This window comes from Toxorhynchites rutilus, chromosome 3 (assembly GCF_029784135.1).
Source record: "Toxorhynchites rutilus septentrionalis strain SRP chromosome 3, ASM2978413v1, whole genome shotgun sequence".
Classification (NCBI taxonomy): Eukaryota; Metazoa; Arthropoda; class Insecta; order Diptera; family Culicidae; genus Toxorhynchites; species Toxorhynchites rutilus.
In genome coordinates, this window is record NC_073746.1 from 39,469,057 (window position 1) to 39,613,235 (window position 144,179).

The 144,179-nt window shown below is 37.4% G+C and overlaps 7 protein-coding genes across 11 annotated transcripts in view; all 7 read right to left on the bottom strand.

Moving 5' to 3' along the window:
- Positions 1 to 317: 317 nt before the first annotated feature.
- LOC129777470 (uncharacterized) lies at positions 318 to 4,291 on the bottom strand. The gene is made up of 4 exons (XM_055783742.1): positions 1,186 to 4,291; positions 886 to 1,123; positions 693 to 826; positions 318 to 629 (listed from the first exon to the last, which is right to left on the bottom strand). The coding sequence occupies exons 1-4, from the start codon at positions 1,247 to 1,249 to the stop codon at positions 328 to 330; spliced, it is 738 nt and encodes a 245-aa protein (XP_055639717.1). The 5' UTR covers positions 1,250 to 4,291; the 3' UTR covers positions 318 to 327.
- Positions 4,292 to 7,738: 3,447 nt separating this feature from the next.
- LOC129779385 (circadian clock-controlled protein daywake-like) lies at positions 7,739 to 11,362 on the bottom strand. Its single transcript, XM_055786824.1, has 4 exons — positions 11,207 to 11,362; positions 10,898 to 11,135; positions 10,707 to 10,840; positions 7,739 to 10,645 (listed from the first exon to the last, which is right to left on the bottom strand). Exons 1-4 carry the CDS (start codon positions 11,268 to 11,270, stop codon positions 10,341 to 10,343), a joined length of 741 nt encoding a protein of 246 aa, XP_055642799.1. The 5' UTR covers positions 11,271 to 11,362; the 3' UTR covers positions 7,739 to 10,340.
- A 9,298-nt stretch (positions 11,363 to 20,660) lies between these two features.
- Positions 20,661 to 22,191, bottom strand: LOC129777373 (circadian clock-controlled protein daywake-like). Its single transcript, XM_055783614.1, has 4 exons — positions 22,058 to 22,191; positions 21,759 to 21,996; positions 21,569 to 21,702; positions 20,661 to 21,510 (listed from the first exon to the last, which is right to left on the bottom strand). The coding sequence occupies exons 1-4, from the start codon at positions 22,119 to 22,121 to the stop codon at positions 21,209 to 21,211; spliced, it is 738 nt and encodes a 245-aa protein (XP_055639589.1). The 5' UTR covers positions 22,122 to 22,191; the 3' UTR covers positions 20,661 to 21,208.
- A 9,980-nt stretch (positions 22,192 to 32,171) lies between these two features.
- Positions 32,172 to 45,401, bottom strand: LOC129776364 (uncharacterized). The gene is made up of 4 exons (XM_055781954.1): positions 45,251 to 45,401; positions 32,974 to 33,214; positions 32,767 to 32,900; positions 32,172 to 32,708 (listed from the first exon to the last, which is right to left on the bottom strand). The coding sequence occupies exons 1-4, from the start codon at positions 45,312 to 45,314 to the stop codon at positions 32,401 to 32,403; spliced, it is 747 nt and encodes a 248-aa protein (XP_055637929.1). The 5' UTR covers positions 45,315 to 45,401; the 3' UTR covers positions 32,172 to 32,400.
- A 459-nt stretch (positions 45,402 to 45,860) lies between these two features.
- On the bottom strand, positions 45,861 to 72,614 carry LOC129776365 (uncharacterized). The gene is made up of 4 exons (XM_055781955.1): positions 72,355 to 72,614; positions 46,537 to 46,774; positions 46,341 to 46,474; positions 45,861 to 46,272 (listed from the first exon to the last, which is right to left on the bottom strand). Exons 1-4 carry the CDS (start codon positions 72,419 to 72,421, stop codon positions 45,968 to 45,970), a joined length of 744 nt encoding a protein of 247 aa, XP_055637930.1. The 5' UTR covers positions 72,422 to 72,614; the 3' UTR covers positions 45,861 to 45,967.
- Positions 72,615 to 113,387: 40,773 nt separating this feature from the next.
- On the bottom strand, positions 113,388 to 129,126 carry LOC129777561 (uncharacterized). Its single transcript, XM_055783908.1, has 4 exons — positions 128,794 to 129,126; positions 120,162 to 120,399; positions 119,515 to 119,648; positions 113,388 to 113,802 (listed from the first exon to the last, which is right to left on the bottom strand). The coding sequence occupies exons 1-4, from the start codon at positions 128,876 to 128,878 to the stop codon at positions 113,495 to 113,497; spliced, it is 765 nt and encodes a 254-aa protein (XP_055639883.1). The 5' UTR covers positions 128,879 to 129,126; the 3' UTR covers positions 113,388 to 113,494.
- A 13,564-nt stretch (positions 129,127 to 142,690) lies between these two features.
- Positions 142,691 to 144,179, bottom strand: part of LOC129775560 (klarsicht protein) — a 536,788-nt gene continuing 535,299 nt past the window's right edge. For all 5 annotated transcript variants that reach the window (XM_055780426.1, XM_055780425.1, XM_055780422.1 and 2 more), the window contains 2 exons: positions 144,104 to 144,179; positions 142,691 to 144,039 (listed from right to left, as the gene is read on the bottom strand). The exon at positions 144,104 to 144,179 is cut by the window's right edge and continues 259 nt beyond it. In XM_055780426.1, the coding sequence (XP_055636401.1) occupies positions 143,625 to 144,039; positions 144,104 to 144,179 (491 nt within the window). In that variant the 3' untranslated portion in view covers positions 142,691 to 143,624. The remainder of the gene's footprint in view (positions 144,040 to 144,103) is intronic.

Below are 144,179 nucleotides of genomic sequence, written 5' to 3' on the forward strand. Positions count from 1 at the left end.
GCGATTCCAATCGAGGCTTCTAGCAAAAGAACCATGTTTCACACGAGCCTAGGAAAAAAATGTTTTTCTTCACATACCATGAATTGTGGCTAGTGAACTAAGTATGAATAATTATAGAGAAAACAATAAAAATAGCGTCAATATAAAAAAGGCAATATTCCTCTACTGCTACTTAGAATACTGCTATTTAAGAAAAGTCACACTTAATAATTCAATTAAATATTCTATTTGTATTATTTCACATCACATTTCGTTACACAACACTTTCTGCACTTCCGAACAATTCTATGTAGCATAGCCTACCACAACCACCCCCCCCCCCATTTATCACGGCGGAAGTAACTCGTCAATATCACTCCCTGCCACAACTGCGTTGGCAATTTCCGTCATCGTTGAAGTTAGCTTTCCCACGAGCGCAGGTTCCACCTCGTCCAGCAAAACGTACGGATTTGCATTGATAGCCTGGTTTCCAATAGCTTCCAACGTTGGTTCACCGTTGAACAAGTTCTTCAGATAAAACCGCGCATCGTTGAACTTAATATTCATGCCAATCGGATGGAATCTGACATAGTTTTTACCATCTTTCGGTACTAGGTAGAATTTAATCTTCAGATTGACAATTGTGTTATCTTAAATTGGAAACAAATGTTGTGTAACACAATGTAGCATCAAATAATACCCAAGCTACTCACTTAGCGTCAAATTGAAGGGCCCTTCACCGGCAAGCCTCAGAAGTAGAATATTCATGTTCAAGTGATACATCCCTGTCACTAATGTCGATGGTATCTTCACGCTGGCATTTAACATCATGTTCGGCAAATCGACCCTGTTAGAAGCAATGTTATTAATAAACTTACACTAAATTAGGGAACAATTGAGACATACTGGAATCTCCGAATCACAAAACCACTGACACCGTTGATAGTAATATTCCACAATTTGGTGGTAAAACTTGACCCTTGGTCAATATCGATTCCATCGATCCGCAACGGATCCAACGGAGGCGCAGTCCAATTTCCTCCAAAGTCTCCGGAAGCGATATTCGGTCGGATTTTATCGACTACACCGAGAATACATTGGGCCAAAGCCGGATCGTTTCGATTGCAAACCTCGAGCACTGGAGCTGGAAAAAAAATATACCGATTATTTTAAACTGCTACTATACCAGCGTTAAAAAGTTTTTACCAATCGCGGCGAATGCAGCGGTCAAATCGAGCACCACGATCAGAACTGTAGGAAACGTTTTCATTATTGACTCTTCTCCCTCGGGAGGCAATCTGATCCTCTGGCCGTTACGGAACGAATGAATTTATTTTCCAGATTTTATACGATGTAATACCGTTTACAATTATTATCCAATGGCACGTACTTCCGTGCTACAGTTCCAGGTAGTGAACTAAACTCTGTTACAATCGGTGTGAATCTTCAACAGAGCCAATGATATTAATTCTCCTGAATTGAAGATAGTGCTGAATGGGGTGGAAGTCACTAGGACTAAGTACTACTAACTACTATCAGCTGTTCGTTCATAGGCGCATATTGGCACGTGCTACAGATCCAGTAACGATCTTTTATCCGATCGTGACCTTTGTCTGTTGTTACTGTTTGCCGAGAGAAAGAAAATCACAGACGCTATATAAACTTAGTTTAATCAACTATTTTTCATTCATACAAAACTGTTTATAAGACATCTAAGTTGTATCCCATCTCCTCAAAGGCCCAGATTTTAGAAAAAAAAACTGTTATAAATTTAAAATGGAAATATTGACGAATCTAATCGGATATGTTCTTGGTATTGCTTACCACGTGGAAATATTATCTCTATCTTGGAAATCGTAAAGTTGACATGTGAATATAAATTCGAAGAAAACTTCACACTTGGGTGTCATGTTTTCGCCGATGAATAATGGGCACGATCCTCACCAGTAATTAGAATTTGCCACTCTCATCACTCGTTCTGCTTCAAATTGTTAGAGATATTAAGTGCATCTATCGCATTCTAGAATACCAGCAGCAAATAAGTGAACTTCACAACTTATTTGCTGCTATTTGCAACCCATATTTGAATTTTGAAATTAATGGACTTTGAACAGATATAAATTGATTTCGTTATTCGATTCGTAATGAATTGCAACACTGTCTTAGTTAGTTTGTTGATGTAACGCTGAAGTGAGAGTTTGTTATTTATTCTAAGTTCGTGGTTCAATAGCACACGTGTCATGTTGCACCATGGAACGGTATTCGTGCAACAGGTATGGAAGTTGGTTTTCGAGATTTCAGTCTCTGTTTGGCTGCGGGGACTATTGTACCCAAGGAAATTTGGTCTGCGTCGCCGATCAAGATTATAAATTTCATCAAACAGATTATTCCTGATGGGCACCTGGCTCGCCCCGAGCCCGCCCCCTCCCCAAGGTCTATTCACCATAGAAACGTATCGTGTCCCCTAAATCTTTCGCATGCCAAATTGGGCTCCATTTGCTTGATTAGTTCTCGAGGTATGCAGAAATTTGTGTTTCAATTTGGTACGAAAATGTCCACGCTTGTCCACGGTGAAGGGGGTGGGAGTTCAGATAATGTCCACGTGGACACGTTAAACAAAAGTTTTTAAAAACACATTCAGATCTACATTTTTATCTGCATTTTACATGTGGGGTGTTGATAACATGATGAAACGACCGGAATATTTGGAGGATTATCTAAATAATTTGGGAAGGACTTAGGGAACCGAGTGCTATCCAAATCTCTATACCTGCACTTGTGTATTAGATAAAGTGACCAGATGGTCAGAGGTCTAACGCGGGACACAAAAAACAAAACGATATGTATATACGTTATTTGAACATAAACCATAGTTGAGCGAGTCTAAACTGATCAGTATTATTTCTTTCTGATCATCGGCACTTAGTTGTGATTTTTCGGTGGTTTAGATTTTGTTTACGTTCCCCAGGTAAGCGATGATGTCGAATATATCATTCACATCAAGTTCTCGAAGAAGGTCCTTCTCTGTCAGACGTGAAGGGAATGTCCAAGCAGCGCTTCATTTACGATACTTCATCAACTCTGCCTCTTCCTGTCGAGTATACACTAGTTCTTCCGGCTTATTTAAAACGTTAAGCCCTGACCGAGCTAGAGGACCAAAGATGAACTTTTCGTCTGACTCACGTTGGTCCCTGCGGATCAATAGGGGACTTTTATAAACATCACTAGCTGACCCGGCAAACTTCGTCCCGCCCAAATTTTATTTTTCGTTATCACATTCATGTTTCCTTACTAAGCGCTGTTCATGAGTCTAATCGCAGAATTGTTCATTGATTGAAACAAAAATTATCTTTAAAATTACCTTTTACTATAAAATTCCTAGTACTTCTACCAAAACTCGTCATTATAATATCAGATTATTTTTAGACACAATTCTCGTTAAACATTTTTCAACCACTTGCAAATGAAATGTTTCTCCGTTACATGGAATAAATGTTTGATACCGAAAACATGATAGAATAGAGACACCCCTAAATCAGACAATTCCTCTCTCGAGTTTTGCTCTTATCAACACATTCGGCGATCCATTCATATTTATATAGATAGAAGACCATATAAGAGTGCGTTTTATTACATTAAAATCCATTTCCATTTTCGAACGAAAATCAATTTCGTTATCGCAAACATTTGTGTTTAATTTGAGAGCCTCCCCTTGGAGAGGGGGGAGGAGTGTCGAACCATTATAAAAATGTTTATTAATCTCTAAAACTTCTATATGCCAAATTTGATTCCATTTGCTTGATTAGTTCTCGAGTTATTCAGACCCCCCCCCCTCCTGTAGAGAGAGGGAGGAGTGTCAAACCACCTCAGAAACTTGTATTGCCTCCTAAAACCTCCACATGCCAAATTTGGTTCTATTTTCTTGATTAGTTCTTGAGTTATGCAGAAATTTATGCTTTATTTGTATGGCAGACCGCCCCTCCCCCTTTTTTTTTTTTGAAAAAGGGAGAAGTGTCTTACCACCATAGAAACATTGATTGCATCCTTAGACCTCCACATGCCAAATTTGGTTTCGTTTGCTTGATTAATTTTCGAGTAATGCACAAATTTGTGTTTCATTTGTATGGCAGCCCCCCTTTAGAGAGGGGGAGGAGTGTCTAACCACCATAGAAACATTTCTTGCATCCTAAAACTTTCATTTGTATGGCAGCCCCCCCTTAGAGGGGGGGAGGGGTTTCGAACTATCATAAGAACCATCCCCGACCCCAAAAACTCCTACTTACCAATTTTCGTGTCGATTGGTTCAGTAGTTTCCGAGTCCATAAGAATCAGACTGACAGACAGACAGACAGAAATCAATTTATATATATATATATATATATATATATATATATATATATATATATATATATATATATATATATATATATATATATATATATATATATATATATATATATATATATATATATATATATATATATATATAAATTGATTTCTGTCTGTCTGTCTGTCAGTCTGATTCTTATGGACTCGGAAACTACTGAACCAATCGACATATATATATATAGATTTTCCAATTCTGTTGCTGTTGTTGATGAAACCAGCTCAAAGTATTCATCTTTGGATGCATTAGAAGCGTTCTTGAACAGTCTGCCAAATAAAAGTTTTTTTTGAGGTTCATCCATTTAAGAACATCAACATGATCAAATTGTGATATTGAAATATATTGATATCGCGGGAGATTTTCGTTTCTTTTGCCAAATGCGGGACGTTTCGCGGGACGAAATCTTACGCGGGACATTTTGTTGAAATGCGGGACGTCTGGTCAGTTTAGTATTAGAAGAACCAGATTCAGTCCTTTTTGGAGTACCCTCGTTCCCGAATATTTCTCGAATTTTGCGACGTTATCTTTAATACAGCTGAGTTAGGCATGCTCAGCACAAGAGAGCGGTTTTTTTTGAGGATCACTTTGTCCTACCGAACGAAAGATTGGGATATTGCAAGTGAGATTTCCGTGAATTAGCACATGTTATTACAACATTCGTGTTTTTTTCAAGAGGCTTTGAATCCGAGATTAGATTACATATTTTGCACCGCAGCCAAGAGGAAACTGCTATCAATTAGATCAATGGCATAGTGGAAACCACAAGCGATAAGTCTTCCTATATTTGAAATTAAACATGACATTTCCGCGTTTTATGTAATTAACCACATCGGAAATATTTTTGTTTCAAATTAGAGCATTTTAGGCATTAAAAATATTGTTTTATTTGTTCTAATTTTCGCTTCATTATCTGAACTTGCATTTCGCTGTCAAAGTTCAATAAAGAAGTATGCCGAAATCCATTGGTTGTTTCTCCATTGGAATGCTTTCGACACATTTTTCTCAATAGTATCTTGATTAGCTTCATTTAAAACAACATTCAATTGTGCTAAATCATTTCAGAAATCTTCAGAAAAACTATGTTCGAAAGACACTTGTTTCTCGCAATTGAAAGATTCTATTGCCAAATAAGTTCCCTTAGATGTTATTTCATGCGTAATTTTACGATTACAAAAAAGTTTTTGCTAGATTATGCAGTTTTACTGCCGTACCGTTTTAACCATTAGAGAAGCAGATATGCATTTGTCGTTGGTTTTCTCGAATGTTTTCGAAAAGCGATTTTGAAGGAGTAATATTTTGGGCATAATACCAGTTATCATAGTGGAATTATTACATAAATGATTAAATAGATTTCCATACGCATTAGAACAAATGAAATGGAAAAGAACGAATTTTGTTTTAGCAATTCTAACCCAGCATTTCATACAGTTGCCCTTACCGAGTTTTTCCTGCAGCCAACGATTACACATATTTTCAAACTCTAAGATATATTGGTAGGGAAGGGGCAATCAATCAAAGAATAGAAAACAACCGCCGCATCTACTAATGAAGCTTTTTCGCATTTTTTCTTTTCAAAAAAGGATTTACGATTATGATCTGAATAAAACGATTTCAATTTTGCAGGTTCCGGGAGTGAAGCAGTTTGCGTTGCATCGAAAGAAAGATGCGCTGCCTGAGTCAAGAATTGTCTAGTGTAATTGTGCCTCACGAGCACTCCGAGAGAAATCTGGATATTCAATGCAGAATGGTCGCTAGGAATTTGTTATTAAAACAAGTTTTCAATGCGAAAAAAACCAAAACAAAAGACATCTTTTTTATTCTTTAATTGTTTTTTCTAGTTTTCTTTTTATAATTATAAAAACACAAAAAATAAGACTAATTGAAAATTGAATATAGACACAATGCAATTATTTCTTTTTTTCCAATTAAAATATATGGAAGAATGTCCACGTTTGTCAACGGAGGGGGAAGGGGGAGTCTAAAATCGTGCTGGACAGCCCCTTATTTTCCTTTTCCACTTTTGAAATTTGAAACTCATCATACATTGTCATAGGGTGTTTTAAATATTATAGAATGACATGTAGAAGGGGTTCTCAATGACAGAAATTTGAAACTCACAATTTAACTATACAAATCAACCACATGGTCATATTACCACCACTGCCCGTCTTACCCGCACCTCCCCCACATGCTTTCTAAAGGGTGTGTCACATCAAATTGCATCACGGAAAAAACGCTGTAGAAATTTAATTTTTAGGAATTATATCTTCAGCTTTCGCTTATAATCAGATAAGAGTGTATAGATCACGTTGGCCATGCTTCACTGTCAATTTTTCGTAAATTTGGAAAAATGTCGTCGAACGAAGAAGAGCGTCGTGAATTAATCCTGTGCACTCATTTCGAGAATCCGGAGTTGTCACATCGGGACATCGGTAAGATGCTGGGAATCGTCCAATCCACGGTCAGCAGAGTACTAAAACGATACTTCGAGAACCTAACCATCGACCGGAAGGTGAAGAACGGCAAAAATGGATGCTCCGTCAGTGAAAAAGATCACAAGCGCGTAGTTAAGCAGTTTAGACGTGATCCGAGAAGTTCGGTCCGGGATGTCGCCAATAAGCTGAATTTGTAAAGTTCATTCGTCCAGCGGATCAAGCAGCGGGAGGGCCTGCGTACATACAAGAAGAAGAAGGCTCCTAACCGCGACGAAAGGCAAAACATGGTGGGGAAGACGCGAACCCGGAAGCTGTACACCGAAATGCTGACGAAGCCGCATTGCCTGGTAATGGACGACGAAACCTACGTCAAAGCGGACTTTCGTCAGCTGCCGGGCCTGTTGTTCTTCTCCGCAGAGGACAAATTCAGCGTTCCGGAGGAGATTCGCAAGCAGAAACTATCCAAGTTTACAAAGTACATGGTGTGGCAAGCGATCTGCTCTTGCGGAAAGCGGAGCGCCCCCTTCATGATGACCGGCACGGTAAACGGGCAGGTTTACCTTAAGGAGTGCCTACAGAAGCGCTTACTACCTCTATTGAAGCAGCACGCGGGCCCGACCATCTCCTGGCCGGATCTCGCTTCGTGCCACTATTCAAAGGACGTGTTGGAGTGGTACGAAGCCAACGGGGTCACCCTCGTGCCAAAATGAACCCGCCCAACGCGCCGGAGCTTCGCCCAATAGAGAAATATTGGGCGATTATGAAGCAGGCCCTCCGGAAGAACCCAAAAGTTGTCAAATCGGAGGGAAAATGGATTTCTGTTAAAAAAAAACTACAATCTGACGTTGTACAGCATAACCTTATTGACGGGGTAAAAAGGAAGGTGCGAGCATACGGGCTTGGGCTCGAAGTATGAATAAAAACAAAATGCCAAAAGTTGTTTAATAGTTTTTATTTTACTGTCTAATATTTTCAAAAGGATCGGTCTACTGGGCGAATTTCTACAGCATTTTTTCCGTGATGCAATTTGATGTGACACACCCTTTAATGCAATAACCAACATTCCTGCATTCCTTTCAATTCATTGTCATAGGGCGATTAAAATATTATAGAATGACATGTAGAAGGTGTCTCTCTTTTTTTTCACACCAAAAAATTATTTGTAAACCTATTCAGGACATTCATTATCTCTTTGCGGTCGTATGTCTGCTCTCAGCCGCCAAACATGTTTTACTGTTCCGATCGTATGGTGGCTCTCAGCCACCGATATCGTTGGAAGACTATTTTTGGCCAGAATTGGAAGATCTTAACATCAATGATATGTAGTTTCAACAATACGGTGCCACTTGATAAACAGCGCACGTTACAACTACACTTTGATCTTAGCCTTTAGGCCGAGAAGCGTTGCACGTTACAACGGATTTATTAAAAAGCAAGTTTGGTTGACGCGTTACTTCGAGAGAAGAACCTGTTCGTTGACCGCCTCGTTCATGCGATTTGACGCCATTGTATTTCTTTTTATGGGACCTGCAACTTTAGAAGAGCTCAGAGACAATATCCAACGCGAAATTCGCAACTTTCCGGCCGAAAAGTGTAGCTGAGTAGCCAACGTTTGACGGGAACATGACGGTTGTTCTCATCGACGAAGAAATACGGTTCAATCACTCCTCCGCCATGAAAACATAAACAGTATTTTTGCGAATGCAACGGTGTTTCTTGAAGCACATGTGGGTTTGCATCTGACCAATAACGCATATTTTGCATGTTGACAAAGCCATTTAACCAGAAATGAGCATCATCGCTGAAGATGATTATGTGATGAAAATCGTCATTTTCTTCAAGATTCGCCAGAGCCAAGTCACAGAGGTTTCGGCACTACAGAACGGCGAAGACAGAACTTGTATTTTTTGGTATTTCTTCAAACGGTTTCAAAAGCCTAGCGCACTGGCTCCATGAAGCCCCACTGTTCTCACGTATATACCCGTTGTGCCTAATTTTATGAGCTGCAAAAAATACTTTCATTTTTCGAAACACATGAAATCTTTTCGTGCACAGGTGATTGTGAAATATCGATGGATTATTGACTTTGACTTAGGGAAAACGGGTGCAAGAATATTGAGTTCAACCATTCCACGAGCAATCGATACATGACCCGGAGTAGGTAGATAACCGGCAGTAGCATATTTAAAAACGTAATGGGATGATATGAGACTAATTTGGTGGATTCATTTTCCAGTGTTTATCTGAACGAAACCTATTGGACCATTATGATGCAACGATGTCTCTTAATGAGCCAGGAGAGGGGCGAAGAATATGTATGCTATGCCCAGAAAGTGAAGAAACAATTAGACAAAATTATCGGAGACGGCTGTTTGAACTCTAAATACGTGAAGTGAAAATTACAGGATTTCTACATCCAACCAGAACAACCTCCAACATTTAGTTCATTATATGTAAACCGGATTGAATACCTGCAAAAATCCACCACGAATTTGGTTTTCTTCCGATCATTATATTTTATTTTTACGTATTCCGTACTCTCCCTTTACAGCGCTCTGATTCGCTTCTCAAACCTACGCTGAGCAACTAATGAATAGCCGACTTCCCTTGAAATCATTTCATGAAAGTTGAAAGTTTCGAAAGCGCAATCTAGTGACACATTATATGGCGCGTAGGTAAATTGTTCTGCTAGATCCAGATAGATAGATTCGTCGGAGTCAACAACTTGTTCTATTCTTCCACGAGTGACTAATTGTTGTAGAGATTTGCAAGATCCGGTTGTAATTGCTCGTTACTTGCTATCATTATTTTTTATAATTAGTCGAGCTGATCGAACCTTGGAGTAATTCAAATGACTTGCACGTATTTAGATTTGATATAGCGCATCAATGTGCCCATTCATACGCTTTTTAGAAGCCGCTCCATTTTTTATAACAGAAAAAACTGGATCAATATTACTGCACATATCTGACCTTTTCACATTGAAATATTTTTGAATTATCCTTCACTTTGACGTCGAGAATTAAAAAAAAACTGTAAGTGAGTCCGGAAAACAGAACTATGGATTTATTAGGTAACACCGCAAACTACCGTTCTTTAAACCAAATACTTCCAACTCCAAGTTCGATTGTGTAGGTCGAAACTTAGAGAAGGGTTCGGTGGCGCTGAAGGGGAACACGTTATGGATTATTTAATCGTGAGAGAACGTTGATAAGTAGGTCGAAATAGGAACATAATAAAAATTCAGACACATAATATCACTCATTACTGTTATTATTATTGAATCTAACATTCTCAGCATATTTAACAACCCTATTTTTCAATCCATATCACACTTTTTTTTCTGTCCAAAATCACAAGTCCATATCGAAAAGAGGCGGACTTTGAATTTCAGTTCACCACGAGAAGACACTTATTCAACCGATAAACTGAATTATTCATTTAACTGTATCATTTGCACTTGTAAACATCATATTGCGCTCCACAACCAATCCAAGCAATTCTAAGCGATCGAGTCTGGATAATTTGCCACACTTCATTCATGACGACGGAAGTAGCTCGTCTTCCTCGCCCCCTGCCACAACCGCGTTGGAGATCTCCGTCAGTGATAGGGTTAACTTGTCCATAAGAGAAGGTTTGACTTCGTCCAGCAAAACGTGGGGATTTGCGTTGATAGCCTGGTTTCCGATTTCCTCCAGCGCAGGGTCACCATTGAACAGATTCTTCAGATAAAACCGAGCATCGTTGAACTTAATCTTCAAGCCTACCGGATGGAATTTGAGGTAATTCTTCCCATCTTTCGGTTCTAGGAAGTATTTCACTTTCAGACTGACCAAGGTGTCATCTTGAAACAAGAACAAATATATGTTATACACGTGTCATCAGTTGATATCCGAGTTGTTCACCTAACGTTAGATTGAAAGGTCCTCTGCCGGAGATTTTCAAAAGCAGAATATTCATGTCCAAATCGTATTTGCCTTTCACCAATAGCGATGGTAATTTCGCGCTGATATTGAACATCCTGTTCGGCACATCGTCACTGTTGAAACGATCGAATTGGTGAAATCGCTTTAAACTGCATACAATTTAGGCATACCGAATTTTCCGAATCACAAAACCACTAACACCAGCAATGGAAATGTCTCTAAGGTTGGCCCTAAAACTTGGCCCATGGTCAATGTCGATTTTATCAATCAGCAGCGGATCCAACGGAGGGGCATTTCGATTTTCTCCGTAGTTTCCGGACGCGATGTTCGGTCGAATCTTTTCCACTACGTTGATGATACATTGGCCCAAAGCTGGATCGTTTCGTTTGCAAACCTCAAGCACTGGAGCTAGTTAAAAGAGGGACCTCAGCAATTTCTAAACATCACAACACCACGCGTTGGAAGGCACTTGTATTTACCAATCTTGGTGAATCCGACTGCCAAATTCAGCACCACAACCACAATCACCGAACACGACTTCATTGTTGGTTTTTATCACTCCCGAAAGGCACCTTTATCTTCTGACAGTTACGAATCAAATGAGTTGTTTTCGCGGATTTTATACGATATAACACGTTTCAGCAGAAACCACACTCCGACAGCACGCACTTTACTCACTATTCCAGGCGGTAATTTGAACGCGGCTGCGATCGCTGCAAGTCATTAGCAGTGGCAATTAGTTCGACACTTCTTAATTGAAGCGTATTGTTAGAAGGGAGAGTAGTCTTATCCGTTGGCGGTTGGTAGGCAAACGATAACCGGCAACACGGGGGACGATCAGTTTGGATCAGGAGCAATCCATCTGCTGTTCGTTCGCTGTCGCTTACTGGCACGTGTGGAAGATCTAATATCGAGCTCCTATCTGATCATGACCTTCGTTTGCGCCTCGGTTTCTGTTTGCCGAGAGAAGCATGTGTGGATGTGCGTAGTATGCTGAATCCGTTCTAGTTAGCACCCACATATCGGGCAAAGAGTGAGAGCATGTCAACAATTTATTATGATTATCAAACACCAGTAGATCAATCTAGACCAGGGGTTCTCAAACTATTTTGGGCCTTTTTCCAGAATAAAGTGATACCTTAGATCCCTATAGCCAAACTTCTTCAATCATATGAAATACTTAACAATTGAATAACTTTGCTGTCCACTAACCCTTTATAAAGCCGTGGAAATTAGGCAAGGAATCGACTCAATATTCAGAGAAAATTAGTCTTACATGAGGAAGACACATGTTTTCGCGGAGAAACTGCGTGAAGAAGTCAAAAGTCATTACCAACTAAATACGGATATAGTCAGTCAGAAAATCAGCTGACTATCCTCAGTTGACTATGACTATGCAGAGCCCTGGTTACGCTACGCGCAGGTAAACTAAGCATTTTGTAAATTCTTTTTCAATCACTTTACTTTGGTTCACTTCATTTAGCTTCGTCTTCTTCTTCTTCAATCGCACTAACGTTCCTAGAGGAACTTCGCCGTCTCAACGTAGTATTACTTGCGTCATTTTTATTAGTACTTAGTTGAGATTTCTATGCCAAATAACACGCCTTGAATGCATTCTAAGTGGCAAGCTCTAGAATACGCGTGACCACAGTGCAAGACGGAGGCAATTTCTTTGACGAAAAATTCCCCGACCAGAACGGGAATCGAACCCGAACACCCGGCATGTTAGTTGTGACGCTAACCACTCGGCCACGGGAGCACCATTTAGCTTCGTAATCACTTCGAATTCAATGAAAAGAGGGGGGCCTCCGTAGCCACATTGGTTGCGCGTTCGCTTAGTAAGCGATCGATCGTGAGTTCGAAACTCAGGGCCCTCATTGACCATCTTTGTGTTGTTACAGAATAACTACGTCCACGCAACAATCATCAGCGATGGAGATCGATCCACGGTCGAAATATGATCGATTCATCCATACAACTGCTCTGCTCTGCAAGACACATCGGGCTGCTGCTCTATAAATAACTCAACAATGATCAATCAACTGTCTCCGCTATCCGGTGGTCCAACTGGATTGGATAATGGAAGAACAGAAAGAATACTCTTACGCCTAAATGGCTACTGTGTGAATGTACCATATGTAATGGTATAGAAGAAATACTGGCGAATGACAACTGTGTAATGTGCTAATTATAGATATGATAAATATGTGACATGTACACGATTAAAATTCGGCTCTGTTACAGCTAAAATGCCAATGAGCCTAAAATAAATAAAAGGAACAAAAAAATAAAAAATGAAAAGATGAGTGTATTATAATTCAAGCTCCGATGAAGCTTCACAAAGCGTTCTCACAATATGCACAAAGAAAACTGCACAGTACTAAGCATGCTTTGGTATGGATTTTGATTTAGGATTAGGGTAAATGATCTTGGTTTGTCCAATTGGGGGTGTTTTTACGCAACTAGTAAATGCAAATCGATTTTTCTTCATGAAAATCACACATAATCGATACGAGTTTGGGTTTGTTGAAAAGCCTCAAGTCTCTAGTTGCTAATACTACCATAAAGTGTTGAAATTATTCAAATTTTTATGTTTTTTAACGATTTTCCTTAAAGAAGAATTATGATCATGGTTTGACCACCTCTGATCATGGTTTGCCCAAAAAAATGATCATGGTTTGTCCGGTTTTAGAAATCTCCATTTTTGAATGAAAACATTCGAATTCACAATTAGATGTTGCATTTATCATTGCTTGAGTTTACTGTCATCATATTGATTCATTCATAATTTAGGCTTTCTTCAGAATATTGCCTTTTCTTGGGCATTTTAGAAGTGTTCACCTCAACACAATCAACACAGAAAAACCATACTTCTGCTATGCGCGAAGCACACCATAAACAAACATAAACAACTGCAGCGCGCCAAGCGGTTGCCATAGAAATCATGTGGACGAAACAACATTATTGAATTGGACAACTTATAATCAGAATTGAGTTCATCAAAATGCGTTAATTTAATGGTTTAGCTATGTAAATCCGATACAAATGGTGAGCAAGCATGATGTTTACAATATTTATAAGTGTTGTAACCCAGAAAAGGTCTGAATACATGCCAAATAATCATCTGGTGATCGATTAAAAGTTAGCTCGAATGAGGGGCGCATTGACACAAATAGAAGGTGTATTTTATAATCCTTTAAAACATGTGATTTCGTAAAAATATACTATCAAACTACTATAAATCATGTAAAAGGCAATTTCATTTATATGTTTCGAAACATTCGAAGGCCTTATTTGACACAGGAGCGCTGAATTAGAGCATTCAAAAAAGTGGGCAAACCATGATCATATTTTCGACTGGACAAACCAAGATCATTTACCGTCTTTCATTTCTGTACCGGCATGTGAGTTAAAAGCATCAGTAACAAACGTTGGAGGCGTAAGGCTTTGATCGTTAATAACTCTTTTCCGGCTGAACGAAGTGGTATGATAATCACTTATACTTCAAAGATGACATTTTCAGAATTTGAGACCAAAGTGCAAGCTTGTTATACAGTAAAATATAAGGAACATGTTTCGACTTCAATTTTGTCATGACTGCCTCCCATTAAATCGAGTATATGTGTCAAATATAGCACAAGTCAAAATGTGTCTGAAAGTCTTGTACATACATTATCTCGCACGAACTTGTTCACGCTTTACTTGCCGGTTTTCCAATCTTTTACGAATTGATGAACATATGTCGATGAGCTTTGTTAGGATATGAAAAGTACGACAATAATTTAATAAATAATTCGGGTTCGATTCCCGTTCTGGTCGGGGGAATTTTTCGTCAAAGAAATTTCCTCCGACTTGCACAGTGATCACGCGTATTCTAGAGCTTGCCACTCAGAATGCATTCAAGGCGTGTTATTTGGCATAGAAATCTCAACTAAGTACTAATAAAAATGACGCAAGTAATACTACGTTGAGACGGCGAAGTTCCTCTAGGAACGTTAGTGCGATTGAAGAAGAAGAAGAACACGCCTTGAATGCATTCTGAGTGGCAAGCTCTAGAATACGCGTGATCACAGTGCAAGTCGGAGGAAATTTCTTTGACGAAAAATTCCCCCGACCAGAACGGGAATCGAACCCGAATTATTTATTAAATTATTGTCGTACTTTTCATATCCTAACAAAGCTCATCGACATATGTTCATCAATTCGTAAAAGATTGGAAAACCGGCAAGTAAAGCGTGAACAAGTTCGTGCGAGATAATGTATGTACAAGACTTTCAGACACATTTTGACTTGTGCTATATTTGACACATATACTCGATTTAATGGGAGGCAGTCATGACAAAATTGAAGTCGAAACATGTTCCTTATATTTTACTGTATAACAAGCTTGCACTTTGGTCTCAAATTATGAAAATGTCATCTTTGAAGTATAAGTGATTATCATACCACTTCAAGGCGTGTTATTCGGCATAAAAATCTCAACTAAGTACTAATAAAAATGACGCAAGTAATACTACGTTGAGACGGCGAAGTTCCTCTAGGAACGTTAGTGCCATTGAAGAAGAAGAAGAAGAAGAAGAAGAAGACAATAATTTAAGGTTGAGGAAAAAGAAATCCTTTATTTTCTCTATAGATGGCTGTAGTGTTCGATATCTCGTATAGTATCGATCAAACACCTTATTCAATGTTATTCTCGTTGTCATGGTGACATTTGACACTAAAAAGCCCTTTTGCTGTTTTTCGTTTGTTCCATTCAGTTGTGAGTTGTAGGGTGTTAACAATGGAAGTCAACGAAGAGAAAATTCGGTACATTCTTTGATAAAGGTGAAAATGCAAGCCAAGCCGAAGATATTGTAAATGGTTTTTGTGCTGCCGATACTGTAACAGCTAGTTTCGTGCAATTTTGATTTTGTCGATTACATTCAGGCTTTTTTGATATGAAAGATGCACCTGGCACAGACATGCCTGTCGTCGAAATTGTCGATAAAATCACAGAAAAAATCGAAATTGACCGTAGCACATAGCACAGGAGCTGAAGATCGACCAGAAAACAGTTTTAAACAATATGCGTAGGGCTGGACCCAAAGAGGTTCGTTGCTTGGGTGCCACACCAATTAGCTCAAAAAAATATGATGGATCGAATTTCTATCTGCGAAGGCTTGGTCAAACGGAATGAAATCGACCCATTTCTTAAATGGATAGTGACTGGGGAAGATAAGTGGGTCACATACGATAATATTGTGCGAAAACGATCGTGGTCAAAGCCTGGTGAAGCAGCTCAAACGGTGACAAAACCTGGACTAATGGTCAAGAAGGTTTTACTGAGTATTTGGTGGGACTTAAACAGAATAATTTTTTATGAGTTACTTCCATATGGCCAAACACTAAATTTAGATCTCTACCACATTTTTCTCGCATTGCAAAGTTATAAGAAATTGGAATCAAGAGAAAATTGTGAAAATCGATCACTATAGTTTTCGCCTATAAGAACCAAAACTTCTATGAGAGAGACATTATGAAATTACCTTTAAAATGGCAATAACATATACAACAAAACGGTGCATATTCGACTCAAATCGGACAATCGTAAATATCTCAAATAAAATTTTGAATTTTTCGCAAAAACTAATACATTATAGTTTTTTGCCTAACCTAATATATTCTACTAAAATATTATTCATTCTCATAACAAGTTGATTCGCGTAGTACACCTTACACAGTATCTTGAAAATTTCATATTAAGATCATTTGAAAAGCGACAAGAATTTTAGGTTAAAATAGCAGCAGAAGAAATTATCAGAACAATGGACAGTGAAAGGCAAATCATTTCAAAGGATATTTGTCGCAGTTTTTTCGTGGAGCAAACAAATGAGAAAAAGATTCGATTTCGATTATTCGACGCTCAAGTCTACGGCAAAATTAAATTCCAGAAACTTTTCCAATTTGATTAGCATTAACATTGTGTTAGAAGCATTTCCAGCCTAAAAATAAAATTATTCCGTAAGAAAATCACAAATCGCCTTTTCGGCGCTTCGATGCCTTGTTTGTAACATTCTCACTATGCCCCACTCCTCGGCAACTGTCGAGCGATTTTTTGATGTAGAACTGCATCTTTCAGGAAGGGTGCCAAATCAGAAAACAGGTCACGTTTTTATGAAATAAAGTTAACGTTAATAACTATTTTCACTGTGAACAGATTCTCATGATTTGCATACCAATCGAATCGGAAATTTTCTTGAATTTGTTTGATAGGATATTCATTTCAATTCGCTAATCTCTATACGATTTAAATTCATGAAAACTGGAAGAACTTGCTTTTTACCCATACATTTGCTCTGCCGATTTGTGTGCTAACCCTACCCGTATTTCGATACTTATAACTCTAACATTTCTTAACAGAAGATGTTTGCATCAAGTGATAGGAAATATTTCTGCGCGTCTATCACAATTAATAAAATGTTATTTTTCATGGGATAAACAATTGAATAACTGTAAAATGTCAAGTCTAAACGTCATAATTGTCAAGTTTTGATTGGCAAGATTTACGGTTTCCCCAACACAGACTTCAAAATCGATGTACCTGTGGAAATTCGCTTTGCTAATATACATGCAAGTCGGGGGTATTTTTGTTCCCACCGAGCTGTTTTTCCCTAACACGGACTTCAAAATCAATGTGCCTGGGAGAATCCGCTTCATCAAAACATAAAAGACGGCTTTTCTTTATCCTGCTGGGCTGAGCTAATTTTGAAGTCCCTAACACGGACTTCAAAATTAATGTGCCTGGGGGAATCCGCTTTGCAAATACATGCAAGTCGGGGGTAATTTTTGGTGTGGAGCGCTTTTGTACTCGTTTTGTACTGAGGAACCTGGAAAAATCGTCATTTCAGATACTAGAGGTGGATGAACTCTCGCGGTTCGAAAACTACCTAACCATGAGATGTGCAATTTTTTCAAAGGGAAATGTAAAATACAATGATAGTTTGACAATTTTTCCGTTCAAATATTTTGGTAGTCCTAGTCATCATATCAAACGTGAAAGGACGTTCATCAAATTGATTTGTAACGAAGAACATAATCTATTACAAAAATCGTGTCCTAGATACAACCCCTTACAATTTTTCTGAATAAAATCAAAACAAAAATATGCTTTGAAATCGGCTTAGCAACAATACGATGAACGCTATTTCGAGATCAAAGAATTTGATCAAACATCTCGAAAATTTAAAAAAAATGATATTATGCAATCTAGATTCCAAAAATTATGTATGAGTATTATCAAACACACGAATGACTAGCAAATGTAAATGTACTATTTGTAGTAAATAAATGAGTATTCTTTAATGCTAATAATTTTTTTTTTCTCTACAACGAATATTTTCGACGGTGTACCGATTTTTGGAAAAAAAAAGTACAGATGAGAAAGATTTTTGACCCTCTGGTACAGATTTAAATGTGGCAACACTGCTTACAAGTGTTCTCTTTGTTTCTATTTTGCAACTTGTTTGTACATTTTCATAGTTGCAGCTTTCTCATTATATTAGGCTGTCAAAAAAGTCCTGCGGTATTTCCGCGAGGTGTCGTTGTAAGCGCGTAGTTCTAGTTGTATTCATTGTATCGAGTCATACTATAGCTTGTTGGAAAGGTATTTTTGCGCGCTATAATATAGTCCTTGACAGTGGTTTGTTTGGTTAAGTCGTTCGTGAGTTATAGTGTCGCAAATATGGAGCAAAATAAAGAGAAAATCCGACATATTTTACAGTACTACTATGACAAAGGCAAAAATGCATCTTAAGCTGCCAATAAAATTTGTGCAGTTTATGGACCCGATACAGTTTCCATTTCCACCGCACAACGATGTTTCAACGTTTTCGTTCTGGTGTAGAGGTCGTCGAAGATGCGCCACGCTCCGGAAGGCCTGTTGTCGAAAATTGCGACAAAATCGCTGAATTAGCCGAGAAACACCGACATAGTAGCAGCCGTAGCATCGGCCAAGAGCTGGGGATAAGTCATCAAACCGTTATTAACCATCTGAAGAAGCTTGGATTCACAAAGAAGCTCGATGTATGGGTGCCACACACGTGGACGCAAAAAAACATCTTTGACCGTATCGACGCATGTGAATCGCTGCTGAATCGCAACAAAATCGACCCGTTTCTGAAGCGGATGGTGACTGGCGATGAAAAGTGGGTCACTTACGACAACGTGAAGCGCAAACGGTCGTGGTCGAAGCCCGCTGAAGCGGCTCAGACGGTGGCCAAGCCCTCATTAACGGCCAGGAAGGTTCTGCTGTGTGTTTGGTGGGATTGTCAAGGAATAATCTATTATGAGCTGCTTCCCTATGGCCAAACGCTCAATTCGGACCTGTACTGCCAACAACAGGACCGCTTCAAGGTAGCACTCATGAAGAAGAGGCCATCTTTGATAAACAGAGGCCGCATTGTCTTCCATCAGGACAACGCCAGGCCACACACTTCTTTGGTGACGCGCCAGAAGCTCCGGGAGCTCGGATGGGGGTTCTTTTGCATCCGCCGTATAGTCCGGACCTTGCACCAAGTGACTACCACCTGTTTTTGTCCATGGCGAACGAGCTAGGTAGTCAGAAGTTAGCCACAAAAGAGGCCTGTGAAAATTGGCTATCCGAGTTTTTTTTGCCAATAATGAAGCGAGCTATAACAGGGGTATTATGGGTATTATGAAGTTGGCATCTCGTTGGGAACAAGTCATCGAACAAAACGGCGCATATTTGACTTAAAACAGATGATTGTAACTAATTTTATGAAGAAATGAAAATTCAAAAAAAAAACCACAGGACTTTTTTGACATTAGGCATTATATATATATATATATATATATATATATATATATATATATATATATATATATATATATATATATATATAGATTTATCTCATTTCCCAAGTTCGATTCAGGTCCATTACCGTGGAATTCAATGTTTAGATTATGTTTTTAGTAGTTTTCAGTATTGTTGTTTATGGGTTCATTAAGAGAATTAAGAGCATTAAATCGATGTGTGTTTTTTTGCTATCCGATGTTTCGACCTGGGCCGTAACAGATGTGCTTCCGGCCTGCACTAGTGCTCGCTTGTTCTCGACCGAACCACTCAAAATAAATTCCAAACGTGTTATATGACATCTTAATCTCAAATAACTATTGTTTGAAAAAAAAACACAAACATTAAGCATGTAAATTTCTTCAATAAACGTTGGGACGACTTAGGTAGAGGAAAAGAACGATAAGAACAAAACAGTTATTCATTCTGATTTTTTTTATTGTATTTCAAAAATAAAAAACAAACTTCAAAACCAAAATATAACGGGTCTTTTATTAAGCACAGGTTATTTGAGATAATGAGTTCATTTTTTTTCTGGTTGTAGTTACATTTTAAGAATGAAATTTTGATTTGGGTCATACGACCACCACACACCCGTTTACAGCTATCGATCCGTTGGGTTCGGCCACACGTTTCGACCGGAATGTTGCGAATTTCGTGTTGGATGTTGTCTCTGAGCTCTTCTAGAGTTGCTGGCCTATTAGCATAGACCAGTGTCTTGACATAGCCCCATAAAATTAAATCCAACGGCGTCGAATAGCATGGGCGAGGCGACCAATTGACAGGTCCATTTCACGAAATAACACGTTCATCAAACGTACTTTTCAATAAATGTAGCGTACGCTGAGCGGCAAATGGCACCGTCTTGTTGAAACCACATACCATTGATGTTAAGATCTTCCAATTCTGACCAAAAAAAGTTTTCCTACATGTTGCGATAGCACTCTCCCTTGACGATAACATGACGGTCGTTCCCATCGACGAAGAAATACGGGAATTATTGAATTGGTTCTTAGAGTATCCCTTAATAGTTTGATTCGCTTTGACGTTGACGGGGCTTCACAGGAACATTCTTCCACATGTTGAATTGACGTAATGAGTTTATTTTCTATCACCGCTATAACAAATTCATTTTATGAAGTCCAGACAAGCAAAATCATCTCATGACGTCTATATGGTTCAGGTCATGTGAATTAAGCTACTTGCGTAAGAATTTATTCCAATGTCATAAGAATCTCGGGAATCACTGTTTTAATCACGCAAAATTTATTTAAAATTTTCTCTTGCATTTAATACTTTTCAATTTTTAGGTTGTTTTCACATTCTTTTCACTGTCAAAAAGACCACTTTTGAAACGCTCAAAGCACGATGTATTCGATAGAGTGTTGTAGCCCTAGAATTCAACAATTCCACTAGCAAATGTTTTTCAAATTTGAATCAATACATTGGAAGTCGTTTGCGTATTTTCTGCCAACAAATCTCGACTTAATCCAAATCATTAATGCAACTTAAAGTATTTTCCTACATTTCTCTCGGGAACTTATATTAAATCCTATATTTTCATGCATCCAGAATAAGTATAAAAATAACACCATTTTTTATCTCTATCACATTTTACGAACCCAACGCATCACGGTGGGAGTAGTTCATCCTCCTCGCTCCCTTCCACAACAGCATTCGAAATATCCGTGAGCGATTTGGATAATTTCTCTATCAGTGCAGGTTTCACTTCGTCCAGGAAGACGTGAGGATTCGCATTAATGGCCTGGTTACCGATTTGTTCCAGCACCGGATCACCGTTGAACAGATTCTTCAGATAAAACTGCGCATCTTTGAACTTAATTTTCAGCCCAATCGGATGGAATTTGATGTAGTTTCTTCCATCCTCCGGTTCCAGGTAATAATGGATCTTCAAATTCACCAAGGTGTCATCTTGAAACGAGAGCGAACAGTTGAGATGATGTTTTCAGGAAATATTCGTGGTACTCACTAAACGTCATATTAAATGGTCCTTTGCCAGTTAGTTTCAGCACCAAAATAGTCATACTCAAGTCGTATTGCCCTTTAACCTGTACCGACGGTAGTCTAGCACTGATGTTAAACTTTCTTTCCGCTAAATTATGACTGTTGAATGTATTGAGATTGATAACTCGCTCTAATTCTATCCAATTAAGGCGTACCGAATTTTCCGGAGCACAAATCCAGTAATCCCATAGATTGTAATATTCGTCAAACTGGCCTTCAAACTTTTCCCTCGGTCAATGTCGATCCTATCGATTTCGAATGGATCCAATGGAGCGGCAGTCCGATTTTCTCCAAAGTCTCCCGAAGCGATATTCGGCCGCAGCTTGTCCACTACTTCGAAGAGACACTTCGCTAGTGCCGGATCGGTTCGATTGCAAACCTCAATCACTGGAGCTAAAAGAGGGACCTCACCGATTATCAAACTCCAACATCACCAGCGCTCGGAAGTATTCACAGATATCGGCATATCCGACGGCCAAATTCAGCGCCACAATCACAGCCACGGCACTCGACTTCATTATAAGCACTCCCACCTAAAAAGCAACTCTATACACTGGCAGTAACTAGTGGAATGAGTGAATTTTCCGGAAATTTATATGATATATGTGATGCGATTCAATAACAGCCGCATTCCCGCGGCACACGCACTTTGCGTACAATAGCAAGTAGCACCGAGATTATGATCTTCCCTTTTTGTTAGAGGCGTAAAATGAGAACGAACGGGGAGCGATTTCTATTCGATGAAGGGGTAAGCAATTGTATCATGAGGTGACGTCCAGCTGATCCAATACCTTGTTATTAGCATTAGTAGCGAACTGCTTGACTCATCAGTTTGATAATCGGTTTTATCTTACATTATCTGTGATAGCTCTACTATCACCCCGATTTGATGAGCCTATTTCATTTCTGTTTTTGTTTGGATGCCCTACAATGCTTCAGCTTGTTTTACATTTAAATGACAAGTAATTTTTTGTATTCCATTTTTTGAAAGCAATCTTTTTTTTAAATGATGATGATGGTCTCGCTTCGTTTCCCTACAGAGGTTTGAGCAAGACGAGTTATGTAAAAGATAATTTATTTATTCTTTCTCAACATCGAAATCAGTTTAGCAAACACAAAAAACGCACTGATTTTATTCGCAGATATAAGTTCAAAAAATTGCAATGTCAAAAGATAAGCCAATACTCAGTCATGTCCGCCACAGAGCTGATACGGTCCCGACGAGGCCCTTGCAGCCAAGTGGTCCACCAGAGCACAAGTCCAACCGCCAGCCTTGTTTCGGATTGACTATGAATATATCAGAGAAATCGAGAAAAATTACCTTTACGAAAAATTGCTATACCGGCATTTAAAAAACTTTCAATCTTAATATATAAAAGAGACTTTTTCCCACGTACGTATAACTCATCATCACTGGAGAACGGCTGATCAGATCTACGTCGTCCATATATTTTGTGAGTTTGTCTTCACCCAAATTAGAATGATAGTGAAAAATTCGAAAAAATTGACTATGCACATCTATATATATATTAGGCTGTCAAAAAAGTCCTGCGGTATTTCCGCGAGGTGTCGTTGTAAGCGCGTAGTTCTAGTTGTAACGGTCGTGGTCGAAGCCCGCTGAAGTGGCTCAGACGGTGGCCAAGCCCTCATTAACGGCCAGGAAGGTTCTGCTGTGTGTTTGGTGGGATTGTCAAGGAATAATCTATTATGAGCTGCTTCCCTATGGCCAAACGCTCAATTCGGACCTGTACTGCCAACAACAGGACCGCTTCAAGGTAGCACTCATGAAGAAGAGGCTATCTTTGATAAACAGAGGCCGCATTGTCTTCCATCAGGACAACGCCAGGCCACACACTTCTTTGGTGACGCGCCAGAAGCTCCGGGAGCTCGGATTTGAGGTTCTTTTGCATCCGCCGTATAGACCGGACCTTGCACCAAGTGACTGCCACCTGTTTTTGTCCATGGCGAACGAGCTAGGTAGTCAGAAGTTAGCCACAAAAGAGGCCTGTGAAAATTGGCTATCCGAGCTTTTTGCCAATAAGGAAGCGAGCTTCTATAACAGGGGTATTATGAAGTTGGCATCTCGTTGGGAACAAGTCATCGAACAAAACGGCGCATATTTGACTTAAAACAGATGATTGTAACTAATTTTACGAACAAATGAAAATTCAAAAAAAATACCGCAGGACTTTTTTGGCAGCCTAATATATAAAATTCTCGTGTCATCATGTTCGTGGTCGAACTCCTACGAAACGGTTCGACCGATTTTCATGAAGTTATGCACTGAAAACTTGGTAGGCATGAGAATAGGACGTAAACTATATATGATACCGCAAGGGTACCGATTACCATATGTTTTATACCGATTAGGGTGGTCCTATGCAAAAAAAATCTTAATAATTTTTATTTCTTTTTTTTATAAATTTGGCATAAAAGTACATAAAACCTCAAAGGTCTATCTCCATTTCCTATTTTTAATCGCGATTTTAGTATTTTGGTATAAATAATATCCAAATAATCGACCCGTAGATTGTTTTTCAAAGAGAACGAATGTCATCCGACCTTGAAACGCAATGCGTATTGACGTCATTGAGCTTCGTGTTCCATTTCTGTGAAGCGTAAATTGTTATGAATTTTCGAGTGAAATAAACACGCTTTTAAAACAAAAATTTTGAATGAACTATGGCTCTATTGTGTGTTCTGTGTAACAGAATAACACATTCTTTACAGGTAGGGAAAATATCGGACGAAAATAGTCTCTGATAATTATTTTATATTCTGGATAATATTTTGGCTGAAATGCAAGGAGATTTATAGAAAAATAGTTGAGTTAGGGTCAAGGCTATGTCTACTAAGTATTCAAACAACATCGAATAAACATTTTCATTCAAATTTCAACAATTCAAATTGCTTTCGGGTCTGCTAATGACGAAATCAGTGATTGTTCGATATTGTTACCACAAACATAGCCTTTTTATAATGGCAGAAGATTTCATCAACGACACGACCGCAAGCCTAGGTGGATGTCTAATATATCAACGAATAAAAACTGATAATGACGGACAATCATTCATAAAAATTAACAACGCAGACATTGACATAGAAAACCGTTCAGTAGTGCCATATTCGCCTCAGCTGAGCAAAACATTCGATGAAGAGCAACAAATTTGCAACAAACGAAACTTATTCTTTCTTTCAATTTACATTTAACGTTCAAGAGAACAAACATGTCAGATTCGTGAATGAAATACATCGGGAATGGAATACAAGGAATATTTTGTGTGTTTTTTAAATTTTTGTCATCGACTTGGCGCTCTATACATCAGTATGTCAAACACAAGTATGAAAGAAAGAGTAACGAACGTTTCAAGTATGTGTAGATCTTTAAAATATTTAAACACACTTACAATACATTAGTTATTTTTTATTTTACAATCAACATATACACTAGAAATAATTTTTATGGCAGAACAACGTTTGCCGGGTCAGCTAGTTTCATATACTTTATATCTGTGTCACGAGCGCAATGCTCAAAATTTTGTAAACTACTTTTTTCCAACTAATACAACTATAAAAACGACATATCCGTGAGCGATTTGGATAATTTCTCTATCAGTGAAGGTTTCACTTCGTCCAGGAAGACGTGAGGATTTGCATTAATGGCCTGGTTACCGATTTGTTCCAGCACCGGATAAAAATAAAAAATAATAGTCCATCGTCACCAAGATCATAACAGACATAATAGAGATTAACACAAATTAAAGAAAAAATAATTTAAAAAATTCAGATAGTACACATAATATAATCCCTTCAAAAAAACATCGTCAGAGTGATTTAAAATATTAAAACAAACTACAAAAAATTGTCCACATTAATTCTCCGTTCATATAAAACTTCGTCAGTAAAAATCTTCGTCATAAAAAGATTAAAAAATAACGTTCGGCTGTTAATAAAACACAGCTTTCACGTGTGAAATACAGTGCCTCTTAAATTCTGTAAGTGTTGTTGCGCATTTAATATGTCCATTACATGGCATCGAAATGAAAACATTTATTCCTTTGAAGTACAACGAATTTTGTGAAGCACATGACAAGAAACTAGGTGTTCTTAATTCATTCGCGTTTCTCTTGTTTTATCTATGAAAGTCAATTCGTCTTTCAACTCGATCACACAAATATCGTGACAGCGAACCGTTAACTACTTTAAAAATGAACACCATAGGTACATAAATAATTCTTTGCTTCACGGATAACCATTTTAGAGCGTACAGCATCAAAAATGAGGAAGTGAATTTATTACATTTTAGAATCAACCGCATCATTTTGTTCTGCAAACGCTGTAATCTCGATATTTGCGTATCATTAGCTAAAAATAGAATGGAAGAACGAAAGTCTAAATGAGGAGAGATGATTGATTCGTATAGCTGTGTTTTCCTGCAAATAGTTAAATCGTTTTTCAATCGGCATAAGATTTCATACTTCTTGGCAATTCTCTTGATGACATTGTCAATGTGAGTGTTGAACTTGAGTTTGTCATCAATAATCACGCCAAGATATTCAATCTCCCGAACGCGATCAATAGTCTCGCCATCAATTACGATAGAGACGTTTTAATTAGACCGATTTCGCGAGATTGCCATAAATTCAGTTTTATTTATATTCAATTTCAATTGCTTATACTTCAACCATCTACTTAAAGAACGCAAATCTCCATTCAAATGTAAAACGACCTGATTCAAATAATTAGCTGCAATGAATAACACAGTATCATCTGTAAAAAGGTTAAAAGCACAACATCCTAAAACTCGTCGAATGTCATTGATGTACATAATGAATAAAAGGGACACTAATACACTTCCCTGAGGTACTCTAAGATTACTCCCTACGGGACTGAAAATTCAATCATTGAAAATAGTCCTTTGAGTTCTATCCTGCAAATAGCCTTCAAACCATTTATATAAAGAACTCGTAATTCCAAAGCGCTTAATCATATTCAACAACAAGGGCCTAGGAATTGTCTCGAAAGCGCGTTTCAGATTCAAGAAAACAGCAATGATGGCATCTTTACATTCTAATGTCTCTTCCCATTTTGCCAACACCAAGTTCAGTGGGGTTTCGCAGGAATGGCCTTCCCGATATGCCGATTGCTCTGGTATTAGCAAAGCGCTGAAATTTGAATATTGCAACAGCTGGCCTTTGACAACTAATTCTAATATTTTCTCTATGGTGTTCAACATGTTGATGCGACGAAATTCTTCGGCTTTAATCGTTCCAGCAACCTTTAGACTAGGAACTATTAAAGATTCCTTCTACACCTGAGGCACATGCCCAGTGAATATAGATGTATTATTAAGGTCCAGCAAGATGTAGTCAAAAACATGAAAGCAATCTTGAATAACTCTAGCATTAACACTATCCACTCCAGCCGTTTTTTCTAAGGAAAAGCAAATAGTTCTAAGTTCATTTAATGTAACTGGGTGAAAACTTTCAAAACTACAATTACTATCAACCGGCTGTTTTATTTCTTCAGTTTCATCGACCAATAACCAAAATAGATTATTTGATCAATGAAACACTATTGACAAAATAATCGTTGAACTTAGAAGCTATTGTCTGTTCAGACTGTTCAAGTGTGACATTATAAGTTATGGACCGCGGTTTGCTATTATTAGGTTTCAATAGGAATTTCAAAAGTTTCACTTATCATTAACACATCGAAAATACATATGGACTTTATCACTTATCAGTGTGGCGCTTCACTTACACGATTCTTAGAATACTTTTAAAAAAAAATAACAATTCAATATTAAAGTAAAATGTATGAACGACATGTTCCGATGAACAATTGCAAATATAAATATATATATAGAGAGGGGCATTTGCAAAGGGGGTCTTCGTAGCCACTTGGTTACGCGTTCGCTTACTAAGCGATCGATCGTGAGTTCAAACTCAGGGCCCTCAATTGACCATCTTTGTGTTGTTATAGAATAATTACGTCCACGCAACCATCATCAGCTATGGAGATCGATCCACGGTGGAACAAAGATCGATTCATCCATACAACTGCTCTGCTCTGCAAGAAACATCGGGCTGCTGTTCTATAAATAACCCAACAATGATCAATATCAACTTCTCCGCTGTCCGGTCTGCTGAACAATGGAAGAACAGATAGAATACCCTTACGCCGAAATGGCTACTAGAGTGTAATTTACCATAATGTAATGGAACAGAAAACCTAACGCCTAAATGGCTACAACTTCTACTGTGTAATTTACAATTTATAGAAACATAAACATATCTACATGTACACGATAAAAAAAAATCCGGCTAAATAAATGGGATAAAAAAGGGGGCATTTGCATATGAAGTAAAATTCTGATTATACGCGAGCGTAACATGAGCAAATTTATAACACATGCGAATTGGGGCTCTTTTGGTATTAACAAGTTCTTCCGCACAGCAACTCGATGTTGATAATTCCTTAATATTTTCCTCCGTTGATCGTATTTTTTTCACATATCCACGTTGGAGAGCCTTAACCCTTCTCTTCGTTGGCTGAGGCATTTTGATTGAATATAATACTTTTCCGTTTACTATTTTCGAAAGCATAGGCAGCCGTGGCAGTGTTCCGAGCTCTGCAATACAATTTTCTTAACCAATGTTAAAGTTGCTGAAACTTACATTATAGACACATTAAACGTAAAAATAATGGACATTGCGGAACACATTGCGGAAAATTGAAAAACGAAAATTTAACTTTCAGAGCACTAGCTCGAGTTTTCCGACGTTTTTCACTATACAGTGCGACGGCAGATGAAAATTTAATATCTTGTGAGTAATCGATTAGAGTTTGGTTGATGGGTAGTATGCGAAAACGATCAATAAAAATCATTAAAAATCATTAAAAAGATCATTAAAAAAATTATTGATTTGAAAGAATTGATGGCGCTTATTTCTGGCAACCATTTGTGACTTCCTTCCACCTTCACCTTAACATCATTTAAAAAGTTTTCCGGGGAAAGTATTTGTCTCACTTTAAATCTCTCTTTTATTTTCTATCATATGTTTGTAGGGGACCGCGGGTAATACGGACAGTGGGAGTAATATGGACAGGCCGATTTCTGTTAATGAGAACACCTTCATTCACCTTCATATTATTCTATTCTATTCTATAATATTTAAGCCACCCTATGGCAATGAATACTGATCAAAAGTGGAAAAGGGAAATAAAAACCGAAAATCATACATGATTCCGCGTGAGGATATAATTTTAGCTGCTTCGATATTAAGCATTTCGAGTGGTTTAATATCAAAATTCAATCCGCTGATGGTTATATTTCGGTTTGTGAGTTAACAGAGAAGCGATATTAGGTATGTACGGAAAAGGTAAATTAATTTTTGAGTGGAAAAATTTAAATTATTGAAATAATTGTACTGGTGGGGTAAAACGGACAGTTGCCAGTGGGAGTGAGATGAACTGTGAAAAGACTGTTTAATCTATTCCTAAGGAATTCCCTGCGTCTATAAATGGAAATCAAATCACCAAAAGTGGACAGTTTAGAAGCTGACTGGAACCAAAAACAAAATAGTCGAGGATCTGTCCGTTTATACTGCTGAAAAGCACGATATCACTTCTAGGTGGATGAATTCGATTTTTTCATCATTTAACGGTCATTCGTGATGAGTTGGTTTTTTTTATTCCTCTCGCGATCGATAAACTTCTACGCTTCATATTTACCATCCTGTCCATATTACCCCCACTACATGTCCATTATACCCGCATCGAAAAAAATGTTATACTTTTCGGTCTGTTTTGATTCTAGAAAAAAAACATTGAAAAACACTTTTTTGTAAAATATTTGGTCAGTTAGATAGAAAAACAGTATATTAAATTGCAAGAAACTGCATCAAAAATTTGAGAAACATGAGATATAATTGAAGTTCTTCTTAAAATATCCGTTTTACTCCCACCTCCCCTGTATGTTTGTGTTTTGGACTGTGGTTAAACGGTAGAAGAGAGTTTCAATGCAGGCTAGATCCTAGAACATCGAACTTACCTCACATGAGAGCATCTTTAAACGCTGAGTTGTGAAGTCATTTCAATTACTTATGAGAAGATTCAAATTACCAAATATCAACCTTTTAGGGTCAGAGGTTCAAATCAGACTATTTAAGAGTTCTTGAAACGGAAACAGACCGTCAGAAAATCTTATAAGAGTATATAAAATATCTTGCGATAAATCTTCTGAGATATTCAGAGAATTTATGAGCATTTCAGTAATCAAACCTTATTTTTAATCGTTATATATAAAAAAAAGATTTTCCCACGTACGTGTAAAATATTATCACAGGAGAACGGCACGCATTTCTTTATATATAAAAGACGGATATTTTATAATAAAAAGGGAAAATTTGGAAATAAGAGGTACGCATATGTATGTTTCGCAGTAAAAATTATCATTTGGATCAATTTTACAGATCTGAACGATTACATACATAGACTTTTGAAATGTATTCGTTATTTTTTGCTAACCAAAAATATTCTCCAGAAATAAATTATATGGCAGAACAACGTTTGCCGGGTCAGCTAGTTATGTATAAATTATGTTAATGAGTTTTGTTATGATTTATCTTGTGTTATCCGGATATCCGTTTCATCTCTACTTTTTGAACAGATCTCATACAAACACACTCTACAATTATTGCTTTGAAAATTCTGTTGATTTATATCCTGCCTGGATTGCAGTGAACTTTCAGCAGAAATTCCAACTTGTTGACGGTCATTCTCATCCGAAGATGACGACAGTATCAAAATTCTTATTGGTCTACGTACATTGATTCTCTTTACTATTACTCCCTGAGGAAACAAACAAATTTTCTTCTGATTGATCATAGGTTAGGGATAGCATAGGTTTCAATGCTTGTCTTATTTCAGGAACCAATTTCAAAAACACCATCTATATCGGAAAAATCTTCTCATGAATTTGTTACGTCCTCTCTAGATATGTTCGGGCGTATCGGCATTCTTGGGGTGAAGTTTTATAACTAGATAAAAATATATATTTAGAATTTTGTGAATTTTTCCCCTCAAATATAATAAAAATATTCACAATTTATTTACACTGAAAACTAAAATAACTGTAATTTTTTTTTTAAATCAACCCGATTGTCCACAGTATTGTAAGTATTTCAACTGCCTTAATTTCAACCGTACCTATTTTTACCATTTACAATAACTGTCAATAAGAAAATAAAATTGCTTCACCATATATTACAAAATTCTAAAAAATTGGGAAATACAGAATTTTGTGATTTAGAAGTAGTAATTGTTCCGAAAATTTTTATTGGCTGGCACCGTAGTGGCAGATTGGTGTAGTTTTCAAGCAATTTTGGTAGGGGAAGGGTGGTAAAGACGGACGCCCTAAGTAAAAGTTGATTTTCGTAAATTTCACAAAAAAAAATATAGCTATCTCACCATAAATTGATATTCTCTTTTTATAGTAAAATTTGTCTTTGAGTCAGAAAATTTGAAAAATGAATATCTCCGCCATCTTTGAAAAAAAAATTGAGTCGGGAAAAACGGACACTTGGCGGGAAAGATGGACATTTGGGGTGGGAAAGATGGACACTAACTGAAAATTCAAGTTTTTGTTCTCGATAAGTTTTGGAGGTCTTCAAATATACCTTCAAAATAGTTAAAAAAGGCTAGACTAAAATCACCCAGAAGGGCTTGTAATTTTCCTCATTTTTCCGTGTCTAAAATAGCTTCCGGCATTCGGAATGACTGAATCGGATTACGTTTCAAAAACCACTCTGCTGATTCGTCACTGATATCTAGCTGCACTTGCAAACGTAGTAAGTGGGCATCTGTTAATAAAAGAAGGAGGAGATGATCAAATTGTTTTCAAAACCAAATGTTTGTCTTTAGTCAGTGGAGTGTCCGTCTTACCCGACTTGATTAGTATTTTAGTTTCGTCAATATTTCTGGAGTAAAAATGAGAAAACTTCACCGCTGATTCGATAAACTGAAAGAGAACTGATGGTAAATCTTTCACGTAACGAAAAATACCCCAAAAAATAACTCGATAACAATGTGAGCCTTATTTTCTGCAGACGACAATTTAAATCGAGCTGCTCTTTGTAGATTCCCTTTTTGTTTTTATTTACAATTTTAACAGAAAGTCAACTAGGTGTGCACAGTAAGTGTCAAAGGTATTGATACACTGTATTGCAAGTTTGTACATCATTAAAATTTAGAATAAAAACGTAATTTATCAATTATACAGGGTGTCCGTCTTTCCCGACTTTCCCCTATTAGAAACATTTAAAACCACAACCGGTCATTTTGACCGGTCTGTATGTATAGGTATAACACATATGTATTTAAAAAAAATGAAAAGTGGGAGATCAAAATAATTTAAAATATTAATCAATATACGAATCTAGAAAAAGTAATAACATTATTAAAAGTTATTAAAAAATAATTTCAAAACAAAATCTTGCGAAAAAATGATTTTACCGGTCATTTTGACCGGTTGGTAGTTCTAGTGTTAAAGAAAAAACGAAATGTTCAGCAATAAATATTTTTTTTATTGATTCTTTCTCTCGTCTAGAACTAAATTTTTCACAAAATGGGAAAATCTTTATTGTACTGCCTGGTGCAATGTGACACTACGGTGCATTTCATTGGATCAATTTATCTTATTTTTTCTGGCGCCGAGCCGGTTAATAACTAAACATAGGGCTGAGGAATAATTCGCTAATTCGCTTTGCTACTCATCGTCGCGTGATAAAACTCTCACAGCGGTAAAATATCGAGCTCACTTGCCCCACGAACAGCGCTATTAGCTATCTCTGTGAAAATGTTCCCCAAACTCTGCTCGAAAGCCGGCTTCACCTCATCCAGCAGAACGTGGGGATCCTGATTGATCGCATCATTGGCAATTTGTCCCAGCACTGCGTCTCCATCGAACAGATTCTTCAGGTTGAACTTTCCTTTGTCAAATTTCAGCTTAAGCTGGATCGGTTGGAACTGCACAGACTCCCCACCGGTCTCCTTCTCCTGCTCGAGATAGTATCGCATGCGCATGTTAGCAATTGTGTTATCTGTAACAGTTCAATCTTATTTTCGCCAGACCGATTTTCCACCGCAATCAGTACTCACTCAGTATCAAATTGAAATCGCCCTGGCCGGAGATTCGCAGCAAAGGCATTTGCATATCCAGTGCATATTGTCCACTGACGAGCATTCTGGGAAGCTTCACGCTGACGTTGAACTGTTTCTCATCAACATTCAATCTAATCACAGAGAAAATATACACCGATTACCTCGGGGGCTCTATTTGCATAAATTACCCGCCTCCAATCTTACTTCACCCGTCGAATCTCGAACGCGCCGGAGCCCTCGATTGTCACGTTGGTTAGCTTTACTCGGAAGCCAGGACCGTGGTCAATCGCCATCTGCTTGACCCAGAGCGGCTCAAGGGGAGGAGCCGACGGTTGATCCTCGCCGAAGTTCCCAACGGCCACGTTGGGACGGATTCGTTCCACCACCTGTTTGACACATTGTTCGAAATTTGGATCGTTGCGTGAGCAGGCGGAGAGAATAGGTGCTGAAATTGGATTAACTATTAATTAAGGTTTCTTAATGCCGGGAAATCCCTTTAGATGGATTTCCCGTTAGTGAAAAGTCCCCTAAATAATAGTAGTTTAGAGTAATTACACATTTTCTCATGTGTTGCGTGCATTTATTTGCATGTTATTCCCGAGCCAGGGATCTCCAGTATTTTGTGATATTTACTCAACTTCAATTCAACGGCAAATTCAAGAAGGAAACGGCAAAATATTAAGGAATTATCAACAATGAGTTACTGTGCTAGTTAATACCAAAAGAGCCCCAATTCGCATGTGATATAAATTTGCTCATGTTACGCTCGCGTGTGATCAGAATTTTACTTCATATGCGAATACACCTTATATATACATTTATATATGCAAATGTACATCGGAACACATCGTTCAAACCTTTCACTTCAGTATTGAATTGTTATTTTTTCAAATGTATTCTAAGGGTGGGTTTAGACTAGTGATATATTCATGTGAAGAAATATGATGAGATTTATAGAAATCGCATCAACCGTTTACATTAACGTGAACTTCTATAATGAATATATTCATATTTTAGGTGAATTTACTCACCTGAAGTAGAACTGCATCCAACTTTAGTGATTTCTCACCAGTGAGAAATTCTCAAGCGTTTACATATGCTGAATTTATTCAAGTTATATATACCTCGAGTAAGTGTATCATATTTATTCTCACCCGTTTACACCTATTTCACGTGAATAAATCCATCTATAGCTATAGATCTCCCTAATGTAAACCCGCCATAAGGCTCGTGTCAGTGATAAGTCTGTGTCAGTCTGATAAGTGAATTGATCTATTTTTGTACCAAAATCAAAAACTCAATTGTAGAGTATTAATCTGAAATGTTGCGTAGGTTCAGTCAAGGGCAGGGAATCAAAAATCACGAACCTTTGTACACTGAGAGGAAAATTTAGTATATATGACGAATTTTTTCGTAAATGTTACCAATTCGCTAGTCATTTTCTACCCTAATAATCATTGGTACATCTTACAAAAGAAAATTGGTAGGCATTATTTTTGTAGGATGGTGGGCATATTGGCCCACCACCTTTTATTTTCCCGCAGCGAAAACAAGTTCTCGATATCTTTGTGGTCGAGAATTTGTTTTCGACGAAGAGAAACAAAAGCTACATATATTTTAATCTAATAAAAACCAAAAAACCTTACCTCCGAATGGCTTTGTTTCCTCAAGAAGAGCGACGACTGCGAAGAACGCACATTACAGTTACTAGAAATGAAAACAATCAAGGTTACACATGCTATGAAGTAAAATGTACGAATCTTTAGTAGGGATGTATATTGCATAAGACATCCGTTTTACAAAGTTTTGGTAATATGTACAAAAAATGCGTACATTTTACCAATGTTTCAACTACTAAAGCCGGGTTCAGACGGTGCGAGTAAGCATACGAGTCGGTCTAGTCAGTTACTGCAGTGCAGCTACTCACACCGTGTGAACACATCATGCCAGTTATTGTCATGTGTGATCCGGCGTGCGAGCTACTTCAAAGTTTTTTGAATTTACTCGCACTTGCATGCTTCACAACGTCAAAAACAGAATTTAGCGTTCGAATCAGTGATGCCAAATGTAATGAAATGTCTCTATTTTTAAGATATTTGAAAATATGTGAAGATATTTATAGACTTCAAAATTATTGGAAAAACAAATAAAACCCTCATAGTTTCTAAACGAAATAATTGTTATTTCGTTTTGCACGCTGGCGGGGCACGCTTTCTTTTTGAGATAGTTTTCTTGAGAATCTCTAATATAGAATCATTATCAGATCACAACTTACAAAAAAAAGTATTGTTCTAAGAAACAGAATACATATTCGATTTAAAAAAGTACATTTTCATTCATTATTAAAATTTTTGAAGCGTATTTATTGCACCTGCAAATCGACTATCATTTTCATTTCACAAAATAAATAAAATTAAAAAAAAATCTTTTAGACTACCATTTATAACATCACATCCTTTCGGAATTATCTGAGCTATGGATGTTTTCGAGATTCTAAAAAATATCGACAACAATCCCAACGATATTCCAAAACAAAGGCACATCAATGTCATTTCTAATTTAACTCTTGCAGGTACAGCATCCCTCATGACTGTATCTTGGCGTTGTATTCGTGGAGCAATTAAATCCAACAGTTTTTTTCACTTGTTCAGGTGTTATTATCAACACTGCTCTGTAATCTCGGGGATCCTCATCGTAGAGTTCCTTCAATATTGTATTTGTTGCTCCTTTTCTTTGCATCTAATTCCTGGCCCGAATCCTTTTCTCTTTCTGCTTTTTCGGATAGTACCTTCAGTTCAAAGAAATTCAGCACAAAGTATGTATTTTTAAACACGATCAGCGTTTGTTTTGCTATAAAATTGTGTGATGATACATTCAACTGAAAACCTAAGATGAAAACTGCCAATAAAGAAGTCGATTTTGGACCAATCATTTGACAAATTCGGACCTGATTGCTGTTTCTGACTATTTGATGGACATTTGAAAAGTCGCCTGGCATCCCTGGTAAACCCGTGCCGTAGTATCTAGTTTCTCGCCAGCAGCTCACACTGTGTGAACGGACAAGGCGAGTCAACCAATTGTCAAGCGAGTCCACCGGGTCAGTAGCTGCTCATTGTCAAGTCAGCTACTAGCAACGTATAAATGGGCCTTAAAGATTTGGTAGCTGCATTTACTAATGTTTTCCTCCAGTGTACAATAACGCATGCTCAAAACGAGAGTGACAAATTGCGTTTCAGTTCAATGCGAACAAATTTGTATCACCACATCCGTTTGTTGTGCTACGAAAGTAACACACAATTGTACCTATTTGCAAATATCATGATATGCGATATGTCCCAATAAATGAGTTTTCGCAACAAGAGGTTTGTCGCACAACATTCCTACCAAAAAGAGGAAGACAGACTACTCTTTTCTGACAAATTTTGTAAATGCTTACGACATCGCCGGTTCGGTAGAAGTTTTTTTATGTTTCATGCGAAATGCGTGCAAATTTGTGCAAATAGAGAAAATCAGCCACATATTTGAAAAAAAAAACAAATTATAAGCAAGCAACGAAAGTGTTCGGTTGAAATTGTGCTGTTCGAAGAAAATCGCTAGCAACGTAAGTTTAGTTAGAATGGATAAAAAAGTGCATAAAAAGTGATGTTCGGTCGGTTGCTTCGTGGCACAAGGAATAAAAAATATTGAGAAAATTATTGAGTGCGATTATCGGAGGTTTGGCAGACTAAGCTGGTCAATTTGAATTTAAATATCAAGCCAAGCAATTAGTGCGAGAGGTCCAAAAGTGAAAAATTTGCCATTTCTGAGTGTTCTGCGCTGATGGTGTGTCGTGTGATGTTTATTTTCGATGATGTTCAATTCCGCTGCTGCTACTACCGTTGCTTTCATAGCGTTGCGTGTGTGGTTAGTGTGAACAGCACCGAGACAGGACAGTTTTTCTGCTTGATTCGCAAGTGTGGTAGCGGAATTTATTAAATCTTCGTATGATTGGATCATTGACGATTGTGTTTTCGAGGAATTAAGTTTCCGGGTGCTTGAGATTCTTGGACATACAAGTAAACTTCGATATAACGTACCCTCGATACATCGTACCCTCGATATTGCGTCACTCGATATAACGAACATTTTTTCTCGATATAGCGTACACTTTTTTAATATGATCAAACTTTTTCCCCCATTGATGTACCTTGCTTCAAATGATAAATTCAGATTATTTTAACCATTCAGGCTCTGGAGGGAGAGTCAATTAGCTACATAACACCTTTAGGGACAAAGGGCAGCCGTCTTTCATACGGTTTCATTTAGCTTGCCATGATTGCAATGAGGTACATATTGAGGTGGCAGTAGGCGAAGTATATCTGTATTGGAAAGCAAAATATCGTGTCGTCATTATATGCATTCGATATGGAACGTATATGGAAAAAACAAAACAATGTTCAAAGTACTCACGGTTGCATGATAATTTGAGCCGAAATTCCCATGAAATCATTCAACTGTTTGTTTTTAACAGATGATAATTGTATTGTGGCTTATTTCGATTATTTATGTAGTAAAAAGGTCCAAAGAGCAGTCGTATACTTAGATCTCGAAAGCAGTAACATTTTCGGTGTTTTTTTTTATCAATTGCCGATTATTTCCTCACAATATACACACCGACACTGAAAGCCTTCAAAACATCAACTTCGTAACGTTAAAATAATGAAATTTCGTTCGTTTCTATGAACGTGGGGGAGTGAATATGGCACATGGAAATATCACTTTTATCCGTCTTTTTCGATGTGAATTCACAAATAATCACTGCCTGCTGTCACATTAGCTTTATATTCAGCGGGAACTCTAATAAAGTGTACGTTTTTAATTGATAAAACACTTCCTGAAAATAGCATTTTCACATGGATGTGGTATGCAATCAAATATAAACACAACGACTGACGTCACTATTTGAGAAATAGTTATGGCAGCGCATGCTATGTCGCTTAAAAAACCACCATCTTCATTACCTTTTTTCCAGAACATTGCCATGATTGTATGTTTCCAGTAATGTCCCACATTAGTTGACCGAAAAATTGAAAAATAAATAAATTGAAAAATTTAAAAATTTAAAAATTCAAAAATTTTAAAATTTTAAAATTGAAAAATTGAAAAATCGAAAAATTGAAAAATTGGTAAATTGAAAAATTGGAAAATTGGAAAATTGGAGAATTGGAGAATTGGAAAATTGAAAAATTGGAAAATTAGAAATCTGGGAAATTGGAAAATTGGAAAATTGGAAAATTGGAAAATTGGAAAATTGGAAAATTTAAAAATTGGAAAATTAGAAATCTGGGAAATTGGAAAATTGGAAAATTGGAAAATTGGAAAATTGGAAAATTGGAAAATTGGAGAATTGGAAAATTGGAAAATTGGAAAATTGGAAAATTGGAAAATTGGAAAGTTGGAAAGTTGGAAAAAAGAATTGGAAAATTGGAAATTTTGGACAGTTGGGTTCACATATTTTAACGTAAGGACTATTCACTTTTCACATACGAAAAAAACCGTCTCTTCTAAATAAGATTTTTGGTGTGAAAATTCATAGTTGACGTAATGTTGTATTAGACTTCCACATACTCCCTTTCCTCCATATTCCATTACGTGATTAGTGAACAACCCACAATCTAAGTTCTAATAAATAACAAGCTTTTCTGGAATACAAATCTTAGCAACAGTTAAGGCAGAATTAGTTCCCAATAATAGTTGAATCTGTCCATCAATACAATTACTTTGAAGCACACTAATGCATATAATAAACGATCTATTGTATGACCACTGTTCAGAATGTTGAAATTGCGGATTTTCAAAAATCCAAAGAATCAAAATTAATACAGGTAAACTTCGATATAACGTACATTTCACTTTCAAAATTGTACGTTGTTTCGAATTGTACGTTATATCGAAGCATAATAAAGTACTCACAAACGTAGTCTATAATACATTATTGTGTTGCTGTTTTAGTAAAGTTAATGAATAACTTCAATCAGAAGACGAAGCCAGCCTTTCTCATGATGTTTCCCTTCGTACTGTTGATTAAAGCTTGATTCATTTAGAATCCGGAATCACAAACCCAGCTGTATTTCGGAATTGATTGAAGGCACAAAACTTGTTTTAGCATCACAATACAGATAATTCATTGTTCTATCAGAAAAAAAGTATTGAAAAAAATCATTATCCTCGGAAGATAAAATATCGCAAATCCAGTATCAAGATCGGGTCAGTCCGGCGGAGGATTTCAATGTTGTTCACTACTGGTACGCGCAAAAAATACGAGATAAACGGTACTGGGAGACAGCACGAGTTGTCCTCGCTGCAGCATTTTCTCAGTCAGACGTGGAGCGAGATTTTTCATCATACAACAGGGTTTTTACAAACGAGAGGAATCGTTTGGGGGCGAAAACGTTGAAAATGTTATGAAGATAAAATTGAACAAAGATCTTGTTGAACCCGCTCTTCACATTGCATTGAAACCGCAACCTTCAAATTGATTTCTGCCGAATTATATTATCCTTGGATGTCTTTTTCGTATTCTATTAGTCAAGGCCTTTCATTTGATACCGATATTGTGTGGGTTGGGAATAAGATTGTTGTCATCCACCATTTTGCCATGGCGGTCATCTTGGATATGTGTGTTTCGTATTTTGCTAGTCAAGACCTTTCATTTGATACCCATATTGCGAGGGTTGGAAATAAGATCGTTGTCATCCACCATTTTGTGATGGCGGCCATTTCCGATATGTGTTTTTCGTATTCTACTAGCCAAGACCTTTCATTTGATACCCATATTGTGTGGATTGGGGATAAGATTGTTGTCATCCACCATTTTGCCATGGCGGCCATCTTGGATATGTGTGTTTCGTATTCAGCTAGTCAAGACCTTTCATTTGATACCCACATTCCGACATTTTATGATGGTGGTCATTTTGAATTTATGTTTTTCGTATTCCACTAGTCAGGCCCTTTCATTTGATACTCATATTATGGGGTGGAAAGAGATTCTTTAGAACCTCTATTTTAAAGAGATGACCAGTTTGGATTTACAAGAATTTTTCGCTAATTTAAATATGAATATTCCTAATCCGAAATTTATGGTTTTGACTATTCTATGTCAAAATTATTCAATGTTTGGAAGACTCTTATTTCTTAATATTTTCAAGAACAAAACAAGTGCATTGTACACAAACAATAATTCAATATTTTATCGCAATTAATTTATATGAAAATTATTTAACATACATCATGATAAGTGTAACACAAAACACTCAACCATTGGAGAGACTGAATAATACTGGGTATTTTGTCGTTCGGGTGTTTGTTGCATTCGGATAATTGATCATTCGAGTATTTGTCACATTCGGGTAAATATTCGTTCGGGTAAACTTTTTTCAGGTAAGTCTTACATTTGGGTAAACGTTTCTCGGGCATGTAGAATTCGGGTATTTGTTATAGAATCGACACAATAATCATCGCTTCCAACTGCTGATTCAGTACATAACCCATGTTTTCGATTTTGAAAATGGCAAAAGTACCTTTTTCCAAATCGGGAACAAAGCACATGTTTCCGAAAAAAAAAAACCTGTAAAGGTGTCCTCCAGTTCCATTCAATTATCCTTACCACTTATATTTTCGTACCCAAAATAAGAAAAATATTGAAAAATTTATTTGGAATTTATTAGAAAATGCTTACGTTCCCATTTCGTTACCTATTCAATGCTGCTTTGACATAAAAACATGCGATTGAGTTGAAAAATTGTCCCAAATGTTTCATATTGATGAGAAAGTTTCTTTCCTTGTTGTTCATGAAATGCAACAATTACAAACCGTTTGTCACAGCCACACAAAAACAAATTTGCTGCAGCCTGAATGTGTATCATAACAATGTCACACTGCGATACGCCTTTGTCGTCTCACCGGCGCAACATTAGTTGATTCTCTCAATTTTTTGTTGTGATACACAAACAGTAGCAACAAGAGATTGTGACTCTGAAAGAAAATATCGACTGTATCATTCGGTGATATTATCGCTTGTTTTCAAGCAAAAACAATGATAAATTGATTCCCTGGTCAAGGGACTGAATAGAATATGAATGAATTCAGTTACAGGGTTATATTATATACGACGAGTTTAGGCACAGGGGAGATCTGTCAAATAAACTCTTTTGTATAACGTATAACGAAACGAGCAACACGTTATTATTTAGTTCTGCTCCCGAAATTTAGGACCTAACATTTTGGCGGCGAGGATTAAAAAAAAGAAGTGTACCAGAAAGTGCTGAAAGTGATTTATAACAAATAAACCGATACTTATATTATACGAATCAGGTTAGTGCCATACCGAGATTTCGATATTGAGAGTTTTCCTTGACCAACGCTGAAAAAAAAACATGTGCGAGAAAAAAGGTGCTACGCCCTACATAAAATAATGACGGATGATATTTCGAGGTTATGTGTATTACCTTGCCAATTTTTTAGTGATTATGTTTCTCGAACGTGGATCGCATTGTTGCCGTAATTTTTTTTCCCAGCACATACTGGTTCATCTGCAGTATTCTGAGTAAAACGTGAACAAATAGTTAACAGCAATATGGATAGAAATAGAAAGAGAAAAAGTTCGATTGTATGGAAACGAATTGGTTTATTGGAAAAACGATGAAGTGGAAGAACTGCGAATATTCAGGGGAATGTTCTGCTTTTGATATTGACGAAAAATTCACAATTTCTGGTTCAAGGAGTGTATTATCCAATGTAAGGAAGTGATTTCTAGGTTATGGACTGTAGTGAGCATCAACTTAACTGTTGGTTTAGTTTCTAAGAAACTGCTGGAACCATTAGGGCTGCGGAACAGAAGAACTCCATTACTGTTGGATTGGAGTGGAAGTGGATATATGGATAGATGAGAACTGCTGGTTCCTTCTAAAATTAAAATGACAGAGGATGATCGTAAGCTGTTGGCTGAGATCGAAGTGCGAGATTGCAGAGAATAGTTTGTACATTGACTGATAAACTGCTGGTTTGTCGTCAGGACGAAAATAATCAGAACTGTTGGTTCGGAGGTGTAGAGGTTTGGAAAACGAGAAAGATGAGAACTGCTGGTTCCTTCTGAAAGGGTAATACGGAAAAATAAGGTCGGGAGCTGTTGGCTCAGAAAAAAATGTAAGGTTATATCGAATATCAGATTGGGCATATTAAGCCAATTATTTTCGTCATTTCGGGTATGGGAAAAAGTATATATTAGAAAAAAGAATAGTTCCATTTCAAATCAGGTAGAGTCACGTTGGTCAAGAGGAAAATGTATATGCATACATACATACATGTACGCGAAATTACCCATTGGAATAAATTGATTATTTTGAATTTTGAATTTTCAAATTTAAAATTTGTATAGTGATACGAGCAATATGGAAACATTTCGGCCAGTTCGACAATTCGATTTGAACATTGAGGACAATCGGATGGCAGCAGAGTGGGAAAAATGGAAGAGGCAACTGGAATGTTATTTCAGTACTTCTGGCGTCGTGGATCAATCCGACAAACTTGCAAAGCTGTTATATTGGGGGGGTCAGATCTACAAGAGCTATACGAAAATTTGCCGGATGTAAAACGGGTTCCATTGGTTGTTGTTAAACCGCCTCACTATGATGTTGCTATTAATGCATTAGATGATCATTTCGAACCCAAACGAATGATAGCATACGAACGTTACTTGTTTAGACAAATGACTCAGAAACCATTGGAACGATTGTCAGAATTTGCTTTACGCTTAAGGATTCAGGCAAAACGCTGTGGATTTTCTGGAACCAATTTTGAAGAAATGATTGTAGATCAAATCACTGAAAAATGTAGTTCTGAGCCTTTGCGAGTAGAAATTTAGAACAAGGATCGTAGATCTTTGAGCGAGATCATAGCTCTTGGAACTTCTATGGCTGACACTAAAACAAAATCAATGCAAATGAGTAAAACGAGCGGATATACGAACGAGACTAAGGTTCAATGTGTGGAAGTTCGATTCAAACCAAGATTTTTGATGAAGAAGGTTACAATGAATCAGGGAAAAATTATGTCTTGTTTTGCTTGCGAGCGTCTGGGTCATTTGAAGGGTAGCAAATGGTGCCCGGCTAGGGAGGCACAGTGCTACAAATGTCAGTCTTGCGGCCATTTTTGTGTTTTCGTTTCAATCAAAATAATCAGGTTAGACCCACTGGATCGTATAAGCGTAAACCTGACTCCAAGAGCGATAATTTCGGAAATGAGTATCACGGCAGGCCAGCTAAATGCATTCGTGCAGTAACAGAGGAGAACGAGAAAGAGAAACAAATGGATCGGGAAGATGGGTATGTGTTCTATGCTATGGAGAGCAACGAATTTCACTTCAAGGTAGGAGGAGTTACAATTCGGATGGTTATTGACTCGGGTGCTGAGAAAGTAGGGTGACCCGCCATAGATAAGCAGGCAGAAAGAGTGGTTGAAAGTTGCAAATCATGTACGATTGTTTCATCACTTGATCCGCCGGAACCGATGAGGAGTTCTAAAATGCCAGATAGAGCATGGGTGGATTTAGCTGCTGACATCGTAGGGCCTCTCCCATCGGGTCATAACCTCCGTGTAATTGTTGACTACATTAGCTGTTTTATAGAAGTGATTGTTATGAAACAGATTACTGCATCGTTGACTGTTCAAGCTTTCCACGAAAAATTTTGCCGGTTTGGATTCCCAGAGACTCTGACAATGGTCCCCAGTATACAAGTGAAGAAATGAAGAAGTTTTGCAAACAATACGGTATTGAACAGCGAAGGACCACTCCGTATTGGCCTCAAGCGAATGGGGAAGTTGAACGAGTTAATGGAATGATCGAGAAGCATTTGAAAATAAGTCAATTGGAAGAAACTGAATGGAAGTTGGATTTGAGAATGAGTTTTCTTATGCATAATTCGACACCTCATACAACTACGGGAGTCGCTCCATCGGTTCTAACGTTCGGAAGAATCATTCGCGATAAGCTGCCAACACTATCTACCCGAACAAACAAATTGGTGGAAGAAATACGGGATCGGGATAAATTACAGAAACAGAGAAGTGCTGAATATACCAATAATCGACGGAGAGCTAAGTGGAAGGAATTGAAAGTGGGAGATGTAGTTCTAGTAAAACGGATGATGAAGAACAATAAGCTGGCATCAACTTTAAGCCCAGAAGAATTACAATATATAGACAATATTGAATCGTACAGAATCGGATGCAGTCGAAAGAATCTCAACGGATCAATCATAGGAACGTACCCCATCTTAAGTTGTTGGAAACAGAACAAGCAGATAAACGAGAACTAGCGTAAGACAATGAAGAAATGATTACCGAAGAAGTTGTAATGGATAGTCCAGTATCTAGTATCTAACCACACGGAGTATACGGATGAGGAAACAAATATACGTCCACATAGAGTGGTGAAGAAACCAGGATATCTGCTAGAAAATTTAAATTTAATAAGTGTTGTTGATCCCTAAGTAGAAGAGGAATGTAGAGTATTAATCTTTAATGTTGCGTAGGTTCAGACAAGGTACTGAATAGAATATGAATAAATTCAGTTACAGGACCAATTATAATATACGACGAGTCCAGGCACAGGGGAGATCTGTGCGTTTTAATTTAATTCTAACAACTATTACCCATGAAGAACACGTGGTTTTACCTATACTACTACAATGGCTTCGTTCCACCTTCGCCTTAAATCTGATTGAGCTGATATTTTGCATAGAGTGTTTTTTCGAGGTGGTGAACATTTTTTATGGGGTAACTTTTTGAAATTCGAGATGACCACTTTCATTGGCATCCTAATGTAAAGCCATAAGTTTTGTCAGTCATAACTCGAGAGCAAAATAAGATAAAAAGCAAGAAAAAATATTGTTGGTATAGAAGTATCCAAAATTTACATTTTTTGCAAAATTATTTGAAATGGTCCATCATCGTCTTCAAGCAGAGTCGTAAACGCTTGGGCCAATCGTCAATCACTGCACGGATTGTAGCAGGTGGAAGTTCGCGGTCTGTCTTTTCATTGGACTTATTCAACGACTACAAATTTCGATTAAACGTACACAGGTACACCCCTCTAACTTGATCAGATGTGAATAACCTAGTGGATTGAAGTCTGTGCTACCAAATGCCCACTCCAAATTCGTTTAAGAACATTTTTGCATCGTTTCAATCGTATTTAGTAAATTAAATTACTAGTAATTTCAAGCTGGGTGGCAATAAATGGTTCACACATCACCTGTACGCACCATGCTGTTATTATTCACGCAAAATACGATTTATTATTGTTACTCCCAAATACCGTGCAGTGAGTTCTATGTACAATAGCCTGGCTCAAGTTCGAGTTATTAAAACGATCAACTTCAAACGGTTTTGCCTAGTTCGAAACACAAGAAGTTTACCAGCTCTATTCTAACACTTCACAAACCTAAACGGGCGTTGTTCTTTCCAAAATTCAGCACAACCAAAAAACTAACAACAAAAAGTTTCATTTTTACAGAAGTTATCGACACTGATCAAACCACACAACTTCAAGATAACGCAACAAACTAACAAAACCTCATCTCGCAGCGGTTCCTTTTATACTAGTCAATTACAGTTGTCAAATGACATCGAATAGCTTTTGCAATCGTCAACAACAAAAACATCCTGCTTGATCTTTGCCGATTCTATCTAACGCATTCGAAGCAAACAGGCTGCTTCCCGTTTGTGCGGCGCCCAACGTCATCTTATCCTAACGAGACCCATTAGTCAAGATTCGATCTAGCTAAGGGGAGGTTAAGATGGATCTACTATTGAACTTTTTAGCTGTTCAATTCTGGGAAGCCCTCTCGATAACCAACGACAGATTGCATTAAAGCTCACACGATGGGAAGTGAATCATCATCTAACCTTTCCACCTGCCACTATGAGCTCGTTAGGCAAATGCTGCTATTCATTTCTATCTGACGACAGATCTTGCGCTCATCTCGTGCCGGCGGAGGGCACGTGCAGCTTTCACACACACACACACACACACAATTAGTTCCGCCGAACGGTTCATTATTTACATAAATCGTTTTATTGCTGAATTGCTGTAAAAACATATACCTAGTATACACAACCATATAAACTGTTCAGTCCTGAAGCAGCGACCGAACCGACTTTAGTCTTCCGGGAAGAACTCCTTCGCATCGATGTCTCTCAGCAAACTATTGCCCAGCTTGGTAAAGCTATCGGAGAGGTTCTCCTCGAAAGATTGCTTCACCTCGTCGAGAAGAACATGCGGATTTGCATTGATGGCATCGTTTCCTACCCGCTCCAAAGTGGGATCACCATTGAACAAGTTGGAGAGATAAAACTGAGCCTTGTCGAATTTGATCTTTACATCGACCGGTCGGAAGCGGAACGTATCCTTATCGTTGATTTTCTCCTTAAAGTACTCCAGCCGCAAAATGGCCTTGGTGTTATCTGAAAATAAACCCGTCCATGGTTGGTCATTAGTTTGAGAACCAGAATCACTTTTCACGAGAACTTACTGAGTGTTGCCTTAACATCGCCTTGACCTGCAATGCGCAAAACAAGAATATTCATATTCAACACATACTTCCCGAGTACATCAAGTGTTGGCAAAATCACGTTGGCTGTCAAACTATTTTCTGCTGCGTTAGTCCTGGAAGTGGGAGAGAATAATATTATCCTTCCCGTAAGGGTTTTCAAACAGAATAGACTCACCTGAGTTTCTTCAATACAAACTTGCTAGCTCCCCGAATCGCGAGGTTGGAAAAATTGGCCGAAAATGACGGCCCGCGATCGATGCGCATCTTTTCGAAGATGATCGGTTCTATCTTGGGATGTTCATTGGCCGAACCGTATTTTCCTGAGGCAAGGTTTGGTCTTATTCGCTCCACAACGTCGGCAATGCATTTGTCCAGCTCGGGATCGTTACGTTTGCACACCGAGAGAACCGGTTCTGTGAAAGGTTAGAGGAGGTGATTAGACGAGTGAATAGACAAATATTTATGAACATTTAATGGTTCGAATCGTAAATGGTTTGGAAGCAATAATTGTTCGCTTTCGAACCTTACGTGTAATTTCGATCAAATACAATACGAGATATTTAATCATGAAAGTAAATATGGAAAACCCGCGAATATATTTCATGGATCTAATCATCGTCTTCCTATTAAAAGAAACGCATATATAGGGTGTGTCACATCAAATTGCATCACGGAAAAAACGCTGTAGAAATTCGGCCAGTAGACCGATCCTTTTGAAAATTTTAGACAGTAAAATAAAAACTTTTGGCATTTTCTTTTTATTCATACTTCGAGCCCAAGCCCGTATGCTCGCACCTTCCTCTTTACCCCGTCCATAAGGTTCTGTACAACGTCAGGTTGTAGTTTTTTTTTTTTTTGAACAGAAATCCATTTTCTCTTGAAGTCTGCCTCCGATTTGACAACTTTTGGGTTCTTCCGGAGGGCCTGCTTCATAATCGCCCAATATTTCTCTATTGGTCGAAGCTCCGGCGCGTTGGGCGGGTTCATTTCCTTTGGCACGAAGGTGACCACGTTGGCTTCGTACCACTCCAACACGTCCTTTGAATAGTGGCACGAAGCGAGATCCGGCCTGAAGATGGTCGGGCCCTCGTGCTGCTTCAATAGTGGTAGTAAGCGCTTCTGTAGGCACTCCTTAAGGTAAACCTGCCCGTTTACCGTGCCGGTCATCACGAAGGGGGCGCTCCGCTTTCCGCAAGAGCAGATCGTTTGCCACACCATTTACTTTTTGGCAAACTTGGATAGTTTCTGCTTGCGAATCTCCTCCGGAACGCTGAATTTGTCCTCTGCGGAGAAGAACAACAGGCCCGGCAGCTGACGAAAGTCCGCTTTGACGTAGGTTTCGTCGTCCATTACCAGGCAATGCGGCTTCGTCAGCATTTCGGTGTACAGCTTCCGGGCTCGCGTCTTCCCCACCATGTTTTGCCTTTCGTCGCGGTTAGGAGCCTTCTGAACCTTGTATGTACGCAGGCCCTCCCGCTGCTTGGTCCGCTGGACGAATGAACTTGACAAATTCAGCTTATTGGCGACATCCCGGACCGAACTTCTCGGATCACGTCTAAACTGCTTAACTACGCGCTTGTGATCTTTTCCACTGACGGAGCATCCATTTTTGCCGTTCTTCACCTTCCGGTCGATGGTTAGGTTCTCAAAGTATCATTTTAGTACTCTGCTGACCGTGGATTGGACGATTCCCAGCATCTTACCGATGTCCCGATGTGACAACTCCGGATTCTCGAAATGAGTGCGCAGGATTAATTCACGACGCTCTTTTTCGTTCGACAATTTTCCAAATTTACGAAAAATTGACAGTGAAGCATGGCCAACGTGATCTATACACTCTTATCTGATTATAAGCGAAAGCTGAAGATATAATTCCTAAAAATTAAATTTCTACAGCGTTTTTTCCGTGATGCAATTTGATGTGACACACCCTTTATATATATATATATATATATATATATATATATATATATATATATATATATATAAATATAAAATGGATTTCTGTCTGTCTGTCTGTCTGTCTGATTCTTATGGACTCGGAAACTACTGAAACGATCGACATAAAAATTGGTATGTAGAGGTTTTTGGGGTCGGAGAAGGTTCTTAGGATAGTTCGAGACTCCTCCCCCCTCTCTAAGGGGAGGCTGCCATACAAATGAAATATAAATTTCTGCATTACTCGAGAATTTATCAAGCAAACGAAATCTAATTTGGCATGTGGAGGTTTTAGGATGTAATAAATATTTCTATGGTGGTTAGATACTCCTCCCCCCTCCCTTAAGGGGGGCTGCCATACAAATGAAACACAAATTTCTGCATTACTCGAGAATTAATCTAGCAAATGAAACCAAATTAGGCATATGAAGGTTTCAGGGTGCAATAAATGTTTTTATGGTGGTTTGACACTCCTTTCTCCTCTCTAAAGAGGAGGAGGGGAGGGTGCTGAACAACTCGAGAACTAATCAAATAAATGGAATTAAACTTAACATATAGAGGTTTAAGGGATCGATAAACTTTTTTATGGTGGTTCGATACTCCTCTCTCCTTTCTAAGGGGAGGCTACTATACAAATGAAACACAAAAAATGCATAACTCGAAAACTAATCAATGAAATGGAGCCAAATTTGGCATGTGAAGGATTTTGAATACGCGAAATGTTTCTATGATGGTATGACACCCCTTCTCCTTCTGAAATGGAGAGGGGGTCCCGTAAAAGAAAGACACATATTTCAACCAAACATGACAATTGAAAATTTTCGGAAAATCTCTGAAGGAAAACGGGAAAAATTAATTCGCATATTTTCTACAATTACATAGTGACAAGTGTTGTTAGTTCATTTGATGTTTGCGCTAGCGAAATTGATTTTTGTTCAAAAGTAGAAATGGATTTCAATGTGATAAAACGCACTCCTATATCTTCTTCTATCTATATAAATAAAAATGGATCACCGAATGTGTTGATAAGAGCAAAACTCGAGAAAGAAATTGTCCATTTTAGGGCTGTCTTTATTCTATCATATTTTTTGTATTAAACATTTATTCCATGTAACGGAGAAACAGATTATTTGCAAGTGATAGAAAAATCTTGAACGAGAATTGTGTATGAAAAAAATCTGATGTTATAATGACGAGTTTTGGTAGAAGTACTAGGAATTTTATAGTAAGAGGGTAAGTTAGTAAATCAATCAATGAACAGTTCTGCGATTGGACCCATGAACGTGCGCTTAGTAAGAAAAGGATGTGATAACGAAAAATAAGTTTTGGGCGGGTTTGCCGGGTCAGCTAGTACCTAATGGAAAGCGATAACAATTGACAGATGATGAGTTTCTAATAATTCATAACCGATTATCCGCGGTTGATTCGGGATAAAATTTATAATAGTTTTGGTGTTTGTTCATTATAAACATTGCAGAATTTTCCAATTAGAGGAACTGGTACAAATTCGGTACCCCATTTTGTTGACGTAGGACTACGTCTAACCGGAAGATATAGGGGGTGAAATGGAAATCTAGGCACTGAACAAGTAGGAAAAAATGCAAGATTTGGAACGCTTATAACTCGAGCATTTCTCAATAGATCGCAAAGGTTTTTGCATCAATTGATAGGAAATATATTTACGCATCTATCATAACGAATAACATTTCATTTTTCTTAAGATAAATAATTGAATAATTGTGAAATATCAAGCATTGTTCAAATGCACTATGTGCCCATTTTTGATTGGTCCATTTTGTGCTCCTCAAATCGTACCGACCAAAACGGGCAACCAGAGCAGCAGCGAAATAGAATGAAGCACGATTGGAAAGGAAAAAGAAAAAAAATGAACGAAACATTGGTCGCAGTCTCACACATGCGTAATTCTTGAGCCAGCCAGTCAGCTTAAAAATCCCCGCTCCGCTGCCGTAACGATCATTTCTTTGTGTGGACACCGACTGGACAACATCGTTGCTGGATGGGCTGGACGGCGAGGGATCGAGTGCCTTGCTCAAGGCAAGAGGGCGGAGGTGGTAGCGCTGGAGTAGAATAGAGTAGAGTTTTCAAATGGGCCTTTCTCAAGGCTAGAGACGAATGAACTGCAAAAGTTTAAAGTCTCTATAATACAATACCTTCCTTCCTTCCGTAACGATCATTCTCATTCAAACCGTACACCACATCGGTTCGCATCACAACACATCAACAAACCAATCCAAGCAGTCATGTCTGGACATGGTAAAGGAGGAAAAGTGAAGGGAAAGGCGAAGTGATCGAGTTAGCTGGCAAAGTTGCTCGCGACGATAAGAAAACCCGCATTCGGAACAGAACACATTCGGTTCGGTGGACATCAAGACAACAGGCAGTTGCAGCGAGTGGCGAATCGCAAAACGGCAGCAGGTAGCAGAAGAAGAAAGTTTGTTCTTTATACAATCTGCTTTGGTGGCAAATCCAGAACAAGGCGGCATCGAGGGCGTTCGAAATGTTTTTTTTTTTCAAAATCACGAGTACTAAGTTTTCTAAATTGGAACCATTCCATAAAACACGGCGCTTATCAGGGCCATTAAACCTTTCAAAAAGAGTTTACGAAATACAGTTCAATGCTTTCTAAAATAATATCCAAAATAATAATAAAACACAAATTGATTTTTTCATAATTTGTTTGCCAGGATATGATGAGTATGTGAATTTGGCAGTTGTTCTGAGCTTATTGATAGTTGGGGACTTTCCTGATTATTCAATTTTCACCAATTCTTAAATTGTTTCCAGATTGAAAGTACAGTAATTTACAATTAGTTCAACATTTAGCTAATTGAACGGACATGTAATGCGACTTATTTAGTTGGACATTTTTGTAAACATAGAGATCCAAATTATGACCCCACATTGGAAGTCGACACTGTACCACTGCCATCGCAAATGTTCAATTACAGGTTAAAATCGCCTCCAATACAACACTGAGTGGCGCTTCGGCACGGCTAGAGTATAAAATCGCTAGAGTATAAAACACGCGGATCACAAAAAAAAATCTTATTTTCTTTCAAACCGTAAACCCGTGTGGTTGTACGGCATCGGCATCGTGGACGTAACAAAGGAGGACAAGTTAAGGGAAAGGCAAAGTCCCACTCGAACCGTGCAGGTGTGCAGTTCTCCGTAGGTGTATCCGCCAATTGCTCAGCAAGGGTAGCTAGGCCGAGCGCGTTAGTACCAGTGCACCAGTCCACCTAGCCGGCGTTATATAGTTTCGGCCGCCGAAGTGATCGAGTTAGCTGGCAAAGCTGCTCGCGACGATAAGAAAACCCGCATTCGGAACAGAACACATTCGGTTCGGTGGACATCAAGACAACAGGCAGTTGCAGCGAGTGGCAAGCGCAATCGCAAAACGGCATCAGGTAGCAGAAGAAAAAAGTTTATTCTTTATACAAACTGCTTTGGTGGCAAATCCAGAACAAGGCGGCATCGAGGGCGTTCGAAATGGTTTTTTTCAAAACCACGAGTACTAAGTTTTATAAATTGGAACCATTCCATGAAACAAGGCGCTTTTCAGGGCCATTAAACCTTCCAAAAAAGAGTTTAGGAAATACAGTTCAATGCTTTCTAAAACAATATCCAAAATAATAATAAAACACAAATTGATTTTTTCATAATTTGTTTGCCAGGATATGATGAGTATGTGAATTTGGCAGTTCTTCTGAGCTTATTGATTTTCACCAATTCTTAAATTGCTTCTAGATTGCAAGTACAGTAATTTACACTTATCTCGACATTTAGCTAATTGGACGGACCAGTAATGCGACATATTTAGTTAGACATTTTTGTAAACATAGAGTTCGGGGTCCAAATTATGACCCCACATTGAAAGTCGACACTGTACCACTGTCATCGCAAATGTTCAATTACAGGTTAAAATCGCCTCCAATGCGACACTGAGTGGTGCTTCGGCACGTCGCATTAAATGTAATTTACTGTACAACATGTCACAAGCTGGATGGGAAGAAATTTTCCAACTGTGAAAGCTGTGGCGAGTGGCAAACGCAATCGCTAAACAGAAAGGTTTAGCCGAACAAGATGGGGACATCGAGTGATAACAAAACAATAAACTCGTTAGATTGAAGATAATTTTGTGATCCTGAAAAGGACCCATTTTAGACTGCATGTGAATCCAACGAGCGAACAAATCGTAATGAATGTATTTTTTTGCCATCGCTGCCTTTTAACGCTCATTCGTTCGTCTCGTTGGACTCGACCCTTTGACTGAGTCTGCCGATTTGTCTCTATCCTGTGAGCGTGTACCGCTAAAGTACAAAACGCGCGCTGATGACCACCTATGCATTCCCTATCACAGCCATCATTTTGATTGTACGATATGTGCATACGCCAAAAGATGCCCGGCGTTGAACATTTAATAAGTACAAAGCCTTCAGAAAAAAATCAAGAATCAACTATGAGATAGTGAGATAAAATTGAGAAAGTTTGTATAAAAAAAAGCAAAAACACAACACCAAAGGTTCTTTTCAGAACCCCCAACATGTTCATAAAGAGTAAACAGAAAACTAATCCATTTTTCAGGTAGATAGGTAGGTATTCACGTAGGAGAAGAAAATAAAACAATATATTTAAAATATATATTTAGCAAAAGCTGTCCCCTTTGTATAGTCCTACGTCACTCCGGTTATGTCCCCGACATTACCCACCCGTCTTTTTTTTTTTTGGACTTAGCTCTTGGCCAATGCTCGGAATTTCTTCATATTACGTCAGCTTATGAAGAGATCTATTGCGGACATTTCCCCGCAAACCGATTTCAGAATCTTGATTTGGCTCGGAGCTTTGAGCATTGAAGTGAATCAACTCAAATTCGAGTACCCGAGACTCCTGGGTATAAACTTGGCACCACTTTTTTTATTTTTTCAAATTAAAAGAATCGTCCTGAAATCACTAAAAAATGTATTTTTTCATATTTTCATACAAAATAGAAGTAAAGTACACTATCTTAGGTAAATTAACTCAACTTTGACGAAAAAGCATGCAATTTTACAAAACAAAGAGGAACAAAAAACGATTTTTTCAAGAAAAAGTGAACAAATTTCATCTCGATTTATTTCTAACTGAAAAAGTAAAATGAATCAAAAGCCTTTACAAAAGTCGCAAGCGTAGTGTTCAGTCTCGCAATCGGTGCAGGCGGAATGGGCCCATGGAATCATCAACACTATGTTTACATTGGGGTGCCAAATTACCCGTATACCGAATTTTCACTTTGGAATGAAATCTATGAAATTTGTGACTAAAATCTCGATACACTTACTCGAATTCGTTGAAGAACATCAATTTCTTGATTCAAATCAGCTTTTATATTCAAAATCGGCTCACTATTCGATTTTAAATGATTTAAAAAAAAAAGACGCCCATGAAAAATTTCGAGATTTCAAAAACAACAAAACTTGAATTTTTTTTATTGAAAAACACAGATATTTTGGGTTTTTGGCATCTGACATTTGTTACTACATTACTAGAACACTTTTTTTTATTCAACACCAGAGTGCGCTCATTACCGGAAATCCGGGTGGGTACCAAATTACCCACGGGGTACAGAATTTGTACCAGTTCCTCTACATATACTGTAAAACCTGTTTTTGTGCGATTTTCTGTCCTTGTGCGGTTTTTTTGTGCGATTTTATACCGCACAATATATGAAAAGAAGCATATTTGACGAAGTTATCGTCCATTTTGTTTTTTTCGATGATTTATATGCATTTCAGTGCGAAAAAAGCATATTTGCGTCTCAAGTATTCTCTTCTGAAATCATTCCCTTCCTCTCATCAAATGCTCTAAGTTGTTCTAAGTTTTTGCATGACATGATTTCTAACTGCAATACGTTTTGACATGCAACTAAAAGCATAAAAACAGCCACGCGCAACCGAAAAGGCAAAGTGTCCCATCGCAAAGCAGGGAAACAAAATGAAATTGAATAGTGAATGGCGTGGATTTGAGTTATTTTCTTGGGGGAAACTTTTTTTATGCGGTCCCTATCTACTGCACAAAAAAAGTTTTTTTTCAAAATGTGTACCGAACACGATTTTTAACGCTGCTGGTGAAGTTTTGCACGATTTTTCTATGCGACTTTTTTGTGCGGTCCGTATCCCACGCACAAAAAAAGGTTTGCCTATATGCAGTCCACGCGAGATACTATTTATGGGGAAATAGCAGATGATTTTTGGATCATTTTGATTTATACAATATGTATTTATTATTCAGATCTCAGGAATAATGCGGCTTTCAACGAACTTTCCGGAAAATCGGAACATCCCCAGTGTTTACTCGCTGCTACAAAATCAGAGAAAGACAAATAAAACTAAATAAATTTTTTCGTCAAATACAACAAGTTGCATCTGCAGAACCATATTTTTCGAATAGTTATGATTACCTGGACATTGACAAAGTTTTGCTAGTCTAATAATAATGTACATAGCAAAATCTATAGTCAAAACTAAAATAAATCCGTTCTGCATTTTCAAAAATATATAAAATTTTCCTCCACCCTGAGTACTCCGTATTTATCAAGAGAAGAATTGAACAGCCTTAGAGTGTGCTCGACCAACCCCATTCACATTTTTATAATATCTTCACTGAAATCATTATTCTGATAGTAACTCATATAAACTGTAAGCAACTGAGTGTTTTTCCTTGGTTTTAGAGGCTTCTTGCATCAAGAAGAAATTATCTAAGGAGAGCATCTCCTACAGAACTATCTGATTAACATTCTGACCAAATTAAACGGCCGCCGTAAACAATTTTGGGACGTTAATCTGCAGTATCTATTTTCTATTGTTTATTATAAAATAATAAACGAATAATCCATAAACGTCTAAGTTATCAGACTCCAAATCAGATTAGGGGTAGCGACTTCGGATTGATATATTACAGATATTTTGATTCCCGATAATGTTAATTTAGCGAACGTTAAACTTTAAAATTTTGTTTTCAGATCCTAGTTTTTAAGCTAGGTACCGTCGCCGTGCGTTCAAATATATGATCGATTACTAAATTGATGGAATAGAAGAGGTTGGAGTAAAGTGGTCTCCTCTACAAACTCCGTTTTCGATGAATACTGTAGGTTAACTTATTTTTATTTTTTTCATCACATCACAAGTTGTAGAATCGAACATTATTTTAGTATGGGGGTAAAGTGGTTACCTGGTCGTGGTAAAGTGTATACCCACACATATAGGGGAAGTGGGGGCATAGTGGTCACCCTAATGAATAAACCCATTTCCAGCATCCACATAACGCTTCAATTCCCGTTTTTCAAAGAACATTGTTGCTCAATTTAGTGTTGTTAGAGATAGCAAACGACTTGTACTATAAACAGTCAAATTAATACATTTATCATTGAAAAAAAAGGTGAAAAATCGAAAATGTTTTGCACTAGAGGTAGAGTGGTAACTCGCATAAATCCCGCTAAATGGGATAGAGTTATGCGTTTTTTTCGTCCAAATTCCTTTAAATTATTATTGAAATAGTAGGTACACGTATGAAATAAGATCTATTCACCAAAGTCGTGATTTAAATTTTCTCAAACATACAAAAACGTAGTTTAAATAAACATAACGTTTCGCAGAATGAAGCTTGGTTTAATTGGTGTGGCATATTTTTCCAGAGTCAAATGCACTAAAGGAACCCCCTTTAAGAGCATAATGTGAAGAGTAATATCAGCATTAGTAAACAAAACATTGTAAGTCGTTCTTCAGCACTTCGCCACTACTTTGCCCCAAACAATTTCTATGTGAATCAATCGCTGAAATTAAACAAAATATTAACTCACCTCTCCTAAAAAACAGTCGTTAACAGTCGTTCAAACTGATGATTTGTCCAAGATATCAGATTAAATAAACTAAAATTCACGATAAATGCCTTAGAAACGATGCACACAAAACTACACCCAAAATTAATTTTTAACACATGTTTTGGCATCCCTATTTATTACATTAAAAATGCTTCTATGGTATAGCATTTGTATAATATATATGCTATTGCAATATAAGAGCAATATGAGCGAGCGAAACGAGAGAGACATTGCAAATAAGCATGCATTATAGATTTTCGCGTACTTTGCCCCATACACGGCCTAGACCGAAAAAGATATAGATTCTTGTTTATGCTCTACTTTTTACTCTTGGAAAACACTTTTCATTTTCATTTTATAATGAGGTGTAATATCATCACGCATTTGTGGAACAGCACTAGTCAGACTATGTGGATAGCGTAGTCGCGTAAAACAGCCTTGCATTCCCAATCCAGCCGGTCTTGGTTCGATCCCCGTTGACATCGTTTGGACTATTTTATGGGGTACAATCTCAAGCTGACGTTCAGCCGGAGAGAATGAGATGTCTGCTCCCATACATATAAACATTTTGAAGCTTTTGAAAAAGGTGCTTTTAGCTGTTTATTTCATCCTTCAGCACCCTAAAAAGCATTTTTTCTGCCGAAGATGGATTTTTTTTCTGCCAACGCTAGTTTGGTGTAGGGCCGAGTGGTTATCAAGAGAGCGATGCCTGTGTTTATTCATATTTTGACATGCAACAGCTCTACAGAAGTACAGGGTGACTCAAAAATCATTAAATTCTTCGAACATAAGGTGACTACCAATACGGGACCAATATTGAATATTTATACTACCAAACAAGCCCATTTTGCCCCAACTACCCCTAACGCTAAATGGCATGTATTTATGCGTTGTTTATTATGCTAGTTTTTGTGAATCATTATTGAAATAGTAGGTAAAAGTATGAAATAAGCTAGGCCCAAATAAGCTTCTGCCCATGTTTGCATAGGTCACATAATCACCAATACCATTACTGTTGAGAAAACCCGTGTTCGTTGTTTTTTTGTTCTAAAACCAAAACCACGCTCATTTCCCATGAAATAATCTGTCCAGTTAAAGGATTTTATTGGTAAAAAGAGGACCTCGAAGATTTTGTGAATCAAAACACATTTTCTTCGATTTGGAAAATGCTTAAGTCAATGTCCGCATAAATTCGTGCGCATAGCTTGACCTAAACACAAATTTGCTTTGTCTGTAGCACTAGTATTTACATCTACGATAATAGTCAAAACTTCTCCATCGATAGCCTGTTGGACTAATTTGCCAGAAACTTAAATTGATTGAAATTTTAAGAATAGTCGTATTGGATTAGTAAATAATGAATAAAATATGAAATAAATTTAAAAGATCTTATCGTTTTCATTTATTGAACTTGGGTTAAGTATTCAAAACAGATGTTCGCAAATGAATTAGACAGCAGAATTTTCAATATTTTTTTTACACAGAAACTATGACCGAATCGTTAAATAATCGACTGCATACAATGAAATTTGTAGAGCTTTTGTTATGAACATGGAGTGTTCATTTGTGTATGTATTAAATTAATGAGTACATAGCAATGAAAAAGTCGATTTTGTTAATTTTGTCGCTTAAGCCACCTATTCAAACAGAGACAGTATTCACCTGGAGTCGTAATTGAAATAGTCTCATACGTACAAAAACGTGGTAAGGAACACATAACGCTTCACATAATAAGGTTTTGTTTGGTTGGGGTGGTATATTTGTCCAGGATCATAGCTACAAAAGGGATAGAAGCGAGCAAAATGTGATAAGGCCTATTAGCTTTAGTAAACAGAACATTGTAAGCCGTTATTGAACCTGAATTGGCCGATTGAATCCTGATTCTTAACGCTTCCCACTAACAATTATTCCTTCCATAATAATAGCACGGGAACCACGCTATAGAGGGGAGCCCTCAGGTGGCGAATATCATACTAACATTCCTTCTCCTTTCCGGGTCGTTGTTGACTATTACTCCAAAAAATTCTGTACAAGGATAATTTGTTCCAGTGACGGAAAAAAGGTTATTCAAAATTTTTGCATCGATTTCAAAAATGTTTTCAACACTGCCTTTCGATTTGCGATGTGATCGTTGTTCGTTGTAATTAATAATTATTAATTATTATAATCATCAAAGACTCCGTATCAAAAGGTGGTTCAGGAACGTTAAAGGAATCAAATGAAAACTGATTGATGCAGCTAACTGGATTAGCTATTGAATCAATTGGTAAAAAATTGTGTCAGTCCACAAAATCCTTGAAAAATCAGTTCGTGAAACATTCCAAAACTTGAGAGTTGAAGCTTCAAAATTATGTGCATTCCGTCTTTATGCGTTTATTCTGTGTTCAAAAAAGTGTAATAAATCTTAAAATAAATTCTTGGTTTAAAACCCCATCTGTCTAACTGTCCCTGCTCTCGTTGTCCACGTGAATATTGAATTACGTCTGTATTCCATTTTATGATTGTTTTATGTTATGTTTTTTTTTGTTAATTATAAACTGATGTCTAGTCCTTATTATGTAATCCAGATGTTCTGTCGATGATGACCTCGCTCGCTGTGGATTACTATCGATCACAGAAAGGGACGGTTTATCTTCACATTCGATCTTCGATTTACCTTTCTTAAACGTGTCCCTGTCCAGTCACATTATCTCAACTGTATCGTTGGCGTTAACGGAATGCCAAATCTCTTCCGCAATCGTTTGGAGAATTTGCATTACAACTACTTTTTGTTTTTAAGAGGTTTTAAACTTTGCAGCTCATTCGCCGCTATTAAGAGGATTGTTCCACCCCAATTTTATCTCTCTTTGGTTTCTTCCAAATTCTATTTACCGTTTTGTCTCAAATTTCGAACACTTAAGCTTTGTTGGCTATTAAACAGTGTCTCATTACTCAAAATGGTATTTTTTTCGCGAAATTAATGTGGTTTTTAGATACAATAGAGCCTTTTCTTTCATTTGTCCACCAAAAAATTGATTTACAAATACATATTCATGGCGAAAAACTAAAAATATGTTTGATTACATTTGTCTCAAATTCCGAATGACAAAAATGCTTTTTTTTCAAAAAATCATAACTTTTGAGTTACTAGACCGATTCAAATGATCGTTATATCAAATCAAAGCCAATTAGCTATTCTTCTTAGGAAAAACACAATACTCCCAAAAATATGGATTTTGTGCTTCGAAACTTGATTCAAATTCCGATTTTTTATTTCATCGCTGGTTTTGAAGTTATAGGCAGTATCGATTCCTGTGCATTATGTTGAAATGAAGCCTATTCCACAAAGAATGTCAGGGTTTTTATTATTCAATTATTTATAGCATTAAAGTTCAGTAAATTTACATTCAAAAAAGGAGTGTTCGGAATTTGAGACAAAACAGTATGCTGTCCTGATTTTCCATCGTTCAAATCCGTATCAAACATTCACTTAAACGCTTCGCACAGTTTAATGTAGATTCCACACCAAATTAACAGTTAGGGGAACCTTTGTCATTTTGTTCAAACATTTTGTAGATACACTGGAAGATACACTGAATATGATCAATTCTATTCGGTTGCTCGAAAAAAAATCCATTACAAAAATACGTTCTTTCTTGTACACAGAATAAACGAGTAAAAATGAAATGTACATAATTTTGAAGCTTCAACTCTCAAGTTTTGGAATGTTTTACGAACTGTTTTTTCAATGAATATCGAAGCTCCGTATCGAAAGCAATGATAACGTTGCTTTCGATACGAAGATATTTTTTGTTGGAATGAAAAATTTGCCTTCGTCTTCGATGACCATAATAATTAATAATTATTAATTACAACGAATAATGATCACATCGCAAATTGAAAGGCGGTTTTGAAATCATTTTTGAAATCGATGCAAAAAAATTGAATAACCTTTTTTTCGTCAATGGAACAAATTATCCTTGTACAGAATTTTTTGGAGTAATAGTAAACAAGGACCCGGAAAAGAGAAGGAATGTATGATATTCGCGGCCAGAGGGCTCCCCTCTATAGCGTGGTTCCCGTGCTATTATTATGGAAGGAATAATTGTTAGTGGGAAGCGTTAAGAGTCGGGATTAGGGGGTCTTCGTAGCCACTTGGTTACGCGTTCGCTTACTAAGCGATCGGTCGTGAGTTCAAACTCAGGGCCCTCAATTGTGACCATCTTTGTGTTGTTGTAGAATAACTACGTCCACGCAAACATCATCAGCGATGAAGATCGATCCACGGTCGAAATTAGATCGATTCATCCATACAACTGCTCTGCTCTGCAAGAAACATCGGGCGGCTGTTCTATAAATAACCCAACAATGATCAATATCAACTGTCCCCGCTGTCCGGTCTGCTGAACAATGGAAGAACAGAAAGAATACCCTTACGCCGAAATGGCTACTACTGTGTAATTTACCATAATGTAATGGAACAGAAAACTTAACCCCTAAATGGCTACTACTAACTACTGTGTAATTTACAGTTTATAGAAACATAAACATATGTACATGTACACGATTAAAACCCGGCTCTGTTACAGCTAAAATGCTAATGAGTCTAATAAATAAATAAATGGGATAAAAAAAAAGAGTCGTGATTCAATCGGCACTTTCAATTTGGTACATGCAATGTTTTGTTTGCCGCTCTTTATTTATCTACATTGGCAAACTATGTCAAACATACCATTCAAACTTGGAAAACATTCGACTGAAATATTAAACTGACAGGTTTGACGAAAAGATTGAAAAACAAATTAGGCATTCAATAACTGAGTATTTGCTTGTCGTGTCGTGTGTATTTGATTAGTACGCGTGAATAAAATTTCACGTGTCATAAAGTGTCAAATATTTAGCTTCAGTACAACAGTGTATGAACACTAGGGTGCCAAAGAATGTATGGGAAAAAATCGACCTTAAAATTTCAAAAAGTTACCGTATACAAAATGTTCACCACCTCGAAAAAACACCCTATGCCAAATTTCAGCTCAATCGGACTTAAGGGAAAGTGGAGCAAAGCGGTCAAAGTTTGAGTTTTTTGCAGAGATCGAAATTCTCGCTCGGATGCGCGATAAATATTCATTCAATCAATCTAGTTTTCGATGAACTGTGTATTGTTGATATTTTCGTCTCTTTCTTTTCACCGAAAATTCTTTTTCAGAGAGAAAGGGATGTCGAAAATCTCTATCTCGGAAGTTCAACGAGAATGCTTTTTCGTCTCTCATTTGGTACTGAAAATATGGAGCGGAAAATCAAATCTAACTTTACCAACATTAGTCTGTTAGAGCAGCGTCCAAACGATCTGGATTTGGACAGCATGTGAATTGTACAAATATTAATCCATCTCATGTTCACTTCACGATGAAACCCATTATTGCCGCATGTTTTCAGCTGCACTGAAAAAGTGAAAAACCATTATCGGCATCAAGAAGTCACTGAAAACGAGACCATTTTTCGGCAATCATAACTCACCGAAAAATAAAAATCGGCTCTGCGTTTCTCGCGAGAATCGAAGTGAGCGTATAATATTCTCTCGCCTCCTATATTTTCTGCTATGTATCTCTGTGGGTGAAAATGGATGTTTTTCGTCCCAAATCGGCGAGCATTTCGATCTCTGGTTTTTTGAAAACCGAAAAATCACCCAAGTGGGGAGTAAAGGAAATCGGAGTTTTCGAAAATAAATTTGCTATGCCAAATATCATAAAAAGGCATGAAACATCTAGATCTAGTGTCATCTCGAAATGACAGATCAACGGATCGTCGAGCATAGAGAAAAGGAAATAACTACAGAGCAGACCACCCGCGCCGCAGATCATTCTTCCAGCTTCACGTTTAGGGAATTAGGACTCAGTTTAGTTTTAGACTCACTAGAAAGAAGACATATAAAGAATAAATGTTAATTTATAAATGCATTAACCGTCTTCATTGTTATATTTGAACATGTCAAGCATGTAGAAAAGTTAGATTGTAACATCGTGTTACTTGGTTGGCAAGATTGCGTGTGTGTAATTTTCGCAGTCTACAAGTAATCCGAAAGTTGCCTCAGAAGAATCCGGGTTTTGTATCTCTCCTAGTTCGAATCAGCTTAGGTTCAAATTATTATTTAACTCGAGGCTTCAATTCACCTAAATTATGCAGTCATTAGAACATCGCATGTGAATACCGCTTCCACAATGATATTCGTTGCAAATAATACGCCCAGATGTAGGTATTATGCATTAACTGCGGTCTGGGAATTTTTCACACTCGTATGAATATGCATAAGATCTGCTTTCTGACTGGTTAAGGGTGGGTTTTAGCGTGGAATCCCGCAGTCGTATCCGATTTTATCGGTGGCCTGTCAGACAAGTTACAAGTATTGCAGTTGAAAACATGTTTACGCATCTCGTGTGGTTACTGGGTGGCCTAGACAGCTGTCCGATCGTGTGTATGTGACTAATAAGTGCAACACGTGCGGACGTTTGACGGACCTTCCCGCCATTACTTCCACATGTGGCAGGATGAAGCGGCAGAGGAAAACTGCCTGGATGGCTGCAGGTGGTGATGTCCGGTAATCTTGTGATTAGTAACTGTGTCTTTATTCTTCAACCCTACACAATCATTTCAATTGTCATTACTTTCCTACAGTATTTCTATGGACTCTTTTTACTAGAGTTTATTTATCTTACACCTAAAGTAATCACACAAATGAAAATAGTTTGCAGAAGTACGATGTTTTTGCACAAAATATTTTGTTGCTTATTTACTAATACTAATGCGTGGACCTTTACAGCATACCAGGGTAACTGGATATGTACAATGATTCACAACAAAGAAGCCAATTCCGGCTTGTAGGGGTGCATTAGCTATATCACTCAAATCCGTGGAAGAAGTTAACACATTTTCTAAAAGAAAATAATTTTTCAGTATCAAATGAATATTCTAATTGATGATTTGAAAAGTATTCTTCAGGCAGTGAAAAAATCTTGAACGATCATTTTTTCTGATGGTTTTTAATTATAATTTCAAAAAAATTATTTATCCTCATTACGTCCTTAAGAAATGTCAATGATCGTTATTGATAAATTGAACTCAACGCACTCTAATTCATCCACCGTTACTAATAAAACTAACTTGTCCCTACCTTATTCCAGTAATGATGAACCGATATAAAAGAAAAATGCGGATTTTCGTCATTAATGGCAGTCATTCCAACTTAGTTATATCATTCTGTTGAACTAATGTCAATACGAATGATCGTGTAAGGGCCGCTTTAGAACAACCTCTTTTCTGTTATTGAAATACTGGTGATTTATAAAAAAATCGAATATTTTAAGGTTTAATAATAAATAGCTGAAGAATATTCGGCTGGCGGATGAACGATTTATTTAAAAAACCGGACCTCACTAGCTAACTACAGCGCAGTTTATTATAGGAGCGTCTCTATGGGGGGAATCTGTGTGTAAATTTCAATTCCAATCAATATTTTTTCAGAGCCTTAACCTCAAACCTGATAGTGTAAAACATGTCGAGTTCACACTGGAAACAGTTAAAAAAATACAATGGACAAAAAATTAGGGGAGTAAAAAATGGAATGTTCAAATGTTTTTTTGATCGCTGTAACCACGTTATGAGTTAAGAGCAAAATATAAAGTATATTAAAGCTACAAGTGTCAAGTTTTTAGCATGATGTGTGTATGCATAGTGAAGATAAATGTTGCGAGAAAAATATTTTTACGTTTTTGAAAAGTTTCTCTAAACGTAAAAAGTATATTCAAAGATACGCGTGCACCTGTACAAATGATAAAAGATGCAGTGTCAGAACAAAACCAAACGGAAGGAGAAAGAAACTTCATAAGAGCGTTACAATGAGCGATTGTTTTCCTGTGTTACGTTGAGAAATTTCGATCCAGTTCTTGATACCATGCATTGATGCCCTGAAGTAAAATACGACGGAATTGCTGCGAAAAAAGAATTAGAATGCTACTTCATCATCCAACAGGACAACGACCCTGAATACACCGCCAAAAAACTAAATCCTTGAGCTATCGCTGTTGAAAACTACTTAAATGGATTCCGGTTTCAAATCAAAATGAGATTACCTAGAACGCAATTCAGAGGGATGTTACGAACGAAAAAAATATCACATGGAAGGCGTGGAATCAAATCATCATCATCATCATATGGATTATTTTGCAGATAGAAGGACAATACTTTAACAACTAGTCAAATTTGGTTTGTTCTCTAATTCTACAGTGGAATATAGGCTTTCTATTTCTGCCACACATTTTTCCACATAACTAACAGAACATAATCGACTTCATCTAGTTGTAAGCTGACCTAAACTTAGTAGAAAATCATAACGAAAAATGTTGGGATAATCTTTATCACGCTGTTGTCAAAGAACTTGTTACAGTTACAGCTATGAACAATAAAATTTTAAAAAAACCACACAATAACAAACAAACGGATGAGTGAACTAAAAAAACATCCTCGATTCATGCCCAAAACGTGTGAAGTTGTTGACCTCAATGTTTTAGCACGCACTCAAAGGCAACGAACTGCTACCGCTCCATTCGTGTTACCAGCAAGGGCTTTGTCAACCGTTACAGCTTAAAAACATCAACAAACAGATATCGCAAGCTTCCTTATATCTGATAGAAGCGGAACGGAAAGGTTGTAACACATTTTAACCGTAACTGAATAGCTCCATGTGAAAAAAGGTCACTCGCTTCCACCTTCTGTGGGTCATATAGAATGAAATCAATATCATTTCCATTTCTCCAAATTTATAACATATCGCGGTCTCGAGTTCTTCGCGCAAAGTCAAGGTCACTATGAGGTGTGAGTTACCCCGCATTGGCATCCAGTTTTTCGTGTGTGTTACAAATTAACAAACATTCAAGTCGTTTGTTTACATTCTGTCTCTTATTGTGGTGTGACTCAGTCTGTTGTGGGATATGTTTTAGTTGAACACGCAAGAGGTTGTAAAACTTTATGATAAGTGAATCGTGGAATTGAAAGTTTTTGCCTGTTTTACGAGAGTGTTAAGTTGATCTACAGTCGTATAACCACAATAACTTGACTGCTGCTTAAGAAGCATGAGCAGTATTTTCCATCGCTCAAATCTAACTCGAATTCTATTGTTAGTATCGATAGAACTTAATGGGAGCTGGTTATGTTGGTTTGCATAAAATGTGGTCAGTCCTGATTTCGCTTGCTCGTTCTATTGAGTCTGGTTCTTTGCGGTAGATTTGAAATGAGAAGAATATCACGAACAACAAAAAATGCCGGCAGTCAATAAAATTAATTCCTGGCTTCACCTAAAGTGAAATGACCCGGTTGTTGTGATTGGTTTCCGTGATAAGGCGATAGGTGATGAATGCTATGCAGTGACCGTTCGTGGTATGAATTTATTACACCCACCCCGTCCACCATAGTAAAAAAATGCCGGGCCTCACACAAAGATATCTTGTCTGTTATCCAATCCCATATGTCATCGATAAGTATTCTTCAGCATTCCATTAAAAATGCCGGCGAACCAGACAGGCATTGGTTTGTTCCTTTGAACGGTGGGAAATATTCTTTTGTTTCCCCAGAGGTATCTTTCCATGGTAACAAATTGTAATGAAATTAGCGGTAGGTGGTGTTGATCGCTTTTTCCATACATTCCAGAGACCAACACCACCTAAGTCATTTTAATTGCTTCGATTTCGGAGTTTTGTATTTGATGCGTAAACATAACATATTCGGCTTCTTCTATGTTCTGTCCCATACTGTCTTTAGAAGTCCTAAAATGAATACTTTTCTATTCAAACGAAATTGTAGGATAAATTGTTTTACTGATGTGGAGCAATGAGAAAAAAATTAGGACATAGTAGAAAACTCTCACAAAAGTTTTGACGAGCTGCCATTATAGACGAATTTCACGCCAACTCGACCGCTTTGGACCGACCGACCGAAGTGAACTTGAGGAACTATTCAATCACGCGAAAAACAATATCGGGAACACAAAAATTCAATTGCTTTATTCCTGTAGATGAAAATAAAATCACAGCTAAAAGGTTTTCAAATTCAGTAGATGACCCCAAAATCATCAAAATGATAGATAAAAAGAAAAAATAGGAAAGATATGATGATTGTATCTCTTGGAATATAAGTGAACATGTGGTCGGGGTACTGCCAAAACGAACCAAGCGCCATTTTTTCCAAAATTGAGTTACTTACACCATTGGATACAGAAAATTATAATCTATTGAAAAAAATTCTGTGTAGCAGACTGAAAAAACAAAATTCCATTCAACCAAAGCGGATCAGATTTCGTCGAGATCTTGTGAGCAAGCCAGCCTAAGGGCTAATTTTCTGCAGTTCGTTTTCATTTATTGAGATATCATTTTGTAAAAAACAGCAAGAGTGAGTCAATATATATATATATATATATATATATATATATATATATATATATATATATATATATATATATATATATATTAGTTAGCATGTGCTTGGTTCGCTCAAGCTGCAAAGAGAACGGAGTTTTGCGTATTAAGCAGAAACATTTTTTTTTTCAAATTTCTAATGGTTCTGAATCAGAAATTGACGACGATGTCTGCTTACAGCATGAAAGTATTATGTTTGACATCATGTTTGTAGCACGTGAGCGGTAAAATGATAGATTTGATCCGACACAGTAAATTAGTGGGAGCCCAAACTTCAAATTGAAATATCTCAAAATAATGTTTTTGACGAATTTCATGCCAATTCGTCTTAGGTAAAGCCATGGGTCATTTAAGCAACATTGAATACTTGAAATATTCGACAAACAATTAGACTACTTTTTGGGAAAAGCCAATTTTTTTCATAATTTTTTACAAACATTTATAACTTAAAAACTATGATACCTACAAAATTTCTGTCGAAGGATGAAATGTAGGAAATTGTTTAAATTTTGACAAAAATTTTCCCAAATAAAATTTGGGAAAAAATTTCGCTGACAAAAAAGTTATTTTAAAATTTAAAATTCATTTTTATCAAAAACGTTTTTTTTTAATTTTCAAAAGTATATCTGTGAATAGCCCCTAAAATTTCCAACAAGTCGTTCGTACATCGGAGGATGGGCACGTTTTTCTAACGACAACTTTTTTATATTTTCTTTGAAAAAAATAAAACTAATCCTAATTTTGTTTAAGATCAAGATAGCGATATAGTGTATTCGACAACGTTTTAGATTTTATTAAAATGTGGACTTTTGTCGAAGACGTCAACTTTGTATCTTTTATAGTATTTGGAATATATGTCATTTTTGTATGAAGACTCCTGAAAAAAATAATATTCTGCTCGTAACATTTTTGTGTGTAAATTCTCACGTTTGACATGTTCTTGACATGTTTCCAAATAGAGAAAAGTTAGCAGAGCATTTAAAATGCGATAATTCATACCAAAAAAAATGTTACGAATTGAATATCATTTTTAAAGAAAAACATGAAAAAGTTGTTCGAAAAACTATTTTTATGTGTATGTGCCCATTATCCGATGTATGGAAAACTTGTTGAAAATTTTTAGGGCTATTTATATCTATTTCTTTCAGAATTTTGAAAGCATATGTTTTCGAGAAAAATGAATTTTAATTTTCAAAATATTTTTTTTTCAATGAAATTTTTTTCCCAAAATTTTTTTTTCATAATTTTTAATGAATACCAAAATATTTGGTATTTTTTCGTAAAAATTTCAACAATTTCCTACATTTCATCCTTTGACATAAATTTTGTAGGTATCATAGTTTTTAAGTTATAATTTTTTGTAAAAATTTAAGAAAAAAATGGCTTTTTCCAAAAAGTTGTCTAATTATTTTTCGAATATTCAAAATATGCAAAATTGCTTCAATGACCCATGTCTTTACACCCACAACGTATCACTGCTATCTGAGATGGTGCTGCCAACGGCCAGTCGAGTTGGCATGAAATTCAGCTTTTGACGCTTGGTTCGGTTTGGCAGAACCCCGACCATGTACATGGTATAAGATCAGATGAATAAAAATGAGTTTAATGTCGAACTATGTCATAAGTTTTATTACATTTGTTTTAAAATAAAGACCTCTAAAACACTCATTTATTATTTTTATTATTTTTCTGCACTGAAAAAAGAAACAAACTTAATTCAATAAAATATTGAAAAAGTTTTTGCTAGAAAAACTGTTTTGCCTTAAATATGCACAAGTTGCGATGTATGGAAGAGTTGTAGGGCACATATTTATCTACCATCTGAAATGACCATTTTGAGAAAATCGACTTTTAGTTTTAAAATCGATTTTTTTTTAAGTGTGGGATTTCAAAAAATATTTTTCCTGTATTTTTTTTTAATTTAATTATTTTCCTAAAACTCTTTCACAGATCACTTTTTTGTAGGACCATTTTCGAGTAAAAAAAATTAATAAAAAAATGGTCAAAAATATTTGTCCCTTTCCATATGTTAGTCTAGATACATTTTCAAAAAACTAAGTATGCCAAGTTGCTTAATTAGATAAGGTCCTCACGCCCAGAAAGTTTCATTAAGTTCTGAGAGGGTCATGCCTATCCCATAGACAAGTTGGCGCGAAATCCGTCATACACTGAGCAAGGATTCTGAAGACTGTGGGAAGTGCTAAAAAAATTGGTTGAACACTCCAAATCCTGTGGACTCGTTCATAGAGGATCCATCAGTAAAGCACATATTATAACAATTGATACCCCCATACTTTGCATCGAAGATCGTTGGATCGGTCCTCTATCGAAAATAATCTGAAAATCTGAATTGATGTAGTCAGGAAAACAAACACGGTTGGGAATATACGAAAAAGGAACAACCCGCAGAAGAATTCGAACCATTGGTGATGGAAATTTTGATTGGCAAGTGATCACTACTGTTGGGATCCTGGATTACATTCCATTTACAATCTAACGATAGTGGAATCGAGCAAAGCGAAAGACCAAGAGAACTTGTTTTAGGTACACGTATTGTTTCTCCAGTGTTCAAGACGGTAATATTGAAGCTGTTACATCAACAACAATGAACGGTTGTTGTCGTATGGCTCCCTCTAGGCGGTTCCGTGAGAGTTGAAGTCTCCCAATATCAACTGAGGCTCAGGAAGAAGTGAGCACATGTCTGCAAGTTGCTTCCGGCTAACTGTAACTCTCGGAGGCCAATACAAGCTGACGATACAGAAGTCTTTGCCTCTGATGTTTACGGGTTGATTAAAAAGTTCCTGGAATCACCACCGTGTGGCGCTTTCAGTCAAGACATTCTATAAAATTTGTAGTGTGATAGTTTTACATTTCTAAAAGTTACCAAATTGCCAAATTTGCAAAATCAATCGTTATTCGTGAACATTCGGCTGCAAACCAAAAGAATACCATTCAGTAACCACCGAATTCACCTGATTTGGCTCCCTGCGATTTTTTCCTACTCGAACGACTCAAGAAACCGCTTCGCGGAACACGTTTCAGCACCCGAGATGAGATAATAGAAAAACCGAAGATGACGCTGATGGTCATACCGCAAATCGAATATAATAGATGTTTCGAGGATTGGATCAAGCGCTGGCATAAGTGCGTTGCAGTCGATGGGAGTACTTTGGAGTGGACAACATCGATATTGATGTACAGGCAAACCTTTTTTTGTGCGGGGGATAGGGATAAAAAAAATCGTGCAAAACTTCACCAGCAGCGTTAAAAATCGTGTTCGGTACACATTTTGAAAAAAAACTTTTTTTGTGCGGTAGATAGGGACCGCATAAAAAAAGTTTCCCCCAAGAAAATAACCCAAATCCACGCCATTCACCGTTCAATTTCCTTTTGTTTCCCTGCTTTTCGATGGGTCACTGTCTTTTCGGTTGCGCGTAGCTGTTTTGTGCTTTTAGTTGCATGTCGAAACGTGTTGCTGTTAGAAATCATGTCATGCAAGAACTCAGAAAAACTTAGAGCATTCGATGAGGGGAAGGGAATGATTTCAGAAGTGGATAATTGAGACGCAAATATGCTTATTTTTCGCACTGAAATGCATATAAACCATCGAAAAAAACCTACGACGAAAACTTCGTCAAATATGCTTCTTCTCATATACCGCACAAAAAAAATCGCACAAGAACAGAAAATCGCACAAAAAAAATTCGCACAAAAAAAACCGCTCAATAGGTTTTACTGTGTAGTCTTGTATTTTTCATTTCCTATCGGCCGAAAACTTTTAGAGCATACTAAGACAAACATATTGCGATGCAGAATTTGTCAATATCTCAACTCTACTATTTTTGACACTTTTCCCTCTTCATTTTTTGTTGTTCTGCAACATGCAAACAAACATGAAAAGTGTTTATTGACGACATTCAAAAAAAGCATATTTTACTCTACATAATGTGAGATTTTCAATATTATGTTATTTTTAGTGTTTGAGTAAACTAAAATTGAAACACCATCATTAACTTTGAGCGGGATTAAAATATTAACAAATTCTGCATCGCAATGTATTGGTCTTGATATGCTCCAAAAGTCCGAAGACATTGTCGAACTATGTTTACCTCTATCTATGAATATAAGAAAGTGAGATTTTTTATATCACAACATTGAAATTGAAATGAGCGTTCCATTATACGTAATAGCATTGTCGAAGACGGTTTTTCTCTAGAGAATGAAGATCTTCCACAAAGTTGTTTTTAGTGCATTCTATCTAAGTTGCATTAGGGTGACCATCAAAAAACGTTGTTAATATATTAATCCTACTCAAAATGATTGATTCTGTAGAAGAATTTCCCATTTCCCAGGATTTATTTTTCTCCAATATGAACAATACGAACTGACATCCGGGTACAACTCGTAAGCAAAAATCGCAACGGACAAACTGACATATTGTGATCCAAAATCAGCAACTGAGAAAAACGCATTCAAAGTTTTCTAGCATATTTGTCTACCAAAAGCTTTAAACGTTTCAATTTAGCAATCTACCGGGTTTTTTTCTAAGCACTAAACTATTGGTTAATGAAATGTGACGAGATCCCCTCACTGAATCAATCAAGCTGAATTACGGATGTAAAAGTTCATGGTGGGACTGTTATGCCTGTAATATCAACATTGAACTTGATGTTGTTTTTTTGATATACTGGGAACAAACAATAGGTTTTTTTGTGTTTTTCCGAAAGATTATGCCTAAAACATCGTTTTATGAAGAAATGAGTGATCTGTAACACCTTCGCAGAATATGAATCTCATTGTTATTAGGCATTAGCTAACAATTTAATTTCTGTTGATTTTTTTCCTAATTTGTTTGAGAATTAGTTCGTTCTTCCAAACCAGAAATGAACGCCTGCTGAAACTGTGACTTGAAATTCTTGTACTAGAACCGATTTATTCGATATGGATCTACAAAAAATACATGATGGGGTTAGTTATGAATAGAATATCAACATGGGGCAAGTGAACTAGATGTTGTTTTTTTAAAGCTGGGAACAAACTATAAGTTTTATTGGTTTTTTGTAAGATTAAGATTAAATTTTGTAACAACGTTTTATGAAGAAAAGTGAAAATCTTCAAAAAGTAACATGGGATAACTATGCGTAGAACGGCAGTATACATGATAAATATCGAGTGTTTGTTAAGATGACTTTAGAGATATCATTTTCACTGCAAACACTTTTTGTATGGAAATAAATCTTCAACACGTCCATTGATTATGTTGAATTGGTTTTGAAATTACACAAGAGTTTTATTCTGATTCTAAATCCTAAACCCATTCTCGATTCTAAATGTCCGATACTAATGAACAAATTAAACGATCGTCATTGATATGGGAGAACAACAAAAACTGGTCGACTTTCAATAGTTCACATATATAAGTGGGAACTTAATTGTTATCGACATTGGTAAGAACATTGCAACATTTACATCAACGTGCCGAATCGTACCCGAACTAAACTGTTTAACTTGCATTGAAGCACGTGTGTCGCGCAAAACTACCTCGGAGGTCTCTATGTTTTGAACCACATTTGAAGTAAAGCATTGTCAAAGGTCGCATTTGGAACAATTATATTAATCAATATTACAAACCACAACAGTTTCATTAGAATAAAATCTCGTCAGCGTCCAGAAACTTCAAGCTCCCGGCCTATCCACGCTGCTATCGACACTGGGCTGGAACTCACATATCACTCACCCAAATAGGCGTAACTAATTCCCAGATTCAAGATCGCCAACAATCCGGCAAGGTGCAACCGCTGCATATTGATGCCTGCTAATTTTCAACCGCCACACGGCCAAGTTCAAACGGAAAACCAGTTTCCAGCACTGGAGCTAACCTTACACAAAAAGGATACCGTCTCCGTCTAACCGAACGCACACTCGGAAGGCTCGACACCGACTCCACGAAGTTCAACCTAACCGACTAATTATTTAAAACAAACTGATCTTCCAGCGGACAGGTAGCGTTATTTTTATACAAGCGTCGAGCGCTGCGCTAATGTGTTTGGCCCCATGTGTGTTTGCGCGGGATTTTTGTTTTGTTTTCGTTGATCTTCTCCCAGCGCCGCTTAGAACACCCGATGATGCTGAGATTGGCATTTGCTACCGGACGAACGGACGGATGGACGGATGGACGGACCGTCTGGACCGAGACAGGGTTCGTCCGTGTTTGGCGATTAATCACACACGCACCATCTCTAGATATCTCCGCTCGGATGCGGGTGCGAAACTTCTTCTGATGATACATTTAAGTGGAAGTGCATTTGCACGTGCGAGGAATTGGAGAACTCATTACGGGCGATGGTTATATTGACATGAACAAATGGTTTGTTTTTCGGAACAAACAATAAAATTATTACTAGCTGCGCTAGGTGTAATAATCTTCCAGGTACTTATCAAAAGTAAGTATCGAAAATTTACCGAGTAACGAGCAGTTTACCTGATTCGACACGTGGTCTAATTGAAGGATGTTAATGTTTTATGAGGAAATGAGAAATGTTGATGTTTTGATGATGTTTTGATGTAAATTTATTATTTTCCGGAGAAGATGCTACTTTGCGAACTGAAGAATGTACTTCAAAATCCCAACTATAAAATAAAGGGGATCTTTTAAATGGATAATCAAAGAAAATACGTCAAAATTAAATCGAACAAATTCTGATCGTTCCACCCTTTAGAAAATTTATAACATTATTAAGAGAAATTAATACCAAAGAAAGGAAGTGTGTCAGTGCAATAAATCTTATCAATCAATTATTCAGTTATTATTTGATATGATCTGTTTGATTAAAAAGAGCATGTTCTAATTAATAGTTTGTTTGCAGTTTTATCAAACTAGATCACGAGTACTGATGTCACGTGCTGTAATGAAAAGCATAAGTGATATTGTTGACGCCATTGACGCGAATGAGGTAGATAAGCTAAAGCTGGTTTTCCCGATATTTGAGCTGCCAGATCGAGCGAGTGTCTCCCAGAGTCGAAAGATGATGGAATCGAAACAAATGCAACAACATCGAAGATCACAGCGAAGTCATTATCGCCGCTTCTGACTAGTGGTCAAAACTGTTTGCTTGCGGTTGCTGTTAACCTTTGCTTGATAGTTTATCGTCTCATTATATAATGACTATTTCAAAATTGATTCACATGGAACGTACGTCAGTCGCTATTCAAAAGGCTAGTAACATTGGCGATCACTTTAGAACATTCAAACAAAAAAAAATTGTTATCATAACCATAGAATTAAGATTGAAACTGTAAATCGATGATGAAATTTGAATACATTTTTTCTTGTCAATGTAACAAACTATCCACGTACAGAATTTATTGGAGTTTTCAAAACTGCTTTTCGATTTTTTATATTTTTTAATTAAAGCTGATGTTTTTTTACAAAATATATCCAAAAATCATAACTTATGATTCACTGGACCGATTCAGATGATCGACATATCAAATTTATGTCAATGAGATCTCTTCTTTTTGACATGCATTTTTCATTTTTTCGTTTGAGTGATTATTTCGATTTCCAAAAATTACTATTTTCAAAAATTCATAACTGTTAAACTGCTGAACCGATCCAAATGGTCGACATTTACAATAAAAGGCAATTAGTTTCAATTTGGTCGTGAAATTAAAGGTCTTCTTCGAAAAATTACACTCACGGAAAATTTAATTTGAATTTGATATTCCTATTTTCTGTCCAATAAGGTAAAACAACCAAAACATTTTAACTTCACATCTACATATCATAACTCAAAAACGGGAAAAAATCACATCTCTAATTTTTGGATATCTTATGTAAAAAACCTCAACGTTCAGGAAAAAAAAAATATAAAAAATTTAGCGCCCTTGGACTAAGACCATGTAAATTATAAAAAAAAAACAAAAACAATCATTAATAACGAAGGTAAAAAACCAATTTTTCTTGCAAGTGTAATACTTATTTTTATAGCTAATTGGCCTGAAATTGATATTTTTTTTTATCCCAACACAATTTTATTATATTAGGCTCATATAGCAATTCAGCTGTAACAGAGCCGAATTCATTCGTGCACATTTTTTATCCTAAGATAACTTTTGTCGTATACTACACTGTTACCTTTCTATGGCGTAAGAGTATCGCGCTATCTATCGATAAACATTTGTGTTTATCTATAACACAGTAGTCGTTTAGACGTAAGAGAATTCCTATTCTATCGATGCACAACACATGTCGCCTTTCCGGCGTAAGAATATTGCTATTGTTCGAATGTTCACAGTTGGGCTGTTCACAGCGGGACTGTTGATATGAGGCTTCCTTTGTTGAGTTATTAATAGTTCCAATAACCGATGCAGCAGACCGAAAATGTGAGCGGTAAGGGACTGGGATTACCTTCACATGATGATTGTTGCGTGGATATAGTAGCTAGAATAACACACAAAGATGGTCAGTAGAGGGGCCCTGAGTTATGAGCTCATGATCGTTCGCTTAGTAGCGGACACGCAACCAATTAGGCTACGAAGACCCCCTTTAATTGATATGTCGATCATCTGAATCGGTTCAGTAGTTCAAAATTTATGAATTTTTTGACGTAGGACTACGTCTTTCATTTCTATACCGGGGTGTAAAATCAAAGTTTCGAAAACGAAAGCGTTACGCCGGAGACCGAGATTTTGAGCGTTAATAGCTCCTAAACAACTGAACGAAATGGTATGATAAACACTTCATTCGAAAGATAAAATGTCTACGCGTTCTATACTTGTTACTTTCTGATCCAAAAACTTGTTTCAATAGTCTTAAAATTGCTTTCAAAACAGACTATTGAAATCACCAATCGGTATATAAGCGAGCGCCGCTCGGAAATCCACTCAGTTCAAATTGAACAGCGATTGGAGCATGTTGTCGCTGTTGTGGTGAAGCTCTTCATTTATCATGAAAGCGCGGATGAACGGTGTCACCAAGAGCCTGTTTGTGCACCTTAGGCCAGAAGGGAATCCATCAGGAGGAGAGTGATGCCACAAACGGTTCCCCGGGAAGATCTCGAAGCAGCCGCTACAACACACACACACACATACACGCGCGGAATTCTTTCCGTTTGGATGCCATTCAGCATCGAGAAAGATCCGGAAAATAATCTGCCAGTTCCTCTGGGAATTTAAAAATTCATTCATGTGAAAGAGTTTATTTGAATGTTTTCTATCCATGTAACACTGTGACCAAATATGTTTCAATCAAGTGCTATTAACAGATAGTTATCGAGTTAGCATCAACCACTGGTGGGCTTTCAGTATCGAGGAAAATGTGGAAATATCTAATCGTTACTGAAAATAACCTGCCAGTTCCTCTGGGAATTTAAAATTACATTCATGTGAAAGAGTTTATTTGAATGTTTTCTATCCATGTAACACTGTGATCAAATACATTTGGTTTTGTGAATCAAAAGAAAAAAAAGCTCTATTGTATCCAAAAATCAAAGTAAATTCGCGGGAAAGTACCGTTTTGAGTAATGAGACACTTTTCAATTCCCAACAGTGTTCGGAATCTCAGACAAAGCGGTATATTCCATCTTTATGCGTTCATTCTATGTACAAAAAACTATTTTATATGTAATAAAAATAAATCGGCAATTACTATTCGAGCAACTCAATAAATCCGAGAAATGCGATTGAAATAAACAGGGTTGGTAAAATGAACCGGTGCTTATATTTCTAGAATTCAACCGAAAACCAGTTGATACTTATTGATTATCCTATTCTTAGAACATTTGAACCTATTTGAAACACCCTGCTAAGCATGATACCGTCAAATGTTGAAAATAATTAATAAAACATAAATTTATCTCACAATAGCCATTCGAATGTAATTTTGTGCGCATCGTATTCAAGGAATTTCCAGTGAAATTTATTTTATCCGACCTGATATCCTCGACAAATCATCAGTTTGAACGATTGTTCACATATTCTAGAAAAGGTAAACAGAGAGTTTGCTTGATTCAAGCGATTAATTTGCATTCGGAATTACATTGTTGTTTGGGGGCAAAATGAGCCACCACTGGATAACGACTTACAATGTTATGTTTTCGAAAGCTGATATACGGTATCACATGTTGCTCTTCTAGAGGCCCTTTTGTGGCGTGAATTTTTGAAAAAAGTCGCCCTAAAATGGAAACTGGCGCCCTAATGAAAAAATAAAAAAATTATAGTCTAATAATTTGCGATAAGGAACATAACTGCCTACTACTTCTATTCCGGTAAAGAAGGCGTCTTTGTAATGACACGAGCGTTCAAAATTTGTCGATTAATGAAAATATAAAAACCATTTTATTCTTGGACAAAATAAATACATCCCAATAATTACCAAACCATATTTGGCTTTTAACATAGCTGCAATTTGATAGATCAAGATAGACTCCCCGTGTTAGAACCCCGTAGACTGTGTTCAACAGAGGTTGTCAATGATTTTGTTGTGGAATCGATACCCAAGCCTCCTAATTCAAACAACTGTTCTGATAACTTCAACTACTGATAAAGAATATTGACACATCAAAGAATGAAAATTACCGTTCCTATATAATTAGATTACAAGAACTATAGGACAAAATTTGAAAATATCTTCATTGTGTCATGATTTTAAATCCGGACACCGTTTTATTTATGATATGAGTTTCGGCCATTTTTGCTTTTAATTCCGGGCACTCTTATGGAACTCCTTCAATAAGAAAATTTCATCGTTTACTTCGATTGATCCGCCCTGTTTTAAAATAATCTTCTGAGTATTTTTTTTTCTGTGTTATAGTGACTTTGAACACTTTTGGCTGGTTCGTCACTGGTGAGTAAGCTTTTTATTCCGAAAATGGGTTAGTAAAACAATTACAGGTCGGACTCGATTATCCGGAGTATTGATTTTTTTTCACTCCGGATAATCGAGTCAAAACATTTTTTTTTTCTTTATTTGTTTTTTTTTGTATGTATTTTTCGTTTTTTGAAAATAAAAATGAAATTTGATTTTTGATTCATTCCCTTAAAGTCAGAAAACACCTTTCTCACATGAAAAAAACTAATTTATCCAGATTCTCTCAGGAGGTGATAGACGATCATATTTGATGAAAAAAATCCTCCTACGCATATGTTCGAATTTTAACAATGCCAGAGTTACAGAACTTTTTTTTTTGTTTCGGATTCTGTTGCTTCAAACTGGCTCTACATTAAAAAGTACGCTACGGAAGACGATTCTAATGATTTCATTTGAAAGATGAAAATTTAGTATAGGATATATTAGTGGAACAACTAAATTAGTGAATTTTAATAACATTTTGGAAGTGAAACACTTAAAAGCTAATAATTTTTCATGTGTTATAATTAATTTTATATTTGTTGCCCCTCTAACCTCGAGTAAACCGCGACTAATCGGTCGAAACCTACTAAACATAGATTTAAGTTGAAATTCTGTATAAACAAATCATGAATTAGTGGCTCCGCAAAACACATGCGATTGAGCCTTACAAATAAATGAATTGGAAAAAAAATATTAATTTTATCCTAAAAATTTATATTAACCTAGATTGTTTCTATCATCTAAAATGAAGTTCTTTAACCGCTCCATACTTTGTTCTTTAAAGTACAACTTCTATCTTTCTTAACTTGGCTGCAATATCGATATAAACAATTCCTGGTGAAAATTCATGCGAAATCTTCAAGAATCACGATTTTTACCCCGCTGTACATGTAATAGCCACTTAAACTTCACCTTAACGTTGAAAGGCTACATTTCTTCATGAAATAAGCCATATTTGAAATATAAGAAAAATATTTTTTTCCAAACTGAATATAATCGAGTCCAAAATTGTATATAATCGAGTCTGTAGATAATCGAGTCCGACCTGCACTGTATTCTATTAGTCAAATCATTTCATTTGATACCAATATTGACGGGATTGCAAAAAATACATAGTCGACCATTTTGTGGCGGCGACCTTTTCGGATGTATGTTGTTCGTAGTGTAGTGTATTCTCCAAATCAAGCCATACAGCCATTTTTCTGCGGCGGCCAAATTGAATTTTTCAAGATCATGATCATGTATGTTCCAAATTTCCGATCAATCATTCAACAGGAACGGGGTCAATTTTCTATTAATTCAGGATAACCCAACAAACATTCAAACATACATAGAAACAGGTCAAGCTGAATAAAACCATTCAAAAAGTAATTAGTTGTTTGGGGACTGCGGCCATCTTGAAGTTGGATTTTTCATTATCTGTTATGTTCTACCAGTCGAGAACATTCTTTTGGTACATTTTTGGGGATTTTTCATAAATAACTGTGTTTAATTAGTCAAGCCTTTTCATTTGATACCCATATTGATGGGGTTCTGAGAAAATAGGTAATCCGCCATTTCGTAATGGCCGCCATCTTAGATATGCATTTTTCATAAATAACTGTATTCTACTAGTCAAGCCCTTTCAATTCATACCGATATTGATGGGGTTGTGAAAAAAATATATATGGCTCCATTTTGTGGTGGCCATTTTGGATTTGAATTTTTCATAGATAACTATATCCTACTAGTCAAGCTCTTTCAACAGATACCCATATTGATGGGGTTCTGAGAGAATATGTAATTCGCCATTTTGTAGTGGCCGGCATCTTAGATTTGCATTTTTCATAAATATCTGTATTCAACTAGTCAAGTCCTTTCATTTGATGCCCATATTGATGGGGTTGTGAAAAAAAATATATATGGCGCCATCTTGCGGTGGCGGTCATTTTGGATTTGCATTTTTCATAAAATTTCTACTAGTCAAGCCCTTTCATTTGATACCCATATTGATGGGGGTCTGAAAAAATATGAAATCCGCCATTTTGTAGTGGCCACCATCTTGGATTTGCATTTTTCATAAATGACTGCATTCTACTAGTCAAGCCGTTTCTGCGTATTACATAATCTTGAAAAATTCAATTTGGCTGCCGCAAAAAATGGCTAAATGGCTTGATTTGGAGAATACACTACACTATGAACAACATAAATTCGAAAAGGTCGCCGCCACAAAATGGTCGACTATGTATTTTTTGCAATCCCCTCAATATTGGTATCATATGAAATGATTTGACTAATAGAATACAGTACAGGTCGGGCTCGATTATATACAGACTCGATTACTCGATTGTGGTTCGATTATATACAATTTTGGACTCGATTATATTCAGTTTGGAATTTTTTTTTATAATTCAAATATGGCTTATTTCATGAAGAAATGCAACCTTTCAACATTAAGGTGGAGTTTAAGTGGCTATTACACGTACAGTGGGGTAAAAATCGTGATTCTTGAAGATTTTGCTTGAATTTTCACCAGGAATTGTTTATATCGATATTGCAGCCAAGTTAAGAAAGATGGAAGTTGTGCGTCAAAGAACAAATTGTGGAGCGGTTAAAGAACTTTATTTTAATTGATAGAAACAATCTAGGTTTAATATAAATTTTTAGGATAAAATTAATAATAATTCATAAAAAATTATTAACTTTTAAATGTTTCACTTCCAAAAAGTGTTATTAAAATTCACTAATCTAGTTATTCCAATACTATATCTAAATTTTCTCATCTTTCAAATGAAAGCATCAGAATCGTCTTCCGTAGCGTATTTTTTAATGCAGAACCAGTTTGAAGCAACAGAATCCGAAACAAAAAAACAGGAAGTGGGTTATATCTATGGTATAACCGCAAGGGTGACGTAGGACTATCGTTGATTTAGAGATCATTTGTATGAAGTTGAATCTGAATTCATTCTGAATGAATGAATATTTGGAGAACTTCGAAAACGAGAGTGTTACGTTGGAGGCACAAGGTTTTATGCATCCAATATTGGATACGGAAATATCCTACTGATGGGGAAGAATAATCTTCAGAAGCTATCCTGTTGATTGCGATTGATTGAAAAATCACAAAACCTAATGTATTTGGTCACAGTGTTACATGGATAGAAAACATTAAAATAAACTCTTTCATATGAATGTAATTTTAAATTCCCAGAGGAACTGGCAGATTATTTTCAGTAACGATTAGATATTTCCACATTTTCCTCGATACTGGAAGCCCACCAGTGGTTAATGCTAACTCGATAACCATCTGTTAATAGCACTTGATTGAAACATATTTGGTCACAGTGTTACATGGATAGAAAACATTCAAATAAACTCTTTCACATGAATGTATTTTTAAATTCCTAGAGGAACTGGCAGATTATTTTCCGGATCTTTCTCGATCCAAACGGAAAGAATTCCGTGCGTGTATGTGTGTGTGTGTAGCGGCTGCTTCGAGATCTTCCCGGGGAACCGTTTGTAGCATCACTCTCCTCCTGATGGATTCCCTTCTGGCCTAAGGTGCACAAACAGGCTCTTGGTGACACCGTTCATCCGCGCTTTCATGATAAATGAAGAGCTTCACCACAACAGCGACAACATGCTCCAATCGCTGTTCAATTAGAACTGAGTGGATTTCCGAGCGGCGCTCGCTTATATACCGATTGGTGATTTCAATAGCCTATTTTGAAAGCAAATTTAAGACTATTGAAACAAGTTTTTGGATCAGAAAGTAACAAGTATAGAACGCGTAGACATTTTATCTTTCGAATGAAGTGTTTATCATACCATTTCGTTCAGTTGTTTAGGAGCTATTAACACTCAAAATCTCGGTCTCCGGCGTAACGCTTTCGTTTTCGAAACTTTGATTTTACACCCCGGTATAGAAATGAAAGACGTAGTCCTACGTCAAAAAAGTTCTGTAATTCTGTCATTGTTGAAATTCGAACATATGCGAAGGAGGATTTTGACGTAGGATTACGTCTTTCGGGAACATATTGAGGTACAAATTGAAAATCGAAAATCGAACGCACCGAGAAAATTGTCCAATTTCAAATGCTTATTGCTAAGTCATTTCGTGATGGATTGGTGAGATTTTTGCGTCAATCAATTTCGACACTTCATAACAATTTTTCACATTGAATAAAATAATATATGTCATGAAACTAACTATCGAACAATTGAAAAATCTCAACCCCTATCCTAATGGAAATACCCGCTTCTGATTGGTCAAATTGTCGACACATGCGGCGGGTCCCTAACAGAGACATCAAAACCAAGCTGCCTGAGGGAAATCGGCATTGCAGATACATGAAAGAAGGGGGAGCTTTTTTCCCCACCGACATGTATTCCCTAACAGAGATTTCAAATCCAAGGTGTCGGGGGGAAATCCGCAAGTTAATACCGTCGTGGTCGATAGTTTAACTAACGACGCGCACAAATGAATAGTGCTCATTGTAACTAGCGTGGACATTGCTGATTGCATACGTGCTGGCGAATAAGTTTGGAGCGATGAACGAGTGTTTTTTTTTTGTTATTTTCGTTCCAATAAGAATCTTTCTATGGGTTGATTGAAGAATGATGTTTCAACGAACTGAATAGAACTTATGCTTGATAGAATATAAATAAAATTTAAATTTGGAACTTTTATGTTGGTAGCTTCGTGAAATTTCATATTAATGACCGATCATTTATTGTGAAACTTTTAGCACAACTGTAAGTGTAAAATTGTATATGCTAGCTATTGTTTTAACATGACTTGCAATTTGAAACGCTATTTTTTCCCCAAAGATAGTTCATGCGATGAGCAAAATTGGAAAAATGAAGGAGTATTCGAAAAAGTGATTTCACATATGCTCCACATATGGCATATGAGGCATGTAGCATCGTGTTCCGTTGGGTTTAAAGCGAAAAGGAAATGGATTGAATAAACATCCAGAAAATAAAAAATTATAAATGAAATTACCTTTTCCATTTCAAATATATTTTCTCTATACTAAAGTAACCTTTTTTACTGGTGAGAAAATTTGTGTTCGATAATGATAATTATCTTCTATTACATTGATGAGCCTTTTTTCGTTTATTTCATCCATACATAACACAGGAGCCATCTCGTCCAGAACAACAGAGGGCGGCTTTGGTACGTGATACGCACCATCTAATGACTATTCACCATCCTCCTATCACTATCACTCGGTTATGAACACTGGTGGAGTGAACAAACAATACCTAACAATCAGACAAAACAGACCCAAATTATTATCGAAGAGTTTAACAATGTAATTCTTCAAACATACCAAAATCAGCATGCAGCAGATAGCCTAACGGAATCCTACGTCAACTCTGCGGTCGTGTCTTGAACACAACCCTCCTGTAACTTTTTTCCATCAAATATGATCGTCTATCACCTCCTGAGAGAATCTGGATAAATTAAAATTTTTCATGTGAGAAAGATGTTTTCTGACTTTAAGGGGATGAATAAAAAATCAAATTCCTCTTTTTTTTTTCAAAAAACGAAAAATACATGCGAAAAAACAAATAAAGAGAAAAAATTGTTTTGACTCGATTATCAATATTACAATCCCCTGGAATGTAAATGGTTTGAATTGATGAAAACTAGAAGCATTTCCCATACATTTCTTCTGCTTGTTTGTGAGCTTCCCCATCCATAAATAACGAGTAATTTATCGGCGATCAACGAAGAGGAATGATTCAAGGTCTCCGTGAAAAATTACAAGAAAAAGAAGAAGAACGGGGGGGAATGTTTGCCTAGAAAATAAATATTGGATCTCGCTGATGCAAACTTTCAGTATCGTTCTAGAAACGAAGCAATGAACATCAATTGTTCTTCCTTGTTTTGCGTCATCACATGTCTTCGTTTCGGATTTAGCTGTGGACGCGACCAAATTACCTACTCGCTGATGTCTCTGGCATTGCAATCATTACATCAAACTGACGCCATTCCATTAAGGTTCTGAACTACACAATTGTTTGGGGGAGCATCGAACTAGGTTATCATCGGCTCACCAAGAAAATAATTGTTCAGGAATTTTGTGTGTGATTTGGTTTCTCATGACAAGAGCAAAACTATCTCCACCAAGGATGACAGCTATGCTAATCGAGACCCTGGTGCGGAGCGACAATCGCTTAATTTTTTGATGCTACGCTGGACAATTGTTTGGTGGTGCAAATTATGCAGCTGTGATGATAAATATAAACAAGGAGGAGAGATAGCGGGTGGAAAATATTTGCGCTAGGGTACGAGTAATGAATATATGCTGAGGCAATTTTTTTGTCTTTTTCATTACTCGAAGCAGTTAACATCGATTGTTTTCAGTCGTCATAAGGGCTTCATTGGTACCTTTGACATTGCATCAATGCATTGACGCTATGGCAAAGCAGACGTTGAGGTTGCGCGCCACATAATTACTTGGGGAATACCAAGCTAAACCATCGTGAATGTCGAGCTGGAATGTTATAAGTTATTTGGGTTCGCGTGCCAGTCGCAAAACTGTCTTCAACCAGGAGAGCATTTGCACTAATCTAAATCATAATGAAGCAATGCTACTCTTTTCGAGGTCATTGAGATTAACAGAAAGAGTAGAAAAGTAAATGTCGTTCTGAAATTTTGTATGTGATTTGGTTTCACTTACAAGCAAGCAAAACTTTCTCTACTAAGGATGATAGTTGCACTTATCTCGAGCATATGAAAGTAATGCAACTTTTTCTGAGGCCAATAGTATTAACAGCAAGTGTTTCTTTTGAGAATAGCACAAAATTGTGAGAAATGTTTATATATTTAGTTGCTGCATGCTACCAATGTACAGCTCTGTATACATGCTATGCTGAACGCTTTTTTGGTGCTGGTTAGTTTACGTTGTACGAACGATGTCTAGAGGTTCGATTCTAATGAGGCACTACTAAATAAGATGTAGCATGATATTTGATACTTGCAAGTATGTCTTGCCATTGTTGTTGTTTCCATGCGGTGCCAAAGATAGATTGATGTAGTTATGAGATGTGGAATAATGGTACTACTTCAACAGGTATATAATCGACTGTTGTCAATTGTCAATTGCGAAAGAGGCCACCGGAATAGCGTTCGAGGTAAATTTTCAATGCATTGACATGACACAAACTGCGACATACATTCGGCTAGTGTATTGTTCTGCGAGGGCAAAAATGAATCATCAATCAATTGATCCTACAATAAAGAAAACCATTTCAGGGCAACCAAACCATTCTACAAAACAGTTATTTCTAAAATTTCCCATCGTTATAAAATAATATCCGAAGTTATAAACAAGCGATTTGAATAAAACAACATGGTAGTCCTACGACAACAATGCGGTCGCGTCTTGGATACTTGGTGTCCTCCTATAATTTTTGAAATATCTCGAGGATGGCTGCATTTAGCTTTTTTTGTTTTAAATCACATCAGAATTCAGAATTTGTGACTGAAAACATACAAAAAATCGAAGTTTCAAAAATTCATAAAAATTCGATGTTCCACAAAGTTCGTCAAAAATAGTTGTACCATCTTGGATCTATTTTTTTTAATTGTCTACATGACTTCTATTTTATACGCAATAAAGAAAAAAAAAAGAAAAAAACAGGAAGTGGGTTATATCTATGGTATAACCGCAAGGGTGACGTAGGACTATCGTTGATTTAGAGATCATTTGTATGAAGTTGAATCTGAATTCATTCTGAATGAATGAATATTTGGAGAACTTCGAAAACGAGAGCGTTACGTTGGAGGCACAAGGTTTTATGCATCCAATATTGGATACGGAAATATCCTACTAATGGGGAAGAATAATCTTCAGAAGATATCCTGTTGATTGCGATTGATTGAAAAATCACAAAACCTAATGTATTTGGTCACAGTGTTACATGGATAGAAAACATTAAAATAAACTCTTTCATATGAATGTAATTTTAAATTCCCAGAGGAACTGGCAGATTATTTTCAGTAACGATTAAATATTTCCACATTTTCCTCGATACTGGAAGCCCACCAGTGGTTAATGCTAACTCGATAACCATCTGTTAATAGCACTTGATTGAAACATATTTGGTCACAGTGTTACATGGATAGAAAACATTCAAATAAACTCATTCACACGAATGTATTTTTAAATTCCTAGAGGAACTGGCAGATTATTTTCTGGTTCTTTCTCGATCCAAACAGAAAGAATTCCGTGCGTGTATGTGTGTGTGTGTAGCGGCTGCTTCGAGATCTTCCCGGGGAACCGTTTGTAGCATCACTCTCCTCCTGATGGATTCCCTTCTGGCCTAAGGTGCACAAACAGGCTCTTGGCGACACCGTTCATCCGCGCTTTCATGATAAATGAAGAGCTTCACCACAACAGCGACAACATGCTCCAATCGCTGTTCAATTAGAACTGAGTGGATTTCCGAGCGGCGCTCGCTTATATACCGATTGGTGATTTCAATAGCATGTTTTGAAAGCAAATTTAATACTATTGAAACAAGTTTTTGGATCAAAAAGTAACAAGTATATAACGCGTAGACATTTTATCTTTCGAATGAAGTGTTTATCATACCATTTCGTTCAGTTGTTTAGGAGCTATTAACACTCAAAATCTCGGTCTCCAGCGTAACGCTTTCGTTTTCGAAACTTTGATTTTACACCCCGGTATAGAAATGAAAGACGTAGTCCTACGTCAAAATATATATTCTAGATATTGCAAATTGTGGCTCCACTCGATTATCCCTAAGGTTAGCCTCAAACCATGGTTCAAAAGTCTGGACTTGAGTCGGGACTTTATTCGCACCTTCTCCCGACTCATGTCCAATCACTGTTCGTTAGATGCGCTACTCTTTCGTATTAATCTTGCCGACAACAATCTTTGTGTTTGTGGCCAAGGTTACCACGACATCGAGCACGTTGTTTGGTCGTGCGAGCTGTATCTTGTCGCCAGATCGAATTTAGAAGACACCCTTCGGGCCCGAGGAAGGCAGCCCATGATGCCGGTGAGAGACGTGTTGGCTCGGTTAGACCTTGATTACATGTCCCAAATATATGTATTCCTTAAAGCTATCGATCTTCGTGTGTGATTGTCCTTATACCCTTAGTTTTTCCTTTTCCTTTTCCTTTGTGAGAGATCGGATCCCTTCTTAAGAATAAGATGAAATGTAAATACATATTAGATATAAGATAGGTTTAAGAATTGAGTGTGATGAGTGTGATTGAGAGTGTGAGTGAGATCATTGTCAACATATCCTCATATCCCATCCTTTTCCTGAAGAAAATATGTCACCCTTCTAAACTCGAGTCGACCGCGAGTAATCGGTTTCCTATATTATTAACATTAGAATTAAGGAAAAATGTATATATACTAGTAACAATACACTAAGGAGTTCGGCTCCTTTAAACTTATGTAACTGAGCCTGTAAAAATAAACGATTTGAATAAAAAAAAAAATAGATATTGCAAATTAAACTTTTTTTTGTAAACAAAAAAAGGTACTATTTTTTTCTTAGGGTAAAAAATTTAACGTTTGGACATCAATACTCTAACTCTTTCTAAGACACAATTTCGGTAGGACTCATAGTTTTTAAGATATAAATTATCAACATTATCAACGATTTATCTTACTAGAATCGATACGCCCTTTTCAAAAGTTACACTTGAGTCAAAACATTCCCAAATGTTGTGGAAAACTCATATTTCCTCCAACCCAAACTGAATACAAACTTTCATTCGAATCAAAAACACTCATGTTTTGTCATTTGTCGATTTCATTTGGAATTGCTGAGTAGCTGAATAGTCGAAATTTCATAAATAACTCTTTGGTAAAAAGTTCCCGGGACCCTGAAAAGGTTTAAAGGCTTGTGTAGTTTTGTAGAATCATTTCGAGAAGCAACGAGTCTTCTTGCCTTTGCGAGAACAATACACTAATTGGAAATATGTCGCAATTTGTTTCTTTATATCAATGCACGCATTGCACTGAGTATTTACCAAGAGGCATCTTCCGTGCATCATCCGCCATTTAACAAGCATTAAACACACTAGTAACAGATGCACACAGTTGCAGCGATATAAATGAATCATCGAAACACAAAACACAAAACGAGCAAAATAAGCATCCTTGGTTGTTTCGGGCACAGAAAGATTCTTAGAATTTTCCTCAGAGGAGATACAATACTTAGAGGAGATTACAATACTTATAAATGTGAGTTCAAGTATATCTTGAACTTCATACAATTCAATGTTAGAAAATTCAGTAAAGTATAAATAGAAATTCGCTAAATTATTTACTATCCTGCCGCAAGCTTGAATATTGCTAAGATCGTTCCATAGATGTGAAGCAGAGCAAAATTTTTCATATCTTGTTGCACCCATCTTGATTGACTTGTTCCAACTTTCTGATGTGGGCAGAGGCAACTGTCAGTGTACCGTGAATTCGTAATTTTTCGCAGCAAAAGCTTGGGAAGTCCTATCTTTTTTCGTTTTTACGCGAGTGATCCCGCGCTTCGTTCTGATTGGTTGGCGAAAAAAGTTCGCAAACATTCGCATGAATTTGTCTTCATTGTGAAGCATTGAAAAACAAGCTTAAGTAAGTCTCTTTTCGCTATCCCCTTCGTTGTTTCTATTCTAGCGGCTGCATAAGTTACCCGTTGTTGACAGTTCTTAGAACAATTCATGAAATTTGTGTCCTCATTGCAAGTATGCATCTGTTACGGCCCGGTCCGTAAACTCGGATAACAATGGCTGAAAACACATATTCATTTTCGAACCACTTTATTTCCACTAAAACTTAAAACTACAACACCATAAACAAATCTCAAACCACTAATCACATCCGCAACATATCCTGAATCCGTACCTGGAAAAACAAGAATCATTGATGCTTATACAAAATAATAAGAACTTACCCGTTTCTTCTGGAATCATCGGGTTTCTTCAGGAAAACATTCCACATAACACTTGAAGAAACACAAACAGTCATCACAATATAAACAATAACATTGCAGAACACAAACAATAACAAATGGATCAAAACAATAAAAATATGCAAGACATTTCGAGAAGGGTATCGGACATTTACCGAGAATTTCTATTGCCATACAACAATAGTTTATATCGAACATTCTAGAAAACCCGAGCAAAGAAACAACAGTAGAATTCACCGTAGCTTGTATCATATAAATAGGGCAAGAAATGTTCAGTTTTCGTTTTCAGTCGCAAATTGTACATAGTCGTGGAATGGATCAGTTTCTAGACATTTACTGCTGCCACAGACGATACTATATTTTTATCACCACCACTATTATAACAGGTCTTTTTTTAAGGACTTTTCTACTTTTGACGTAGAACTACGTCTTTCAGGAAGGGTGCCAAATCAGAAAACAGGTCACGTTTTTATGAAATAAAGTTAACGTTAATAACTATTTTCATTGTGAACGAATTCTAATGATATTCATACCAATCCAATCGGAAATTCTCTAAGATTTGTTTGATATGCTATACATTACGATTCGCTAATCTCGAAACGGTTTAAATTCATGAAAACTGGAAGAACTTCCTTTTGTACCATACATTTGTTCTACCGATTTGTGTGCTAACCCTACCCGTATTTCTAACGCTTATAACACGAACATTTCTTAACAGATCGGAAAGATGTTAGCATCAATTGATAGGAAATATTTCTACGCGTCTATCACAATTAATAAAAATTATAGGAGGTTGTGTCCAAGATACGACCGCATTGTTGACGTAGAACTACGCTATTATATTATAAAAGTCGTTTGTTTTAACCTTCGGATATTATTCTATAATGCTGTGAAATTTTAGAAACAACTGCTTAATAGAACAATCTCTGAAATGTTTTTTTCATTGTAGAATCAGTTGACGATAATTGACTGACGATTCATTCTTGCCTTCACAGAACAATACACTAGCTGATCGTATGTCGCAATTTATTTCATGTCAATGCATTGAAAATTTACCTCGAACGCTTTTCCGGTGGCCTTTTTCGCAATTGACATAGACTCGGTTACAGTCGATTATATCAATATATCTTTGGCACCGCGAGAAAACAACAACAATCACAACACTTGCAAGTATCAAATATCATGCTACATGTTATTTAGTATTGTCCAGTGAAATTGCACCTCCAGGCGTCGTTCGTAAAACGTAAACCAAGCGCCAAACAAGCGTTCGCCATAGCATGCATACAGAGCCATACATTGGTGGCTTGAAACTACTAGGAATATAAACACTTCTCATCATTTTGCGCTCTTCTCAAAAGAAACACTTCTGTTTATATTACTGGCCTCGAAAAAAGTTGCATTACTTTCTCATACTCGAGATAAGCGCAGCTGTCACCCTTAGTGGAGGAAGTTTTGCTACTGGCAAGCGAAACCTAATCACATACAAAATTCCAGAACGACATTCACTTTCTTGGTGATTAAACAAGCGAAATAAACTCTTTTTTTAATATCAACAACCTCGAAAACAGTAGCATTGCTTCATTATGATCCAGACTAGTGCAAATGCAATCCCAGTTGTAGGCAGTTTTGCGACTGGCACGCGTACCCAAATAACTTGTAACATTCCAGTAAGACATTCAAGATGCTTGGTACAATCTTAACGCCTGCTTTGCCATAACGTCAGCCTAATACATTCATGTAATGTCAAAAACACCATCGAAGCCCTTATGATGACGGAAAACAAACAATGTTAACTGCTTGGAAAAAGACTGAATTATGCCACACAGCTTGTACTCTGCTGTAACACCCATCGATGCGAATTCGTTGATGAGTTTGTCAAAAGCAACGCCTTCACCACCAGGGGGGGAGCTTGTTGCTGCCTATGTAACGGTGTTTACATTTTTGACCGACGCGCCGAAGTCGCCTACTTCGCTGTTGTTCGATGCGAAGGCTCGGTTCAGTGCGAGTGCTTTTCACTGCACCAACATCGCGTGCATCATCTGATGACGCTTGCCTCGAAATGTTATTGCCCCTGGCAATGCGTTCGTTTTTTGTAGGGCTCGAGCCAGCCTTCCTCTTCTTTTTGCTCATCACACACTGTGCGAAGCGTTCAATTTATGACGCGGAAAAAAACACACGATACGAATAACGCGAAAAACGAACAGGAAAAACCACACGACGATATCCAAGTTGAATTACCACTGGTGGGGTCCAATCTTAGATCGAAGCGCAGCAAAAGCAAAGTGAACTGGATTGCTCAATAGTCCGATGCCGAATGAAAGTTTGCCTCAGCGAGATCCACTGTTTATACTCTAGGCAAGTATTCCCCTTCATTCTTCTTCTTTTCCTTTGTTAACGGTGACTTTATACCCTACGATTTCCCCTCCGTTGCTCGTCGATAAGTTGTTCGTTATGGATAGCTCTGTTCGGGAAAGCACACAAATGGACTGAACAAATGCATGGGAAAATAGAAACGCTTAAAGTTTTCATGAAATTTAACCATTTACAAATAAAGGGATTCTAATGCATAGCATATTAAACAAATCTTAGGGAATTTCCGATTCGTTTAGTATGTAAATCGCCAAAATCCGTTCGCGGCAGAAATAGTTATTAACGTTAACTTTATTTCATAAAAACGTGACCTGTTTTCTGATTTGGCACCCTTAATGAAAGACGTAGTTCTACGTCAAAAAGCTATTTTTCATGAGATGAACAATTGAATAACTGTAAAATGTCAAGCGTTAATTAAACGCCCTAACTGCCAGGTTTTGATTGGCCAGATTTACGGTTTCCCCAACACAGACTTCAAAATCGATGTACTTGTGGAAATCCGCTTTGCAAATATACATGCAAGTCGGGGGTATTTTTGTTCTCACCGAGCTGTGTTTCTCTAACACGGACTTTAGAATCAATGTGCCTGAGGGAATCCGCTTTGTCAAAACATGCAAGTCGGGGGTATTTTGACGTAGGACTACGTCTAACCGGAAGATATAGGGGGTGAAATGGAAATCTAGGCACTGAACAAGTAGGCAAAAATGCAAGATTTGGAACGCTTATAACTCGAGCATTTCTCAATAGATCGCAAAGGTTTTTGCATCAATTGATAGGAAATATATCTACGCATCTATCATAACGAATAACATTTCATTTTTCTTGAGATAAATAATTGAATAATTATGAAATATAAAGCATTGTCAAAATGCACTATGTGCCCATTTTTGATTGGTCCATTTTGTGCTCCTCAAATCGTACCGACCAAAACGGGCAACCAGAGCAGCAGCGAAATAGAATGAAGCACGATTGGAAAGGCAAAAGAAAAAACAGGAAGTGAGTTATATCTATGGTATAACCGCAAGGGTGACGTAGGACTATCGTTGATTTAGAGATCATTTGTTTGGATTTGAATCAAAATCCATTCTGAATGAATGAATAAATGAATATTTGGGGGACTTCGAAAACGAGAGCGTTACGTTGGAGGCACAAGGTTTTATGCATCCAATATAGGATACGAAAAACCTTGTTCTGAAGAATAATCTTCAGAATCTTTCCTGCTAACTGCACTTGATTGACAAATCACAAAACCAAATGTATTATATGGATATTTTATGGATAGAAAACATTAAAATAAACTCTTTCGGTTGAATGTAATTTTCAATTCCAAGGGGAACTGGCAGATTATTTTCCAGCAACGATAAGATATTTCCACCTTTTCCTCGATACTGGAAGCCCACCAGTGGTTAATACTAACTCGATAACCACCTGTTAATAGCACTTGATTGAAAAATATTTGGTCACAGTGTTACATGGATAGAAAACATTAAAATAAACTCTTTCACATGAATGTATTTTTAAATTCCCAGAGGAACTGGCAGATTATTTTCCAGCAATGATTAGATCTTTCCGGAACTTTCTCGATGCTGAATGGCATCCAAACGGAAAGAATTCTGCGCGTGTATGTGTCGATCCTTCGCCGTCCACCTCCTCCAGCACGTTAGGCAACGATGTTGTCTTGTCGATGTCCTCACGAAAAATGAATGCGTCTCACCACCAGAATATCGCTTAAGTATGCTCTTTGTGCGAGATTGAATCGAGAGAAGGTGTGGTTTACGATGGCAATTTGGAAGGCAAACTAGAGGGGATTGAACTCTCTGAGCTCGAAACTTTCGGCGACTGAGCAATAATCGATTGCGTGCGCATACAATATTGGATACGGAAATATCCTACTGATGGGGAAGAATAATCTTCAGAAGCTTTCCTGCTAATTACACTTGGTTGAAAAATTACAAAATCAAATGTATTTGATCGCTGTGTTCTATGGTTAGAAAACATTAAAATAAACTCTTTCACATGAATATATTTTTAAATTCCCAGAGGAACTGGCAGATTATTTTCCAGAAATGATTAGATCTTTCCGGAACTTTCTCGATGCTGAATGGCATCCAAACGGAAAGAATTCCGCGCGTGTATGTGTGTATGTAGCGATGTCTTCCCGGAGAACCGTTTGTGGCATCACTCTCCTCCTGATGGATTCCCTTCTGGCCTAAGGTGCACAAACAGGCTCTTGGTGACGCCGTTCATCCGCGCTTTTTTGATAAACGAAGAGCTTCACCACAACAGCGACAACATGCTCCAATCGCTGTTCAATTAGAACTGAGTGGATTTCCGAGCGGCGCTCGCTTATATACTGATTGGTGATTTCAATAGCCTGTTTCGAGAACAATTTTAAAGCTATTGAAACAAGTTTTTGGATCAAAAAGTAACAAGTATATAACGCGTAGACATTTTATCTTTCGAATGAAGTGTTTATCATACCATTTCGTTCAGTTGTTCAGGAGCTATTAACGCTCAAAATCTCGGTCTCCGGCGTAACGCTTTCGATTTCGAAACTTTGATTTTACACCCCGGTATAGAAATGAAAGACGTAGTCCTACGTCAAAAATGAACGAAACATTGGTCTCAGTCTCACACATGCGTAATTCTCGAGCCAGCCAGTCAGCTTAAAAATCCCCGCTCCGCTGCCGTAACGATCATTCTCATTCAAACCGTACACCACATCGGTTCGCATCACAACACATCAACAAACCAACCCAAGCAGCCATGTCTGGACATGGTAAAGGAGGAAAAGTGAAGGGAAAGGCAAAATCCCGCTCGAACCGTGTTGATCTGGAGTTCCCCGCAAGGGTAGCTAGGCCGAGCGCGTTAGTACCAGTGCACCAGTCCACCTAGCCGGCGTTATATAGTTTCGGCCGCCGAAGTGATCGAGTTAGCTGGCAAAGCTGCTCGCGACGATAAGAAAACCCGCATTCGGAACAGAACACATTCGGTTCGGTGGACATCAAGACAACAGGCAGTTGCAGCGAGTGGCGAGTGGCAAATGCAATCACAAAACGGCATCAGGTAGCAGAACGGTAACGGTATTGAATTAAAGAGACTTTAAACTCAGAGAGTTCATTCGTCTCTTAGGTAGCAGAAGAAAAAAGTTTGTTCTTTATACAAACTGCATTGGTGGCAAATCCAGAACAAGGCGGCATCGAGGGCGTTCGAAATGTTTTTTTTCAAAACCACGAGTACTAAGTTTTCTAAATTGGAACCATTCCATAAAACAAGGCGTTTTTCAGGGCCATCAAACCTTCCAAAAAAGAGTTTATGAAATACAGTTCAATGCTTTCTAAAACAATATCCAAAATAATAATAAAACACAAATTGGTTTTTTTCATAATTTGTTTGCCAGGATATGATGAGTATGTGAATTTGGCAGTTGTTCTGAGCTTATTGATTTTCACCAACTCTTAAATTGCTTCTAGATTGCAAGTACAGTAATTTACACTTATCTCGACATTTAGCTAATTGGACGGACCTGTAATGCGACATATTTAGTTGGACATTTTTGTAAACATAGAGTTCGGGGTCCAAATTATGACTCCTCATTGAAAGCCGACACTGTACCACTGTCATCGCAAATGTTCAATTACAGGTTAAAATTACCTCCAATCCGATACTGAGTGGTGGTAATGCGACGTGCCATTGAATGTAATTTACTGTAAAATATGTCACAAGCTGGATAGGAAAAAATTTTCCAACTGTGAAAGCTGTGGCGAGTGGCAAATGCAATCGCTAAACAGAAAGGTTTAGCCGAACAAGGATGGGGATATCGAGTGATAACAAAACAATAAACTCTATAGATTGAAGATAATTTTGTGATCCTGAAAAGGACCCTTTTTAGCCTGCATGTGAATCCAAAGCATCCAACGAGCGAACAAATCGTAATGAATGTATTTTTTTGCCATCACTCCCTTTTAACGCTCATTCGTTCGTCTCGTTGGACTCGCCCCTCTGGCTGAGTCTGCCGATTTGTCTCTATCCTGTGAGTGTGTACCGCTTGAGTATAAAACACGCGGATCCCAAAAAAATATCTTATTTTCTTTCAAACCGTAAACCCGTGTGGTTGTACGGCATCGGCATCGTGGACGTAACAAAGGAGGACAAGTTAAGGGAAAGGCAAAGTCTCACTCGAACCGTGCAGGTCTCCAGTTCCCTGTTGATCGCATTCACTGATTGCTCCGCAAGGGTAACTAGGCGGAACGGATTGGTGCCGGAGCACCAGTATACCTAACAGCGATTATAGAGTTTCGGCCGTCGGAGTGCTCGAGTTGGCTTGCAAAGCTGCTCACGACAATCAGAAAACCCGCATCAAGAACAGAGCAGCTTCGGTTCGGCGCTCATCAAGGCAACAATTAGTTTCAGTGAGTGGCAAAGTGTTTCTCCGGCATGTCGCATTAAATGTAATTTACTGAACAACATGTCACAAGCTGGATGGGAAGAAATTTTCCAACTGTGAAAGCTGTGGCGAGTGGCAAACGCAAACAGAAAGGTTTAACCGAACAAGATGGGAATATCGAGTGATAACAAAAACACAACACCAAAGGTTCTTCTCAGAACCATCAACATATTCATAAAGAGTAAACAGTAAACTAATCCATTTTTCAGGTAGATAGGTAGGTATTCAAAAAAAATAGGTAGGTAGGTAGAAGAAAATAAAACAATATATATAAAATATATATTTAACAAAAGCTGTCCCCTTTGTATAGTCCTACGTCACTCCGGTTATGTCCCCGACATTACCCACCCGTCATTTTTACCACTGAGCTGTGTTTTCCTAACACGGACTTCAACATTAATGTTCCTGGGTGAATCCGCTTTGCAAATACATGCAATTCGGAGGTATTTTTTGGTGTTGAATACTTTTGGACTCGCTTGTCGTTGTGCAGACCGGAATATGTTTCGCTAAAACGTCATTTCGTCATTTCCGATACTAGAGGTGAATGAGGTGTTCGCGGATCGAGAACTACGTGAACATGAGATGTGCAATAATTTCAGAGGAAAATGTAAACACAATGAACGTTTGACAATTCTTCCGTTCACATAATTTGGTAGTCCAAGGCATCATATCAAACGTAAAAGGACGTTCATCAAATTTATTTGATACGAAGAACATAATTTATTACAAATATTCGATGCATTCTAAAAGAATATTCGAAGTGGTAAATAAGTGGATTGCATAATATAATTGCGTACGAAAATATGCGGTCGTGTCCTAGATACAACAATTTACATTTACAATTTACAATTTTTTGACGTGGGACTACGTCTAACCGGAGTATATGAGGGGTAAAATGAAAACCTAAACACAGAACATGCTGGAAAAAATGAAAGATTCCGAATGTTCATAACTCGAACATTTCTTACTGGATCGGAAAGATTTTTGCATCAATTGATAGGGAATATTTCTACGCTTCTATCGCAATTAATAAAATGTTATTTTCCATTAGATAAACAATTGAATAACTGTAAAATGTTAAGTGTTATCCAAACGTCCTAACTGCCTCGTTTCGATTGGCCTGACTTACGGGTTCGCTAACACAGCCATCAAAAACAAGCAGCCTTGGGGATGTCGGCATTGCAAACACACGAAAGTTGGGGGTATTTTTGTTCCGACTGAGTGTGTTTCCCTAACATAGACTTCAAATCCATGGAGCATAGGGAAATTGGCATTGCAAATACATGCAGTTCGGGGGTAATTTTGTTCCGACTGAAATATGTTTCCCCAATACAGACTTCAGACCAAGATCGGCCTTTCAAACAAATGCAAATTGCGAGTACTCTTGTACTCCCTTGCCTTTGTGCAAACTAGAAAATGTTTCCTTAAGACGTTCTCCTAAACATAGGAACCTGGGAAAATCGTGCAGACACTAGAGGTGAATGATCTTTCAAGTATATTTCCGCTATAGTATAAAAGGTAGAAGTTGAAGTTGTTGATTCGTGCAAGCCGGGGGTACTTTCTTGCACCCGAAAAGTGTTTTCCTAACACGGATTACAAAAGCGGGTACGAACACAACGCTTTGGTTATTCAAGATTGCATTGAAGGATATGCCTTCATATCTTCTGCTCACTGAATTTCTACGCATACCATTTGATGATTAGGAAAAATGTTGATAACAATTTGCTGCGATAAAGCCTATTGATTAAACAATATGCGTTCGACGCACATGTCAAAATTGAAACTGAGTGTCTGAAGTTTATCAAATCAAGCAAATTCGCTGTTCGAGAAGTACATACACTTGAGAGATGCAATCTTCAGCAGGAAATGTAAAATAAAATAATCGTTTGATAATTCTTCCGTTCACATATTTTGTCTCAGGCATCATACCGAACGTAAAAGAACTGTCATTAAATTAACATTTAACGAAGAACATAATATATCACAATGCATGAATTGACCTTACATGGCATTATACAATCATTTTACTCACAAATATATTGAAGTCAATTGAATTCGGAAATTGTTTCATTCAATCAAAAATTCAATCAATGCGGAAATTGGCATTGCAAATACATGTAAGTCGGGGGCATTTTTGTTCCGGCTGAAATGTGTTTACCCAACACAAACTTCTGAACCAAGATGTCTGGGGAAATTGGCATTGCAAATTCATGCAGGTCGAGTGTATTTTTCTTCCGACTGAAATGTGTTTCTCTAACACAGACTTTAAATCCAAGGAGCGTGGGGAAATTGGCATTGCAAATACATGCAATTCGGGGGCATTTTTATTTCGGTTGAAATGTGTTTACCAATTACAGACTTCTAAACGAAGGTGTCAAGAGAACTCGGAATTGCAAAAACATGCCAATCGGGGGCATTTTTGTTCCGACTGAAATGTCGGAACTGTCATTAATTTTACTTGTAACGAAGAACATAATCTATCCAAATGCATGAATTGACCTCACATGGCATTATACAATCTGTTTACTCACAAAGCAAATATATTGATTTCAATTGAATTCCGAGATTGTTTTATTCAATCAAAAATTAAATCAATACAAACAAATAATTCCTAAGCTAAGGTAGTCCCACGTCAACCTTGCGGTTATATCATAGATATAACCCACCCATTTTTTTAAAAAAAAACACGGGTTTTTTGAGATATTGAATTGAAATCTATTCTGGTTGTAGATCAATCTTTACATTTTGAGAATAGAATTCTATTCCAGTAATATGACCACCACCGATCCGTTTACACCGAACGATCCGCTAGACCCAATTTTCCACTACTTGACCACAGATTTCGACCGGAATGTTGCGAATTTCGTGTTGAATGTTGTCTCTGAGTTTTTCTAAAGTTGCTGGCTTGCTTGCATAGACCAGTGACTTGGCATAGTCCCATGAAAAGAAATCCAATGCCGTGAAATATGACCAAAAAAGTCTATTTTGCTTGTTGACAAAACCATTTTGAAATGAGTCTCATCGTTGAAGTTGGTTTTGTGATGAAAATCATCATTTTCATCAAGATATGCCAGAGCCCAATTCGGCGCTTCATATGGTCAATATAGTCAATTCGATCTTGTAAGGATGTAGCCCAAGACCTTTTCACAAAATACGCCACAATGTGGTTGGGAGATTGACTGATTTGAGTCATTTCGGATGAATTCACATGCGGCTCCGATATTTTCGTTACTTCGTGCGGGGCGGGTTTTCGTTAGCACAGGAACATCTAACAGCGAAAATGTAGATTCAAATTTGGTAACTATTATTATGACCGAAAATTGGAGTAAGCGAATTTCAGTAATAATTGTGAATAACCATTAAGCGTTGCTCGTTTGTGTACTTCATCATGATGAAAACATTGATTTTGACTAACGTTTTGACATTGTTAGATTATTAAAATGTTTTGAGGGTTCGTCCACACGAAGACCGAAACTGTCAAGTCGCTAATGGATGACCTTTTCTAAGCTATATAACATTCTTCTGTTATAGATGTTCACAGAACGCTGATGATGAGTTACATTCCGAATGAAAAGTACAACGATCGTGGAGAAAAAAAAAACCTTTGCAATTGACATATCACACACCCTGTCGGAACAGGTTGGACCCCAAGGTCTAATGGAGAACTCCTCGTAAGACAATTAAACAACGCGAAGCCATTAGCGATATCATTGCGGATCGCAGGCGAAAAAAAAACCACAGCTTCCTGTAATCATCGTTCTGAAACGAGGCGAAGCCAAAACTCTACCTACTTAAGGAGGGCGAGAGTCGAGCGTAGAGTACAGAGTGTGTTATTTTTATCCGCAACTTTTGCGTGCTATCACAAACATATTGCGTTCACGCTCGAACTGCCGGGCTTCGGTCCATCTTCCTTTTTCGATTTGGAATTTGAAACATACTATAAAATTTATTGCATGCAGCAGCAGGTTCGAAATTAATTGTTTGATCACACTGCCGGTGGCGGTAAGAACGTACACTTAGAAAAATCCCCGGTCGAAAACTACCAAATACATTTGGTAATGCAAAATTAGTAGAATGTACAAATTTTTTGTACATATTTATTGTCAACAAACCCGCATCCCTACAAGAGTTTAGTACATTTTACTCGATAACATTTGTAAACCTGAATAATGTCATATCTGAAAACTGGTGAGAAAAACGCGTATTAACCATTTTCATTGTTGCCATAATGCAATACGGAGGTATAATATGGATATAATTCTGATACGTGCATTTTCAGCGGGAAAATGTAGCCGATATTGGGCTTACGAATCATGGTTCTGCTTGACATACATGTTTATTAGTACGGTCGAAAATGACTATAGATTGGTATTATTTACCAAAAAATTCGTTATATTTACTTAATATTTCTCTCAGTGTATTGAGGTAGCCGCTGAAATAAATTAAAAATCATGTTATCACGCCATTCGTGTACGGTAAGGTGACTTATTCGTGTTTTTTTGAAGATATAATGTGATTGCATGTTCTAAGCAGCGTTTTGTGCTCAGCTGATGTTAGTTATTATGAGAACATTTTTTGTTAACTGTTTATTCTCCCGGAACAACTCCCGGTACTCAACAATTAGTTTGGAATCAGGAAAGACCATGATCACGCAACAAATGCTTTATATTTCGGGTATTTAAACTTCTAACATGATAACCCCGTCCGTAAAAAAGTGGCACACGTCCCGTTTGTACCAACACATGCGATACGCTAAACGAAGACGAACGATGAATAACGAAGCTAGAGAGAATCGCAAAGTCGTAGTGATGATATTTTCTGAGAAATGAACGAATTATTGATTTATCGGTCTGACAGACCAATGCGCGAGTATAGGAGTGTTAACACTTTCGGTCTGACACACCGACGCGAGTATAAGAGTAACTTTTTTGGACAAGTGGCTCTTTTCATATTCTAGAATATTGTTGAATGAAATGTATAAGTTAATGTTAGTGGCGTGGAATATTTATTGAATATAATGCATTAGATCTTTACCGGACTATTCGTATTTGATTTCAGTCCCTTTTTGTAACTGCATTGAACGGATCCATATATTAACTATTCGTCGATATATTCGTCGTTAGATTCATACGCTCAAAAGCAAAATATAAATGTTTGACTTTCGTATAGTTATTCGCTAAATATAATGGTCATACATATGTGGAAGAATTTCACTTGTGGAAGAATTGTAAACAGTAAACTATAAACTAATCGGTGGCTTATGGTAATTTTTAACAGTTACAGTTTTATAATGAACAATATCAAAAAAAATAAGAGAAATAAAAGGAAGTTCCTAGAAATCCTTTTATATCATCTTTTTACGCCCTATCTAAAAAAGGCATTAATTCTTAGTTTACCAAGAATACAGAAACAAAGAATATTAGAAATATGTGAAATTTAACATATTTTTAGGAGTTTTTTTCATTTAATCAGACCCTCTTCTTAAAATAAATGTCAATAAAGCCTGAAAAATACACAATGGCAACATTACAGAGAAGTTCATATTTTTTCCTGTTATTAATTGAAAGTAAGCAACTGAATATAATTCATGAAAGTATAAAGAGCATAAAAATAACATAAAAACGTATTTATTTATTTATATTTCATTGGTGTAAGAATTAGAACATACCTTAACTACATGCTCGAGACAAACATATTTTTTACATTTTTTAGTTTTTTAGGTCTTTCTTCGAAGAGAAGAATGTATATCGACCTTTTAGATCAGCTATACTCAACCTGCGGCCCGCGGGCCACACGTGGCCCGGCAGGCTTTTCCGGTTGTCCCATCTGGTGTTACTTTATTTTAAACTATTTTTAATGTGTAACAATAACGAAAACCTATGAAATCATCACCTATTTTTTTACGTAGGGCTATATCTTTCAGTAATGGTGCAAAATCAGAAAACAGAACACGGTTTTATGAAATAGAAATAGAAAATGCAGCGTTTTTTAATTTATCGAGTATAAACAAGCTATTCGCGATTTTACAACATTCATGATTCAGAGTTTAGTTAAGTTTTCCAAATAGGTTTTTTTTTTCAAAGTTAAAGCCGAATAAATTGAAGTTTTAAAGCCTTTATAATTCGAACCTGCAGACCGCAGTCTTTCTCAATACGGTTTCAGACAAAGCTGATTTGTTCGATAGAAAGGACAAATGAAAGACTGGTATCCACATAGTGATGTATGTTCGGTGGAGACACTGTGTTGATTTTCACGCCGTCTGGTGGAGAGTGTTTCTTTTTTGACGTGGGACTACGTCTAACCGGAATATATGGAGGGTAAAATGAAAACCTAAACACAGAACATGCTGGAAAAAATGAAAGATTTCGAATGCTTATAGCTCGAACATTTCGTACTGGATAGGAGAGATGTTTGCATCACTTGATAGGGAATATTTCTACGCATCTATCGCAACTAACAAAATGTTGTTTTTCATTAGATAAACAATTGAATAACTGTAAAATATTAGGCGTTATCTAAACGCCCTAACTGCATCGTTTTGATTGGCCCGATTTACGGTTTCCCTAACACAGCCATCAAAACCAAGCAGCCTTGGGGAAATCGGCATTGCAAATACATGAAAGTAGGGGGACTTTTGTTCTCATCGAAAAATGTTCCCTAACACAGACTTTAAAACCAAGCAACGAAATCGGCATTGCAAGCACACGAAAGAGCCTAGAGGCGAGTGAACTGAAAAGTTTAAACCCTCTTAAAGCCAAAAAGAAGAAAAAGAACACACGAAAGTAGGGGGAGCTTTTGTTCCCACCGAAATGTGTTCCCTAATAGAGATTTCTAAACCAAGGTGCCTGGAGAAATCGGTATTTCAAATTCATGTAAGTCGGGGGTATTTTTGTTCCGACTGGAATGTGTTTCCCTAACACAGACTTCAAATCCATGGAGCGTAGGGAAATCGGCATTGCGAATTCATACAAATCGGGGGTATTTTTGTTCCGATTGAAATGTGTTTCCCTAACACAGACTTCAAAACCGAGGTTTCTGGGGAAATCGGCTCTGCAAATAAATGCAAACTGCGAGTACTTTTGTCCTCGCTTGCCTTTGTGCAGAGTGGAATATGTCTGTCCTAACATGATCTTCTAAACTTAGGAACCTGGGAAAATCGTGCAGACACTAGAAGCGAATGAACTTCCCAGTTTCAAGCAAATTCGAGATTCGAGAAGTATGTACACTTTTGGGATGTAAACTTCAGAGGGAAATGTAAAATAAAATAATCGTTTGATAATTTTTTTTTTGTCTTTATTGGAAAGATTTTCAGCCTTAGGCTGGTTCATCAAACGTTTGATAATTCTTCCGTACATATATTTTGTTCTAGTCATCATACCAAACGTAAAAGCTCCGTCATTAAATTTACTTGTAACGAAGAACAATCAATCACAATAAATGAATTGACTTTACACGGCATTTGTTCATTTTTTTCACTCACAGAGCAAATATATTGAACTCAATTGAATTTGGAAACTGTTTCATTCAATCAAGAATTTAATCAATACAAACGAATGATTGCTAAGCTAAGGTAGTTCCACGTGAACCTTGCGGTTATATCATAGATATAACCCACTAATTTTTTTTGCACCACATCATTCTTGCATCTGTACTGGAGTGCAAGTTGAAAATTTCGAAAACGATATGTAACATTTGGGGAGCAAGGATTCGAGCGTAACATCTCTTTGCCGGTTGAGAGAAGTGGTATTACAATTACTTTCAAAAGATAAAAAGTGTATAAGTGATGTTTGTTAATTATTGACCTAATTTTCACAGCTTTAAAAGCCAACAAATGAAATCACAAAAATCTATAAGTTTTGGTGAAATCATAAGAACTCAGTAGATGATGCATGTCGTCGGATGGCCGTGAAAGTAGTATAAATATCGTGCTTACCCTGGCTGGTTCCAGTTTCTGTATTGCTACCATGTTGAACGAACGTGCAGAACTTGCACAAGTTAAGCATAAAAAATATTAAGAATATAACCAATCTTCACATAACGGTATGAAAACCAACATGGTGCGAGTTTTCATACAGATATGTGGAGATTGTTGCGTATAATTAAATCACACGTACAAATTGTTGAATTTATGGTGGAAGAGAGATTCTGTAAATTTGGAAGCGTGTTCGGATTTATTGGTGTATTGATGATGATATTTTGAATTATAGAGGCTCTCTCAGATTCTCAAACTTCCTCAGTTAATACGCCTCTAGCCTTAAAAAAGTTACAGGAGGGTTGTGTTCAAGACACGACCGTAGAGTTGACGTAGGATTCCGTTAGGCTATCTGCTGCATGCTGATTTTGGATATGTTTGAAGAATTACATTGTTAAACTCTTCGATAATAATTTGGGTCTGTTTTGTCTGGTTGTTAGGTATTGTTTGTTCACTCCACCAGTGTCCATAACCGAGTGATAGTGATAGAAGGATGGTGAATAGTCATTAGATGGTGCGTATCACGTACCAAAGCCGCCCTCTGTTGTTCTGGACGAGATGGCTCCTGTGTTATGTATGGATGAAATAAAGGAAAAAAGGCTCATCAATGTAATAGAAGATAATTATCATTATCGAACACAAATTTTCTCACCAGAAAAAAGGTTACTTTAGTATAGAGAAAATATATTAGAAATGGAAAAGGTAATTTCATTTATAATTTTTTATTTTCTGGATGTTTATTCAATCCATTTCCTTTTCGCTTTAAACCCAACGGCACACGATGCTACATGCCTCATATGTCATATGCTGAACTGTCAAGTTCCGAATATTGTTTTGGAAAATCTAAAAATAAAGACTATGAAAATGGAAAACTTTCTGCTTTTGCTTTTGTATTATTGGAATCGTAATCCAATTCGGATTCTGATTTTGAAGAGTAGAGTAGACGGCATTAAGCTACGTGTGCTTTCATTGGGAGGTGAAAATAATGATGGATATTCAGGTGGAATAAATTTCAAAATTAAAATTATGAATGAAAATTTACCTTAACGTATCGAATATTTATTTTATGTGATTAAATAAAAGTTTTCTTTCCGATATCGCAGAATATTGAACGAAAACTGTGTCTAATGATGGTTTTATATTATAATAGTAATTATTTGTGGAACAAACAGGAAATGCATCGACAAATGGTTAAGTGAGTGTCAGAACTACATGTGTTTGGTAATCAAACAATATTAAGTAAAAATTTTCATTCAAACTTTTATATGTTTACACTGCACTTGGCCCTTCTGATCTGATGGTGAACAATTTACCTCCCAAGCACTAATATCACCACCAGACGTCGACACTGTACATTTGCCGTCGTAAATATAAACAAATCAGACTATATAACGCACACCAACAAACCACCGCATTCGTGAAACTGAAAACGTTTTTTTATTACAGAGTCAGTTTGGCACTGACTCAGTTTTAAAAACAAATTCGCTATTAGCAATAAGCATTTGAAATTGGACAATTTTCTCGGTGCGTTCGATTTTCGATTTTCAATTTGTACCTCAATATGTTCCCGAAAGACGTAATCCTACGTCAAAAGGCCAATTTGGAAAACTAAATAAAACATTCGGCCTTGACAAAGACCATTTGGAATGCTGCCGCTGTCGCTGCCAAATGGTCACTAGCAAGATGACTAATAAATCGTGAATGATTTAATGATGACATTCCGATCGATCAATTATTTTTTCGTGAATTCGAGCATTGTTTCAGGGTTTAGGATGTCATCAAAGTGCAACGCATTTGAAGCCGGGTGTGAAAAAGCTATTTTCAGCAGTGAGTGCTGTGTTCTTCTGTGGAAACTGGAAGTTTGCGAAACATTCGCAAACAATGAAACTTCTCCCTCACTGAGGGCATTCATTCAACGGCCCTCAGTGCTACCAAATATTTGTGCTAAAAAGTTTCATTCTTGAATTACTATAATGTTTGTTTTTCGGCATTCATAATTCCTACGTTAACAATGCGGTCGTGTCTTAGACACAAGCGGCACCATGACTACCATGTTTTTGTGGCCCATCTGAAAAAAAGGTTGAGTACCGCTGTTCTAGATAGTTACCAGATAATAAATGTTCTGAAATTTCAAGTTTTCATATTTCTAATATTTTTTATTTCTGTGTTGTTGGTTAACAAAAACTTAATGCCTGCTTTTTTATGGGGTATAAAAAGCTGTTATAAAAGGATTTCTAGGAACTTCCTGCGACTTGTTTTCTTGTCGATATTGTTCAGCCCACATATTTAAAAAAAATATCCCCGAAACTGTAAATGTGAAAAATAACCATAAGCCACCGAATAGTTTATAGTTTACAATTATGAATTCTTCCGCAAGTGTAATTCTTTCACAAGTGTGTATATGTGTGACCATTGTATTTAGTGAAAAAACTATACCACAGTCAAACATTTGTATTTTACTTTTGCACGTATGAATCTAACGACGAATAATATATGAATCCGTTAAATCCGATGACAAAAAGGAATCAAATCAAATAAGATTAGTCCGGTTGAAGCTAGAGAGAGAGAGAGAGAGAGAGAGAGAGAGAGCAAAGAACACTCTCTCTCTCTCTATCTCTCTCTCTCACACACTCTCTCTATCACTCTCTCTATCTCTCTCTCTATCTCTCTCTCTATCTCTCTCTCTAACTCTCTCTCTCTCACACTCTCTCTCTATCTCTCTATCTCTCCCCCTATCTCTCTATATCTCTCTATCTCTCTCCTTCTCTCTCTATCTCTCTCCCTCTCTCTCTATCTCTCTCCCTCTCTCTCTATCTCTCTCTCCCTCTCTCTCTATCTCTCTCCCTCTCTTTCTATCTCTTCCTCTCTCTCTCCCTCTATCTCTCTATCCCTCTCCCTCTCTCCCTCCCTCTCTCTATCTCTGCCTCTCTCTCTCTCTCCCTATATCTCTTCCTCTCTCTCTCCCTCTATCTTTCCCTCTCTCTCTTGGCACTTTTTTAAAAAATATGCAAAAAATTTAAATCATTTTCTTTTCATCAAACCAACAAATTAGCATTGTGCTTCTCGAAACAGCCTTTCGATTTGCGGTTCGATTATTGTTTATTGCATCATTCAACATTCATTCCTTCATTAGATTTTTCATTTCTTCCAGATATTGTGGCACACCTGCACACACCAATTTAAACATATGTACGTAAAATATTCTAATACCTAAAAGTTGTAGCTTCCAAATGATGCACATCCCATCGATATGAGATGATTTTTCGCGAAGTTACAGCATGTCAAAAATCACCTAAAATTTCCGACTTCTCACTCTGTTCCTCTATTTTTTTGTCGAGTGTATTTATGACCACGCAGTCAAATTTCATGAGCATGTTATACGGATTTTGTGCTGGTGTAATCCATTCCAGCGTGACGTGACAATGAAATAGGTTTTTTCCCGTTGTCATGTATAAATTACACGATTTCCAAATCGTAAACGACATTGAAGTAAAATAGAGAAAATTTCTCTCAAGAATCTTCAGTTGGAGAATATTTTACAGATCAATTCGCTTATTGCCAGCCCAATACTTTTGTGACGTGACAACACCTGTCTTTTTGCGGTTTCCGACTTTTGAACATCAATGTAGTATTTTCAGTTCCGTTTCAAAACATACAAATAAAATTTGTTCTGTGATTTGTCAACAAAAGATGAACGTGGATTCTTGTATATTCAGTTTTTCACAATACTCGCAAGAACATTGCAAAAATCGGCATTCATTTTATGATGTGACAACGCGCTCTGTGCGAAAAAACAGTCTCCACGAAGCGTTGTCACGTTACACAATCAATAAGTTGTATCCAATAAGAATTTCACAGTATTGCAGCAAGCTATACACTATTTTTTATGTTTTTTATTATATATATTTTTACACTTTCCTCTGAGATCTCCCCTTCCCCTTCTAATGGTCCATCCTATACGGGAATGTGGTCCTAATGCGACCGGTGATCCTGAACCTACGCTACTTCATATCTCAGGTACGGTACTTCCTACCGAATTTTCAGTAGTGTCAAATGAAAGGTGTCATAATGCTGACAATTTGATAACATGGTGACTTTTTTCTGGCTCTCTTCATTCTAGCATTTTAGCGCCATGTTGCGTTTTCATTGCTTCAAAAACAGAGAAGAAATAGTTTTGACATGTATGCAAAATGAGTTCAATGTTCTTTTAAATTGTGAAACATTGCGGCAATTATAATTGGTTATGGTATGTTAATCAAAATAAACTATATAAAATGAATCTTCCTGTTATCTGTAATACACGGTATGCCGTTGTTTGGGAAAAAATGGGGTGGTCCTAAACCGACCTCCAATTTTTACATGGTGATTGTTTAACACGTTCACTCTGGCCCTTGCCATCAATGGCTGGCACAATCCTGATTCATTGAGTGGCGCTCACTACATGGGGAACGCATTTGATTTTTCTATCAGAAATTTTTGATAAACACTTTATATGTATCTGTCTGCATGAGCGCGTACCTGCGAAAGGACGTTTATGTTTGCGTGCTAAAGTTGACTTTCACTTTGACTTGGACGTTGACTTTGATCGTTAACCGTTGACGTTTGCGTGTGCATTTGGATGTGTACTTTCATTGTCTAACTCCACACGCGTCGCTCTAAGGCTAAGTTCTTACCACTTAAATATTATCGCCCTCTCGCTTGAATCCTATCTGCTCACTATCAAACTTCATTCTCTTTTTTCATTCTTCTTCGTGTACCCATGGATATATGCCAACGCTACCATTCACGATCGTATTGTGGAATTTCATGTCATTTTCGGTTTTTTAGATCCGTTTTCAACGAACCGAAAGTGACCAACCTCTATTTTGAAATGACATCGGAATACGATATTCTACTTCCGCAACGATATTCTAAGACACCCGCAACGAAATACCCAAATCGTATGGGGTTTCCATATTTTTTGTCACTCAATACTATTATCAGCAAACCGAAAGTCAAAACAAGAATCAATTCTATATTGTGGAATCTACGTTCATCTATTGTTGACAAAAAATAGAAGAAAGTTCATTTGTATGTTTTGAAACGGAACTGAAACCGTTTCAAAACATTAACGTTCATCAGTCCGAAACAGAGTCAGGTGTTGCTTCATCACAAAAGTATTTGACAGACAACAAGCCAATCTATCTATGAAATATTCTCCAACTGATGATTCTTGTAGTAAATTTTCTCAATTACACTAAAACACCGTTCAATTTTGTTTGTTTCATACATAAAAATGCCAAAAAAAATGTTTGTATTGAGTCAAAATATTTCCAAAATATATATTTTTATAAAGGCTCATATGGGGGTCTTCGTAGCCACTTGGTTACGCGTTCGCTTAACAAGCGATCGATCGTGAGTTCAAACTCAGGGCCCTCAATTGACCATCTTTGTGTTGTTATAGAATAACTACGTCCACGCAACCATCATCAGCGATGGAAATTGATCCACGGTGGAACAAAAATCGATTCATCCATACAACTGCTCTGCTCTGCAAGAAACATCGGGCTGCTGTTCTATAAATAGCCCAACAATGATCAATATCAACTGTCTCCGCTGTCCGGTCTGCTGAACAATGGATGAACAGAAAGAATACCATTACGCCTAAATGGCTACTACAGTGTAATTTACCATAATGTAATGGAACAGTAAACTTAACGCCTAAATGGTTACTACTAACTACTGTGTAATTCACAATTTATAGAAACATAAAACATATGTACATGTACACGATTAAACCCGGCTCTGTTACAGCTAAAATGCTAATGAGCCTAATAAATAAATAAATGGGATAAAAAAAGGCCCATATGGCGTTAGCCTGACGGGGCCGGGAGTTCAATACTTTGACAATTTTTCTTATTATCTATGTTAGTAATATGTAACCGATTACTCGCGGTTGGCTCGAGGTTAGTATTACAAGTGTTTTCGTAATTGGGATGTTGTTGTCTCCAATGCTCTGTACGTGTGCCCGACACGGGATACTTCCTATTGGGATGCAGCTGACCATTAATCAGCAACGCCCCCTAGTCTGTACCTCATATCTAGCGTGGTGCGTCTTTCTTGACTCGAGGAATCCAGGATAGAATGGTCACTAGCCGGCGCAATCATCAGTTCGTGTAGAGTTGTCATGAGCGGTACAACCTTTGGCTCTTGTTGAATAATCAGTGGACTGCACAACCTTCGGCCCGTGCATCTGTAAAGAGTGTGTGTATGTATTGCCGCGACTAAGTAAAAGTTTATCGATCGGATAGGAGGGATATGAAACGGGGACACAACGAAGGAAACATCATTAAACGTTGACATCGGCGTTTCTGAGGAACAGGTATAGATGAAGCAGAAGATCAGGATCACGGCTACCTAAGCTATCCCGGACGGGGATCTCCGATTGTCTGCCTTGTGCTCTCAGTGCTCTAGAGAGCTGAGAGCGAGCAGCATGGAACCGAATACACGACCAGACAACATGCTCGATGTCGTGGTAGTCATCGCCACAAGCACAAAGATTGTTTGCTGCGAGCCCAATGCGATAGAGATGCGCGTTTAGGTTGTAGTGATTGGACATAAGCCGAGATATCACGCGAATGAAATCACGACCTACATTCAATCCCTTGAACCATGCCCTCGTCGAGACCTTAGGGATAATCGTGTGTAACCAACGACCGAACTCATCTCCACTCCACATGCGATGCCAACTTACGAGCGTGTACTGACGAGGAATGTGGAAAAATTCATTATAAGCAATTTGCCTTTCAAAAAGAGTGCCTTCTAAAGCGCCCACCTTAGCTAGCGAGTCCGGTTTCTCATTCCCCGGAATCGAGCAATGAGAGGGAACCCATGCTAAGGTAATCTTGAATAATTTTTCGACCAAAATACTCAATAGTTGTCTTATTCTTGTTAGGAAATAAGATGAGCGTTTATCAACCTTCATTGAGCGGATTGCCTCTAATGAGCTGAGACTGTCTGAAAAAATAAAATAGTGGTCGATGGGCAATGTTTCAATGATCCCCAGTGCGTAGTATATCGCACCCAGTTCAGCAACATACACGGAACAAGGATCTTTGAGTTTGAAAGAGGCACTGGAATTTTAATGGAAGATGCCAAAGCCAGTGGACCCGTTTATGAATGAACCGTCAGTAAAGAACATTTTATCAGATCCAACTTTCCCATATTCTGCCGAAAATATTTGCGGAATAGAATCGGAGCGTAGGAGATCTGGGATTCCATGGATTTTTGGTCGCCTGGACAGATAAAAAATGACAGAGGAATTGCAGAAGTAAGGGAAGCAAACTTGGTTGGAGATGCCTGGTGAAGGGTGCACGTCGTGGGTAAGGTACTCATGGTATAAAGACATAAAACTTGACTGAGGAGTCAGTTGGAGTAGATTTTCGAAGTTATCAATCACCAATGGATTCATGATCTTGCAACGGATGAGAAATCTGTAGGATAATTCTGTGAACCGAAGAGTAATCGGGGGTACTCCTGCCAAAACTTCGAGACTCATCGTATGTGTCGAATGCAAACACCCCATGGCTATACGCAGGCAACGATATTGTATTCTCTCCAGCTTGAGAATATGAATCCTGGCAGCTGATCGGAAGCAAAAACTGCAATATTCTAACACTGACAATATCGTTGTTTTGTACAACTGAATGAGGTCTCCTGGATGGGCACCCCACCATGTTCCGGTTATCGTTTGGAGAAAATTGATTCTTTGCTGGCATTTCTGTTTCAAATACGCAATGTGTATTCCCCAGGTATATTTAGAGTCAAAATATAATCCAAGGTATTTGAAAAACATCGAGTGCTTGATCGTTTTGCCGGATAGGTGAAGCTGGAATTGGGCGGGTTCGTGCTTCCTAGAAAAAACGACCATTTCGGTTTTCTCCGTAGAGAATTCGATACCCAGCTTGAGAGCCCACGTGAACAGATTGTTCAGGGTATCTTGCAAGGATTTTTGCAGAACGGCGGGATTAGTACCCGTGATGGAAATAACTCCATCGTCTGCAAGTTGTCTCAGCGTGCAGTCTCTAGTTAGACAATCATCTATACCATTGACGTAAAAACTGTACAAGAGGGGGCTTAGGCAGGAGCCTTGTGGTAGGCCCATAAAACTGTATCGAGAAGATTTCAAGCTGCCATGATTGAAAAACATGTGCTTTTCTGACAGTAAATTGTACAGGAAATTATTCAGAATTGGTGAAAGTCCACGATTGTGAAGTTTCTCTGAGAGAATTTCCATGGAAACTGAATCAAATGCCCCTTTGATATCGAGAAAAACGGAAGCCATTTGTTCTTTGCGAGCAAATGCGATTTGGATTTCAGAAGATAGCAGCGCGAGACAATCATTTGTCCCTTTACCTCGGCGGAAGCCAAACTGCGTATTTGACAGCAAATTGTTCGCTTCAACCCACTTGTCCATCCACCTTACTAACCATAGTGTTAGGAAAATTATTTATGTATAGTTTTAAAACATATATTTAAGAATTCGGCTCCTTTAAACTAATGTAACTGAGCCTGTAAAAATAAACGATTTATATAAAAAAAACCCACTTGTCCTAACGAAGTAGAATCATTTTCTCTAACAATTTACGAATACAGGATAACATTGCAATCGGCCTATACGAGTTGTGATCGCAAGCCGGCTTGTTTGTTTTTCCGTATGGCTATCACTCTCACTTGTCTCCAGTCATGCGGGACAATATTCAGCTCCAGAAACTTGTTGAACAAGTTCAGCAAACGCAGTTTTGCCATGTCGGGAAGATTCTTCAACAAGTTGAATTTAATCTTGTCCGACCCCGGAGCTGAATTGTGAATTGTGAACATGAGAGGAGGGCAATTGAGAATTCCACCATCGAAAAATTCTCATAGTCGCATTGGAGCGGAATGTCGCGTACGACGCTTTGTGCAGGAACGGAATCGGGAATATATTACCACGTCACACTGGAATGGATCGTATACTTTGCGTGACGTGACAACAACTTCTGGAGACAGTTGATACTCCTCTATTTGTGGACCGATCTTAACCAAATTTTGTGGGTTGTTGACTCTCATTGTTGTTCAGAGACCCAAGTATAAAAAGGTTTGAACTTAGATTCAGCTGATAAATTAAAAAATGCTCTATTTTTATGACGTGACAACGCTTCAAAATACCTGTTTTTCAAATGCTTGTTTCTCACAAATTACAAAATGAAATCTAGATCTACCCACGGCTCTTCGAACAAGTATTTAATTATCCATTCAATGGTATATATACATTGAATTTTGGTTAAGCAAGTACAGAGATATTTTAAGAAACATAAAAAAACCTAAAATATTTAAGATATAATTATGTAGTTTTTTAAACTCGCCTCTCTCAAAGGTTGGCACATAAAAATTCATTTCATGTTCTCATTTTTTCTCTAAAACTAAATTTGAAATTTGGTTCATTGGTGCATAACCTCATGGAATAGGTCATGTGTTTACACTGGTTTCATACTTATCATTCTAGTTTGGAAAATTACCACCTTGAAAACTTCTAACCTATTGATTTCTTCGCTATTTTAGACATAAGCCGATGACATAATAACATTTTTGACGATTGAAGATTTTTAATTTTTATTTATTTTTTAAAAATTTTGAACGAACTTGAAAACACTAATTTGTTATTAACTCAATAAATTTGTACGTAGTAATGAATCGTTCATCTTTATTTTTATACTAGTTGAAAAATTCATTGATTGATCTTGTAACAGGCTTTTTCAAGGTCAGACTCTGTAATAGAAAAAATAAATCATCGTGCTTGAAAATTGGAAATTAAATTGTAAGGCAAAGAGTTAACTAATAATTCACCATGATCTTTGTCACTTTGATCTCGAATACTCACAGCGGGAAAAAATAATTACTAACAATCAGAATGTGTTAAAGGAAAAAAAAATCAGAATGTGATACAATATGCCAGATCAACTACTTTCGCAACTCAATATTGTGGAGAACGTGCAAAATGTCATGTAGGTATGCACAAACAGGAGCGACAGTAAATGGAGGAGACAACTATGTAATTGCTGTAATTGGATAATTTACAACTCGTGGGAGTCGCGGTGATAAATATGTAGTGACAGAGACTCCTAAGGTGGGCAATGTTCTTTCGCCATTCTCAACGACACAAACGACAAATTTAATAAAGCATCTTTTTTATGTGCACATAAACAAACACTATATAGATCACAATTAGACACGCGAGTGCGAGGCATTCCCAAACCCTCCGCATCCAGCCGCCCGGGCTAGACGCTTGCGGGAAACATTTCGTCCAGCGTCGCCGTCTTCAGCAAGTTGTTGATGATTTCGGTGAAAATTCGACTCAGATTTTTCTCCAACCCAGGGATAATCTCATCGATAAACAAGCCCGAATTTTCGTTGATTACCTGATTGCCAATCTGACCCAGCACGGGATCACCGTTGAAGAGGTTGTCCAGCTGGAACGACCCGTTTTCGATCTTCATCCGGAGGCCCAACCGGTGGAAGCGAACGTAGTCCTTTCCGTCGACGCTCTCCGTGTAGCCCCGGACGCGTATCGCCCCCCGGGTGTTTGCTGGAATGAAAAATTACAAGGGGAAGTATGCTTTAATCGAACCGAATCGATTTGTCAATGGTGGCAGCTGGAATACTGGATTTAACTGATTTAACCAGTTTAAAAACTAAATCATTTGCTGATCATTAATTACTGTTAGAAGTGTTACGGAAAGCTTAGCTGGTGCTTCCCACCGTTCACGTGCCAATAAGCCGAGCCGCGTAGGGTAAGTTCTGTAACAAATAGCACCCACGTGCCACAACTTCATCATTAAATCGGGGCTCTACAGAACACTAATGGGATTTTTTCCGAACAAATCCGCGCACAATCTCTGCAGTGTTTTCGAATAATTAATAAACAATTCGATATAGTCTCACAAACGACACATATTTTCTACAATTTAATATTTATTCGCAGTTTAAAAAAAAAATTACAGAAAATATTTTTCTCGTTAAGCAAAGGTTTGTATAAGCCGTTGAATTGGAAGCATCAAGTAAAATGAAGAGCCTGACGTTATGCAAGTTGCATAACACGAGCATTTATTTGCTGCTATCAATAATTGCATCTTCTGAATGTCGCAACTGGAGATGTCTATTTTTTCATTCAATCGATTATGGATCAATCGTTGGTACATTGGTGCAATAATCGATTCATTCGAAAAAAATGTATTTCAGTATTCGATTAACCGGGCGATCAATAATTTTAAAAAAAATAGATTATTATGTAATAATTTTGATAGGCCAATTAAATATAATTCTGCAAATCGAAGTGCAGAATAATAATATTTGAATGAAATCGTATTTTAGCATGTTGATATATTCAACAATTTATGATTTTTGAGGATCATTGAGAAATGAGCACATTATGAAACTAACATAGTGAAACTGACATAATTTTAAATTAAAAAGAACATGAATATTTCAAAGTTTAGGTGAAAGTGATTTGGTTTTGTACAGTGGAATAAAAATCGTGATTTAAAATAAAATGTTAAAAATGTTAAAACAAATGTGTTAAAAATGATATATAGCAGCGGAATTAAAAAAAAGATAGGAGTTAATTAGAGCCAGTTGAAGGTAAGCAGGTAAGCAGTCCGAAACAAGAAAAGTTCAATCAGTCTGCCATTGTTGAAATTCGACGTAGGAGTTCTTTTTTATTCAAAAATTCTGATTCGCAGAAGTATTAAATACAGTAATATGAGTAAGTTTTTAATTAATTTAGGTAACATTTCTTATTGTTAAAGTCACTAATATGTCGATGTCGGTACATGATTTCATGCCAAACATATTTCTTCAATTGAAAAACCAGATCGATTCTTTCATAAATGTGTATTCTGAGAATATCGTACATGAACTGAGAGCGAATAATTCACTTTTATTTGTTTCAGAGTCATTGATGAAAATGAAAGATGAAGAAGTAACCAAAGTAAAAATTACTTCGCTTCTTTTTTTTTAGAATTCCCAAGTTTTGCGAAAATAAAGCACGAACGAATTTTTTTTTCATGGATGCACCGTATCTCTGGATAAGTGTCCAAAGTAACGAAGACAATCTTCATGGAAATGTAACATTTTCTGGAATACACTTCTATTGGGTCGTTAGTTTGTGCCACCAATGATGATAATTTAAATCGAGACGCAGATCCAGTTAAGTCAGACCAGACAATGTGACATTTTTATGATTTCGAGAAAAACGATCTTGATGTTTAGTGCTCTCGATATCCGTTTTTTTTGGTTCAATATTGATCCCAGAAATGTTAGCTACTCTCTGGCAATACTTTAATGTATTATAATTGTAAAAAAAAACTTCAAGTATCATGCCAAAATGGCCAGTATCATGATTGGCCAGGGATATCGATAATCGGTCATATTCGCCGATCGACCAGGGACAAGAACTCAATGTGTAAATGTGTTAAAATTCTCGTGATGTAAAAGTTTTGAATTGTTTATCCGTATCTGTATGTAAAATCAGTTAATGTTAGTAATAAGTTAATTGTAAACACTCATCGCTTATTAGGTCATTTTCACTGGGATGAACCAGGAGTCTCAGAAGTCTCAGAACTATAGAACCACTCATTTTTTCTGAGTTTCCAGAGATATGTAAGAAGTCGGTTGAATTGAAGTGTATAGTGTAGGACATAATAACTATCTTCTTTTATAAGACTGGCCATTTGAACTTTATTGTTACGTTCAGGCGCGAAACATTAAAAAAAAACTAAAATTCCAGTGTTTCATAACTAAAGAACCAGATGGAAAAACTTTCATTCCTTTACAAGTTTCTAGTTCGTAGGTCATCTTTAGTTCTCAATCAGTTCAAATAACCCGTTGGGGGTGGTTACGACCATGCTGCGCCATATTGTAGTGTGTATCTCGCAGAGGATACTGCTCGTTTAACCTCTTCAAATGACTCATACTGCTTTTAAGCTGCATCTACTATCCGTCCGATCACTCCTCATAAGTTTCTGCAGTAAATGATTCTGAAATAATTCGTTGTACTTCTGACTGTTCATTCGTGTTGATGGTAACCTATCTAAGCCAGGCCTTTTTGAGAAAATTCTCCCCAAACCATCAAACTGCCGTCTGCAATATGACGAGCTGAAAAATTAAATGACACGTTCGGTGAATCCTTCCAGTATGAAGAAATTCTATTCAAGTTGAATTTTATCAGTCAGAGAAGTTCTCCTGAAATAGTGAAACACATGGGATAAGGTTCCACATTAATTTGTGGACTCGTAGCTTTGAAAATGGGATTTTTATGGTTTTGGGGAGAATTTTCTCTAAAAGGCCTGATTTAGACAGCTTACCATCAATACGAATGAACAGTCAGAAGTGCAAAAAAGTACTTCAGAATCATTTACTGCTGTTTTTTGCATCAAAAACAATATGATAATTGGGTAATTTGGCATCAATTCATAAAATCCGGAAGGTTATGGCACGGTTTAATGAATAGGAGCTTCAGATTCTGGACTGGTCAGCTTGTTAACCAAATTTAAACCCTGTCATGAACTTATGAGGAGTGATTGGACGAATAGTAGATGTAGCATACACGCAGTACGGGTCATTTGAAGAGCTTAAAAGAGCAGAATCCTTTGCGTAGAACGGGATACACATAACAATATGGCGCAGCATGGTCGTAACCACCCCCAATGGGTTATTTGAACTGAGAACTAAAGATGACCTACGAATTAGAAACTTGTAAAGGAGTGAAAGTTTTTCCATCTGGTTCTATAGTTATGAAACACTGGAATTTTAGTTTTTTTTTAATGTTTCGCGCCTGAAGGTAACAATAAAGTTCAAATGGCCAGTCTTATAAAAGAAGATAGTTATTATGTCCTACACTATACACTTCAATTCAACCGACTTCTTACATATCTCTGGAAACTCAGGGAAAATGAGTGGTTCTATAGCTGTGAAACGCAGTGTATAATCGAAATTGTGTTGTGTAAAAAAAATTATTTTAGAGGGTATCAAACTTAGACAATGGGGCAATTGCCTCGATTGATAAAACAGTGAACCATTGTTTTATCAATCGAGGCAATTGCCCCCCCATTATTCAATGTATTCGTATTTTGATCATGTATTCTTCGATACAAAATTACTCGATTATAATTGCCGATATTCGATTATCAGAATCAATCGAACCTCTAGTCGTAACCGTTAGTCATACCCATGAAACGTACATAATTCATGGAAAAAGAGTTATTTTGGATGTAACGTGTATAAAATATTATAGTAAGTTCAAAACATCTTAATACTACCCGCTCTAACGAGCGGGTAGTATTAGCGGTTATCCGATGTCAACCGAGCACCATAAAGTGCTACAAAAGTGCCGGAATCTAACCCCACTCTGTCCCTCGCAAGCAGCACTGCCTACAGCTTCAGTTATAAATATTCGCGATAACGTGTACTGAGCGAGCGAAACGGCATCACTGCAAAATTTGCCTTCTCTCTTTCTCTCTGAGCTGTCATTGGAAAAACAACAGAGAATGTATCGAGAATCAAATTGTGTATGTATGGAAAGCTTTTATTTACATTTTTGCAATATAAATATTATATAATTTCAGAAACAGATTTAGCATACAGACAAACTAGCCGCCGCTGGTATCATATTCCTAAAACTCGTTGAAACAACATACAGCATGAATGTTCCAATGATGTGGACGATGGAGGAAATGGTTATATGTTGATTTATGTGAAAAATGCGACAAACGCCGAACACCTAGAGGACATATTCAAGCGGAAACATCTGCGATTGCAAAAATATGGAAATCATTCCGAAAGAGTGTCGAGTTTTCGTAGGCCTATGATGTATTGAATGAATGACACCACCGGTGGAGATGATGGATGACCCGGCATATCAGTGATGTGCAACCAAACGTCGTGATTATAAACATGAACCGACTGGTGGAATCATTGAACTGTAGCGCACCCGATAACCCAACAACAACTTTATCAAGAACATTGAAGCTCAAGACTCGTAATTGCGGATGGGTATAATTTATTTCCATGTTATTCACCCCTATTCTGTATTTCGTTCGATTCGAAATATTTCGAACGACTTGATAAAATTTGATCGCCCTGTTTCAACGTTCGAAACAGGGGATGCGAAATTATAACTCGAACGAAATAACGATTTCGAACGAAATGGAAATCCGTCGGAATACAGAATAGGGCTGATTAATTTTGTTAAATTATTCTAGAAACAAACTCTACCGTCTCAACTGTTAATGTTGTCTAGACCAGGTATTGCAGAATGCGATAACGATAGTTGAGCTGATTGCAACCAAATATCCAATGATGAAATTTACATCTCCTGAGATGTACCTGATGCCGATAGAAATCACCCGATAGCTTTGGAAACGATCGTGCTGGGTCCTACGGCGAGGTTATGAGGAAATATTGCGAAAATTCAAAGCTGAAATAATTATTGATAATCGAAAATGTTTAGCTTTAGATAGTTTAGCATTAATGTTAGTCAACCCGTTTAAAGAATTTATAATGTAGTGCCGGGGGGTAAACATAATATAACTGTATATATGTATAAAAATAATAAATATCAGTCAACAACATAAGTTTTATTTTTTGTTTCATTTTTCTCAAATGAAAATAGAGTCATAATAAGGGTCGAGCAGTTTTTCAATCGGTCGACGCGGTGCCTGATTGGCAAAGGCCTGGCTCGTAATTGGTTGTCAAATACGAAAGCTCGGTCGACAAAATCATTGCAAAATGGCACTATATCGGCACCGTTGTCGACACCATTTGTTGGGACCGATTTGGCACAACAATGTAGAGTGGGTAGAGACGAATGAACTGAAAAGTTTAAAACCTTCATAATTTATCACTTTCGTACAGCATCTTAACTTGAAGAATCACTCTTCAACCAATATTGAACATGAACTATTATGCTGAAATCTGCCCTCTCGCTCACAACATTCAAATATAAGGAGGTAGAATGAACCCATTCACGACCAAGCCGTAAAAATATTTTTCGATTAAGCCATTGGTGTAATTTTTATTGTTGGCGTTACAGAAACCCCAATGTTCAAAATTTTCTTTCAAGCATCCATTTTCCAGGAAATGACGAAAAATCTAATAGTCGAACAGTGGCCATAATCTGTTTTTTTTTTGTAGGAGGTTCAATCGATTTTTTTCCCGTATCACAATGTATGCTATTTTATCGAATTAATACTGTAGGAATGCTTACATATTTCTGTATGTGATGAGGTGTTTATATACTTACTCAGAACTCCCTTGATGTCTCCCTTGCCTTGCAGACTCAATAGAAGTAGCTTCATTTTGAGAGAATATTTTCCCGTGAAGTTCAACTTTGGTAGAGTCACAACGATATCGAACGATATATTCGATGGATCAGCCCTGCGATAAAATCAAAGATTAATCTTACTTTAAAGAAAACCCATTCTCATTCTCATTGAAACGTCAATGTAAAATCATCGTAACAAAACGAAGACGACAGGCAAAATTTTGAGAAATAACCTCGGCATTAAATATTATTTGCGATAAATATCACATAACGTCGAGGTTCGTGGTTACTATCCCTCTGTATTATCACTGTATATACTATGTATAAACTATGTTTCATAACTATAGACCCTTTTTTTTAAGTTTCGAACGATACAAATAAATTAATCTTTGGTTATGAGACTAGGTTCAAAAACTTTATTGTTTTATTCAACTGTGAAAAAGTAAGATAGTTATTGACATCATCATATCGACCGACATTTCGATCGATCTCTTTTGCATGTCTGGAAACACACAAAAACAATCGAGATGTTCTATAGTTATGGAACACAATTGTGTATGTAAATAGCAGTTGGCCCTCGGTTAAATGAGAATGGGCATCAAATCCAACTAATTCAAATTACTTACTTAAATCGTTCGATCTTGAACTTACTGGTCCCGTGAACGTCAACATTGGTAAACATAGCTTGCAAGTCTTGACCGCGCTGTATTTTTATTTGTTCAATATAGAGGGGTTCCAGCTTGGGCACTTCGAAGTCTGGTCCGAAGTCTCCATTTGCAAGATTCGGCCGGATATAGTTCACCGCATCAATCATGCACTTCTCCAGCTCGGGATCGTTTCTTGAGCATAACTTCAGAATACTGGCTGTAGAAAAAACGACATGCTTATACAGTTTATTTAAGAAATGCAATAAAATCACAACACTAAATGAGAATGGAATGACAACTACAAATTATTTAGGAAAGTGCATTTTATTGAGGGGAGTTCCTAGGGGACCTAGATATGGTCAATAAAAGTCAACAAAATATTCTATCAAAACAGATTACCGCTTAGTAACGCGTAACGCGCGAATTCATGATTTACGTCAAGATAACACTATGATTCATGATATTTGGTTGAGGAAAAAGAAATCTATTATTTTTAATATCGATAAAGTCACAGAAATAATCGAGGTCGATGTTGAGGTTGGTAGTCGTTGCATCGCCCAGAAGCTAAAGATTGACCATAAAACAGTTTTAGTCCAATTGTGCAAAGCTTGATTCACATTGTAGCTAGATGTTTGGGTGCCACACCAATTAACACAAAAAAATAATGGATCGAATTTCCAGCAATGGGATACTTTTGCTGGTGTCCTGGTGGAAAGGCTCCCGGTGATAACCAAGACATTAACTCCACTTGAAGCCAACTTTAAGGTAAGTGGGATCCAATTGAATGAATTTATATTATTCATTCATTTTTATATGAACGCAGGCAATGAAGTTCGAAAACGGTTTCAAAGGAAATAATGAAATTCGTGAGGAAACGGAAAAATGGCAGGTAAAACCACTGAAAGCCGGAAATCCTCAATTTCTGTAGAGTTGCTGAACACAAACTCAGCTCAGCCAAACCAAGATGTTTTACCATTAGCATTAAGGACCTTTCAGAACAAAAATGCGTGAATGGTGTGCACGTTGTTTGAAGAATGGATTTTAAAACTCGATGAAAAAATGGTGACGGAAGAAGACGTATCATTTTGTTTATTGATGAATGTCCTAGCCATCCAAATATCCAACAAAAAAATTGAGAAGTTGTAGACTGCAATATTTTTCTCCAAACATGATCTCTGCGCTCCAACTACTCGGAATAATTAAAGCACTGAAAGTGCACTACCACAACAAATTAATATAGGACCAACTGAGTGCGATAGAACAAGATGAATCGTTGAATGTCAACCGTCTACAGTTCATTTGTATGCTAGCTGATGCGTGGCAAAATCTTATCAAACAATCCACTATTGTTAAATGCTTCGTCGAAGCTTGCCTTGTGAAATCAGACGATTTGATTTGCGTCAATGAAGAAAAGCATTAAAAATTACCCATCAGAGAAAAATGTATTCCGATCAAATCTTGAAACGCTCGCTGAACAAGGTTTTGATTCTTTTGAAGGTTTGGTTATAAATGGTTAATATTTTCAAATATCATATAGGGTATAGTCGAAATTTATAGATAACATTGATAGTGAAACTCAGTCAGTGCCTGAAAAAGTAGTTGACAATGGAACTATAAGCCCTCTCAAAACCAGCTAGAGAATGCTTTCCAAACCATTTGTGATGGATCATTAACTAAAACAATTTTTTCAAAGGACAACTTTTCAAAAAAAAATACTTAAAGAAAAATGTGTTAGGGGACAAATGAGCAGAATTTTGTATCTATTGATCAATGTTTTGTTGTTTTTGTTTCAAGATCATTTAATTTAACCCTTTGCGGTCGTTTGTCTGTTCTCAGCTATCATAGCAAGGAATCATACTAAAAGCTTTATTCAACGATGAAATAATTTTTTTTTGACGTAGGACTACGTCTTTCATTTCTATACCGGGGTGTAAAATCAAAGTTTCGAAAACGAAAGCGTTACGCCGGAGACCGAGATTTTGAGCGTTAATAGCTCCTAAACAACTGAACGAAATGGTATGATAAACACTTCATTCGATAGATAAAATGTCTACGCGTTCTATACTTGTTACTTTCTGATCCAAAAACTTGTTTCAATAGTCTTAAAATTGCTTTCAATACAGGCTATTGAAATCACCAATCGGTATATAAGCGAGCGCCGCTCGGAAATCCACTCAGTTCTAATTGAACAGCGATTGGAGCATGTTGTCGCTGTTGTGGTGAAGCTCTTCGTTTATCATGAAAGCGCGAATGAACGGTGTCACCAAGAGCCTGTTTGTGCACCTTAGGCCAGAAGGGAATCCATCAGGAGGAGAGTGATGCCACAAACTCTTCCCCGGGAAGATCTCGAAGCAGCCGCTACACACACACACACACACACACACACACACACACATACACGCGCGGAATTCTTTCCGTTTGGATGCCATTCAGCATCGAGAAAGATCCGGAAAATAATTTGCCAGTTCCTCTGGGAATTTTCAAAATATAATCATGTGAAAGAGTTTAATTGAATGTTTTCTATCCATGTTACACTGTGACCAAATATGTTTCAATCAAGTGCTATTAACAGGTGGTTATCGAGTTGGCATTAACCACTGGTGGGCTTCCAGTATCGAGGAAAATGTGGAAATATCTAATCGTTACTGAAAATAATCTGCCAGTTCCTTTGGGAATTTTCAAAATATATTCATGTGAAAGAGTTTAATTGAATGTTTTCTATCCATGTTACACTGTGACCAAATATGTTTCAATCAAGTGCTATTAACAGGTGGTTATCGAGTTGGCATTAACCACTGGTGGGCTTCCAGTATCCAGGAAAATGTGGAAATATCTAATCGTTGCTGGAAAATAATTTGCCAGTTCCCCTTGGAATTGAAAATTACATTCAAGCGAAAGAATTTATTTTAATGTTTTCTATCCACAAAATATCCATATAATACATTTGGGTTTGTGATTTGTCAATCAAGTACAGTTAGCAGGTTAGCTTCTGAAGATTATTCTTCAGAACAAGGTTTTTCGTATCCTATATTGGATGCATAAAACCTTGTGCCTCCAACGTAACGCTCTCGTTTTCGAAGTCTCCCAAATATTCATTTATTCATTCATTCAGAATGGATTTAGATTCAACTTCAAACAAATGATCTCTAAATCAACGATAGTGCTACGTCACCCTTGCGGTTATACCATAGATATAACCCACTTCCTGTTTTTCTAAACGAATTTCAATGTCTAGTGAACTTTTTCACGAATGTACACGAAATTTCTATACGTAATAGGTAACGGTACTCGGGATAAATAAAATACTATTAGTGTGTAAATATAAGAGGATCTCATTCAATGGAGATTATTTCCGGCCACAAAGGGTTAATAGTTTCGTGAGAACTTGAACGTTTCTCTTCATCGAATTTTAACGTAGGACCACGTCTTTCAGCGAGGGTGCCAAATCAGAAAACAGAGCTCAATTTTATGAAATAAAGTTAACGTTAATACTGGTCGGGCTCAATTATATACAGACTCGATTATATATGATTCGATTATAAACAATTTTATACTCGATTATATACAGTTGAAAAAATATTGTTTTTTATTTCAAATACATATTCAAGAGACCATCGAGTTAGGGAGGAATCGAGTTATAGAGAGAAGAATACTTGTAAAATCTATCAAACGTGTCATGAAATCCATCAAGTTAGGGAAAGCATCGAGATACAGAACATCGAGTGAGAGAGAGTTGGCTGTATGACTTATTTAAAGAAAAAATCAAATATTTCAACGTTAAAGTTGAGACGCCTCCACATTACGCCAATCGGTCTTAGCCGCCCGCAGGGTATCGACTCAAAACCCGAAAAAAAAATCCCTGATTTTCCCTGATTTTCCAGTGATTTTTGAGAAAATTTCCAGATCAGTAAAATTTTCTACTAATTCTGTAGCTTTAGTTCTAAAACATTTGATTAGCTAAAACAATGGAATTTATGAACTTAGATTTACTAACACAGTTTAAAGTTAACTTGAAGGATCCCTAAACACTAATACAAAACGAGTCATTTTCATTTTGATTCGGATCAATTTCCCGGAACTTTTATAATTTTAACGAAACGATTTTTCCTTGCAATCTTTCGGCTTCCTTCTTTGTGTTTTCCAATTTTTTTCTCGTTTAGCCTGGGGAGATTTCGCTTTTTCTCGTAGCCGCTTCTTTATTCGGACTTTCATTGTCTTTTATATAAAAAGAATTAAAATTTCAAACTCGTTCAACTAACTAGCTTGACATTTTTATTGACAACCTTATCGCATAGTACAACCCTTTTCATCACGCATGTTTCCATAAAAACATTTGATGTTAATGGGAAAGCCCTCTCATCGTTGGGGTTCCCACACGAGAGCCTGGGACCATTTTTACTATGGTAAAAAGTTCCGTGAACATATTGGGCAATTCCAAATGAAATCGAACTAAAAATGCAGATTTTAAAAACTTGTATTTTTAATTCGAACGAAAGTTTGTTTTCCGTTTGGGTTGGAGAAATTATGAGTTTTCCACAGTATTTGGGAATTTTTTGACTCAAGTGTAACTTTTGAAAAGATCGATTAATTTATTTATTTATTTATTTTTTCATATAAAATATAAGTCATGAAAATTTAAAAATAATTCTTTCCGGACACCACAGAATCTCTGTATCTCCACAAGAACTTTGATAACATGGTTTTGAAGCATGAATTTATCGATAGTTTTCGAAGGGAAAAAGGGAATTTGTTGAAGTTGAACTGCAGGCACTAATTGCATAAGTAAGTGAGAGTCAAACTAGTCAAATACAGTTGTTTTGGTACCATCAACTGTTTAATTACTGAAATAATTCTAATCTGCGGAATTGCATTTTTTCCAGGTTGTTGGCGAAATTCCCTGATATTCCGTGATTTTCCCTGATACTTTTTAAATTCCACTGATATTCCCTGATTTTCAAGGTTTTTCAAGGTAGTCGACACCTTGCGTCCGGTAAAGCCGAACCACCGTTTTGGTGGTCCACACTTATTCGTTTTGGATTTTTGACGTAGGATTACGTCTTTCGGGAACATATTGGGGTACTAATTGAAAATTGCAAATCGAGCACATCGTGAAAATTGTCCAATTTTAAACGCTTATTGCTCAGTCATTTAATGATGGATTGATGAAATTTTTGCGTCGATCGATTTCGGTACCCCATCAAAAAAATTATATTGAAGAAAATAATATATGTCATGATACTAACTAACGAACAATTGAAAAATCTCAACCCCTATCCTAATGGAAATACCCACCTTTGATTGGTCGAAATTGACGACACATGCGGCGGGTCCCTAACAGAGACATCTAAACCAACTGCCTGACAGAATCTACATTGCAAATACATGAAAGTAGGGGGGAACTTTTGTTCCTACCGAAATGTATTCCCTAACAGAACATCAAAACCAAGCTGCCTGGGGGAAATCGGCATTGCAAATACATGAAAGTAGGGGGAACTTTTGTTCCTACCGAAATGTGTTCCCTAATAGAGACATTAAAGCCAAATCATTATCGAAGAGTTTAACGATGTAATTCTTCAAACATATAAAATCAACAGATAGCCTAACGGAATCCTACGTCAACTATGCGGTCGTGTCTCGGACACAACCCTCCTGTGACTTTTTCCGCAGTTTTTTTTTTGCTTTTTGTGTGTGGAATTGTTTTGGTGGCAATAAGAGCATTGAAAAGTTGAAAGGTAAGTCTCTTACGATTAAAGCTAGGTTAGTAATATACTCTATCTTATTTTATGTTTCAGCTCAAGAGAACAAATCGACTCTCGGTGTCGGTTGGTTATGGAAATATTTTTCCTGCGTTTTGCAGTTAAATCCCTCTCCACAGTCCTCTGTATATTTATACCGTTTCCCCTCGTGCCCTTATTGACGACACGGTCACACCTTTAGTATATATATATACACCTTGGTGTGGACGTACCATCCGGGCTTGCCGACGTTCCGAAAAGCGATTCGAATCATGCCGAACGCAACTCAAAACAAGTCGGTCCGGATCAAACAAAGTCAAACCAAAACAAAACGAAATAAATTCGGGTTGACGGCATTGTGCTTCGTGTGTTCGTGCACCCGATGGGGCGTCCACATTACATAACGAACCGAATATGCCACCTGGTACAGACCGATCGGCATCATTCGGCATAATGTGGACGCGCCTTCAAAGAAAATCGGCCATTTTGAGTGGTGTAAAAATCGTTATTTTTGGTAGATTTTATATTCTAGATTCTAGATTGATATTGCAGCGAAATTATAAAAGAAAGGTGTTGGAGTTGGTCCTCAATTTGATTAATAGAAACATTCATGCTTATTTCGTATTTATTGAAGAAAATTAAGAACCTTAGCAACCACTAATTTGAAAGTTTTACAGCTGTATCTTGTATTGAATTTTCTCTTCTTTCAAATGGAAACAACAGAATTGTCCTACAGAGCGTAATTTTTTAATAAGATCCTGTTGAAAAAACAAACAGCGCCCGAAACAAAGAAAAAGGTCAATAACTTTGCCATTGTTGAAATTCGAACATATGCGCAAAAGGATTTATTTCATCAAATATGGTCGTCTATCATCTTCTGAAAAAAAAAATGGATTTTTTATGTATGAATGTTATGTTTATTTCTTTAATGGGATGAATCAAAAATTAAATTTTTCTTTTACAATAATAAAAAAACAAATAAAAACTATATTTTTTTGACTCGATTATGTACAGGATTTTATAATCGAGTCCCCTTCAACAACTTTCACCACGAATGAAATTGGATGATTTGCACACTGCGAATCAAATGCGACGCTCGTTCTACGGGGACGATGTGGAAACAGGAAACATTGTAATGTAATGCGACTGCAAATCAATGTTTGTATCCTGCTAGCGAACAGACATCATTCTTTCCTGATGCTGAGAGATTTTATAGAGGTTTCGCATGATACACACGATGAATGGAAGAATGGAAAAAAAGCAATCAGCAGTGCAATTTTGTTCGATGGGAGCATCGATTTCCATAACGTCTGGTGAGAGTGCTTCTGTATTTTTGCATGGCACGCACACATTAATGTTTTTAAGGTGTCACCAAAGGAAGATTAAAGCAGTTACGAAATATTGAATAATGGTGCTGATGGAAAGAATATATAATCGTCTACGATCGAATGTGCCTCCTGCGAAAAACACTGCGGCGGTACCGTTCGCTATTAAAATTGCATTGGTGCATTATTGTAAAACAATTGATCGACCCTTTTCAGGGTTACCAAAACATTCTTCAGAAGAGTTGTTCGAAAAGTTTAGATGCATTCTAAAGTGATATTCAAATAATAAGAGGGCGAACCTTTTTGCAAGAAAAGAGCTTGTGTGAATTTAGAAGCGTGTTCGGGTTTAGATTTTCTGTAACCGTTCTGCGTAGAATGCTGCATAGTAGAATTTATGAATTATTTCATTCAGTAATGATGTTTTTGGAAACGTGTATTTGTAATTTGGCTAAACGGTGCTGAAAAACTACTTAAATATTCAATATGTTTAACGTTTCAGTTTCACTCTAGCGAACTTGCTCGCTTACTCGACTGTCCCAGTACATGTTAATGGTGAGAATTAATTTGTGATTTTTTTCTTCGCAAATTGGCTTTTTATTGCTTGTGAATCATTCACGTCCTTCATTTTAAATATTGAAATTTCTATAACCTGATAGAAAAAAACTACCCTTGCGACCGGTGTCTTTTATATCATCTGTGCCGTAAACTTCACAAAAAAATCTGCTAGTTTCTGCGGTGCATTTATTTTTAAATCAATACAACTTTTAACACGAATGGTGAATTATCAAACTTATTTTCCAAAGAATGAGGCTCTAAGTGTCATCTTTCTGCTGCACGATACATTCCGATACAACTGAAACTTTTAAAACCAGCCCTTTTCTTCGCAAAAGAATGCGAAACTTCCGCCAGCTTCGTTGCGTCTCTCGATATCAAGTTCCGGTTCCATTATGAGATATCGAAGGCGTTCCCACAAAAAACGTATCTAATGCGTTCAGATTTTTAAAGATGAATGGAATTACGAGCGGAAAGTTACGTTACAAACAAAACACTCGTCGTACAATCGAAGATGTACCAACGGGAAACATTCTAGCGAACAGGAACTGAATTCAACCAATTGTACTCAATTCAATAGAGATCTTTTGAGCAATTATCTAACGGTAGCTGAAGGTACACGAAGAATGAAGAGAAAGCCGATGAAATCAAATGACCACTCAGATTGACATTGAAATAAGTTTTCGATATTTCTCCCAGAAAATGTAATGAAGAACATTCATTTGACCATGGAATGTTTGTTCCTTGCTTCAGTTGTTTGACACTTGACATTGAAAATCTTCTTGCATTAAACATGTAGAACTAAAAAAAGTGGGGAATATTTGATAACTGCTTTCTGTGATTTTTTCCATCAAAGATGTTGTATGCTGTCGATAATGAAGATAACACTAAATGCAAATCATATCCTATCAGACCCAATCGAAACACATAATCCAAGCAGTTTATATTATGTTATTCATTCTTATTTTTTTTCTTAAGATTCAAATGTTCATCACTTACGCAAAGCACCATTTGTTACTTCGGCTAAGACTACCAATATTATCACAGAAGTAATTAACTTAATGGATGACTGGAACTGACTCATTTTTATCGATTGTATTCTCACAACTTTCACTCCACAATATGAGGAATCTAATAGTTAAACCGATTGTGTCCTTCCGCTCGGACTTTCACTTTCACTTTCACTGTGTGTGTGTGTCACTACTTCAGTGAATCCAAACACGCGTCACGTGCTGCGATCCAAAGATATTCAGTGTATCCGGAAGGGTTGCTGCTCCCCGATAAGGTCTCGAAATCCTCACCTTTCTGTTTTTTCGACTTATGCCTACTGAACTATTTCCCGCCCTGGACCGAACTATTTATAGCGAATATATATTCGTTGTTTTGACAGACTTATTGGAAGTAAGAGAGTAAGGAGGGTAGTTGGGAACATCAGCACTAGCTGTGACCGTGGCGGGGTTAAGATTCCCTCCCCAGGGTCTTCCACAGCATGCTTTACGTTTTGTGCTCATTGAAATGCTGACTGCGATCGGTTTAAGAACACGCGCCTAGTTGTTCTCGAAGGGGGAGAATAGGTTGCAGCGCTCCGATCGATCTCTTACAATCAGCGCTGGTTTTAAACAAAAATAGATTACACCCCATGCTCCCCCTTCCGAAAGGCACGTTGAACCGATAAAAGTTTCGCTGACAAAAAGAACGACAAAACCGAAAACCGGCACGCAAACTCTCACCTGTCGAACAGTATCGACAGGAAATAGGCCTACAATCTCGGAACCATTTCTTACCAGCACGTATCGGCAGAAGGGGCGGCTACCGGTATGCTACAAAACAGGTACGAGATAAATGTCAATGGTTTCCATCCACAACAATCGTATGTGCATTCTCGGAAGCGTTTAGCGTGTCTACCCTTTCCGCATATACGATGCACATAATCAATCAGCATCCAGGGAAATAATGAGCGGACAGGTCAACGTTCAAACAATATGATGCCTTTCAATGTTGACGACAGAGGTTAACATTGGTGTTATGGGAAATCTCCACCGGTATCCAATAAATGCACTTTCAAAACAATACATCATGATTGTTATTCCTTCAAATAACTGTTAACAATAATTACTACTCAAACATCCCTGAAATGAAAGCAATAGCTTTCCGCCACCCAGCAGCAACTGTTGTGCGGCCATTCTAATTTGCATGCATCGGGGATGGATAGGTTTCTCTGTTTTGATTTTATTATCATAATCGAATTAATTGAACGCTTTGTTTGTGGTGCAAACTGACCGTTTGCTATCTGATGTGCGAGAGTGCGTACGATGAAACTCAGAGTAAATGATAGATTCAGATTCCTCATTATTTTTTGCATTGACATTCATTGTACGCAACAGCTTCTTTGGTCGACAAAGAGTATTCTCAAGGTTAAGAATATTGTTTTTCTTTGTTAAATACGGAACAAACCATCTTCAAGAAGATACTTTCAGCTGAAAGCTTTAGAGACAAGCGATACATTTTAATGCTTCTCTACTATCGGCGTAAATCATCGGACGCGTGCTGTTCGCGCATGCATGATTGCACTGAGGGGTAAACGACTCCAATTATTCCCCAGTGCGCGATGAGAATGTTTGTCGAGCAAATTAGTTTAGAATATTTGAATAATTCATGTCTGGAAGTGGCTAGACATGTGAGTGCCCATTCATACCCAACGTAGTGTCAACAGACCGGCACACATGGTGAGGCAAGCAAAATAAACTCGAGCAAATATCGATAAGAATAGGTATTTGACACACACGAAGCCAATAATTTCTACCGGTTTTACTTTTTATGCTATTTGAATCCAAACAACCACTATTCGATAAGTATTAAAAGTAGAAAATATCGCAACACTAATTAGATTAGTCATTCGTTAAAGGCAGATGGTGTCGTAATAAATTTGTTTTCGACAACAACGTAGACGTTACTTTGCCATCACGTTTCCTTTACGTTCCCAACAATGAGATCGGATCTTCCATACAAAAAACAAATACAAATTTCTGCATAACTCGAGAAATAATAGAACAAATGGAACCAAAATTGAAATGTGAGGATTCCAGTACATTAAATGTTCATATGGTGATATTTTTTTTTATCCAAAATATATATTTTTATTAAGGCTCATATGGCGTCAGCCTAACGGGGCCGGGAGTTCAATATTTCGACAATGTTTGCTTACAATATGTAACCGATTACTCGCAGTTGGCTCGAGGTTAGTATTACAAGTGTTCTCATAATTGGTATGTTGCAGTCTTCGATGCTCTGTACGTGTGCCCGACACGGGATACTTCCTATTGGGATGCAGCTGACCATTAATCAGCAACGCCCCCCTAGTCTGTACCCCATATCTAGCGTGGTGCGTCTTTCTCGGCTCGAGGAATCCAGGATAGAATGGTCACTAGCCGGCGCAATCATCAGCTCGTGTAGAGTTGTCATGAGCGGTACAACCTTTGGCTCTTGTTGAATGATCAGTGGACTGCACAACCTTCGGCCCGTGCATCTGTAAAGAGTGTGTGTATGTATTGCCGCGACTAAGTAAAAGTTTATCGATCGGATAGGAGGGATATGAAACGGGGACACAACGAAGGAAACATCATTAAACGTTGACATCGGCGTTTCTGAAGAACAGGTATAGATGAAGCAGAAGATCAGGATCCCGGCTACCTAAGATATCCCGGACGGGGATATCCGATTGTCTGCCTTGTGCTCTCAGTGCTCTAGAGAGCTGAGAGCGAGCAGCATGGAACCGAATACACGACCAGACAACATGCTCGATGTCGTGGTAGCCATCGCCACAATCACAAAGATTGTTTACTGCGAGCCCAATGCGATAGAGATGCGCGTTTTGGTTTTAGTGATTGCACATAAGCCGAGATATCACGCGAATGAAATCACGACCTACATTCAATCCCTTGAACCATGCACTCGTCGAGACCTTAGGGATAATCGTGTGTAACCAACGACCGAACTCATCACCACTCCACATGCGCTGCCAACTTACGAGCGTATACTGACGAGGAATGTGGAAAAATTCATTATAAGCAATTTGCCTTTCAAAAAGTGTGCCTTCTAAAGCGCCCACCTTAGCTAGCGAGTTCGCTTTCTCATTCCCCGGAATCGAGCAATGAGAGGGAACCCATGCTAAGGTAATCTGGAATAATTTTTCGACCAAAACACTCAATAGTTGTCTTATTCTTGTTAGGAAATAAGATGAGCGTTTATCAACTTTCATTGAGCGGATTGCCTCTATTGAGCTGAGACTGTCTGAAAAAATAAAATAGTGGTCGATGGGCAATGTTTCAATGATCCCTAATGCGTAATATATCGCACCCAGTTCAGCGACATACACGGAACAAGGATCTTTGAGTTTGAAAGAGGTACTGGAATTTTCATTGAAGATGCCGAAGGCAGTGGACCCGTTTATGAATGAACCGTCAGTAAAGAACATTTTATCAGATCCAACTTTCCCATATTCTGCCGAAAATATCGGCGGAATAGAATCGGAGCGTAGGAGATCTGGGATTCCATGGATTTTTTGTCGCATGGACAGATAAAAAATGACAGAGGAATTGCAGAAGTAAGGGAAGCAAACTTGGTTGGAGATGCCTGGTGAAGGGTGCACGTCGTGGGTAAGGTACTCATGGTATAAAGACATAAAACTTGACTGAGGAGTCAGTTGGAGTATATTTTCGAAGTTATCAATCACCAATGGATTCATGATCTTGCAACGGATGAGAAATCTGTAGGATAATTCTGTGAACCGAAGAGTAAGCGGGGGTACTCCTGCCAAAACTTCGAGACTCATCGTATGTGTCGAATGCAAACACCCCATGGCTATACGCAAGCAACGATATTGTATTCTCTCCAGCTTGAGAATATGAATCCTGGCAGCTGATCGGAAGCAAAAACTGCAATATTCTAACACTGATAATATCGTTGTTTTGTACAACTGAATGAGGTCTCCTGGATGGGCACCCCACCATGTTCCAGTAATTGTTTGGAGAAAATTGATTCTTTGCTGGCATTTCTGTTTCAAATACGCAATGTGTCACCCCAGGTACACTTAGAATCAAAATATACACCCAGGTATTTGAAAAACATAGAGTGTTGGATCGTTTTGCCGGATAGGTGAAGCTGGAATTGGGCGGGTTCGTGCTTCCTAGAAAAAACGACCATTTCAGTTTTCTCCGTAGAGAATTCAATACCCAGCTTGAGGGCCCACGTAAACAGATTGTTCAGGGTATCTTGCAACGACTTTTGCAGAACGACGGGATTAGTACCAGTGATGGAAATAACTCCATCGTCTGCAAGTTGTCTCAGCGTGCAGTCTCTAGTTAGACAATCATCTATATCATTGACGTAAAAACTGTACAAGAGGGGGCTTAGGCAGGAGCCTTCTGGTAGGCCCATAAAACTGTAACGAGAAGATTTCGAGCTGCCATGAGAGAAAATCATGTGCTTTTCTGACAGTGGACGAATAGTGGTGATATGACATCTCGTAAAAATATCACACACATTTCAACCAACCATACTCGAACCAAAAATGACAATTGAAAATTTTCGGAAAAACACTGAAGAAAGTGGTAAAATTTGGAAAATTTAATTCCCATGTGTTCATCCCGCTCAGAATAAAAAGCATAAACAAAATATTAAGAGTCTTATTCTGCGCGTTATAAATTCTCTTTTGACGTGGGACTACGTCTATCCGGCATATATGGGCCATCAAAAAAAAATCATATAGCAAAGAGAGAGGGGTGCAACTAGACACCTCCGCCCCGGGAGCAAAAACTCCACTCGACGCCACTGCATCCAAAACTGATTTTGGGGGGATTTAAGTGTTTTTTTTTTAATTAATTACCTACTTACGAGGGCGGTCCGATAAGTACTTAGCCTCATCGTCCGGCGGTGTCAGTATCGCAAGAGAGATCACTTATCGTGTAGTACACGGCTACCGTCAAAATTTCAGCCGAATCGGACCCGTAGTTTCGTTTTGACCGTGTGTGGAATTTTGAAAAATGGGAAAAGAGCAATATCGGTCGGTGATTCTATTCTTGTTTTTGGAATCACGCAGCGAAATTGAAGACGCTTAGATGCTGTATACGGTGACTCTTCTCCTTCGATGGCGACCATCAAAAATTAGTTTAACGAGTTTCAACGTGGTCGCACGTCGGTTTTTGAAGAGCCACACCCAGGTGCCCCGAAAACGGTCACCACGGAGGATAACGTGACAAAAATTCACGATCTCGTATTGGCAGACCGCCGATTGAAGGTGCTCGAGATAGCTGAAACCGGGAGCATCTCAATCTCTCCGCGTGTATCATATCCTGCATGAAATTTTGGGCATGAGAAAACTGTCGGCACTCACTCCTGACAACAAGCGCAACCGTGAGACAACTTCAGGGCAGTATTTCACGCTGTTTAAGCGCAATCCGAAGGAGTTTCTGCGTCGGTTCGTGACCGTCGACGAAACATGGATCCACTGGTTCACACCAGAGACCAAGGAACAGTCGTAACAGTGGACTTCACCCAGCGAACGTGCTCCGAAGACTGTTATATCGGCCGGAAAGATGATGGCCATCGTTTTCTGGGATTCACAAGGTGTGATCTACAGGGCTCTACTATGTCGAATTATTGGGCCGATTCGACGCCGAACTGCCGAAAAAACGGCCCCATTTGGCGAAGAAAAAAGTGCTCTTCCACCATGACAACGCACCGGCTCACACCTCCGCCGTCGCCAGGGCCAAATTGTTCGAATTGTACTGCGAATTGCTGCCCCATCCACCGTATTCTCCAGATTTGGCCCCGTGCGACTTGTTTTTGTTTCTAAACTTGAAAAAGTCACTGGCCGGGCAGAAATTAGAATCGAATGAGGTCATCGCCGCACAGCGGTCGCTGAGAAAATTTAGACGGCCAAAACTAAATAAAATGAAGTTGCATAAAAACAAAAAAAAACCTACAGTCCCTTATTCTAGGATATTCAAGGCATCTAAGATCACGTGTTTCACCCCATTCCGCGCGCGCGTCATTACTCTGGCAACGCGATAAGATATCAGTTTCGCATGCTCGCCGGTGCCACTATTTCGCGTGTGTTTTTCTAACATGTGTTTTGGTGAAGTTTTTGATCGAATTTTTTGGCTCATTATGTTTCTTGAAGCATTTTTAACAGAGAATTTGCATTTGTTGTCAGTTTCAAAATTCGGTTGGTTGTAATATGTGTTAACTCCACACAAAGTAAGTACTATTTTGGAAGTTTAATTTTGCTTCGAATGGACTTTTAAAACTCGCATTTCCCCGCAAAACTTTTTTAATTAAAGTGTTCCTCAAAGTGTCCTTAATCACTCAGCACTTGAGATTTTCACCCGGAATCACCCCTTTTGGATTTTTTCTCAATATTAACCCGAAATCAGCCATTTCATGTCAAACCGATATAGTGGTTCTCAGATTTTCGTGAGGAGTGATAGTTTTGTTCTTTATCGCAAAACATTAGACCCGTATTTTTTTATTTTTTCAGTAGGGTGACCATTTCCATTTTAGGGTTGCCCGAAAAATCAACTTTGTCCTCGTTTTTTATTGTTTTCATAGTTTCGGGACCAAGGGCGCTATATTTTTTCATATTATTTTCTGAAAAGCTGAGGATTTTTCACATAATATATGTCGAAACCAGAGAGGCGTTTTTTTTCGTTTTTGAGTTATGATTTTTCAAAGTTAACCGATGGTTCGAAAATTCTTTTTTTTTCTTTTTTTTTTGTTTTCTGGTGAAACCGAGTAGAAAAATGAACTCTGCGTATCCATAAACATACGAGCCATAAACAAAATTTCGAGCTTTGCCTTTTTGTATCAAAAATCAATCATTACACTTGATATTTACTGAATTTTATTTCTATCTATTTTGTTGAATATTGATGAGGAAATGATGTCAGTTTTAGCCACTTAACCAATCGCAAAGTTTTCAAACTGGTAAGAATATAGATGGGTGCTCCCGTGGGCGAGTGGTTAGCGTCATACCTAACATGACCGGGGTTCGGGTTCGATTCCCGTTCTGGTCGGGGAAATTTTTCGTTAAAGAAATTTCCTCCGACTTGCACTGTGGTCACGAGTATTCTTCCTTTCTATTTCCTTCCTTCCTATTAGTTCCTCTAGGAACGTTGGTGCCAGTAAAGATATATATATATATATATATATATATATATATATATATATATATATATATATATATATGGTATATATATATGGTTAAGAAAAAAACTAGAGATAGAATTCATAAATTAATTTGGCTATAGGAGTCTGAGGTGTCACATCATTTTGGAAAAGGTATCGCTTTCCCAAAATAGTTTGAGAATCCCTGATCTAAATATTGCTTCTTTGTAAAGAACAAAGCAGCTCCATCTGAGAATGCTTCATTGTTTGATTTTATTAACTCAATAAAATTTTCCGAAAAATATTAGAATATATTTTTTTTGCACGAGTGTCCAGTTTTTATTTCTTAACTATTTGGAAATTCATTTGATGGTACCACGAGCAATTGCCGAGAGACAGGAAGGAAATTCCTTATATGCGTGTAGTGACTTCGGAAGAACTTTCGACAAGTTCAACGGAAAATTAATGCTCACATCTGTTGGGATACTCTATCGATGGAACAAGCAATACTTGGGATTTCAGATCAGCTTCGACCAACTTTCATTTTCCGTTCTTTTAACCGAAAGTACCAAAAAGTCAATTGCATGAAAAGATACTTCACTGATGGGTCTCGCCTCAATGGATCCACTGGCTTCGGTGTTTTTAATGAAAACTCGAGCGCCTTCCGTAAACTGCAGGAACCTTGTTCCGTTTATGTTGCTGAACTGGCAGCAATCGACTTCGCATTGGGGATGATCCGAGAACCATTACTTCATTTTCTCGGATAGTCTCAGTTCGCTTGAGGCTCTCCAGTCGATGAAAACTCGTAGGCACCCATCTTATTTCCTCACAAAAGTGAGGTAACAGATGAGTGCTCTGATCGAAAGATCTTATAAGATAACCTTTGTATGGGTCCCCTCTCATTGCTCAATTCCTGGCAATGAGAAGGCGGACACTCTCGCAAAGATGAGTGCCCAGGAAGGCGAACTGTTTGATAGACAGATTTCATACGATGAATTTTTCCAATTACTGCGTCAGAGTTCCCTCTTGGGTTGGCAAACCGATTGGGACACTGAAAGTCTTGGGCGGTGGTTATATTCAATTATTCCAAATGTTTCTTCGAGAGTGTGGTTCAAAGGTTTGGACGTAAGTCGTGACTTCATTCGTGTAATGAGTAGACTGATGTCCAACCACTACTCGCTAGATGTGCATCTCCACAGAATAAATCCTGTTCAAAGCAATGTCTGTCGGTGTGGAAACGGTTACGATGACATTGATCACACAGTTTGGCAATGTACTGATAATTACGCAGCAAGAGAGTACCTTTTGAATGCCTTTGAGGCCCAAGGAAGACAACCCTATGTTCCTGTTAGAGACGTGTTGGGAACTCGCGACGTGTGCTATATGCAGTTGATCTATATGTTTCTGAAACGGTCTAGTATAAGAATTTAATGCCTTTGTGTTTTTTTTTCTTTTTCGTTATTAGTTTGTTTGTCTTGTCCCCCCATCTCACCGTCGCCCACCCTCCACAGATAGTCGAACACCAGATGCTATCCATGGTCATTATGCACAATGCTACAGTGCGTGCGGCAACTCTCGGTTGAGACAACGATACCTCATATCCATATCCTTAACCTGACCCGTCCCACAAAAATTGTTGCCCCTTTAACCTCGAGTAAACCGCGAGTAATCGATCAAAACCTACTAAACACAGATTTAAGTTGAAATTTTGTATATACAAATCTTGAATTAGCGGCTTCTCAAAGCTTATGCGATTGAGCCTTACAAATAAATGAATTGGAAAAAAACCGTTGGGATTGATGCTTTCAAACCATCTGGTATTGCAGCAGCTCCTGTCGCTACATTTCACTACTTGCACAAGGTCATGGGATATCCATACGTGACGAGTAAACCACTCGGCTTAATATCGTACTAATTTCACTTCATCGATTTGAGAGTTTTTGCGGTCTCAATATATTCTGCTCTGAGGGGATTTCCATCGATCGCTAGGTTATTTCACACATCAGCTAACGATTTCTCTGCATACATACTTCGAATGTTTCGTTGCCAGTTCCGGGTCATTTTTCTTGTTTTGAATTTTTCATCCAAGTTTCATCTCGTGATCGTGAGAGAGTATTGAATCCGCTATCTCCCGGGAAAGAGGAGCCATCCCACTTCCCACTCGATTGAAAGCATTGCGTCCTGGAACAGTGGTAGTAACGAACATTGCATCAAGATTGAATGGAGGGTTCTCGTCTGGCCCCCCTTACTGGCTTGATTATTTCTTGATACCCAATAATCTCGTATTCAGGCAGCTCGCCCACCCTTTTAAAATCGAACCGATGAGAAAATGCGTTCAAATAACGGTGCCTTCCTGAACGAACTGCAACGTACATTGAATCACTGTATTGAGCTGATTGCGTCCTGCTATAACAGACAGAATAAGCTCATGTTTAGCAGCCATGACAAAATCATGATCTGGAAGATTAACGCTATATTCGGCCTGATTCTACGCGGCGTGTGAGGTGAGATGACAATTGTCACATCACCATCACGCAACTCTCCTCACTCTATTCCTACAGTCGTTTCGGATGCCGTGAGAGGTTCATTTGATGTATGTGAGAGGATGAACAGCAAGTGACAAGGCGTTCATTCTGCTGGTTGCCAAATCTGATCAGAGATGCCACATTCGCACATGTGTTCACGAATTTGCAGACATTTAACTTTTATCACAACCTTTTATTCCTGCTGCAGGCTATTTAAAATAGTGACAAAACATTATTGATTCCATATGATAAACGAAGCTGGTCAGTATGTCAGACATTAGCACATATTTACAAATATTTCAGATTTTTATCGCATATATTTGAGAAAAAAACATCTGGCATCCCAGAATTTTATTTGTTTCGCTCAGAGAGGTCAGATATTTGTTTTGCTGCAGTCAGTACCGTATCTATAGATCTGATTTAACCTGGCCTGTTGTTAGTGTATCAGGACATTCTGCCGAATTTGCAGGTATTTGATTTAGATTTGGTGAAACAGTTGATTGCATCCTGTAAAGTTCAGCATTTTTGTTTGTTTTGGTCGTAGTTGCTGCTGCTCTCTGCACTCTCAGTGTTAAATTGTTGCTCTGGCTCCGGCTCGGGCATATACCACGGCTTCTGAAATGGATATGCAGTTCGGTGACGATGACTCGCGGATAGATAGATGAAACACAAGACCCATATGATAGATATATTTTAGAGAAAATAAATAGATTTCATGAAATGAAAATAATTTCGGTGTGCTTATTCGTCCAATTGAGGAATAACAGACTCACTACCGCTTTCACAAAAAAAAAACAAACTACTTGCAATTTGTCTTTCGTACTGTGAAAATTGAAGATAAATTGAATTTATTGATACATATAATACCATTACTATCGATTCTATACGACCCAAAAAAACACTTATTATTCCTCTTCCTTTTTTCATTTGTTTTCATGCACTGTCGACACCTCAAGACATGTCGACGATTGTCACCTAGAAATCCCAGTTCATGTGACAATCGTCACGTATATTTGAGAGCGGGAATAAAGTGAGAGTTCATTCAAGTGAGATTTCTCACGGCATACGCCTGGTGGAATCGCGTGACATAAGTGACAATTGTCATCTCACCTCACACGCCACGCAGAATAAGGCCGATTGACCCATTCCAGCGTGACGTGACAACGATTTGACTCACTAAAAACAGGTTTTCACTCGTTTTCATGTATAAATCACACGTTTTCCAAATGGTAAACGATTTTAGAGTGAAATTGAGAAAATTCCCTACAAGAATCTTCAGTTCGAGAATATTTTGCACTTGAATTCGGTTGTTGCCAGCCCAATACTTTTGTGACGTGACAACACCTGTCGTTTTGCGGGTTCCGACTTTTGAACATTAATATTGTATTTTCAGTTCCGTTTCAAAACATACAAATACACTTTGTTCTATGATTTGTCTATGAAAGATGAACGTAGATTCCTGTATACTCAATTTTTCAAAAAACTCGCAAGAACATGCATCTTGGCGGCATGCATTTTGTGGCGTGACAACGCGCTCTGTATGAATAAACAGTCTCCACGAAGCGTTGTCACGTCACACAATCAATAAATTGTATTAAATAAGAATTTCACCGTATTGTAGCGAGCGATATACTATTTTTTATGTTCTTTATTACTCCCTATTACTCCTTACTTTTCTCTGAGATCTCCCCTTCCCCTTCCAAAAGCCCATCTTATAGGGGAAGGTGGCCCTAACGCATCCGGTGGTCCTGAACCTACCCTCCTTTGTATCTCAGGAGCGGCGCTTCCTACTGAATTTTCAATAGTGTCAAATGAAAGGTGCCATAACGCTGACAATTTGATAATATGGTGACATTTTTCTGGCTCTCTTCATTCTAGCGTTTTTATGCCATTTTTCGTTTTCATTTCTTCAAGAACAGAGAAGAAATATGTTCAACCTTTGTGCAAGATAAGTTCTATGTTCTTTTAGATTGTGAAACATTGCGAAACAAATTAATTTTAATTGTTTATGGTAAGTTCATCAACATAAGCTATATAAATTGAATCTACCTGTTATCTGTAATACACGTTATGTCGTTTTTGGGAAAAGTCGGGGTAGTCCTAAGCCGATGTCCAGTTTTTATATCGTGATTGTTTAACACTTTAGTCTGGCGCTTGCCATCAATGGCTAGCACAATCCTGGTTCACCGAATGGCGCTCACTACAGGGGGAACGCATTTGATTATGCTATCAGAAACTTTTGATAAGTTCTTTGTATGCATCCGCGCACATGCAAGGGCATTTATGTTTGCATGTTGAAGATGACTTTGACTTTAACGTTGACTTTGATCGTTGTTCGTTGATCGTTGATCGTTGATCGTTGATGTTTGCGTGTGCATTTGTATGTGCACTTTCTTTGTATAACTCCACACACGTTGCTCTAAGGCTAAGTTCTTCACAATCAAACATTATCTCCCTCTTACTTAAATACTATCTCTCACTATCAAACATATTTTTTTTTATTCCTCTTCGCGCACCCATGGATATATTCTCACATTACCATTCACGATCATATTGTGGGATTTCACGCCATTCCCGGCTTTTCGTATCCGTTTTTAACAAACCGGAAGTCAGCATCCTCGATTCCAAAATGGCATCGGAATACGATATTCGACTTCCGCTGGTAAGCCCATATCGTATGGGTTTTTTCATATTTTTTTAGCACTTTTTCAATTTTTTTTAATTTCACTACTTCTTCAGCTATAATGCTGCACAGAATGAAAACTCTTATAATATTTGCTTATACTACCATCAGCAAACCGGAAGTTGAAATAAGATTATATTTTATATTATGGAATCTACGTTCATGTATTGTTGATAAACATAGGAGAAAGATCATTTGTATGTTTTGAAACGGAACTGTAATTAATTAAATTAAATTAATCATTAGTCCGAAACAAGCTGCTGTTCTATAAATAACCCAACAAGAATCAATCAACTGTCTCCGCTGTCCGGTCCTACTGGATAATGGAAGAACAGAACGAAAACTCTTACGACTAAATGGCTACTGTGTAAATGTGTGTACCATACGCGATTGTATAGAAGGGAATACTCTAACGCCGAAAATGGCAACTGTGTAATGCGCAAATTATAGATATGATAAACATGTGACATGTACACGATTCAAATTCGGCTCTGCTACAGCTAAAATGCTAATGAGCCTAAAATAAAACAAAAAGGGATAAAAAAATAGTCCGAAACAGCAAAAAATCAGACAAATCAGACTGACAACAAGCCAATCTAACTATAAAATATTCTCCAACTGATGATACTTTTTAGCAATTTCAAATTTGGTGGGTTGATGACCTTCATTGTTTGCTCAGAGAAACCCAAATAAAAAAAATATTTGAAACTATGTTCATCTGATAAACTAAAAAAAATGCTCTATTTTTGTGACGTGACAACGCTTAAAAATACCTGTTTTTCAAATGCTTGTTTTTCATAAATTACATCATGAAACGTAGATCTACTCACGGCTCTTCAAACAAGCATTTAATCACCCATTCAATGGTATATAGACATTGAAGTTTGGTTAAATATGTGCAGAGATATTTCAAAAAACATGAAAATAGTGAAAACCTAAAGTATTTTAAATATAATTATGTAGTTTTTTAAACTCGCCTCTCTCAAAGGTTGGTGCATAAAAATTAAATTTGTTACAAAAAATGTATGATAAAACTAGTGCTTATTCAAATAACGTTTTAAATTTTCTCCTAAAACTAGATTTGAAATTTGGTTCTCTTGTGCATAACCTCATAGAATGGGTCTATTCTAGATACATTTATCGGTGCTTGCTTACTGGCTGCTGTTGGTCCCATTACAGCTCGTGCTCACAAAACACACCCTACTCGCGTTACGTAATTTGTGCACGACGCCTTACAGAGCATCATTAATGTTCGGATAAGTAGGCGACTTACCTTGTTGCAGTACATGAAGCAAAATCCCCATCTGGCTTTTGCTTCCAAACTTGATCAACTGTTGTGGTATGTTTCTTCGTATACGCCTTAAGAATCGCTCTGCTGATTCCTCTCGATGAATGTATGGTGTCATTTCTGTTGATTCATGTGATATCATCCACTGCGGCTGATTCATACGAACAAATGGCTTGCCTTCCAAAACGATTCCAAGACCTAGGATGTTCGGATCAGATGTCAACACATAAGCAATAATACTTTTACTAAAATATAAACATTTATTTCCAGTGTACTTTTACTCACCGTACGCAATTTTCTCTGTGTTAATCAGTACCTCTTCTTGTTTCTCTTGAAAATAGATCTAGCAGTATTAATAAGTGGAAGAAAATCTATAAGCACATGTACAAATTAAGGATCGGCTATCTCTTAGGGAAAAATCCATTGCGGTTTTTACTTTCAAGAAATTCATTTTGCAATTCAAAAACCTACAATTATGTTTCTCTCGCGCATCTCACTTGTAAATGGCAGTGTGTCATTTCTGAGCACGACTAATCCACGTTGGTAGATACTGATGTGTGTTGTTATACTGAATTCAATTTGTAGCATGGTAAATCATTTAGTAGCTAGGAAATATAAAAAGTATTTGCTGTATCTCTGTAGAGGAACCTGCGTTACTCTGTATGAACTTCACGTATACTATTGTTCTAAAATAGTTGTTTGCTTCTCTAAAAGTTTCATACGCTGAAGGCACATTTAGCATATTTCTGCGTTTGTTATGACAAGAATGAAAGTAATATTGACGCGCTGCTTGGTAAGTATGCTTGTTGTTGACTCATCTTAAAGTAGATTATTAAGAAGGAAACAAAAATAGTTTCGAGCGTTCAAAATTTAGATTGCCCTTGCGCATTTTAAAGATAACGGAAACGATTAAGTTATGGTACAAGTGTTTGCTGAAATATTTAACCCTATACAAGTCAAGTAGAAGTATATCCGCTCGTATTTATAAATAGCTTCCGATAAAAAAGGACTCTCCTTAATAGCTAGATAATGCACAACTCTACTATATCTCCAGGATATAAAATTATCCGTGTAAAATAAACAGAAAAAACTCATTTTCTCCTCGCTCGCGCGAGAAAAAAGCAAATAAACCTCGCGTCCGTTTGCGACACATGAATGGGGGACCTCTGCTTCAAACCGGTGGTGGTCCCTTAATGTAGCGCAACTGCGGCGTGAAGCTCATCGAGTAGGTGTTCAGGGCATCGCAGCAGTGCGGCTCGAAGAAGCATGCCGCGCACATAACCAGAACCAGCGCCAACTGGACCGGAACGGCAATCTTTGTGATTCGCCAGACCCAGCGATTCTGGGACAGTTTCAACTTGGTGGTTTGAATAATGCCCAGCTGGGCGGACTGGGCGGCGGTCTTTTTGAGCTGCTGCTCCTGCTGATGCTGCTGCTGATGATGGTTTCGATCGTGCGTGTGTGATTCGTCAGTTTGCACTTCCTGGTGGTAACGGGTTTCCTCGGAATCGGTCTCGTTCAGCGATTGATTCGAACGGGACTTGGACCGGTCCGACTTGGTCGGACTTGAGTTGCGATTCTTTTTACTGGAAGGCGGAGAAAGAGGAAATATACAATTTGAACTGGGAATAGTTTTGCTTGCAAACATACCTTGCTTGCTTATTTTTATTTTTGTTTTTAACGTTCGTATCATTGTTGTTGCAGTTTTCTCCGGTGGTCATGATGA

Coding starts and splice junctions, on each gene's coding strand:
- LOC129777470 (XM_055783742.1), bottom strand. CDS start 1,249: ATGAAAACGTTTCCTACAGTTCTGATCGTGGTGCTCGATTTGACCGCT. Junction 1,124..1,185: donor CGCTGCATTCGCCGCGATTG/GTAAAAACTTTT, acceptor TTTTTTTTCCAG/CTCCAGTGCTCGAGGTTTGC. Junction 630..692: donor GCCCTTCAATTTGACGCTAA/GTGAGTAGCTTG, acceptor TTCCAATTTAAG/ATAACACAATTGTCAATCTG.
- LOC129777373 (XM_055783614.1), bottom strand. CDS start 22,121: ATGAAGTCGAGTGCCGTGGCTGTGATTGTGGCGCTGAATTTGGCCGTC. Junction 21,703..21,758: donor TTTGTGCTCCGGAAAATTCG/GTACGCCTTAAT, acceptor TACATTCAACAG/TCATAATTTAGCGGAAAGAA. Junction 21,511..21,568: donor ACCATTTAATATGACGTTTA/GTGAGTACCACG, acceptor TCTCGTTTCAAG/ATGACACCTTGGTGAATTTG.
- LOC129776364 (XM_055781954.1), bottom strand. CDS start 45,314: ATGAAACTTTTTGTTGTTAGTTTTTTGGTTGTGCTGAATTTTGGAAAG. Junction 32,901..32,973: donor TTCGAGATTCGACGGGTGAA/GTAAGATTGGAG, acceptor CTCTGTGATTAG/ATTGAATGTTGATGAGAAAC. Junction 32,709..32,766: donor CGATTTCAATTTGATACTGA/GTGAGTACTGAT, acceptor GAACTGTTACAG/ATAACACAATTGCTAACATG.
- LOC129777561 (XM_055783908.1), bottom strand. CDS start 128,878: ATGAGTCAGTTCCAGTCATCCATTAAGTTAATTACTTCTGTGATAATA. Junction 120,400..128,793: donor AGTAACAAATGGTGCTTTGC/GTAAGTGATGAA, acceptor TTTTTTCTACAG/CCAGTATTCTGAAGTTATGC. Junction 113,803..119,514: donor AGACATCAAGGGAGTTCTGA/GTAAGTATATAA, acceptor TTTTCATTCCAG/CAAACACCCGGGGGGCGATA.
- LOC129776365 (XM_055781955.1), bottom strand. CDS start 72,421: ATGCAGCGGTTGCACCTTGCCGGATTGTTGGCGATCTTGAATCTGGGA. Junction 46,775..72,354: donor AATTAGTTACGCCTATTTGG/GTGAGTGATATG, acceptor AACCTTTCACAG/AACCGGTTCTCTCGGTGTGC. Junction 46,273..46,340: donor CGATGTTAAGGCAACACTCA/GTAAGTTCTCGT, acceptor GTTTATTTTCAG/ATAACACCAAGGCCATTTTG.
- LOC129779385 (XM_055786824.1), bottom strand. CDS start 11,270: ATGAAGTCGTGTTCGGTGATTGTGGTTGTGGTGCTGAATTTGGCAGTC. Junction 11,136..11,206: donor AGTCGGATTCACCAAGATTG/GTAAATACAAGT, acceptor TCTTTTAACTAG/CTCCAGTGCTTGAGGTTTGC. Junction 10,646..10,706: donor ACCTTTCAATCTAACGTTAG/GTGAACAACTCG, acceptor TCTTGTTTCAAG/ATGACACCTTGGTCAGTCTG.